The 114905-nt window shown below is 48.2% G+C and overlaps 4 protein-coding genes and 1 long non-coding RNA gene across 11 annotated transcripts; 1 reads left to right on the top strand and 4 right to left on the bottom strand.

Moving 5' to 3' along the window:
* Window positions 1-23978: 23978 nt before the first annotated feature.
* Window positions 23979-37926, top strand: DRC2 (dynein regulatory complex subunit 2). The gene is made up of 10 exons (XM_081844755.1): window positions 23979-24078; window positions 26314-26438; window positions 27169-27308; window positions 29015-29182; window positions 29651-29820; window positions 29936-30074; window positions 31903-32100; window positions 33350-33568; window positions 36703-36855; window positions 37499-37926. The coding sequence occupies exons 3-10, from the start codon at window positions 27177-27179 to the stop codon at window positions 37790-37792; spliced, it is 1473 nt and encodes a 490-aa protein (XP_081700881.1). The 5' UTR covers window positions 23979-24078; window positions 26314-26438; window positions 27169-27176; the 3' UTR covers window positions 37793-37926.
* Window positions 37927-38793: 867 nt separating this feature from the next.
* Window positions 38794-51055, bottom strand: FKBP11 (FKBP prolyl isomerase 11). Of its 2 annotated transcripts, none has more exons than XM_081845422.1 (6): window positions 50927-51055; window positions 44951-45016; window positions 43289-43376; window positions 42739-42772; window positions 40854-40924; window positions 38794-39033 (listed from the first exon to the last, which is right to left on the bottom strand). In XM_081845422.1, exons 1-6 carry the CDS (start codon window positions 50942-50944, stop codon window positions 38816-38818), a joined length of 495 nt encoding a protein of 164 aa, XP_081701548.1. In that variant the 5' UTR covers window positions 50945-51055; the 3' UTR covers window positions 38794-38815. The 2 variants fall into 2 exon arrangements, with proteins under 2 accessions (XP_081701548.1, XP_081701547.1); XM_081845421.1 differs by lacking the exon at window positions 50927-51055 and adding an exon at window positions 45366-45653.
* Window positions 51056-51717: 662 nt separating this feature from the next.
* Window positions 51718-59152, bottom strand: LOC309332452. The gene is made up of 3 exons (XR_014152082.1): window positions 58921-59152; window positions 54047-54144; window positions 51718-51774 (listed from the first exon to the last, which is right to left on the bottom strand). It is a non-coding gene; the product is annotated as an uncharacterized lncRNA (long non-coding RNA).
* A 6930-nt stretch (window positions 59153-66082) lies between these two features.
* Window positions 66083-78474, bottom strand: ARF3 (ARF GTPase 3). Its single transcript, XM_081849384.1, has 5 exons — window positions 78356-78474; window positions 74125-74335; window positions 71952-72062; window positions 70244-70368; window positions 66083-68017 (listed from the first exon to the last, which is right to left on the bottom strand). Exons 2-5 carry the CDS (start codon window positions 74270-74272, stop codon window positions 67856-67858), a joined length of 546 nt encoding a protein of 181 aa, XP_081705510.1. The 5' UTR covers window positions 74273-74335; window positions 78356-78474; the 3' UTR covers window positions 66083-67855.
* Window positions 78475-88985: 10511 nt separating this feature from the next.
* On the bottom strand, window positions 88986-107595 carry WNT10B (Wnt family member 10B). Of its 6 annotated transcripts, none has more exons than XM_081844876.1 (5): window positions 107392-107595; window positions 104974-105127; window positions 99551-99813; window positions 92980-93314; window positions 88986-90886 (listed from the first exon to the last, which is right to left on the bottom strand). In XM_081844876.1, exons 2-5 carry the CDS (start codon window positions 105036-105038, stop codon window positions 90428-90430), a joined length of 1122 nt encoding a protein of 373 aa, XP_081701002.1. In that variant the 5' UTR covers window positions 105039-105127; window positions 107392-107595; the 3' UTR covers window positions 88986-90427. The 6 variants fall into 6 exon arrangements, with proteins under 6 accessions (XP_081701002.1, XP_081701000.1, XP_081700999.1 ...); XM_081844874.1 differs by lacking the exon at window positions 107392-107595 and adding an exon at window positions 106562-106831; XM_081844873.1 differs by lacking the exon at window positions 107392-107595 and adding an exon at window positions 106001-106223.
* Window positions 107596-114905: the final 7310 nt, after the last annotated feature.

Here is a 114905-nt window from a genome sequence, read left to right as displayed (position 1 = left end):
TGATTAGGTGGGATGAGAAGGGAAGGAAAAGGAAGGTGATGGGGAAGCAATGGATATCTTAATGCCAGGTGTTTCCCCACAATATTGTAACCTGCTCCGTCAAGAATGCTTTGATGATCTGCCTTGCTTTGTACAACAACAAATCACACTTTTGTCAATGTACATCTTTTCCTGGGAGGTATTGCCTTGAGTACTCTTTTGTATGTTTTGTTTCTTTTTCTTCTTTCAAAACCACCCCTAAATCTAGAAATCTCAACATCTGCATTTGTATTTTCATTTTTGATGTAAGCCTCAAGTACAGTCTTTGAGATATGTGCTTTGAGATACTTGGTGAGTCTGCATGTGTGAGTCTGTGTGATCTCACCTTAATGATAGAATTATACAGGGCAATAATATCCAGTGCTGGCTATAAGCAGAGCAGTGGGCTTAAGTCCATTCACCAGTGGGTGTACTCTGAATATGACCTAGTTGAATATCACCCACAGTTCAATGAAAAACAATTTTTTAAAGTCATGGTTGGTCCCTTTGCTCCAGATGTTCCCAGATAATAATCTGTCAATATCTGAGTCTGTATTTCAGACGAGAAAGAATATTTTGATAATATTTGTAGGTTCAATAAAATAAGTTTGAGAAAGACATTCAGTTTTCTCTATTGTTTCTCTAAATGTTGAGAAATTTATACAAAATTTCATTTTAGCTCTAAGAAAAAAAAGAAAAGAAACACCTCCCCCTGTAGGAAACACATAGAAACAGCAGAGTGACACAAAGCGAAACTGATACTGTACGTGATCTAAATTAGATCAAGTCCTGACTTGTCCTGCTGCTGCTCTGGTTAATGCATACCAGTTTCTGTGGCAAGCTAACCTACTTGTTACATTATTCTTTACTTTTCTTTTACCAGTCTTGTTCCTGTCATAGAGGGTGGGGCCCAATCTGATGCTGACCTCCTGATCCAAATTGGTCCCAGCACCACTTTCCCACCAAAAATTGCTCTTCCTGGTGGTGATTGGTTGCTGAATGTGCTGTTTGCAGTATATAGCAAAGGCACTCATCCAGATCAGGAGTGTGGTCTCACATGCCTGCTTTTGGTTAAAAATAAAGGTATAGTGTGAGTGATATGCCTCATCCCACATTCAACCAATTTTTAGGTTCCATACACTCCAACATTTCTCCAATGAAGATAGGGATGTCCCATTCCATAATGAAAAATTCACCATTTATACCCCACACATTTTATTTGGTTGCCCTAGCACTCTGGGAAGCTTGCAACGTATATAAAAACACCATAAAACATTCAACATTAAAAAAAACAACAAGATTGTTCCAAGATCAAATCAGAAACCGGGACGGCTTCTCTAAATCAGGGATGTCCCTTGAAAATAGGGCCACTTGGAGGGTCTGAGGTTCCCAAGTGCGTATATACCATGAGAAACTCTATGTTGAGTCAGACTCCTGGTCACTGGTGAATGATGGTCAGATTGTGGCTAGGAATGGCGAATCAGATCAGTATTTTAAAATAACTAAGTGTCCCAACCTTTTTTGTTTTGGGGACCAGTATGTGAAGCAGTTGAAACACCTTTACTGGACCTTGGGTCAGTGACTGAGAAAACACAGACTAACATTCTAACCCTCTTCACTGTCAAGGAAATTCTGGAGGACCTGGTGGTTAAGGGCCAAGCTGCACCATTATATTATGGCCATGTGTGTAATGTTAGCCATCTCTGTTGTCACACCAACAATTGTCAGGCAACCCCCCAAAACAAACCCTGATTCTTTGCCCCTCCAAACAATCCGTCCCGTGGCAAATTCCACTCCTGCATCCCGCAAAGTCACCTCTGTCTCAGACATGGAAGCGGGTTGCTCTAATAACAGGAGAAGCAAACAGACTTTACTGGGAACTCATGTAGGGCTTGGATGGTAGACAGGACATGAGCCCAGCAGCAGCAGCAGTCCTGAGGACCATACACATAATTAAGTGTAATATGACAACATGGCAGATGATGGCACATTGCTTTGAACACATTTGCCTAAGGGGGGGGGGGGGAGACGTGTAGTTTTCAAGCTTGCAACTTCTAAGGACCAAGTTGGCTCAGCAAAACATACTGTTTTAGATGTGTTTGTGTCTTAAATGGCTCCAGGGTAAATATGATGATGTAACTGCCCAGGAATGGGCAGGGATAAACAATAAGACCAAGACCCGGAATGGGATCCTGCCTCTAATCTAGGGGGATCACACTCATCCTATTCCCAGCAGTGATCTAAGAATGTTGCCTTCTTACACTTGTCCACAAACTGTGACTGAACCAAGCTGAGTTTTGAAGGCTATAACGGGCATTTGGTTGCCACTTTTTAGTCAATGGTCCCAACGCCACTGATGTTTGGAACTGGCTGAAGTGAACTTCTCACCTTGCTTAATGCTTGTGAACTGACCAAGGGTCTTTCTGGTGAGAGGGAGGTAATCTTTGTTGCATTTCTAATAGATAGTTTTTACATTCCCATGTTCCAGCAGAGAGGAATCCAAATTTGTGTCATGTTTGCTGGACTCATGTTTGCTTAAGTGGCTCACTGTCTGAGCTGTGGAGACTCACTAACTAAACTGAGTAATTTGACAATAATGTCACCCAATTTAAAGAGCTGTCTTGGTGTATGCCTAGGATCTCAATAATTTACCTAGGCTTTAAAATGCAGCTAGATTCTTTCAACTAGAGATTCTCCTACAAAGTTCCCTTATATATGACAGAGGGAGAAATCATCTGGCCCCATCCACCGTCCTGAGAAGGAGAAGCTATACAGAGTTTGCTTTCAACATCCCTGTCAAAAAGAACACATAAGTACCAACACACAGTTGCCCTGGGCCTGTACAGTGGTACCTCAGGTTACATACGCTTCAGGTTACATACGCTTCAGGTTACACACTCCGCTAACCCAGAAATAGTGCTTCAGGTTAAGAACTTTGCTTCAGGATGAGAACAGAAATCGTGCTACGGTGGTGTGGCGGCAGCAGGAGGACCCATTAGCTAAAGTGGTGCTTCAGCTTAAGAACAGCTTCAGGTTAAGAACAGACCTCCGGAACAATTAAGTACTTAACCCGAGGTACCACTGTACATACAACAGGAGACTGGTCAGCTTCCCAGTCTCACAAAATGTTATTCAGTTATTATGAGTTATTGAAGAACAACAATTGTTGGCATCCAACATTCTTGAAAGACAATGAAATGCATCTCCAGGAGTGAAGTCAAACTATTGGAGAATCACAGTGCCTTCTGTAACTGCTGCCTCCCTAGTGGTTTTTGCTGTTAGTAAAGAAGACTCCCTGGAAAAGATGTTGGGAAATATGGAGGGCCCAAGGAGACGGGGACGACAGAGGATGAGATGAAACAAAACAAATTCCTTCCAGTAGCACCTTAAAGACCAACTAAGTCAGTTCTTGGTATGAGCTTTCGTGTGCATGCACACTTCTTCAGATACACTGAAACAGAAGTTTCCAGACCCTTCTATATAGTGAGAAGGTGGGGAGGGGTATTACTCAGAAGGGTGGTGGGAATGGGTGATTGGCAGATAGCTGTGATGAGCCTGTTGACGACTCTTAACGACTGCAATAGGTCTTACAGGAAAAAGCAAGGGGTGAAAAGGTGAAAAATGGCTTTGTCATGTATAATGAGATAAGAATCCAAGGTCTTTGTTCAGACCAGGTTTCTCCATTGTTTTGAGTTTGGTGATAAGTTGTAATTCAGCAGCTTCTCTTTCCAGTCTATTTCTGAAATTCCTTTGTAGTAAAACAGCTACTTTGAGATCTTGTATAGAATGTCCTGGGAGATTGAAATGTTCTCCTACTGGTTTCTCTGTCTTGTGATTCCTGATGTCCGATTTATGTCCGTTTATTCTAAAATAGAACTAAAATACCCAACAGATGAAGTTAGACAACAGATCAACAGAGCCAGACTGATACCCAGAGAGAACTTGCTGCAAGACAGACCCAAAAAAGAAAATAACAGAACACCTCTAGTCATCACATACAGCTCCCAAGTTAAAACAGTACAACGCATCATCAGAGATCTACAACCTCTCCTGGACAATGACAGTTCTCTTTCTCAAGCTCATACCAAGAACTGACTTAGTTGGTCTTTAAGGTGCTACTGGAAGGAATTTGTTTTGTTTTGACTATGGCAGACCAACACGGCTACCTATCTGTAAGAGGATGAGATGGTTGGATAGTGTTCTCGAAGCTCCCAGCATGAGTTTGACCAAACTGCGGGAGGCAGTGGAAGACAGGAGTGCCTGGCGTGCTCTGGTCCAGGGGGTCATGAAGAGGCGGACACGACTAAATGACTAAACAACAAGCACCAAAGTGACCTCTCTGGGGCGCAAGCCTAGGCTGTGCATATGGAGGTCCAAGGCTGCCCAGACAACAAGACCCCCATCTAGCAATCGCATGCTAAGGAAAGCTGGAGCTGTTGAGTGTGTGCTGGGCATCAAGCTGCCAAAGATCCTAAGAACAGAAAGAGAGTCCTTCTGGGTTTATTTGTTTGTTCAATGTACTGAATTACATGTCTACCCTGCCTTTCCTCCCAAAGGTGCCCAGGGATGGGGTCAGCAAACTTTTTCAACAGGGGGCCGGTCCACTGTCCCTCAGACCTTGTGGGGGGGTGTCAGACTGTATTTTGAGGAAAAAAATGAACGAATTGCTATGCCCCACAAATAACCCAGAGATGCATTTTAAATAAAAGGGCACATTCTACTCATGTAAAAACATGCTGATTCCCAGGCTGGATTTAGAAGGCGATTGGGCTGGATCTGGCCCCTGGGCCTTAGTTTGACTACCCATAGATTAGACTAATGGCACATCTAGTCTGGCCAACCAGTTGCCTCTGGGAAGCCCAAAGACAGGACATGAACCCAACTGTACTCTCCTATTCTTGTTTTTCGCAACCACTGAAATTCAGAGGCAGCCTCAGATACTGAAAGCCCCAGGGACCAGTAGCTTCTTATTAATAATGTCACATATCACTGCTGCTCACTGATGGCACCCAAGGGCGGGGCTGGTGGCTAAGTGAATTGCACAGTAGCGCACAATAGCCAGCTGCAGAGCCTTGATTTGGGTTATTTCCCCCTTAAGTCCTTAGCCTTAGGTCTCTCACGTACGTTGCAAGAGGCAACTCCCTCCAGTTTGTTTTGTGTCCCTGTCCTTGAGGCAGGGAGGCAGCAGCTCTGCCCATTGCCCTGTGCAGTGACATTTATTATTTAGGAATGAAGGGCCCTTCTATGGGGAGGAAGGAACAAAGGAGAGAATAAGTACAGACCCTCGAAGTGTCCCTTTTTTCCGGGGACAGTCCCAAATTTAAAGAAGCCATTCCAATTTCTGATTTGATCCCAGAATGTCCCACTTTTTCTTCTTCTTTTTTATTAGTTTTTATACATATTTTACAGCATAACATCTTTTAGACATCATTTCAAATTAGTTGGCTATCACAGCCTGAGACTTCCTTCAACCTCAATTGATGGTTTTCTAAAGTCTTTCTAATTATGCATTTTGTTACTATAGTAACAAATTCTCTTAATTCTCTTCACAATAATTTATAAATTACTCCTTACAAATCTTCTTTTAACCCTACAAGTGGTATCAATTGATTACAATTGCTTTCCAGATATGTCAAAAAACTTCTTCCATTCCTTTAGGAAAGTCTGGTCCTGCTGGTTCTGAATTTTCCCAGTTACTCTCGCCATCTTGGCATAGTTCATCAATTTCTCTTGCCACTCTTCTTTAGTTGGTATTTCTTCTTGTTTCCATCTTTGGGCTAACAGTGTCCTTGCTGCAGTTATTGCATATAAAAACAGTTTTTTATCATTATTATGAATTTCTGTACCCACAATACCCAATAGAAGGGCTTCTGGTTTTTTAACAAATGTATATTTCAACTTTTTTTTCATCTCATTATAAATCAATTCCCAGATGTCCTTCACCAGAATGTCCCACTTTTCCTTAGGATGTCCCTATTTTTATCAGAGAAATGTTGGCGTGTATGGAGTTATGTGACCTCCCCCCCCCAAGCCAAGGAGATATAACTATACAGCCTTTAGAAGACTGCCCCAAAGCCTAGACTTGTTTTCTTAAAATTCAAATAGACCTGGCCTAGTGGATTTCTTTTGGGAGGGAACCAATGTTGCTGCAGAGAGCAAAGGGGGGGGGTTGGTTCTGGCCAGCCAATATGCCCTGGAAATTCCCAGTGGCTCTTCCCATTAACTGAGCAAGAAGCAGAATTCCAAAATAGCTTATCATGGATAGTCACTTGAAACAGATTTGGCCTCATGTGTCAAAGAGGTGTGACATCTTCCACTTTCTGTTCCTGGTGTTGATTCACGGTCTAGTTCCTGTCATTAGCAACATCAGATAATTCACATCACTTTTGCAGCTGGGCTGCAAATCTGTCTGAGCATTTGGGGACGGGATGAAAAGAGCTTGCTCTCTGCTGTTCAGACTGTTGAGCTTATGAATCGCCTTTCATAGAACAGATAGGGAAACTGAGGCACAGAGCTATAAAAGTGATTTCTCTACAACCCACAGGCAATAATTTGAGATCAATTATACAGACACCTGTTTCCTATATCTTTAGCCCTTGGACCCATTTCAAAGATGGGCAAGGAGAGAAACAACCCTGCCGGCTCTCAGTCTCCTTTGTGTGGTCAACAGTGGCCTTTGACCAAATGGCACACTGTACAGAAATCATTTCGTGTCCCGTCCCTATTGATTCAACTTTTGGATACCTTGTGTTGTATATGCAGCCCACTTAATGATTTTAATGTAGTTTAAATACAAGCTGATCACATTTGCATACATTGATCTGATCACAATTGCTTGTGTGTGCACCCAGTTCTCAAACAGGCATTGATTATGTAAATAAAATAAAATAAACGAACAACAGTGGAATGCTGGCCACACTGGCTAGTGCCACCAGCTTTACAAGGGAAAATTAACGATTTGGACTACAAGTGGGACCTGCCACAAAATGTGTGGAATGCTCCTGTTCAGTATCCCAGACACACAACCTTCTTCCAGGATACTTCATTCCTTCTCTCTCCCAATCTCTGGGGTTTTCCTCCCCCTACCCCCCAACATTCACTCAACATGTTGTGTCCACTGAGCATGCTCAATGCTGATTGGTTGGTTCTGCAGCAATCCCTCCCCTTACTTTTTCTTCTCCTTACCAGGGCCATCTTAAGCATATCTGGCGCCGTAATGCAAAGATGCCTCCGGCGCCCCCCCCCCCCGTTTCCCAGAGTTGTCAACCTTTTCCCTAGCCCGCGGAGGCTTGGGAGGCAAGCTGCACGTCCGCCAGCCATATAGTTGGCGGGGCGCAGCTGGTGGGCATGCAGGGAAAGGGGAGGCCGCCCCGGCAGCTCCACCACTCGCTGGAGCACCCCTGAGAGTCCAGTGCCCTGGCGCAACGCGCCAGTAAGCCCAATAGGAAAGATGGCTCTGCTTCTTGCCTACAGTGCTTTTTGTACCCCTGCAAAACCTGGGGTTCCACTGCGCCCACTGATACCTCCCTCTTGTGTGTTTTTGGCTGCATAAGGATGTACACTCCTACCCTGAACTTAGGAAATTGTCATTCTCCAGAAGGTGCCCTCAGAGACTTGGGTCCTAGCTTCAGGAGGTATAAGCCTCCAGGGCCGGATTTAGGTTTGATGAGGCCCATAGCTACTGAAGGTAATGGGGCCCTTTATATGTCCAGCTGTCCTTTGTCAACAACAAAGTGTCGCTGTTTTTTGTGTTGAATATATGCTATATGGAAATGAGCAAACCGGTGATATTTTAGGGAGCAGGCTAGCAGGTGGGCCCATTACTTACATCATAGGAGCCTACACAACACAAAATACTGTTGTGGTATGTAAGTTTTATTTTATTTGTTTTTCATCTTATATTTTGGAAATGTGCATGCAGTTCTTTTTTTCCTTTAATTTTTTGGGGGACCCCTAAGAGAGTGGGGCCCTAAGCTATAGCTTGTTTAGCTTATATGTAAATCCGGCACTGTAAGCCTCTCACCTAAGCACACACTGAATCAGGAAGTGCAGTACAGTCTAAATCAAATAAAGGTCAAATGCAGGGAACCAGTGTAGGTCCAAACATGATTCGGAAGCAAGCTCAGGAACCAGTCCAATATCAATATCCCAGAGAGTTCAGTAAGGCAGGGAAACTAGACCAACAACTTGAAGGCTCCAGAGGGAGGAGGTGCAAAAAAAAAAAAAAAAAAAAAAAAAAAGAGAAACGGATCTCACAGATGCCAGAAAAGGGATGGGTTCTTCAGGTGTTTCAGCCAAAAATGCCTTTGCCAAGTTTTGGCTTATTCCTTTGTTTCTTACCAGACCAATCTCAAAACTGTCCGTTAAGAAAGAAACAGAAAAGGTAACCTCCAAGAGAGAGGACGCCTTATGTACTCTGGCCTCCTGACCTCAGGTGCTGGTCAAGGAGTTTCAGGGATGGCTTTGGTCTGTAGAGGCCTACAGCCTCATTGCTCTTCAGCCTGAACCCAAACCTTTTGGCGCCAGCATCCTTGAGAACCAGTGGGGTGGTTCCATTTCCTCCTCCACAGCCCCAGGGATTCTCCAGCAGGTCCAACCAGCCCCTGGGATGCCACAACCATGATTTACAATGGAGCGCGACAGGTGGAGGGGCGCCAGAATTTGGCGCTGCACAGGGCGCTGCAGAAATTTAAGACCCCAAGACCTGCCACTGCCTCAACACTGCCTCGTCCACAAGGTTCTTGACCTGTGGGGTGTTGGGTTTGTCTTCAGAGGTTTCCATGCCTGGTAGCAGGTCGGAACAGGGCAGAAATAGAGGAAATGCTTTGTTCCAGGTCTTCATAGCTGAGTAGAGAGCCCATGAAAACTATCTGCTGAGCTGGCTCCCCCAGCAGTCAGCTGGGCAGCTTGTCACTAAATTTGGCTCTGGACATTGTTCCCGAGTAGTTCCGCATACATCTCCCAAGGCAGAACAAGCACTCAGAAGTCTTGGTTCCCTGCTACCAAAGGTGATCCGATGGTAAGGCTGGTTATTGGTTCCCTGCAAACTGCATTTCAAACTTTTGTGAAAATAAAGAAATAGGAACTAGTAATAACCAACTACATAACATCAAAATTCCGCCTTCTCAACCCTTCCTTTTTATCTTAATGGTTCAAATTCATTTTCTCCCCAAATTTAGTAGCCTTCACTTCCAGCAACATTGTCGCCAAAATACACCTTATATTTCTCATACTATAAAGAAGAAACCCAAATCGTGCTTAAGCTGGCCACTTTGATTTTGAATTAAAAAAATAACAGCTGGGGGTCCCAATCCAGAATGGGCTCTCAATCCAGATTGGGGCCTTGCACCAGTTTCCTTGTGAAAAACACTGACAGCCTGGATAGCTCAGTTGGTTAGAGCTTGGTGCTGATAACACCAAAGTCGCAGGTTCGATCCCCATTTGTGACAGCTGAATATTCCTGCATTGCAGGGGGTTGGACTAGATGATCCTGAGGGTCCCTTCCAACTCTACAATTCTAGGAATCTATGATTCCCTCCTTCTGTTTGCCCCCCCCCCCGCAAAGGTAAACAGGAAATAGCATCATTAGGGGCAAAATAAAAAAGGGGGGATTTTCAGCAGAAAACTCACTGTGTTCAGCTCATCTTGAGTTAGGGGTAGGATTTTCAAGCTGATGTAACTTCCAGGCAGACTTAAATCCTGCTTTGTTTCAGTTCAGCACCTAAGCCTTGCTTGGTTTATTCAGAATTTCATGTATGTTGCAATGTCGTCGTTGAACATTAACCAGAGTAGGAACTCCCCACAGAGAGAAAATCCCCTAGCTGTACAAACTTTTCCTTCCTACATTCCAAGATGGTTCTTAAAATGTCAGTGGTGTGGGAGAGAAATATGGTTAGATTAATAATAGTCGGCCTGGAGAAAATGGGGGAGGGGAGGAAAGTAACTGAGTTTAAGCACCACAGTAATCTCATTTGCTTCTGTCCCGTAGAAGTGAAAGGGAGCTAGGAGAGCCTTATGATATTTTGGTTGTGCTAATAAAGGTTTTAGTTACCCTGATATAGATTTAGGGATTTTTCTTAGGGTCAGCACAGCTATCATTCATTATTTTAAATTTTCAAATATATGATGAAAAGAAACAGAATAAAATCCACAATCCAACCGAAACCAGCCCTTCCTCTAACAAAGGATGTCAGAGATCAAGGTCAAGACATATATTGCCAGTAAATCACATTTCAACCTCTAGCATGCAGGAAGAATTTAATGAGAAAAAGATACATAATGAGTTCCATACCAATAAAGATGCAGAAGATGGCTGCTCACAACATATAAACTCACAACATATTGCTTAGAATTTATCTATCTTTGCTGATCCATTAATAACTCTGATATTCCAAGTATTTTTTTTCCTATTATCGCAATATTCCAGGTACAGTGGTACCTCAGGTTAAGAACTTAATTTGTTCTGGAGGTCTTTTCTTAACCTGAAACTATTCTTAACCTGAAGCTCCATTTTAATTAATGGGGCCTCCTGCTGCCGCTGCTGCACAATTTCTGTTCTCATCCTGAAGCAAAGTTCTTAATCCGAGGTAATAATTCTGGGTTAGCGGAGTCTGTAACCTGAAGCGTATGTAACCTGAAGCGTATGTAACTCGAGGTACCACTGTATTAGTCAGCTATCTTTACTTTTTATGTTACATTTGTGTAGCAGAATATCCCTGTTGCAACCACAGCATCACACTGCCCCCCCTTGCCTCCCTCCCCACCTCCCTGCCTTCCAGCCAGAGTCATCAAAGGATTGTGAGCTCAGTTTCTGAGAAAACAAAAGCCCACTGTCTTGAGCACAAACAAATCCAAGGCGAGGTTGATGACTTGGGATAACAATTTCAACGCAAACTGTTTAGCAATCGCCCCTCTCTTTTCTCTTACTCCATCCCAGCAAGTAATGCAATGGAGCTTCAAATTTACAAGCAGGGATGTCAAATACTCTTCTCTAAGGCTGGGTACACAGTACTGTTTATTCTGGCTCCAGTGCACTCCTATCGTTGGTATTGAAAACCAAGTTTGAATCCTCTGGTTTCTTGAGAAATGCAGCTGATTGGTGTACTGTCCCTGAACCCAGCTTCCATTCAGTTCGAAAATGTAAGGTGTGTACATACATCTGAGACATCCATCACATATGCTCAGATGATAGCTCACGGGGGTTAAAGGTAAAGGTAAAGGGTGACATCCAGTGATTCAGCTCAGTTCAGAGGGTGGCCGCATCTGTCTGTGCTCTGATGTCCATCGATCCCACCTTCGTCGCCAGTGTTAAGTTGTGGGTGAACATATCAGAGGACACAGCGATTCTTCCAAAGCAGCTCTTTATTTGTAAGCTGAAACAGAACTGAACTGAAGGGCTCAGTCAGCCTGCTATATATAGAGCTCCAGTACCTCGTTACTGTAACAACTTTCTAAAACTATCCAATCACTGAACGTCACTTTTGATCCTTCATTTGCATACAAACTATCCAATCACTGAACGTCACTTTCGTTCCTTCATTTGCATAACTATCTACAGTATCCCCCTGCTGGCCCAGGGTGAGAACTTCAGTACATAACAATGACCTTGATGCATTTTCTGCCACTCATGTGCACATGCCTAAGTGTGTCTGCACCAAGGGGCAAGCCCATCTGGGCACATGGCAGGGGATCTGTTGTGTCCCCATCTTCATATTCCCCAATTGCCCCTGTTTATGAAGCACAATCCCTGTTTCCCTTGTAAAAACACTGTCCTGGTTTTACCTTTTCTTGGGGGAACGATGTGTCTTTAGAAGTCAAATCTCTCAGAGCAGGGAGCAGATGTATCTTGATTCAAGTTAATACACATGTAAACATGTGGATGGGGAAATGCCACTGCTGCACTGCTTTCCTTCCTGGCCATTTCCCTTAACAGCCTAATTGACAGTGGAATGGAAAATAGCACAAGGGATAGTCAACAAAACAAAGAGAAGACAAATTCTTTGCTTTATTTCTGAAGATGCTGGAGAAGACAAATTATGTGCCTTATTTTCTGGCAATGCTTTCCTGACTTTGGGACCACACATGGGAATTCTGATGTTGTTATGTGCTGAGCGAGATGTCTTCCATATAAATATGCAATACAGTGGTACCTCGGGTTACAAACACCTTGGGTTACAAACACTTTGGGTTACAGACTCCACTAACCCAGAAGCAGTACCTTGGGTTAAGAACTTTGCCCCAGGATGAGAACAGAAATCATGTGCAGGTGGTGCAGGGGCAGCGGGAGGCCCCATTAGCTAAAGTGGTACCTCAGGTGAAGAACAGTTTCAGGTTAAGAACAGACCTCCAGAGCGAATTAAGTTCTTAACCGGAGGTAACACTGTAGCAAACAAAAAACAAAAAACACAACACCTTCCTTGTCTGGCAGTGGAGGAAAGGAATGCATGGATCAGAGCCAGCCTAATGAGAAAGTGGGAAAGTCCAGGCTGAGGGTTTTTTCTTCTCTTATATATCATTTACTTAGAAAGTCATGTTCTGAGCAAGTTTAGCAGCTGACAGATGGAACTTGCTCATCAGAAAGGCCCTGGTTAAAATCTCACCTCAGCCAGGAATTCACTAGGCAAGCAAATCTCTCAGCCGCATTTGAAAGTTGGGGATAATAATACTGACCTGCTTTAAAAGGTCATTGTAATATTTTTTAAAAAGAAGTATTTATACCAGGGCAGGGGACCTTTTCAGACCAAGGGCCACATTCATGGGTTTAGCTGGGGGGTGGGGGCAGCTGACCCCCATCAAGTAAAACAATAGAAATGCTTAACTAACTGACCATAGAATCATAGAATCATAGAGTTGGAAGAGACCACAAGGGCCATCGAGTCCAACCCCCTGCCAAGCAGGAAACACCATCAGAGCACTTCTGACATATGGTTGTCAAGCCTCTGCTTAAAGACCACCAAAGAAGGAGACTCCACCACACTCCTTGGCAGCAAATTCCACTGTCGAACAGCTCTTACTGCCAGGAAGTTCTTCCTAATGTTTAGGTGGAATCTTCTTTCTTGTAGTTTGGATCCATTGCTCCGTGTCCCGTTGCTTCTCCTCCACGCACAAAAGTCCTGCCCCCCGCAACAAAAATCCTGGCTATGCCTAAGGCCACATTTCCTTTGGGGGAAAATTCCAGGGGTCACATATCAGTGGCGGGGGGCGGGGGGGGAGAGGCAAAAGTGAGCAGAGCACCAGTTAAGCTGGCAAAGATATATAAATTGAAATCCAACCTTTGTTGGAGATGTGGTAAAGAAATAGGAACAACAATACATATGTCGTGGAGGTGTGAGGAAATTAAGAAATTTTGAACAGTAATACATGAAGAATTAAAGATGTTGAAAATATCAAATAAAAAAAACAAACCCAGAGATATATCTCCGGGGGGGGGGGGATCTTCTTATATTCAAGTACAGCAGCTAGAGTAGTGATTGATGCTAAGTGAAAGTCACAAACTCTACCCTTAAGGGAGGAATGGATTTGAAAACTAAATGAATACTTAACTCTGGCAAAACTAACAGCTATTATAAGAAACCAATTGAATCAAAAAATAAAAAAGGAGTGGGAATGTTTTGATGAATATATGGTAAAATACTGCTCAAAAAAGATGTGCTAATATGCCTAATATAAAATGTAAAGTATCTGAGGGAAGGTAAATTAGTAAGGAAAGATATAAGAATATATAGAAGATTTGGAGAAGATTGTAAAATGCAAAGATAAATGTAATCTCAGAATGTAGAGGAAATCAAGTTGGGGCGGAGGGAAGTGGGGGGAGGGACAAGGGAATATTAGGTTTGATTGATGGATATGTGGGGGGATGGGGAGGGTGTGGTGATGGCTTTGGTGTATTTATATTGTGATGTAATATGGAAAAAACCCCAATAAAATATTGTATGGGGGGGGAGTGAGCAAAGCAATTTTGCCTTGGAACAGGACGCTACTTTCTTCACAGTCACACATCCCTCTTTACCCTCCAAGCAAGAAGCACCCTCAGAGTTCAAGGACACACCCTAGGCGAGTGTTTCTCAAACTTGGGTCCCCTTTTGTTGTTGGACTACAACTCCCATCATCCCTGAACACTGGTCCTGCTAGCTAGGGATGATGGCAGCTATAGTCCAACAACAGCTGGTGGCCCAAGTATGAGAAGCACTGCCTTAGACAGACAAAAACACTGAAGGAGGGTGTGGCGTTTGCACGTTCTTTTGAAAATGTCTGTACAGGGGGAGAGAAAGCGTTAATAGGTAGACCAATGGAAAAGCCAGAGGCGGAGCCTACCTGTTTATAAAAGGGCTTAGCCCTGAGGGTTAGTTAGAGTTGGTTGGTTGGTTGGTTGGTTGGTTGGTTGGTTGGGAAAAGGCAGTTGGGAAAGCAGTTGTCAGACAGATGGAAATACCTGTAGAGAGACAGTTAGTGCAGTTGGTTCTTGTGTGAGGGGAGGTAAAAGAGTTAGAGGCAGAATAAAACAGAGCCTAGGACTTGCCGATCAGAAGGTCGGCAGGTCGAATCCCTGCAATGGGGTGAGCTCCCGTTGCTCGGTCCCTGCTCCTGCCAACCTAGCAGTTCAAAAGCACGTCAAAGTGCAAGTAGATAAATAGGTACCGCTCCGGTGGGAAGGTAAAAAGTGTTTCCATGCGCTGCTCTGGTTCGCCAGAAGCGGTTTAGTCATGCTGGCCACATGACCTGGAAGCTGTATGCCGGCTCCCTCAGCCAATAAAGCGAGATGAGCGCCACAACCCCAGAGTCGGCCACGACTGGACCTAATGGTCAGGGGTCCCTTTACCTAAAATAAGACTAAGAGGGTAAAGGGCGTTTCAAATGCATTTAAAGTTTATTTGTGTTTGCAATAAACTACAATCTTCATTGTTAAGAACCCGACTGAGACTAAGTGATTTACCAGGGAGGACCTGGTTGGTGGCAGCAGATTAGTGGTGCACGGGTAAATACTCCCTGAGACGACGGGGGCTCCGTACGAATGCCACAGAGGGTGCAAAGGAAAGGAAGATTGGTGGTGAGTCGTGTAAGGTAAAGGTAAAGGGACCCCTGACCATTAGATCCAGTCGTGGCTGACTCTGGGGTTGTGGCGCTCATCTCGCTTTCCTGGCCGAGGGAGTCTGCGTACAGCTTCTGGGTCATGTGGCCAGCATGACTAAGCCTTCTTCTGGCAAACCAGAGCAGCGCACGAAAACGCCATTTACCTTCCCACTGGAGCAGTACCTATTTATCTACTTGCACTTTGACGTGCTTTCGAACTGCTAGGTTGGCAGGAGCAGGGACCGAGTAACGGGAGCTCACCCCGTTGTGGGGATTCAAACCGCCGACCTTCTGATCTACAAGTCCTAGGCTCTGTGGTTTAACCCACAGTGCCACCCGCGTCCCATGAGTGGGCTTGAGGGAAATAGTGAGAGTCAGATAGAAAGACCTGCTGGGTCACATTGCCCTATAAAAGTTCAGGGCAATTCACCAGAAACCTCAAGAACAGCATAACTGTATCTGAACCACTTTGGACATTCAACTGTGCTGCATGTTAAGAAAGATGATGCTCTGGGCAGGAGGCCCCCCTGTGTCACTTTTCCCCCTGTGAGTGTGCGACAGAGGTAGAGAAGGATGGGGAATGGTGACATTTGTGAAACACCAACCTGTTCAGGCAGCTGCAGAGGAAAGAGGACAAAGGGAAGAATTGAACTGCAAACTGCAATCCATGAGAGATGCAGAGATGGCTGAAGAGATGATGTTCAAGAGGCAGCTGAAACGGACGATGAAGCAGAGCTCTTGATAAGGGGTTGAGAGGGGAATGAGAGGACTGATTTTTTCAAAAGAAGAATTACGCTGCTGGGTGAGGACAGAGATAGGTGGCTGCATCCAATCAAATCCCCACCTGTTGCCATGGCAAACTGCACTGCAAAGCAGCCCTCTTCAAAGATGGGAACAAAAGTAAAAATATGCTCTAATGTGCCACCTCTCAATGATGTCAGTTCTTGAGTGGTGTACTGGCATTGTGGAGAAGCCGCCTAGTAGGCAGTACTGTGTCTGCATGATCAGTGGCTGACAAGTTCTGACTGAAGTGATTCTGGACTGTATCTAGAATGATGCATGTTCAACAAGCGTTCTAAGAAAAATATGAAGGTTCTTGAGTTTATTTTGCAAAATATATAACATAATAATAAACAAAACAATAAACCCCCAGTTATTTCATACCTCTTTCCCAGACCTGAGATCACTGCCAAAGTCTCCCCTCCCCTTATCCTGTCTACATTGGAAGAACATAAGGGTGAGACCAACTTGGCTCCCACCCACAGGCCAGGGAAGGAGAAGCTGCTCCAATGTTTGCTTTCCTCCTCATTTTTTTCCCTTTTGTGTGGTGTATATTAGATTGCGAGCTTGCAGACCAGGAACTGTCCCATGCAGTGCTTAGAAGATTTTAGGCGATTTTTAAGTGAGTCACGTGACAGAGAGAGTTGTCATGAAAGAACTTTGATGGTTACTAGCCAGGATGGCTCTGCTCTGCCTCTAAGTTGAAGGCTCCAACGCTTCTGAATACCAGTTGCTAGAAACCGCAGGCGGGGAGAGGGCGCTTGTGCTTGAATCCTGCTTGCTGGTTTCCCACACAGGCAACTGTTCAGCCACTCTGAGAACAGGATGCTGGACTTGATAGGGCATTGGCCTGATCCAGCAGGCTCTGCTTATGTTCTTATGAACTTACACATAATGACTGAAAACTTAAACAGTAAACAGACAGTAACCAGTAACCCCTAAGCCAACTTGTATCAATACCATGTATTAACCTCGGTCCTGTATACCTGAAGGAGCGTCTCCACCCCCATCGTTCAGCCCGGACACTGAGATCCAGCGCCGAGGGCCTTCTGGCGGTTCCCTCATTGCGAGAAGTGAGGTTACAGGGAACCAGACAGAGGGCCTTCTCGGTAGTGGCGCCCGCCCTGTGGAACGCCCTCCCATCAGATGTCAAAGAGATAAAGAATTACCTGACGTTCAGAAGACATCTTAAGGCAGCCCTGTTCAGGGATGTTTTTAATATGTAATGCTGTATTGTTTTTAATACTGATTGGGAGCCGCCCAGAGTGGCTGGGGAAACTCAGCCAGATGGGCGGGGTATAAATAATAAATTATTATTATTATTATTATTATTATTAACCAACCATCTCAACAATCCATGTCAGTAATTGTTGTTGTTTAGTCGTTTAGTCATGTCCGACTCTTCATGACCCCATGGACCAGAGCACACCAGGCACTCCTGTCCTCCACTGCCTCCCGCAGTTTGGTCAGACTCATGCTGGTAGCTTCGACAACACTGTCCCACCATCTTGCCCTCTGTTGTCCCCTTTCCTTGTGCCCTCCATCTTTCCCAACATCAGGGTCTTTTCCAGGGAGTCTTCTCTTCTCCTGAGGTGGCCAAAGTATTGGAGCCTCAGCTTCAGGATCTGTCCTTCCAGTGAGCACTCAGGAAGGATTTCCTTCAGAATGGATAGGTTTGATCTTCTTGCAGTCCATGGCACCCTCAAGAGTCTCCTCCAGCACCATAATTCAAAAGCATCAGTTCTTCGGCGATCAGCCTTCTTTATGGTCCAGCTTTCACTTCCATACATCACTACTGGGAAAACCATAGCTTTTACTATACAGAGGCTATAAATCCTGAGGCTATAAACAACTAAAAAGTATTTAAATTCTCCTGCCATCTCTTGCCCTACATTGACAGGAATCTCTCTTCCCAAACTGGCTGTAGCTGCCTTTGAATGCCCATCATCATTCTTCCTCATCCGTGTTCTAAAAAGGCCAGGGCATTAGTTACATGTAAGTAAAGCAATGATAGCAACAGCCCTTTGAAATGTATTTAATGAAGTAATCAATCTGATTAAACTTATACGGAATAGCTGTAACATAAACACATCCAGAATCTCACACTCCAGGAAGAGCCAACATTGTGCTTTCCAGATGCTGTGGAGTACAACTCTCATCATCACTGACCATGGACCACGCTGGCTGGGGCTTTCAGAAGTTGTAGTCCAAAACATCTGGAAGGCACCACATTGGCTTTACTCAGTTCTTCTTGTTGTTGTTTAGTCGTTTAGTCGTGTACGACTCTTCGTGACCCCATGGACCAGAGCATGCCAGGCATTTCTGTCTTCCGCTGCCTCCTGCAGTTTGGTCAAACTCATGCTGGTAGCTTCGAGAACACTGTCCAACCGTCTCGTCCTCTGTCGTCCCCTTCTCCTTGTGCTTTCCATCTTTCCCAACATCAGGGTCTTTTCCAGGGAGTCTTCTCTTCTCATGAGGTGGCCAAAGTATTGGAACCTCAGCTTCAGGATCTGTCCTTCCAGTGAGCACTCAGGGCTGATTTCCTTCAGAATGGATACATTTGATCTTCTTGCAGTCCATGGGACTCTCAAGAGTTTCCTCCAGCACCAGAATTCAAAAGCATCCATTCTTCGGCGATGGGCCTTCTTTATGGTCCAGCTCTCACTTCCATACATCACTACTGGGAAAACCATAGCTTTAACTATATGGGCCTTTGTTGGCAAGGTGATGTCTCTGCTTTTGAAGATGCTGTCTAGGTTTCTCATTGCTTTTCTCCCAAGAAGCAAGCATCTTTTAATTTCATGACTGCTGTCACCATCTGCAGTGATCATGGAGCCCAAGAAAGAAAAATCTCTCACTGCCCCCATTTCTTCCCCTTCTGTTTGCCAGGAGGTGATGGGACCAGTGGCCATAATCTTCGTTTTTTTTATGTTGAGCTTCAAACCATATTTTGCGCTCTCCTCTTTCACCCTCATTAAAAGGTTCTTTAATTCCTCTTCACTTTCTGCCATCAGTGTTGTGTCATCTGCATATCTGAAGTTGTTGATATTTCTTCCGGCAATCTTAATTCCGGCTAGGGATTCATCCAGCCCAGCCTTTCGCATGAATGAATTCTGCATATAAGTTAAATAACCAGGGAGACAATATACAGCCTTGCCGTACTCCTTTCCCAATTTTGAACCAATCAGTTATTCCATATCCAGTTCTAACTGTAGCTTCTTATCCCACATAGAGATTTCTCAGGAGACAGATGAGGTGATCAGGCACCCCCATTTACACACTTACCTGGGAGCAAGTTCCATGTAACTGCTTAAGCTTTCTCCTGCACTTCACCATGCTGGGGAAGCAGCATCTATTGAATTTCTACCTGCATTCACATGTTAAAGATACACAAGTTTGCCAGAAAATAAAAACGATGGCCTGGAAAAGAAGGAAAACAGCCTGGTAACTCTTAGGAAGTGCTGCCACCTTGTGGGATCAGTTTGTTTTGGCATTTCCTGACACTGGAGAAGTGTGCATGCACACGAAAGCTTATACCCAGAACAAACTTAGTTGGTCTCTAAGGTGCTACGGGACAATTTTTTAATTTATTTCAAGTGCGTCAGACCAACACGGCTACCTTCTTGAATCTGGAAAAGTCCTATTAGGGCTCAACACCTGCACAAAGGTTTCAAATATTGTGAACAGTGATCTCTTATCCTTCTGAGCACTTGGGTTACAGGCACTGAGATAAGGGGTGGACTAACTGAATCTTTCAGAAAGCCGAGCCTTCATTCCACCCCCTCCAACATTTCTCCAATGGAAACAGGGGCGTCCGATTCTCACCACAGGGCAGTATAAGGAAATGCTTCTAGCTGGAGTGCGGGACACATGTGGGCTTCATGTTTAGATTTATAGGGTTGCTCAGCACTGGCACAAAGTTCCATGGCAGAAAAAAGCTTCAGACATTCAACATTTCTTCAGGTTGGGCTGTTTCTTGGAGCTGGGGTTATTTACCAGTCAGTATTTGCTGGCCCCAAACTATGTTCTGCCAGGGGCACTCCTCACTCACCCTGGTGCTATTTATCCTAGAGCTGGCCCCGAATTATGTGTCATAAAAGTGTGTGCCAGCGATACATGTTTTTGGGAGGTCAATAACAAAATTAAATGATCTAACAGAAGTGTAATAGTCATTTTCCTTTCAATTTGTATACTAACAAACTGTTTTTCAGTCATCACCTGGCATTGTATATTATTATTTTAGCAGTAGTAATGATTCCTGTTGTCATTATTTCATTGCCCATGAACATGACAGGTCCCTGCCCCAAGTAGCTTCCAGTTAGAAACAGATACAAGGGAGACAACGGGGGGAAAGAAAGAAATGGAGGCAGGAGTAAACTGGTGGTGCAAGTGTAATCATTGCAGTTCATATATTTAGTGTTATATATTTACAGCAGGGTATGGAGATTGGAGTTGGTTTTTTAGTGATTATAAAAAGAAGAAAAGGTACTTTGCCACACCACACTATAGAACATTAGCCAGGATGTTGTGTCTGCCCAGGGCCAGATTTAGGTTTGATGAGGCCCTAAGCTACTGAAGGTAATGGGGCCTCTTATATGTCCAGCTGTCCTTTGTCAACAACAAATTGTCACTGTTTTTTGTGTTGAATATATGCTATATGGTAATTTATGGACTTGCCCATACACAACACCGGGGGACGCGGGTGGCGCTGTGGGTAAAACCTCAGCGCCTAGGGCTTGCCGATCGCATGGTCGGTGGTTCAAATCCCCGCGGCGGGGTGAGCTCCCGTCTTTCGGTCCCAGCTCCTGCCCACCTAGCAGTTCGAAAGCACCCTTAAGTGCAAGTAGATAACTAGGTACCGCTTTATAGCGGGAAGGTAAACAGCGTTTCCGTGTGCTGCGCTGGTGCCGGCTCGCCAGAGCAGCTTCGTCACGCTGGCCATGTGACCCGGAAGTGTCTCCGGACAGCGCTGGCCCCCGGCCTCTTAAGTGAGATGGGCGCACAACCCTAGAGTCGGACACGACTGGCCCGTATGGGCAGGGGTACCTTTACCTTTACCTTTTACCATACACAACACAAAACACTGTTTCTGTATGTAGGTTTTATTTTATTTGTTTTTTATCTTATATTTTGGAAATGTACATCCTGTTTTGTTTTTCTTTAATCTTTTGGGGGGGCCCAAAAGAGTGGGGCCCTAAGCTATAGCTTGTTTAGCTTATACGTAAATCTGGCCCTGTGTCTGCCCATTGTAACAACTTCACAGGGGATAAGCTCCCACTCCCTGCTTTAACCTACTGTGTTCATCATCCAAGTTCCTACATTCTGTTGAAATTGAACAGAGCTTGTGAAGGATGGTCTGACAGTGAAAGGAGGATCCCAGGTTATTTTTAGACGGCCGTTACCTCAAATGGGCCAGGCTGTGTCTGGATATCTAATGTTGGGTACCACAGGCAGGTTCTGTTGTCATGACAACTGCAGTCTTTCATCTCCAAAGAGGCTCCAAAGCAGGACATTGCTCTTAGGCTCTGAAGAGAGTCTAGGGATGCCTTAGGTAAGTGGGTTGGATGGATTAGCAGGTGTGGGGATGCTTCAGGGCAGGGATGGGGAATTTGAGTCTCGCCAGGTGTTGCTGGATTCCCAGCTCCCATCTGCCCCAGCCAGCATGACTAATGGCCAGGAATGAGTTTTAGTCCAATAACATATGGAATGCCACGGGTATAACGTAACAGCCTTAGGCATTTGGACTGCAGAGCACCTTGGCTAATAACAAAGGGGCAAAGACCTGGTTGAAAACTGAATCCTGCTACCAACCAGCAGCTTTTCAACCAGGTCTTTGCCCCTTTGTGGACTGCAGCACTCATTGTTTTGGTTTCTTGAAAATATTTCAATCCCACATTTTTTAAAGCTCAGAGCAGTTCACAATCGAGTATTAAAATTGCAGCAAAATAAGCCCCTCTTTAAAACTAGCAGACCAATTTCATTGGGATCCTCATACCCTTTATTTATTTATTTATTTATTTATTTATTTATTTATTTATTTATTATGTTTCTACCCCAGCTTTCCTCTAGGGAGCTCAAGGCGGCAAGCATAGTCCTCCTCCCCTCGCATTTTTATCCTCACAACAACCCTGTGAGGTAGGTTAGAACAGACAGCAGCTGCAAGAGAGAGAAAAGAGGGCTTTCCCCAGCCTCCGTTGTGAGGCTGCTATACTGGCTTCTCCAAAACACTATCCCCCCCAAACCCAGTGATATGGGACCCCCCCTTTTCTCCCCCCTTTAAAAACATCTCAGCTAGCTGGCTAAACCAGATGAGAGTAGCCAGTGGGTCTCAAAGCCTCTGTGAGTTAGGGACTTGCCCTGCATCTGAAGACAGGCACTTTCTGCATGTGATGTAGAGGGAAGTGAGGGATGGATGGGGCTCACTGGGAAGGTAGCCTATCTCAGAGAAGGAAAACTCTGATCCTAAACCTCCTCTGCCTTGAGGGATATCTTTGGGAGAAGAAAAGCTATGAAATAAACCCTGCACAAAACTGGAGTGGAGTCCCTTAGACAGTTGGATGGCAACTCCTGCAGCCAGGCTGGTGCCAAACATCTTGCTCTGCTTTCCTTTGGACCACATCAGTGAGGCCAAGAGGGGGGTCTTGTTGTCTGGGCAGTGCAGGACCTTCATACACACTGCCCAGGCTTGTGCCCCAGAGAGGTCACTTTGGTGCTACGAACACAGTGGTTTGACTTCACCCCCAGAGGCGCACTCCATTGTCTCTCGAGCAGGGCCAGATTTAGGTTTGATGAGGCCTTAAGCTACTGAAGGTAATGGGGTCCTTTATATGTCCAGCTGTCCTTTGTCAACAACAAATTGTCGCTGTTTTTTGTGTTGAATATATGCTATATGGTAATTTATGGACCTAATAGGTATCTATTATGCTAACAAAAGTCTGTATAGTTAAAGCTATGGTTTTCCCAGTAGTGATGTATGGAAATGAGAGCTGGACCATAAAGAAGGCTGATCACCAAAGAATTGATGCTTTTGAAATCTGGTGCTGGAGGAGACTTGTGAGAGTCCCATGGACCGCAAGAAGATCAAAGCTATCCATTCTTAAGGAAATCAGCCCTGAGAGCTCACTGGAAGGACAGATCCTGAAGCTGAGGCTGCAGGACTTTGGCCACCTCATGAGAAGACTCCCTGGAAAAGACCCTGATGTTGGGAAAGATGGAGGGCACAAGGAGAAGGGGACAGCAGAGGACCGAGATGGTTGGACAGTGTTCTCGAAGCTACCAGCATGAGTTTGACCAAACTGCGGGAGGCAGTGGAAGACAGGAGTGCCTGGCATGCTCTGGTCCATGGGGTCACAAGGAGTCGGACACGACTAAACGACTAAACGACTAAACGACTAAACAACAGCAACAATAGGTATCTCAAGCCATTTGCACATAACAAAATATTTTGTTATTTTATCAAAAGTAACTGTTGAACTGAAATACAACTAAGAAGAAGTATATTAGAAGTATATTAATAGGTAAGATAAAACTTTATTCGCATTAGCCAATGGCCATAGCAACAGTAAAACATTACAGAACTGTATATGCAGAAAAGGAAATTTGATATAAGAGCACAATTTAAAGTCCTGAATCAGCCATCAGTTAGTGGCCCTTATTCTGATTGCCCCTGCTATGAACCTAGCAACCTTTGCTGCTATCTGCTTTTTAAAAATCAGATAGAAGAAAGGACATTCTGGCAGTATTAATACAGTATTAATAGTGAAAAACAATTAAGAAGAAGTATATTTTTTGGGGCCCCCCAAGAGAGTGCTATAGCTTGTTTAGCTTATCCGTAAATCCGGCGCTGCTCTCGAGACAGACGGATGCCAGCAGCAGCAGCAGCAGCAGCAGGTGCAGCAATAAAACTGCCCGCACCTTTGCAGTGCAAAGCAGGGTCCGGCATGGTTTCAGAGTGGACTGGGGATCCTGCGTCGAGATCCCTGCGCGGCACGGGGTTGGACGAGACGGCCCGCCCCTCGGGGCCCCTTGAAAAGTCTCCGGACGCTGCTGGCCGCCTCGGAAGGATCGTCGGAGGCCGCTTCGCCCAGCGGGCCGCCCGGAGGGCGCTCCGGCTCCGCCCTCCCCGGCTGCGCCGCCCTCGCTCTGGCTGGGGAGGCTGTTGCTAGGAGACCGGAGGGACTCGGCCTGCAGCAACGCGGGGGAAACAGAGAGGTAGGCGCGGCGGCGGGGTAGCGAAGCCGGAGGGGGGGGATGCGCGGGAGGGGGGGCAGGTTTAACCACGACAGGAGACTGGCTGCGAAGATGTTTTGCGCCGCATCCAAGATCCGAAGTGCCTGCCTGCCTGCCTGCCTTCCAGGGGGTGGTGCCACATCACCGTATCAAAATTAGGACTGCGCAAGGGGGAGACAAACCTAGACAGCATCTTCAAAAGCAGAGACATCACCTTGCCAACAAAGGTCCGTATAGTTAAAGCTATGGTTTTCCCAGTAGTGATGTATGGAAGTGAGAGCTGGACCGTAAAGAAGGCCCATCGCGGAAGAATGGATGCTTTTGAATTCTGGTGCTGAAGGAGACTCTTGAGAGTCCCATGGACTGCAAGAAGATCAAACCTATCCAGGAGGGCCTGGCATGCTTTGGTCCAGGGGGTCACGAAGAGCCGGACACGACTAAATGACTAAACAACAACTAAGGGGGAGCATCCAACATGAAGCATTTCTGTTGGATCCATGTGACAGGCTTTTTAAAAATAAATTAAAAAATAAAATCATGCATCGTCATCCGTATACCCAAAAAGCCTTTTCCTCCACCCCATTTATGTAAGAGTGAGAATTACCCAGGCTCAGGGGAGCTGTGTGTTTTTGCCTCAGCTTCAGGTGCCTGGAAGCAGGTGATCCCAGAGGAGCGACTCATGCAGAGATGCAGCCCTCCTTCCTTCTCCCCTGAGGCTGGGTAATTGGGCCTAAGGCCGGGATGGGTGGTCCAAAGGCATCTGATGGAGAGATACCACAGACCAGAGCAGTGAATCATGCAGAGGGTACAGTGAGCAATCTTTGCTTGGTGCTTTGGGCTCACAGGAGCCCTTGATTATGCCATTTTATTTCTTGTGGCCATTGGCAGTTATGTCAGGCCACACCATTTGGGAATTAGTGCTCTAAGAGCTTCTGAAAACAGGTCTCTTGTATGCTGTCAGGGCTGCCTCTAGGTCCCAGCTCACAGAGGACCAACGCCAGGCTGATATTATGTACAAAAGTCTTTATTGAAGTATAGTTTCCATTTTAAAGCCAGAGCGTGCAACCCTACGTCTAGACTCTAGATCGGCGAAGTCCTATCTGAATCACTTCCCCTTCCGCACCAGTTTAAGATCCTAGCCCTGCTCCACCTTCTGCGCTGCTCTCTCCTCCTCTGGGTCCTCCTGCCCTCTGGGGCATTGCCCTTCCTGGACTCTTCCGACGCTGAGTCGCTTAGCTCCTCCCCCTGCCTCTGGCGTGCTTTAGGACCCGGTTCCCAATCCTCACTCTCTGCTGTCCCGCGCTCCTGTACATTTGAACTTGCTTCTCGCGCCAACCCAGTGACCTTTCTCCTAACCGTTACACTGCTTCTATCACTGCTTTTCTCTTCCGTGACACTGGCCGGATCTGACCTCCCCTCCGTTGTCCGACTCTCCGAGGAAGGCGTGGTCAGCTCTGCCTCGTCTTCTCTCCCTGGTGGGGGAAGTACTGGTCCCGATGCCTGGGACCCTTCCCCCCCACTCTGCTCTGGTGGGGAAGCTGGTCCTGATCTCCAACTACTACTCTGGGAGTCCCTGCTCCCCCCTTGCTCCTGGGGCGTTCCCCTTGGGACCCCCCTACCCCTGGCCACTGGCGCTCCCTTCTGTGAATCTTCCGATTCGCTGGAGAGGCTTATGGAATCCCTCGGACCACTGTCTCCTCCTACACTGCCCTCTGATTCCTCGCCCTCGCTCTCCATTTCCCATCTTCCCTGTGCCTCTGCTCCTGAGCCCCTGACATATGCTTTGTTGATAGGAGAAACCAGAAGGTAGTCTCGTGAGCATGGGTTAGATGGCAAAACTGATCCCAGGAGGGAGGGATACTTTACAGGCAGGATAACACATCTAACAAGAAAGAAAAAGGGATTATCTCCAACTTATTTGCCACTTCTTTAAGGACAGAGGCTCTGCTCCTTGAACAGATGCATGGCAGGTAATCATTTAAAATGGGAGCATTACCTGGCATGAAAAAGCAGTGACAGCAGGAGACATGACTTGTTGATTTCTGACCTCTACACACTGCTTTAAAGAAAGCACAGAGCATCTGTCCGTAAACAACGTGGCAACGCTAATTTTTAGGAAGTGGGGCCTCCCCATAGGGCAACCAAGTCAGGCCACAATGATGTTTGGTTATTTGCCATTTCTAGGCTCATATATGCTTGCTTTCTCTCCTCTAATAGGCATTCCTGGCAGTTCTGGTCTCATCAGACGTGTCCCTCACAAACCTTTGATAGTGTTGGTGGAAAAGCCTTCATAGCTAGCCTGTGAGGCAGTGGATTGACCCAGATTTGAAGCTTCAGGCAAGGTGAGTTCTAAGAATTGCAATAAAAATAATGGTGAGGGAAGGGAAGGAAATAAAAGGCAAGAAAGAGAGAGCTAGTGGACTTAATCTGAGGAGAGCCAGGTTCAAATAGGACTTAGCCATCAAGCTCCCTGTTTGGCTTTGGGCCTGCCATGAGGATTTCTCAACCTAATCAATGTCACAGGATTATATGTGGATGAAAGGGGGAGGGGCCATGCAAACTATGCATGGGGGATCTGTGGCCCTCCAGATGAGGTTGGACTACAACTCCCATCATTCCTGGCCGTTGATCATGGTGGGGGCTGGTGGGAGTTGGAGTCAACATCTGTAGGGCTACAGGTTTCCCATCTCTGATGTTCATAATCCTGAGATCCTTAAAGCAAGGCCAGGATAATAAAGAAGGAATGGGTATGGACAACAAGTTAAAGGAGGCTACAGTAGAGCCATATTGGTGTGTCTATACCAGTGATGGCCAAACTTGGCCCTCCAGCTGTTTTGGGTCTGCAGCTCCCATCATCCCTAGCTAACAGGATCAGTGGTCAGGGATGGTGGGAATTGTAGTCCTAAAACAGCTGGAGGGCCAAGTTTGGCCATCACTGGTCTATACTGACAAAAGAGGTATAGGTGCAGAAGTGGTCTGACCATTAGAGCTGCCCCCCTTTAGCATAGACCAAAGGGGTAGGAGGAGGCTTGGGTTCCCCCTCTTTGTACTTTGTACTTTCCTCCATTATAGGTGCAATCATGCCGAAGAAGAGAGGGCGCAAGCGGGCGGCCCTGACTGATGAAGAACGGCTGATTATGATGCAACAGAAGCGGCTGGCTGAGGAAGAAATGATGAAGAAGAAGGAGGACATGCTGGCCCAGTTCCTAAAGGTACCATTTGTTTGCCTGGACATAAAGGGGTTTGTGCTACAAGGAAGCATGAAGATATATGGCGTGTTGCGGGGAGAGGAGTGTCAGCAGATTCAATTCAAAACTCACAATTCAAAACAGTGCTCCAGGGGTCTTGTTTCCAAATGTGAGAGAACAGGGTGAATCACATAATCTTAGGGTGTTCTCAGCAGTGAGGCTAAGAACATCTTTTAGTCTGTAACGTGCCACTTGTAAGATAATGCAGGATGGAAAACAGAAAGAGTCATTTTAAAATCGTATTCTCTGACCGCAGCATTTTATGCAGTCAGGAGGTGAAAGAGCTTGAAACTAGCATGGTAGATTGTAGTGAGAGTTTATATGTAATCTCTGGAAGGTAAAAGGTCAAAAGTAGGTTAGTGGTTTGGAGGCAGATGGGCAAGGCCGGACACAAACTTAATTGGGAAATCCTAGAATCTCAACACATTTTGAGCTCAGTGCTTTTCCCCAGAGGAGTATTATTTGAGAGCAAAATAGATGTTTAATTAAATGACTGCCTGTATTGTTGGAGTTTATTTTAAAACTACTTTGAGGAAATCTTTCAAGCTCAACACCTTTGGGATTTTCCTGTAATTACTGTTCTGTACCATTTTGGGGGTCTTTGCTTCTGTTCTGCTGTAAGAGGCAAGACATAGAAGGCAAGCAGATGGGTAAATAGATAGATGTAGGCAGGCAACAAGTCACTCAGATGGAAGAATAGTGAAAGGCCTTGGAGCCTATATTGGAGAAAGTGAGCTGTGGCTGATTCTCATGGTCACCTGACTCCTTAACTCATGAAGATTCAGACCAGGGAGCAAAGTTGCAGTGCAGCCCTTACTGACGCTTTTGATATTAAATTGAACTGATTGCTGCTACAACAATAGCCGATGCCAGGCATATACGACTTCCGCCACAGAAATCCAGTGAGAGAGCATTGGCCCTATGTGTGCCATAGAGGGCCATGGCAACGGGTGAATTTAAATTTAGTACCAGAAGCTTAGATTGTGTGTCACTCTAGTTCTTATCATATCTCTTTTGTTCTGACCAAAGGTTTCTGCCAATTAGCCCAAAATGCTTTCAGTTCCTTTTCTTACCAGTTGACTTGGTGGCATATTGAGTATGAAACTGGAATTGGGTGATGTAATGAATAGTTTCAGGTAAACATGGCACTAGAGTTGGAAGACCCCAGTGATACAAATCTCTAAATTTAAATTGGTCGTACACTGTCTTCATGAACACCTCCGAAGATGTTTCACAAGTCCCCCAGTCTGTCTGTCATATTGACATGGCCTAAGGGGCTTTACATTTGGGAGGTATTTCCTGATGATCATTTGAAGGCAGTCCCACATCACTCTAAAAGGATCAGTGCTATTTCAATGCAGTTTATCAGCACAGAACATGCTCAGGGTGTTCAGTTGACACTGGGGCTAATATGTGACCAGTGTAAGTGGTGTCTGACCTGTGGAGAAGGTTGCCATCCTAAGAACATAAGAAAATTCCTTTTGATCAGACCAAAGGCTCATGTAGTCCAGCATCTTGTGTTTATTGATCAGCCACTAGTTTTGCGATCACAATGGCTTTAGGAAATAAATTTTACTGCCTACTACCTTTTATTCTTTGTCTGGTTCCTTAGCTTGCAATGTCTGGGCTGTGTTGGGCTTGCCTGGGTAAAGTTGTGGCTCTTAATGCAGGAAAAACTGGCCAAAGAGGAGCGCAACAGTGAACTAAACCTGCACAAGATCACCCTACAGTGGCGCACGGTGCTCCGTGAGGTCAAGGCCAGGGAGCTGCGTAAGGACATTGAGATTCTTAGCCAGACCTTTGAACGTGTGGTGGACTGCAAAGACAATGTCATTAAGGTGAGCCCTGGCCGGGAAAAGCCCTTGGAAGGAGACTGTGAAACTGTTAATGGCTCTCTTAGAGATTGGAGAGTGAAGTCACGCAGCTTCTGAGACTCACTGCAGCTCTGTGACACTTGCCAATAAGGAGCAAAGGGGAATAACAAAGGGCACATCTGTATTGTAGGAAAAAGTGGTTTGCACTTTGAACAATTCTGCAATGACCTCTTAACAGTTCTTTATTATTGCTATCAGTGGGTCCCAGTGGTATAAGAACTGAATGCAGTGTGGAATGCCAGGGCCAATCCACAGCAGATTCAGTTCAGAAGCTTTATGTGTGTTTACCAGCTTAATATAAGTTATTTCAGATACCACAATTTATTATTTTAGGTCTTAGCATTCTCAGTATTCTTAGTGTGGAATTCTTTAGTTTTTAAAAACAGATTGGTCTCCTGCTGTGGTTGTCTAATGCATCTCTGTCCCCTCCAGTCCCTCGCTAAGGACCTCACGGAGGCAGAAGCTCAATATGCGCATGCTTTGCGCAGCCACTTGCACAACATAGACCAGCTGTTGGAACTCCAGCGCTGCCGCATTGGCTACTTAGAGGAGGATTACCAAACGGAGCTGCAAGCTCTGCAGAAGGAGTTTGACACAGAGAGGTAGAAGGGAAGAAGGGAGGGAGGTGGGGCTGGGAAAGATGGTGGCTCAGCAACTGTGGAAAACTGTGTTTCGTTGGACTCTTAGAACTCACGTGGCTTTTCATATTTTCCCCAGGAAGATAATTATAGGTCACCATAATCTAGAGAGCCGGTACCTGCAGGATGTGCTGCTGGCTATGGAGCAAAACTTTACTGACAGTGAATATGAGGCCAGGCTCGACTTCCAGAGTACGAGAGATGACGTCAAGAACAAGGTCTGGGTTAAAACTCAGGGAGGAAACTTTATGGCAATTTCTAAGTTTGCAAACGAATGGGAGGATTTATCATATTTTGAAACGGACAATATCCTCAGGAAAAAATATATGCACATTTTAGCAATGGCATATCCCTGAAATCTGCCTTTCATAAGTCTTTTAAAAGTTATTTAATATGCAAGTTGGGGCCTCATCCAGCAGGCTCCTTCAGTGTTCTTATGCGTCTGCTTTGTGCCAATATGTTTATATATTGATTAATTTAAAAAAACAAAGGAAGAATGTGGGACGGGTAGAAGCTACATGGAGATGTTCAATGGAGGTTTAGTCATGCCAGGACTTCCTTGAAATTACAGTGGTGCCCCGCAAGACGAATGCCTCGCAAGACGAAAAACCCGCTAGACGAAAGGGTTTTCCGTTTTTCGAGGCGCTTCGCAAGACGAATTTCCCTATGGGCTTGCTTCGCAAGACGAAAACGTCTTGCGAGTCTTGCGAGTTTTTTCCGTCCCCCCCCTTTTTCTAAGCCGCTAAGCCGCTAATAGCTGCTTAGCCGCTAAGCCGCTAATAGCTGCTAAGCCGCTAAGCTGCTAATAGGGGTGCTTCGCAAGACGAAAAAACCGCAAGACGAAGAGACTCGCGGAACGAATTATTTTCGTCTTGCGAGGCACCACTGTATAAAGGTTCTAAATATATCCTGCACCCAATATCAGGCATTGGCACCTCATTTGACTGGAAGCCTATGTGTATTCCTTCAACTCTTTGTCTGTTAACACTCATCATCATATACTTCGTTTGGGTTTATTTCCCCTCCATTAATTTGTAGCTGCCTCTGTGATGAAGGGCCCCAACTCAAACACATTTTATGTAATCAAAATACACCCATTACCATCCCTGTGTTTTCTTGCATATATAGCTGTAGTCAGTGGCTGAACTGGTCTAGACACTGAAAGAAACATGGAACCACCTCTGCTGTATATTTCTTTCTCTCTTCTTCCCAGTAATGTGTAGCGAATCAACTCATGACCTGATTTTGTAGCCCCTTCACCCCCACATAATTGGCTTGCAGGCTGGGGGAATACACAGGCGGATGGTGTCATTTTCATGCTTTGTGTTATGCCACACATTACTGGGCGGGGAGGAAGAAAGAACCCACAGAGCTGATGCTGTAAAATCCAGTTCCATGTAAGATCCCAGGAAGAGCCATATGAGAGATTCTCGTGATTGGGGAAACAAGACCGTAGCTGAAACTATGTGCAGGTCCTCCTTATTTTCATTGTTTCTGCAGGTACAAGGTTTCTTGTTGCTGGAGCCCATACTCTTGATTTTAAAACCCCCAAAGAAAACCAGTTGGGCATACTAAGGCTTTTTATTTATTTATATTAAATTTCTGTACTGCCCTTCATCCAAATATGACAGGGCAATTTATAATCTAAAATTACACAAATACATAGCATAATAACAAACAATAACAATTTTTTAAAGGGCAGATCCTCCACACCATACATTTAGAGCACATCCAATGCACATTTAAAGCTCATGACTTCCTCCAAAGAATCTTCCAAAGTGTAGTTTCCTCCCGTAGAGCTACATTTCCCAGCATCCTTAACAAACTACAGTTCCCAGGATTCTTTGGGGGAAGTCATGAGCTTTCAGTGTGCATCAGATGTGCTCTAAATGTATGGTGTTCTTTTGCTTGGGAAAGGAGTTCCTGGGCAGGCTGATCTAGGGTTAGTCCAAAATGAGTCAGTTGACTGAAAAACTCCAGAGCAGACCAGAATAGGACCGGCTGTTCTGCTAGCAGAATACTAATCTGTGTTCCTTTCCGCCCCAGAACTTGGAGGAGAAGCATTACCTGCGCATGCAGTTGGAGGGTAAAGTGGAGGAGCTGTGGAAACGCTTCCAGCAGGCCTTGCGTACTTACACAGAGGCAACGGAAGACCGTAAGTTTGCCTTTGAAGGCCTCAAACGCAGAGATGAGAAGAGCACCAAGGAGATTGAGATGCAGATGAGGAAACTGCAGAAGATGCAAGTGAGTGGCCCTGCTTGGGCTGGTCGGACCAGGGAAACATTTGGGCTTTATTCAGGCATTGCTTTCTCCTGCAGCTGAGATATTGCTGTGCTGTCCCTTCTACGCAGCGGTGTTCTTTCAAAATGGTAGCATTAACAGCCTCCCCAAGTTACCTTCGTTGACCTATATCCCCCCACCCCTTGCAATTCACCATCAAGAGAGATACCTACGGTAACCGGTGGCCCAGTTTCTACAATTGGCTCACAGCTTAGTTGGGTTCCCATGGCGGAGACACTCTTTGCAGGGCCTTTACCTGCATTGGTGATTATCATGGCCTTGTCTTGAAGTGTTGCTGTTGACTGCAGGAAACAGGGGGTCTGTATGAACTATTAATTTATATGAACTATCCCCTCTATGTAAGGGACGCGGGTGGCAGGTGGCCACTGAGCCTCTTGGGCTTGCCGATCAGAAGGTCGGCTGTTTGAATCCCCACGACGGGGTGAGCTCCCGTTGCTCGGTCCCTGCTCCTGCCAACCTAGCAGTTCGAAAGCACGTCAAAGTGCAAGTAGATAAATAGGTACCGCTCCAGCGGGAAGGTAAACGGCGTTTCCTTGCGCTGCTCTGGTTTCGGTGTTCCGTTGCACCAGAAGTGGCTTAGTCATGCTGGCCACATGACCCGGGGGGGGGGACCTCTCTGCGGACAAACACCAGCTCCCTCAGCCTGTAAAGTGAGATGAGTGCTGCAACCCCAGAGTCGTCTGGGACCTTTACCTTTGTATCCCCTCTATGTGGGTAGATCCTGAACTGGCTGCCATTCCAGTGGTAGCTTTGGAGGTCATGCCGGATGGAGGGAGCATTGAACATTTGATTTGGGCCTGCAAAGTTCAGTGGACAGAATTGGAAGGCTAGAAAAGATAAAAAATTCATCAGCCTCCAGCACTCTTCTCCATAAATCTGCCTTCTCCCCCTCATCCCACCAACAGAAGAACCTGGGGGAAAATAGATTCTGTCTGGTGATGCATATCAGTGGTGGGCGGAGCAACAGATCCTCATGAAACCCCGTCCCCATCTCCCATGCCTTATAAATATCTGCAGTTGTTCCTCATCCCATCATTACTTTGAACCCCCTACAACAGTAAAATCTCACACCACCAAAGCTGTAAACCAAAATGGCCATCTAATTGCACCTCTTCCTGCAGCCATGAGTTTCAGTTTATAGTTGCTACAGAAGACCTCCTGTCGGCTGACTAGATCCCTCTCTTGTCACCAGGACCTCATTGGCATCCTGAAGAACAAGATTGCTCTTCATGCACGGGAGAGCGAGGAGCAGAACCGGCGAGTCCGCGATGAGAAGGAGGTGGTGCTGAAGCAGCTGCAGAAGCTCAAGAGCGAGATGAACCGGGCCAGAGCCAAGGCCCGTAGCAACCTGGCTAAGCTGTCCAGGGAGAGCAGCGGCGCTCTCAAAGTGTTGGAACGTGTTATGCAGAAGGTAAAACTGTAGGCACTTCTGGGTAGTCCTGGTCTCAGGCTCCTTCCTCCCAGAAACTGAGAAAGTACATAGGATGGGGAGAACGGAGGTAGCTGAAGACAGTGGCGTCGCAACGGGGGGGGGGGGGGCGGTGCCCCGGGTGCCATGTCTGGGGGGGTGACAAGAAGGCACCCTGCGGGCCTCACAAAGGGGCGAACAGCCATCATGCCGCCGCAGCCGCATGTGGAGGACCCTCCATTCAGGGCTGCAGCTGCGAGCAGAGGCTTCTGGTGCCAGCAGCAACCCGCTATGTACAGCACATGTGCGGTGTCGCATGCATGCGCTGTACATAATGCCGCCGCACATGTGCTGTACATAGTGGTTTGCCTCTGGCGCCTCTTCAGTGCTGTACGGATGACAATGGGATCCCTCCGTCACCACTACAGCCGCAAACGGAGAATCCTGCAGCCGCAAGCAGAGGATCTCGGCACCATCCGTACAGCACTGGAGCGGTGACAGCAGCAAACCACTATGTACAGCATATGTGCAGCGTTGTTACGTACAGCGCATGCATGCACCGCTGCACACGTGCTGCACATAGCGGTTTGCCGCCCCGGGTGTCACGACACCTTCGTTTGCCCCTGACTGAAGAGAACATGCATAAATCAAACTTTTGGTGATCTCTGGTAGCCCTTGGGATTCCCAAAATGGAGTTCAGATCCAGGAGAGTTCTTGCAGATTATGTGCAAGCACAGCTTGGGCCTATAAAAATAGCACCTGGTTGGCTCCAAATGAAGCTGTTTTAGTGGAGACTAGCATTTTTTTTGGGGGGGGGGTCTACCGCCTCCTGAATGGACACAGATGCCTATACTGCTGACATTTCCAAGGCAGGGAGGAATCAGGCAGGTTTTACCTCCCTTGCTGAGAAGCTCCCTTGCTTAGAGGAATTGCCCTTTGTTTCCCATCTTGCATATGAGATATATTACACTCGTGAGCAGTTGAGATCTGGTAATGTGGAAAATAATAGGCTTAAAAAAACCCCACCTATCCCCCCCCCCACTTTCTTTAAACTACAGTGGTACCTCGGGTTACATACGCTTCAGGTTACAGACGCTTCAGGTTACAGACTCCGCTAGTGCTTCAGGTTAAGAACTTTGCTTCAGGATAAGAGCAGAAATCATGCTCTGGTGGCACAGCGGCAGCAGGAGGCCCCATTAGCTAAAGTGGTCTTCAGGTTAAGAACAGTTTCAGGTTAAGAATGGACCTCCGGAACGAATTAAGTACTTAACCTGAGGTACCACTGTATTTTAAGAAGCAATGGCTACTCTGTGTGCATGTGCTCCCAACATGACCTTGGAGAGCAGCGGAGGAGCTTGCCTCTTGCCTCTCTTAGTCCTGGCCAGGCTGGAACAGAAAGCCCTTCCAGAGGAGGAGGAGAGGGAGGGAGCTGCACAGTCTATTGGGGGCAAAGATAAGGTGTTCTTGACTGGGGAAAGGAACAAACAGTGGCTGGGATTGTTCAAACAGAAGAGATGGCTGGGAATTCCTGCCAGAATAAGAAATGGTGAGAGTGAGAGAGAAGCAGCAGTAGTGAAGGCTACACCTTATGCTTCTAGGCTATCTGGCGGTTTTTAGCATGTGGTTCCTTTGAGCCACTACCCCTGATGAATGCATAGCTTTCTTGTGCAAGTTTGCCCTGATTATTAAAGCTGGACCCTTTAATTTTCTATCCTATGATGCTCTGTTTTATTTTTTGAATTTCAGATCCTGGTTTGTTTTTAGTGGTTTTAAATCAATGGGGGTTTTTTGCACTTGAGTTTTTGTACACTTGAGATCATCTATCTATTTATCTATCGGTTTAGAAAGGTTCTTAAAAAAAATTAATGCTGGTCCTCCCAGCCTCAGATGGCAGGAAAGGATGCAAGCCTTCCCAAGACTCCTTGTCTCCTCTGCCTTGAAAGGATGATGGTCTTTCCAGACACTTTGGGCAGCATTGAAAGCACTCATTTGATCAGCACAAGCTTTGGCTGTGCAACAGAACATCCCCTCCCTCTCCTCTCCCTGTGCATCCCTTAAATCTGTTCTGGGATTTCCCGCAACCTTCTGGAGCAGATTTGGGGAGGTTGCAGGGCATGCATGCAGAGGGTGGGGTGGGGATTCCATTGTGCAAACCTAATTCCTTGCACTATAACAGAACAAGTGCTTTGCATACTATACTGTGTTCCTGTAACTCTTCCCTTGCCAAGGAGCTGCCCGCAATTCTGGCTCTCTTTTGAGTGTCCCTGTGTGACAGGCATGTTGCCACAGATGTGTTCGTCCCAGTCACATGATATTTTAGTGTACATTTAAATAACTCCAAATCTTAAATCTCTTCATGGTGCGGGGAACACTTGTGTGAAAATTGTACTCGTGTGAAAATTGTGCAGGCTCTCATTTTGTCACAATAATCCGCTTAGAAGCCAGGGTGCTGAGCAGCTTTCAGAGGACAGTTGTGTGTGCAGTTTTCTCACAAAGTGATGTACATGTCCCTTCTTACACAGATTACTTCAGCATGGGCGGGGGGGGGGGACATCATGTGTGGTGACTCTCAAAGATACAGGAGCCCAGGGATGATTGTAATGTGGCAACGAGATACAGGCTGTGTTCACGCTGCACCCAATGCGCTCCCACCACTGGTTAGAGAAGTAATGTGCACATGGCATTATCCACAATTGATATCTATGTGGTTGTTTCTTACGAAATACTGTGTTTTGATGTGCTTCCCCTCAAAACAGCTTCAATCTGGATTGAGAGAAAAAAACAATTTAGCTGCATTTCGAGCCATTAATGTGTACACAGCCGTATAGCCTCTTCTTCCCAAAGGAGACATCCTCCTGTTGTCAGAACCACCAGTTTCACCACTCCTGACCTGGGTGCTAGAATCCAGCAACAAACATCAGGAGGAGCACAAGCTCCTCACCCTGATCTAAAAAATCCCGGGAATTGTAGTTTGGTAAAAGTGCTGAAAATCCTGTGAAGGCATTCCTAGCCCTCCAGAGAGCTAAAACTCCCACTTTAGAACTATACAGAGACACTCCAGTGCCAGACCCTGGGAAGTGTATCCTGTGGCAGATAGAGGAAAACCGAGTCTGATTATTGTTCCCCGTCCCCCATAGGCAGAGCTGATCCTGCGCCTGGCTGAGATGTGCCGCAGGCTAGAGTCGGAGGAGGAGAAAGTGCTGCCATTTTATGCCAGTTCCCTGACCTGGGAAGAACAGAAGACTGTGGATAAGGTGGTCCTGGAGAAACCGGAAGAGCCACTAGCCCAGGTGAATTGTCTGTGTGTGGAAAGGGGAGGAAGGCATGCGTGCCTGCTTCACCAGCAGAGGAGGAAACAGTTCTTTTGCTTTATTGTCAGGATTATTCTGTGTCTCCATTCAGGGCTGTTCTTTCCCAGAAGGAATGGTCAGATTGAGGCAATACAGCCCTGGCACCAATGGGAGCCCCCACCCCAAGGCTAGCAGCAGCAGCTGGGGTGGAAGGGTTTCCATTCAGACCATGGCGGGGCAGTTAACCCCCATGTCACAGCCCCAATCCTGATCAGGCTCCCTATGTCTGCTCTTCACAGCAGGGGAACCATCATACAACTTCAAGTGATGCACTTAGCATCATGCAGTTTTCCCCATGACACTTGCTCAACCTTTGCCTCTGGTACTTTCCCAGAATGCATTATGCCTGCCTCTCTATCCAGGCCCACATGACTTTGTGGCGTTCACTTGCCACACAGCTATAGGAAATAATCTTTGCTACAAGACCTTTGGCTGCTACATTCACAAGCAGTATTTCCCAATTTAGCAGCTGCTCAAGAGCAGTTTGTTTCTCCCAATGCAGCCACTGACTCAAAGCAGGGAATCTTGTCCAAAGACAGCAATGCAGCTCCTTAGAACCAACCCAGAAGCCTCTCTTTTCCAGATGATGCAGGATTACGTGGGGCTGGAGCGCTTCTGGCAAAGATACAACAAGGTGAGGCTGGAGCAGCTTTCGCTGGAGCGGACCAAGCAAGCGCTGCTCCAAGACAACCTCAGGCTGAGGCAGCTGCTCAAGCAGTACCTGGATGGCATCTCGGTGAACGACGAGGTTCTGAGCCAGATCAATCCACTGATGATTGTCAACCAGCAAAACATTGCCTCACCTTCGGCCCAGCCTGCCAAGCAGCCGATCTATAACGTGGTCGAGGCAGCACTCGAGGTCAAGCGGATCCTCTAAGCCAGCGGCGTGTGGTTTCAAACTATCCTCCTCTGTCATGTTAACCGACCACTGGGCATAAAGAAGAGTGAGGCCTGTTGGGGGGCCTTTGGGGAAGGGCCAATACCTGCCATTAAACAGCTGAACAGAGCTGAGCTGATGCGTACTAGAGCCTTTTCTTCCCTCTGCAAGCAAAGCCCCCAAGGCTGGTATATTGGGAACTCAGATTTATGGTGTGTCTACTGCCAGTGGTTCCTTTTATAGGCTTGTGCACAGGCCTAAGAGCTGTTTGCAAAGGAGGCGGCTAAGCACTTGCGCAGGTGCCAACTTTTGTGTGTGATTCCTTTCCAGAGTGCTAGCTTTTTATTTAATTCTCCATCCTAAAGTTCAGAGGTAGGGTTTAGCTGACTTAATACCCCTGCCAAATGCTGGGAGATCAGATCTATCATGTGTGCTGCAAAAAGTCCTTCACTTTGCAGGACTACAATTCCCAGGGCCTCCAAGGAAGATGTAATTAGTTAAAGCTCATTGTGCAAATCAAGGATGCCCTTCAGACGCTGCTGGGCTTCTGCTCCTGGGGTACCTGGCCTTTGTCCATGCTGGCTGGGACTGGCGAGAGCTGGAGGCCACCGACGTCTAGAGAACATATGGCAAATATACCTGAAGGATTGCAAATGCATCACTCTGCCCCCTGTTGCAGCACAGTCTAGGCCATGGGAATTTTAAACTTGGTAAAACAATACATGAGTACTGCTCAATGTATATTCTGAATGGGCTGCCAGTGCTTTGCTAGACGTGACTCTCAGAAATAGGCAATCTTCGATTGACCAGCTAGACTGAGCTGCTTATATATTGCAATAATACCCCCTAGAAACCCTTCCCTGGTTAAAGACTGTTCAAACTACTACATCCTAGTAGGTGAGACCAGCCCTTCATCCAACCTAGCCCTTCCCTCCGCTTTTTTGTGAAAGTGCGAGCACAACAGAGCAGAACCCCACAACAGAAGCAACCGCAAAGCCATGTCCAAAAAGGTGAGGGGGCACTTTATTTCTTCTTAGCCTTGTTTCTCTTCTCCTCCTTGAGTTTCTTCTTGGAGACACGGGGTGCCCGGGCTTTCTGGTACAGGTGGTAGCCAATGAGCCCCAAGAGCGCAGGGACAAGCCCGATGCAGAGCAGGGGCAGCACGTCATTCAGCATCTTCTGCCAGTAGGTGGCTCTGGACAGCCCCACCAGCTCCACCTCAAACTGCAGGACTGCATCAGCTGGAGAGAGAGGAGGGAGTTGGGTGAACCAGCGCTGGGGGACAATTCAGGCAAGGCAGGTCCCTAGGAAATCTGTCCTGACAGTGTTAAGCATCTGTGGCAGCTAGAGAAGCACAAACAAGGCTCTGAGCTGCTCAGTGGTGCTGTCAGGACTTTGGGAGCTCACTCAAAAAAATTAGCAAGAGGCCCTCCTCAATATCATAGTGCAAACTGCACCACTAGTGCTGCTGCACTAAATGTCATTTCTAGCATAGGAGAAAAGAGAAACTTAGTTCTGCTTCCCTGTGCTAGGCAATCGGTCCCTCCAGCCCCATATCCTTTATTGGCAAAAGGTAACTTTTGCAGAAGGACTGTGGCTCAGTGGTAGAGCACCTCTTTTGCATGCAGAAAGATGCACACCCAGTCCCCGGCTACACAGGTAAGGCTGGAAGAGAATACAGCCTGAAATCTTGCGACAGTCACAGCCAGTCAACATAGACCACACTGCGCTTCCTAGGTTTCTCTGAAGGTCTGTATTGTCCATAGGATGCTCCACATGAGAGACCCAAAGGGTTGCCTTCATCCTCTTTATGCCGGAATCCCTGCACTGGTGCAATTGGCCAGGGCACAAAAGCCAGCAGAGCACCTGCATTTGCATGGAGGCTCAAAATGCATGGCTCTGCAGGCTACATGAACTGCCAGGCCAAGGGCAGAACGTAAGCAGGGCCACGGCTGCTTGTCTAACTGCAAACTATATGCAAACTAATTCCTAGGGGAGCATATACTTCGCCCAAGCTGATACCTGGATTGCAACCACATATGCCAGCCACACTTTGGGGGCAGCCACAGATCCTTAAAGCAATGGGGTTCATGTGGGGTGATGAGCACAGGGCAGCTTCAGCTGATGCCATCCCTTTCAGCCCCAATGCCAGCAGCTTGTAAGTCAAACATCCTAATTCTTTACTGAACTGGCCAGATGCTCCATTGTGAGCTACACAGGTTGGCCACCATGTTTTCTCCAGAAGTTGTGTGCAACACCTGTGGATGCAACTTTATCTCACACGTTCAAATGCAACTCTGGACTTTCCACACGTTTGTGTGAATTTTGTCCCATTCAGTCAACATGCCTGAATTCACCTTATGTTAGGGTGCATTTTCACTAGAAATGTGAAACCACTCTTCAGCCCAGAAAACCTTTTTAAATGCCTTGTTTCGGCCCAGGAAATTATGAATAATAAAGGAAAGAGTGCTTCTGAGTGTGTGCAGAGTACATTTCACCATTGCTTAACTACAGCAATTCTTTGCAGATCTGGGTGTAGGAACATAGCCAGGAATTTGCTGCAGCAAAACTAAAAGCCCTAACAGGGGCTATTGGGCTCTGCTTCAGGCAGGAAAATCTTGACCCAACACTGCTTCTGTGCAGGATTCAGGCTCAGCTCAGCCCTTTGTAGAAGTTAAACCCACTGCTTGCTACTGCTGCTTTGTGATAAGCAGGAGATGAGAAGGGAATGGAAGGAACTAAATATCTTGCATTTTAAAAGACGACCGATGGAGAAATGCTGTCTGCCAATACTGTACCAAGCACCCCACATCGCCACTTTCTCATGCAGTCACCAAGTTGTAGTTCACATCTAGCTATCCCACAGCATCAAAATGCTGCAAGCAACCACCCCGCTACAGTCAGTTGCTTTCCAAGCTCCCCTTTTCAGTTTCTCAACCCCAAATCAGAGCCCATGTGTGTCCAAAGGCAACGGAAGCAGATAGACCAGCCTAGAAAAACACAGCCTGCCAAGATGTCCTGCCAAATGGCCATCAGGTAGGTGCTAGTCGCTGGATTGTACCTGGGACAGCTGGTGGGGAACCTCGTTTGCCGTATGCCAGGTGAGGGGGGATGACGACTCTGCGTTTTTCCCTGCCAGGAAGAAGGAATGCCATGTCAGCATTTGAGGACAGGACACGGGTGTACAAAGCTGTTGACTTCAGTGGGGATTCATTGGGCATTTAAAAAACAAACAAACCCCTGGGCAGAAAATTGCAGTCATCAGTGAAACAATCTAGAAATTCCTTGGCTGGAGGGAGCAGGATTCAAATAAATGCTCTACGGATGCTTCACATCAATTTTTTAAAAGTTGGATTTCCTTTTCACATTTATACATAAAAATATTTGTTTGCTGCTTATTGATATATAGAAATAAATCATAATGGTTTACAACTCTATAAAATCATAAAGGTAAAGGGACAGAGACCCGTAACAGTTAAGTCGAGTTACAAACAACTCTGGGGTTGCGGTGCTCATCTTGCTTTGCAGGCCGAGGGAGCCGGCATTTGTCCGCTCCGCGGACAGTTTTTCCAGGTCATGTGGCCAGCATGACTAAGCCACAATGGAACACCGACACCAAAGCAGCGCACGGAAACGCCGTTTACCTTCCCGCTGGAGCGGTACCTATTTATCTACTTGCACTTTTTGGGGTGCTTTCGAACTGCTAGGTTGGCAGGAGCTGGGACCGAGCAACAGGAGCTCACCCTGTTACAGGGATTCGAACTGCCGACCTTCTGATCAGCAAGCCCTAGGCTCAGTGGTTTAGACCACAGTGCCACCCACGTCCCTATCATAAAACCATACAGTAAAATAATAAAAAATCAAAACCATCCTAAAGTCAAAACAATTTAAAACAAACATCTTAAAACCATTACAGGATATCGGCCAATCAATCATTTTATTTGCATGCTGCCTTTCCAAAGTTAAAGCTCAAGGCGGCTTACAACATATAAAAAAATTACACAACTACAAAAATGACAAAAGTAGTCATAAACAATAAACAAATGAACAACTTCCACATAAACCAGAAGATCCAAAATAAAGATCAAAAAAATTAACAGCAGCAACCCTCTAAACAATACCCCAGGCCAAGATAATCTTAATCACCTGCATAGGTCTGGCAGAATAGAGAAGTTTTCAGCAGGCACATTTATGGGACGAGACCAAGAGTTCTTACACTGCCTCAAAGGGAACCTTCCCTCAAAGTTAAGAAAGGGGTACAGTGGTACCCCGCAAGACGAACGCCTCGGAAGACGAAAAACTCGCTAGACGAAGGACTTTTTCGTTTTCTTAGCCGCTTCGCAAGACGCATTTCCCTATGGGCTTGCTTCGCAAAACGAAGCTTGCCCCGCAAGCTCCGGGGACAGCGGGGAAGCGCAGTGCGTCTTCCCTGCTGTCCCCGGACCTCTTTTGAAGCAAGGGGCGGCGGGGAGAAGATCGCTTCTCCCCGTTGCCAGCCCCACAATCTCCGGGGACAGAGGGGAAAGCGCACGCGCCTTCCCCTCTGTCCCCGGACCCCTTTTGAACCAAGGGGCAGCAACGGGGAGAAGCGATTCTCCCTGCTGCCCCTTCCCTTGCTTTAAAACAGGTCCGGGGACAGAGGGGAAGGCGCGCGACGCTTCTCCTCTGTCCCTGGACGGTCTCCATAGGAAGGCATTGATTGATTTTCAATGCATTCCTATGGGAAACCATGCTTCGCAAGACGAAAAACTCGCAAGAAGAAAAAACTTGCGGAACGAATTAATTTCGTCTTGCGAGGCACCACTGTATCTTGAGTGTAGCATAGGATGAGATGCATCAGAAGGTGAGAAATTGTGGCTTGCATTAAGCTTGTGAAAGGTCCATTTTAGGGAAGGGGTTCAGAGATGTACACAGACTACAAGGCAAGCACACTGAAAGTTACTTACCCAACACACATATCCAGCAGACCCTGTTCTAAACCTGAGCAAAAGAATAAACACAGGTAAGAGTTAAGTATGGCTTACATTCAGCACTGTTTATACTTGACAGAGAATGCAAGCCGCACGGCTTTCAGCCAGGGTCAGAGTCACTTGTGAGCTGCTGAGTGCATCAGTAGAGTAGCAAGCACTCAGTGCAGAACTTAAATGATGCCACATGCAAGCAAAGTAAAGGAGCAACAGGAAACACAGGCTTCCAGTTTAACTTTTTAAGTTTTTACCTGGCACTAAAGATATATAATGAAGGGGAAGAGTGTGTCCCTTTTTTTGGATTACAACCCATTTTTTTGGGAGGCCCCATTTGCGAAAGCGCGCCTTGGGTTACAACCTGTTTTGGTTTACAACAGGACCTCCAGAACGGATTATGGTTGTAAACCAAGGTATCACTGTATTGGAAAAGGTCCAATAGTGGATAACATTCCTGCTCCAGTTCTTGTCTAAATTGCGTGGGACGTTCGTTAGCCAAATTGGCCTCAGAGCGTGAGTTCCAAAGATGTACCTGGGATGACTTGTCTTTTTCCCAGCTCCACTTGCAGTGGGTCACGGGACAGAGAGCTGTCAATGACGCGGCCATCTTCAAGGGTACCCTGCAAAGAAAGAATGCTATGATCCAGCAATTCAGCTGCTGCCATCAGTGCTGCTAGATCCCACCAAAGCCCCAGCCAGTCCAGCAGCTAGTCTAGTCTCATGGCAGCTAAGCAATTTCCTAAGGGAAGCCCACAAGCAATTGCTAAACTGCACGGAAAAACAAAATTTGCAAGAAGTGTGGAAACTTGTGGTTCTGAGACAAATGGAGCAACATAGTGTCAGGAAAAAGGCTGGTGGCGATTTCTACCATGACGTCATTTTCCATTATTATTTTTAAAAAGCCAGATTTTTAAAAAGGAGACACATTCGCTTTTCTCACACTGACAGGAACACCTCTTCTACGGTGTTGTGGTGTGTGCATCATCTATCCCAGTAACTAAGAAAATATGCTTCCCTCCCTTCAGAATACCTGTTCGACTTTCAAGGGACACTTTCTACACCAGGGGCAGCCAATAGGTCAGGGGCAGACTTTGGTAATACAGCACCATGAATGAGGACAAAATTTGGCACCTGTTCTTATTTTCACAATAATTCCTTTTGGTGCAGTTGCTTTTTAATGGATTTTCTGAGTAGGCTGTTGGCATCTGTCTATCTTGAGAGACAATGGAGTGCACCTCCAGGGGTGAAGTCAAACAGCTGCAATAGCAGCACAAAGGTGAGGCCCCTGGGGCACAAGCCTGGGCGGTGTGTATGGAGGTCCTCAGCTGCCCAGATCACAAGACAGGCCTTGCTGATGTGGTCCAAAGGAAAGTAGAACAACACATTTGGAACCAGCTTGGCTGCAGGAGTTGCCAAAAGGAGGCAACTATCTTAGGGACTCCACTCTGGATTTGTGTAGGGTTGTCTCCTCAGGCTTTTCTTCTCCAGAAGATGTCCTGCATGGCAGCCGAGGTTGAGGATCAGTGTCCTTCTCCGAGATGGGCAACCTTCCCAGGCGGATGAGCCCCATCTGCTCCTTAAGTACCTGTATAAATCTGGGTTTTGTTGTTGTTAATATTATCATTATTATTTTGTGTCCCCTGAACTGGGTGCCTTGTGCGGGGTAACTGCCTGCACTGCCCTAAATCCCCTCCATATGTTGGGACTCCCAGCTCCGCCAGCCGCTCGCTTGCAGGACCAGCGGTCGAGACTGACGGGAGCCAGAATCCACCGACATTTGGAGGGCACCCGGCTGCCCCACGCCGGGTCTGCACCAGCCTGCCTGCAACTGAAGCCTTCCTCCTCTGCCCTTTTGCTGGGAGCCCTGGGCGCCCCGCAGAAGCCTCAGCCCGGGCTTGTCCCGGTGGTGTCCATGTGGCAGCCGAGCAAAAGCCGATTGGGCCTCGTGACGCGGAAGGCTGCTCCGAAAACACGCGCAGCCTCTTCCACGGCGGCAAAGGGAGGACTGGCACCGGGGCGCACAGCTCGGCTTTCCAAAAGCAAACGCACCAAGGCGCCCCCCGCTCCCGATCTTTCCTGCCCAGCACCGGGAGGGCGGAGCCGCGGGAAGCCCCTCCCCAGGCGGCCGGGAAGCGCCGGTGCTGACGTGTTGGTGCGCGGCTTTCCCCGCGCCCTCCGCCCGGCCCCGGCTTACCGTGTAGTGGATGTGGAGAGTGTCTCCCAGCGCCGAGCGCTCCGCGCAGTCATCGGGGGGCTCCACCTGCGGAGAGCCGAGAGAGAGGGGGGAGGGCGTCAGCGGGGGGCCCGGATCCGAGCCGCACGTGGCTCTCCATCCGTCCAGCAGCGCGCAAACGGGGGGCGGCGGCGGCGGAGGGGCCTCTCCAAAGACTCCGCTGCGCCCCAAGAGTCAGCGGCCCCGGCGCTGCTGCTGCTGCTGCTGCGCTCCTCCCACCCCAGCCGCCGCGCAAGAGGCCCGGGCGAGGACCAGGCGCGCTCCCGGGCTGCCGCGGGGCTGCGTCTCCCCCTCCTAGCTCCGCCGGCGGCACCTCGGGCGGCAGCGCCCTCGGAGGCGTGCCGGGCAGGACCCAGCTGCGCCCGCGCGCCCTCACCAGGGTTTCCAGCTGCAGCTCCCGGGGCGCACTTTCGCTCGGGCTCTCGGGCTCGTCCTCCGCCCGCTGCGCGCGGCTGCCGGCTGCGCCCAGGAGGACGAGGACGAGGGCGAGGCCGAAGCGGAGAGGTAGCAGCATGGCGAGAGAGAGGTGGCCCACGGAGTCGGAGCAGCGGCGGCCGGGCTTGCACCGCAGGGCAGGGCAGGGTGCCTCCTTCTGGCGCCGCCCCTGCTGCCCGCTTCCCCGCCCCGGAGGAAGGAAGGAAGGAGGGACGGAGCGAGCGAGCGAGCGAGCGAGCGAGCAAGGGGCTCTCCTGGCACCGGGAGCGCAGCTGAGGGGCTGCTCTCAGGTCTTCGAGAGACATGTGCGCAGCAACACCGAACGGGGTGCAAGTAATGTAGGGATGCTTCTGGAGAAGAATCGTGGAGTTGCAAGGGGTCCCGAGGATCATCTAGTCCACCCCTTTGCCATGCAGGACCCCCCCATCCAATTTGAGACCATACATGACCCTGCTTAACTTTGCAAACGTGCTAGCAGTTTTATTGCTGGAGAACAGGTGCCTCCTTGTTTGTGCCCTTCTGTTCACAGGATTCCCACTGGCATCCGGCTGTTGTGGGAAGGGGAAGAGGGGCTAAGCAGGCCTCTTCTCCCCATCCAGGGCTCTGGGGAAATCCTGCAGCAGGGAGTTCCGCAGGTCAGCACACTGTTCCCCACAGCACCCACACAATGGCGCCCAGGAAGGTGCCCACCCTCTCTGAAAATAGAATAATAATAATTTATTTATACCCCACCCATCTGGCTCTGGATAGCCCTGGGAGGAGGAGCACACTCTGCACATGCTCACAGGGCACTTCTTCACAAACTGGAAGACTCGGCTTTGGTGTGGGAGATTAGCAGCCAAAAGCTAATAAAGGTATATTCTTGTCAGCATGAGAAAGTGCTAACACCACAGAGCTGTATTACTGGTAGGCAGATGCTCAGACCATAGAAACACAAATGCTAGAAAGAACGCTGTGTGATGTCATTTCCCCTCCTTTCCTGGAGAGGAAGGAGCTTATAGTCCCTGTTCCCCTCTCTCTTCAACCAACCAGGAGGGCAGAGCTATGCTGTGCTTGCTCCAGTTCAGGCAGATGCCTCAAGTGGGTTACACTTTAAATATAAGTATTTTGCCTGCATGGCTTTAACTGCTGCCATTGCTGTGAACCAGTAAATAAATTAGGTAAAGGGACCCCGACCATTAGGCCCAGTAGCGGACGATTCTGCGGTTGCGGCGCTCATCTCGCTTTATTGGCCAAGGGAGCCGGTGTACAGCTTCTGGGTCATGTGGCCAGCATGACTAAGCTGCTTCTGGTGAACCAGAGCAGCGCATGGAGACGCCGTTTACCTTCCCGCTGGAGCGGTACCTATTTATCTACTTGCACTTTGACGTGCTTTCGAACTGCTAGGGTGGCAGGAGCAGGGACCGAGCAATGGGACCTCACCCCGTCGTGGGGATTCGAACCGCCGACCTTCTGATCAGCAAGTCCTAGGCTCTGTGGTTTAACCCACAGTACCACTCACGTCCCCACAGCGCCACCCGTGTCCCAAATTACCGTATTTTTTGCTCTATAAGACTCACTTTTCCCCTCCTAAAAAGTAAGGGGAAATGTGTGTGTGTCTTATGGAGCGAAGGCAGGCTGCGCAGCTATCCCAGGAGCCAGAACAGCAAGAGGGATTGCTGCTTTCACTGCGCAGCTATCCCTCTTGCTGTTCTGACTTCTGAGATTCAGAATATTTTTTTTTCTTGTTTTTCTCCTCCAAAAACTAGGTGCGTCTTGTGGTCTGGTGCATCTTATAGAGCGAAAAATACGGTATATAAATTATATTTTCCAATTTACTTCCCAATTTGTTGCCTGATTGATTGTTAAGCTGGTAAGAATAGGAGAGCCAGCTTACTTCAAAGCTGGACTTGCTCAAATCAAGGTTTTACAGCCTAGGACATGGGTGGGCAAACTGGGTCTTGGGGGCTGGATCCGGCCCAATCGCCTTCTCAATGCGGCCCACGGACGGTCCGGGAATCAGTGTGTTTTTACATGAGTAGAATGTGTCCTTTTATTTAAAATGCACCTCTGGGTTATTTGTGGGGCGTAGGAATTCACCCCCCCCCCAAAAAAAAATATAGTCTGGCCCCCCACAAGTTCTGAGGGACGGTAGACCAGCCCCCTGCTGAAAAAGTTTGCTGACCCCTGGCCTAGTCCCTATGCATTTTAATTTTTCTGCCAAGGATGGTATTTTAAAACACTGTTCAAACCACACACTTGGGCACCTGAAAGGATTAATTGCAATTAATATATCCTCTCTTACCTATAAAAACCCATCCCACATTTGGGAATGAGAGCTAGGGCCTGGTCACACGGACTGCATGACCATGTGGAAGTTCTGTCCGCATGCACTATCATCCCTGCCTCACACTATTGGACTAGGCCAAGGGTCAGCAAACTTTTTCAGTAGGGGGCCGGTCTACTGTCCCTCAGACCTTGTGGGGGGCCGGACTATATTTTGAAAAAATAATAATGAATAAATTCCTAAGTCCCACAAATAACCTAGAGATGCATTTTAAATAAAAGGACACATTCTACTCATGTAAAAACACGCTGGTTCCCCAACTGTCCGCAAGCCGGATTTAGAAGGCGATTGGGCCGGATCTGGCCCCCAGGCCTTAGTTTGCCTACCCATGAACTATAGCCTACTGAAGGTCTCCTACTCTCTTAAATTATCTCTCCCTGTTCTTCCAGGGCTGCTGACCCTTGCATGTACTGTTGCATTCACCAGACACAAACATGATCCCTGCTCTCTCCCTTTCTTCAAAACCCACCTTTTCCACATTTCGTCTGGCTTTTCCTCTTAATCCCCATTCATTCCTAATTACCAGCATACTTTAAGAAAGGTGACAGCATCTGCCTACATTTCCTCTGCCTTTCCTCCCTTTGCCCTATTGTTTCTTCACTATTTTAAACTGTAAGCTCTGTGGGTGCAGAGACCTGTCTATGTTGCTTGTCTAGCTCTATGGTGCTTTGCACACTGGCAGTGAATAATTGTAATGAATAATTATAATGGTTGTGAATATGCACAGATGTGCACTGGAGTGGCCAGGTGAAAAGGAGAACATGGGACTTCTGAACTTTTACTAATTGTTTCCAAAAAGAAATGTGTACACCTGCAGCTTTGCATATCCTGCGGAACAAGCTCTGCCTGCCCAAAGGCTGTTTGTGCACCGTAATGAAAAGCGCAGAAGCCTGTCCGTTGCACCTAATGATTCAACCTCTAGCCCAGATATGGAGAAGCCTACCAAAATGGATATGATGTTTATTTGCACACTTGCAAATGCATGTGCAGATGTGTACACAAACTGATGGTGGTACAAGCAATGTGGGCACTAGCACACAACTTGGAATACACAGAGACACCTCAACTTGCAGTTAAGATGTGTCTGACTACAGAAAATCTTTTTTTTTAAAAAAAAATATATTTATTAAAGTTTTGAAAGTTACAGAAAGGAAAAAAAAAGAATTAAACATAACAAAACCATACAATACAATAAAAAAACAAAAATATTACATATACATAACAAAAATAAAAGAAAAGCAATTAAAAAAAGAAAAAAGAAACACAACCTATACTTTCAATGTTATTAAATTTCTTTTACTTGTTTCAGCGACCTCCTCACACCTCCCTTTTTTTGTATTCCACTTCGATTAATTGTTTCAGCAAATCCTTTCCATCTTCCTCAAACCTCTGTCCTATCATTTAACTTAACAAATTCTAACATTATTTTTTCCTTTAATCCAATTACAATCTATTATACTTAATTCTTCTGACTACAGAAAATCTTTAGACCATTACACACATTCAGCTACAGGGTTCTTTGACCATATGGAATGGAAAGGACTGGACAATTCACAGGCATTTGCTTTCACAGGTAGCTTTGCCTATTATTAAAGCTGACGTGGAAAGCAAACATGCCTGCCATTTCCTATCAGCAGGGACTGTCACCTTGAGTGTGCTGCAAGAGCAGTTGCCAAAAAAGATAAGGGGACTTCTCGAAGATGAGGAAAGATCTAGTATTGGTGGTGTTTGGTCTAAACAAGACAGATGTAATCCAGCAATGTGTGTAATTTCACATTTCTAGAAGAAGGCAAAGACAAGTCTGGATTTCAAAGTGAACCCAAACAGTAGAGGAACAGCTGTTGTAACAAACTGTTAATGACTAGGGGGAAAAGACGTTGCATTCTTCAGCAGCAGCCCTGTATGTTTTCATAATTTCTAGGGGCCAGCACCAAAGTCTGAAAACTCTTGAGTCACCAGCAGCGGTGTAGCGTGGGTTGTCAGCACCCGGGGCAAGGCAAGTAATTTGCGCCCCCTAACCCGGGGCAAGGCAAGTAATTTGCGCCCCCTAACCCAGGGCAAGGCAAGTAATTTGCGCCCCTAACCCCTAACCTGCCGCCACTGCCAGCTTCTTCTTGCTGCTGCCTGGGCTGGGGTATTTACGGTAAGGTAGCCACGGCGGCGGCGGCGGGTCCATGTCAGGTGATCTGAGGCGAATTGCCGCTGGCGCTGGCGCCCAAACGATGCCGCTTGCCCAGAGGAGGAGGAGGGCAGAGAGGCGAGGAAAATGCAACATGGCCCAGCAGCTGCAGCAGCAGCGGCGGGACTGTGAGGAGGGGCTGCCTGGCGCGCCCTCCGCGGCCCTGGCGCGTGGGGACCGCTGAGAGCCGCTGCCTGCCGGACGCCTTTGGCCCGGATGCATGCACAGCTCGTCGGTTCCGTGAGACATGGGGCTTTGCTGCAGCCTGCGCCCGAGGCTCTTTGCCGACTCTGGAGGCGGCGAGCGCCCCCCCCCAGATGTTGCGCCCGGTGCGGCCGGCCCCCCCTGCACCCCCCACGCTACGCCACTGGTCACCAGCATCCCAGGATTCATCTTAACATGAACATGGTCACTGCCCCCAATCACAGAACAAAGTACAGTGGTACCTCTGGTTACAAATTTAATTTGTTCCGGAGGTCCGTTCTTAACCTGAGGTAACACTTTAGCTAATGGGATCTTCCGCTGCCGCCGCACGGCCACTGCGCAATTTCTGTTCTCATCCTGAGGTAAAGTTCTTAACCCAAGGTACTACTTCCGGGTTAGCAGAGTCTGTAACCTGAAGTGTTTGTAACCCGAGGTACCACTGTACAATTTTGTGGAAGAGAAAGCTAAACAGCACAAGGCACTCTTATAAGCCATTGACATGTAGCTAACGAGAGAGCTTTCATTTTAAAGGGTGCATTTGCAACTAACTTGCTAGCTATAAATTGCCATCAGCTTATGTATTGTATTAACTTGTCCAAAACTGATCCTAGTGACTCTTGTTTGCACAAGCTTGCTCAGAACTATATTGATTCAACTGGAGGGACGTCCCATGATTTTGAATCTATTTGGGCGGCTTAAAATGTTTAAGTGTACATTTGAAAATGTACAGAGAGGAGCATGGGAGGAGGACAATAAATCTGTGTTTGCAAGCACATGTGACCTAGGCACATACCTCAGTGGTAGAGTACATTTTGCATTCAGAAGATCCCAAGTTCAGTCCTTGACATCTCGAGGTAGGAATGGAAGAGATCCTGTCCGAAATCCTGGACTGCTGCTGTCACTCAGTATTAGCAGTATGGAGCTAGATGAAATAGCTGTCTGTCCATTCATGATAATAATATTATGATGGTTATACAGTGGTGCCTCGCAAGAGGAAATTAATTCGTTCTGCGAGTTGCTTCGTCTTGCGATTTTTTCGTCTTGCGGAGCGCGGATTCCCCGGGTATTAATGGCTTTAAGAAAAAGGAAGCAAACTCGCAAGACGTTTTCGTCTTGCAAAGCAAGCCCATAGGGAAATTCGTCTTGCAAAGCAACTCAAGAAACGAAAAACCCTTTCGTCTAGCGAGTTTTTCGTCTTGCGAGGCATTCGTCTTGCGGGGCACCACTGTACATGATCCCACTTTCAATCCAGTCTGTGCCTGGGGAAGTTTTGGGGCAGACATACTCCTTTGCCTCTCATTGGTGCACATCCTGTAGCTTCCTGCTGAAATCATGTAACCTTTTTTATAGCACAAATGTCCAGAGATCATTTTTATTTTTTGGGACCTGCTTTTGTTGTGCAAGAGCGCCCCTCTGTATCACGTTAAGGCAGTGGCATTGGGGAAGCTTTGCAGAGCAACTAAGAACACAGAACAATGTGTGGACATTCTAGTATATATCCACCATTAATGCATTATTATTGTGTCAATGACATGTTGCAGGAAAACACGCACACACCCCACACCAGTTTGGATGTGCCTTTAAAGTTGAAGGGGTGCCTGGCGTGCTCTGGTCCATGGGGTCACGAAGAGTTGGACATGACTAAGCAACAATGCAAAATAGTGGCAGTTCAGAGGCCTTCTTATAAATTACAAAATTCTTATAAATTACAAAATGCAGATTTTGCAAAGGTGCAGTACATTGCTGTCACCACTGTGTGGCAGCAAAACATCACAAATCCTCTTTCCACCACCCCACCCCCCGGAAAATAAGCACCCCGAGGTTATTCAATCTAAAGGCCTAAGTGATGTCCCTTCCCTCTAGCCATCACGGTCCCTGTCAAGATAGGTCTGTCTTCCCACTGGAATGCATCCAGCCTGAATCACAAGGAACTAGCTCACTGTGCTTTATTGACTTCATCTGGCTGCATTTGAAGGGCACTCTGCAGCCCTAGAGCATTTTTGCCCCCTTGGGAAAAACTCCTTATGTACTATCAAAGGTAGCAGTCTACCAGGTGTGCAATGCACACACGCCCAAATTCAAGTAGTGGTCAGGTGGACTTACCTGTGTTGTAACCCATCCTTTTACAAAACACCCAAGCCTGTTGGCTTCCCGGCATTGTCAAAGCCATACTCCCCATGCCAGATGGGTGAGGATACCTGGCGTTCAGGCATTCCCACAAATCCACTCCTCCCCCACCAGGGATCCCAGGATCCTTACTTAAAACCTACTGCTCTTCCAGTCATGCCTGGGGATGGAAGGGAGGGAGGGAGGGAGGAAGAAAGACTAAAGAGAGAACAGCTCAACCTACTCTTGGACTCTCAACTTGATAAGCAGAAGCCCAGCAAGGAAGCTTCCCAGAGCATGTGGAGACAGTGATCTGTGCATATCAAGCTGCTCTGAGCAGCACAGCTTCGGTGGCCAGCTAAAAAGTTGGCAGCCTGCGTCATCTGAATACTGTAGCCCCACACCCCTGCCAGCTAACTTGCCCCGCCCTCAGAGACCACGGCTTTGCGGCATCTGGATGGCGCTGTAGACCACTTGGCTAAGCAGGCCCAGACTGGGAATGGGGCTTAAGAGCGCTCTGGAACGGTGCCTCCGGAAGGCAGGCTGGGTGCCCCCGGTGACGGGATAGGCATGCCAGCTATTTCCCCTGCTGTGTTGCTGCCCCCATTGTCATTCCAGGGCTCTGGCTGCCCCCCTCCATATTGACATACCAGCCCTGGTTGCTGTGATGAGCCGAAGACGGGCTGGCGGCATTTAATGGGATTATGGGCGCTTCCCCCTCCTCTGCCCAGAGACAATGCAAGATGGATGAGCCCAGAACTGGTGAGAAACCAGAGGCAGGCTCCAGCTCAGGCTGGTGGGGGGGGGGGGAGGAAAGGCACTCTGTCTCCCCCCGTCAATGTTGTCAGCTTGCTCCCCTTCTCCTCCATGATGCCAAAGAGCAATGGCTTCTCCACCGGTGCAGCAGGATTGGGTGCTGAGACTGGCAAGCTCTGTGGCCACAGGGACAGGCAGCCCCAAGTGCACCACGGGCTCCTCTGCTCTCGTCCATTATCACCATTCAGTCCTACTCCTGAGACTTCAGCACAGCGCCAGCCTGTTCGGAGCTGTACACAGAATGGGAATGACCAAGGCTGTGCCAGTGTTGTCTCCAGGTATTGGATGGCGCTTGTGCAAGATGAGCCCTCCATCCATCCATCCGTTTCCCTTCTTCCTCCAAGCCCACTTTGCACCTCCACCCAGAGGGGGAGCGCAGGGCAAATGGAGAAGGATGCTGCTGTTCTTGTTGCTCCTTCTCGCTTGTCATCGCTCCCGTGTTCAGAGGGGGCAGGTGATAGCAAGGCGAAGGGCTTGGAGGTTCCAGGGGTTGGCAGCAGGCCCACTGGGTGGGGTGTGGGCCTCATGCCAGTGCCCAGTAATCCAGGCCAGTCCAATACATTTTGCCGCCCGAGACAAAGCAGGGCACGACACCCTGTCATTCCTTGCCCAGAAGCTGTCAAGACTGGCAGCTGAATCTCACTTCAGCACTGGCTGCCACCACTGCAGGACTAGGTGAGGGGGCACAGGGCAGGCCACATGGCACACATAACTCTGCCCTCCCACACCAAACTACCACTACCTACTGCCCAGCACTTGTTGCCTGAGGTTGCTTTGCTCTGCCCTAACAGTAGGGCTGGTCCTGCCAGTGATGCTAAGCTCCGATTCCAACCCTGGATTGTTTTCTTCTTCTGCAGCAGTTAGACTATAATAAAATACCAAGTAGCAACCAGCAGGGAGCATGACGTAAGAGAACCCAAAAAGAGAAGCATGATTTAAATGTCAGCTTTTGGTGGCAGTTTTCTTTCACATGAAAAATGGAAGCAATTACCTTTTCGTGACTGGATTAAAAGGGGGTAGTAGAGTTACAACAGATCAGGTGAAATTGTTTCCTTAGCAAATCTGGCTCACGGCCTGTCAGATAGCGAACTGTGGAACATAAAGAAAGAACACGGCTTTCCCAGGATTCACACTCCACGTGATACGCCGGAGAGAGAAGCCTCTCTTCAGATGTGCTGAATGGGCAATGAGGCTACACCCCGCCATGTCTCCTGGTTCTGCCCTCTGACATTCACAGCTGGAGGGGAGCATCTGGGAACAGGGCGCCTATGCATGTAGCCGGTGCTCTGCAGGTATAGGCAGCCAGTGGCATGTGTAGATTCTCTGGCTCTGGGTGCCCATGCTCCATGTAGGGGAAGGCAGGGCAGCAGTGTGGCTTCGGGGGGGGGGACAACATACTAATTACATGAAGCCACTTCATGCCAACATGGCAGCGTGGAGCCTGGAGGTGCCAGTGTGCCTGCCAGTACCTCATGCAGAACAGTATACCCCCTCAAAAATCCACTACACACAAGAGGCCACTTGTTCTTCCTGCTCAGTAGTACCTCTTTTGCTGGCTCGGCCTCTCCTACATCGAACTACAGACCCTTAAGCATTCTTACATTACACTGGAGGCCAGAATTGGACACCCCCCCCCTTTGAATGGAGAAGAGCAAAGGGCTTCTCTATGGGAGGGGGGCATGGCAGTGTCTGATGCAGGTGCTTTCTCTCCATTGATGGGGCAGTCGCACAATGCCGGCCCGTCTCTTTTTCTGCTCTTTTAGGTGTGGCAGACATTTTGTGTTATGCCCGGCCAGCCAACCTAATGGCAGCCATTTTGTGGCTTGCGCCCAGAGCACTCAAGATTCTTGATGTGAGTGGCCCCTCACCCAAGGGCTGCAGATCCTACATAATGGCTATCAGAGGCTCTCCAAGGTTTCAGCCCCACCTAGAGATGCCAGAGGCTGAGGTATTCTGCATGAAAAATAAGTGTTCGGCCAGCGAGTTGTGCAGCCCGTCTCAAATGCACAACTTTGTACTCTTATCTGGGGGGGGGGGGGAATGCACGTTCTTATTTCATTTGCTTAGACTTTCAAAACCACCCAGGGACTGATCCCTAAACTTTCCCAGCAGGAGGCAGCACACATAGAAATATTTTATCACTGGCTGGGGACACACAATCTAAATAGCGGGACTCCATTTAGATGCCAAGCAAGTGTGACTCTATTCCCACTTCTCTTTGTAACATATGTGTTGGCTGTGTTCAGTCTCCCTACCCCACCACACAGCGCATATGTGTGCTGGTGCAACTGTAGGCTTGATTCTACATGACAGAAAAGTTTACACCTGGCTCTGGGTTGTGGCCATCACACTTCCTTCATGGTTTCTCCTCATCCAAGTTGCTTCTCCCCTGGGCAAACTGGAGCACCACCCAAGTAACAGACGTGATGCAGGAGAAAATGTTGGCATAAGGATCCACAAAAGGGGGCATGCATATTTGTGGTATGACAAGGTCAAAGCACATAAAGAGTTTAAAAACCATATTGTCAGGAAAGCACTGTTTAATGTCTGGATAAGATATAAGGACTTGTTTGAAAATAAAACCCCAAGGTGGTTGTCACCAATGGAAGCTAAGGCTCTGAAAAAACTCAATATGGAGGCAAATTGGCCGAAATATTGGGAAATTTTGGAACAAGAAGGAGACAGATTAAAACTGCAGAGTTTTGACAAATTAAAAAACAAAGTACGAGACTGGCTTCATTATTATCAAATAAGGGAGACTTATAATTTGGATAAGAAAATTGGTTTTCAGGTGGAAAAATCAAAATTGGAAACAGAATTGTTAGATCCTAAAACTAAGAATTTGTCAAGAATGTATAACTTGCTGTTGAAATGGAATACACAGGATGAAACGGTTAAATCTGTTATGATTAAATGGGCACAAGATGTTGGACATAGTATTATGATGGCTGACTGGGAACAGTTATGGACCACAGGTATGAAGTTTACGGCATGTAATGCCTTAAGAGAGAATATAATGAAAATGATTTACAGGTGGTACATGACACCAGTCAAGCTTGCAAAAATTTATCACTTGCCCGATAATAAATGTTGGAAATGTAAAGAGATTGAAGGTACATTCTTTCACCTTTGGTGGACATGCCCAAAGATTAAGACCTTTTGGGAGATGATCTATAATGAAATGAAAAAGGTATTTAAATATACCTTCCAGAAGAAACCAGAGGCCTTTCTCTTGGGCATGGTCAGCCAATTGGTGCTAAAGGAGGATAGAACTTTCTTTATGTACGCCACAACAGCAGCAAGAATTCTTATCGCGAAGTATTGGAAAACACAAGATCTACCCACCCGGGAAGAATGGCAGACGAAGGTGATGGACTACATGGAACTGGCTGAGATGACTGGCAGAATCCGAGACCAAGGAGAAGAGTCGGTGGAAGAAGATTGGAAAAAAATTAAAGTTTATCTTCAGAAATACTGTAAAATTAAGGAATGTTAGAAAGATGTTGGAATAAAATTATGTGGTTTTAGCAGAAAAGATATAAAGGATTAAGCAAAAATGAATTGGTGAAAGAAGAGAATGTAAAATCACAGTATTTAAGATAAATTATTAAGATAAAAACAAAGCTGGAAAGGATTTGCTGAAATATCTAATTGAACTAGAATACAAAAATGGGAGGTGCGAGGAGGTCAAGGAAGTAAGCGAATGAAAGCAAGTGATGTAAAGGCTTGACTTGTTTTTGTCCCCTCTGTTGTTTTTGTTTTTGGATGATGTTTGTTTTTTATGTATTGTTCTTTTTTTCTTTTTTGATTGTTCTGTTTTGATTTATATTTTCTTTTTTTTCTGTAACCTTTTAAAAAAAATCCTAATAAAAATTTATTCAAAAAATAAAATAAGGATCCACAAAAGGGGAGGAGGGAAGTCAAAGGGGATTCATTGATTATACAGTGGTACCTCAGGTTACATATGCTTCAGGTTACAGACTCTGCTAACCCAGAAATAGTGCTTCAGGTTAAGAACTTTGCTTCAGGATGAGAACAGAAATTGTGCTCTGGCGGCGCAGCGGCAGCAGGAGGCCCCATTAGCTAAAGTGGTGCTTCAGGTTAAGAACAGTTTCAGGTTAAGTACGGACCTCTGGAACAAATTAAGTACTTAACCCGAGGTACCACTGTACAGTATCTTAATTGTTCTCTTTGTTGTTGTTTGTAAACCCGAAAATCCAAAAATAAACTAATATAATTTTGGGGGATATTGGAGTTTCAAGGGAAAGAGTGTGACTAGCTGGCAGGCAACCTCAACTCCACACTGCAATTTTCCCCCAGGTCCCAGTTACTATATCCTCCTCTTTTCTGTGGAACTCAAAATGGCATTCACACAGGATTCCCAGTTAAGTCTGCCATCCAGGCACTGACTAGACTCAGAACAACTTAACCTCAGCAGTTTGCTGCGTGCACCATATGCCTTCAGCCTATGCCCAGTTGATTGAAAAACACCCATGTGGCATATATAACCCTCCTGCTTTGTATGCATTTTCACACATTTGAACTTAAAGATTCTTCAGTCACACAATATATTGCCAACATTGGGCATCATACTCACTTGTGTTTTGCAAATGCCTCTTCGCTGACCAAGTGACAGGCTTGAGGGAAAGGCAGATAGATGACTTCAGATCACACTGCTAAATGCCATGCAATTGCTTCCAGAGCTATACCCAACCTAGTCCTCAGAAACCTAGCCTTTGTGCACAAGGGCAAAAGTTCAAGGCCCTGAGGGTTACTGAAACTTAATACGATGACTGTTCTGTGTGCTAAAGGATGAGAGACAAAGGTTTGGGAGGAATTGACTGGCCAGCATGAGAGACTTCTTGGTTCCTTAGTGTTGCCCCTGCTCCCTCCTCTGTGGGCTTCATTCCATATATACTGCTCACAAGCGAGGCTGTCTCTCAGCCATAGTTCCCTACCTGGTCTCCCTCAGTGAGAAGATGGAAGTAACAGAAAACATTTCCCCTGAAATAAGTTTGCCGCACTACAGAGCTTCCACTATAAAGGAAAATAACAGAGATATACGGTATGTCACTTCTGGTCTCATTCACACCTGGCTGGGATGGCACATGACCAGAGAGCGCAGTCTTATCCACAGTGAGCACAGTGGTAGAGCACATGCTTGCAACGTTCAGAAGACCACAGGTCCCTGGGATCTCAATTTAAGAGGATCTTTGTGGGGGGAGCAGGCAATGTGAGGAGACCTCTCTGGGCCCGAGACCCTGAAAAGCCACTGCCACTCGGAATAAACCAGGGATGAGGAACCTGTGGCTCTCCGGAATTTGCTGAACCACAACTCTCTTCATCTCTGCAGTTAACTATGCTGGGTGGGACTGATGGGAGTTTGAAGCCAACATATTCGGGAGGGTTTCAGGTTAGGCACCCTTGGAATAGACACTAATGGGATAGATGGCAAGAGAGCTGCCATTGCCATATACCAGGCCAGGCTTTCACGAAAGTGCTAGAGATAAAAAGCACTGGAACTCGTGGACATCTAATGCAACTGAACGTTGAAGGTTCAGGACAGATAAAAAGAAGGAAGGCGCTTCTTCAAGCAGTACTCAGTTCAGCTATGGTACTTGGTCCCCCAGGAGGCAGTGATGGCCAACAAACTAGATGGCTTTAAGAGAGAGCGAGACAAATTCATGGAGGAGAGGGCTATTGAGGGCTACTAGTCACGACAACTGTGCTCAGAGTCCACACTTAGAGGCAGATGTTTCTGAAGGTCAGCTACCGGAGAGGCTCTTGAGATCGGATTTGCAGGTTTTCCACAGGCATCTGTTGGACTAGATGGGCCACTGGCCTGATCCAGCAGGCTCTTCTTACCTTCTTATGGAACTCAAGAGATTTTGCATTGTTTCCTTTGCTTTCAGTGTGTTATGTATTGGGTTTAACACATTTTATGTTACCAGCCGCGTTCTAACCAATCGTATAAGCGTTGGTAGACGAACGTTCTAATGGCAAGTAAGCGCATGCTCTTTCAACTGCCAACTGGCGATGAGGATGGGATGTTGATGACTTCCCGCCGGCTGCCAGAGGCCTAAGACCACACCGCAGCACCGTCATCTGCCTCCTCGCAGTAAGCGCGACCTCACTGTCGCACTGGACTCAGCAAATAGTCCTGGAAACGAGACCCCGCACATGCTGCGTCTTCAAAACCACCCACAATTGCACAAGCGACTGCTCTAGATCCGAGGATGGCTACCAGGCATAGTCGGCCGCCACTAGACTTCAATATGAGCCATCCTGCGGAATGGCCGCAGTGGCTCTGCCGAATAAGGAGCTATGTCCGACTACAAGGCTTCACTAGGGAGGCAGACAAGGTGGATGTGCTACTGACAGTGCTGGGAAGTTCCGCCATCACTCTATTGGAAGATCTGATGACACTCAGGGACATAGAGGCATGCACTTTCGATGAGCTGACACAGGCTATGACAAGACACCTTGCGCCTCAGTCAACTATGAACCACCGCTGCTACGACTTTGCGCACAGAGAGCAACAAATGCAAGAGTCAGCGAGTGAATACATCGCAGCGCTCCGGGGATTGTGATGTATTGTCATTTCGCTGACATCAAGGAACGACTTCTCGAAAGGTTCACCGGCGCACGCGAGACAGCCGTCTCCGCCGTAAGCTGCTGGCAATCACGATGATGGAAGCAATGAATATGACCACGGCCTTTCAGAAGGATAATGTCCATGAGGCGGCCCACAGCCCACGTACCGAAAGGAGAACTCACTGCATCCAGCGAGACCGGTTGTCTGCCATAGATTCCCACAGTGAGGATGTCCACCAAGCTTCGGACCAATCCAACTGACACCACCGTTCCCAAGCTAAGAGCGCATCATTGAACCAGCGGTCATCTGACGCACCTCGTTGGACATGCAGGTTTCGTGACGCCACATGTTGCTGCTGTGGGAAAACTGGGCACATTGGTTGAGTCTGCCGCTCCAAGACCTCTGGAGCACGACCCAAGCAACGTGTCCACAAGGCCTACATAGAGGAGGAGTTACAGTCCACCTCTCCAGCCAGGGTACTTCAACTTCTGTCCCCAGGGTCCAATAAACTTAGGGTACAACTCAAGATAGAGGGAACCCCGTGCACTATGGAGTTGGAGCTCATCCTACTCCATAATATCTGCTAAGACTCTGAAAGAGCTTTGCCCTAACGGCGGTCCTCCCCTCCGCCCAGCCCCCATAGTACTGTGGGACTTCCAGAGAAAAAGAATCTAGCTGAAGGGGATGGGCACCTTCAAGGAATATTTTAAGAAATACACAAAGAATTTGAACCTCGTCATAACTGAAGGCCCATTCACTAGCCTTCTAGGCCCAGCATGGTTTGGGCCGTTAGGCTTAGGTATTTCAGGGCTTAATCAGATTTCCCCAGGGGCAGATTTCAAATCGATCTACCAGGAGCTTCCATCAGTCTTCGATGGAACCCTGGGCCTGTACAACAGACCCCCGATTTCCCTACGGCTCAACCCCATGGTACAACCCATTCGGGTCAAGGGCCGTAGAGTCCCATTTGCTCTTAAACCCAAGATCGATGAGGAGCTTGATTGCTTAGTCGCTCAAGAGGTCCTAGAGCTTCGGGAACCTGGGAAACCCCAATCGTCACACCGGTTAAGCTGGACAGCTCAGACCGTATCTGTGGCAATTACAAATGCACTCTGAACCGGGCCTTACAGGACCATGCGTAGCCGGTTCCGGTGGTGAGCCACGTGTTAGGCAACCCTGGCTGGAGCCAAGATCTTCGGGAAGCTGGATTTAATGCAAGCTTATCAACAGCTAACCGTTGACAAGGCCACTGCATTCACCCAGACAATCGTGGCTCATAGGGGTGCTTTCATGGTCAAACGCCGACAGTTTGGAGTCAGCGTGGCCACAACCCCAGAGTCGGTCACACTGGACCTAATGGTCAGGGGTCCCTTTACCTTTACTTTACCAGGGTTATTTCAGAGCCTAATGGACCGCCTCCTTAAAGGCATCCCTGGAGTCACACCATTTTTCAACGATGTGCTGATCGCTGCATCATTGAGAGAGGACTTTGCCGCCAGATTACGGATAGTGCTCCAATGCTTCCAGGTGGCAGGACTTAAGGTAAAACAGAAAAAGTGCCTGTTGGGAGTGAGCAGTGTGGATTTCTTGGGGTTCCAGGTTGACACGGACGGCCTCCATCCAGCAGAGGACAAAGTGTGCGCCATTTGCAACGCCCCAGACCAAAAGAGCAAGGCAGAGTTACAAGCCTTCTTGGGACTTCTTAATTTTTACCACGTGTTCCTGCCACACAAGGCAGCCGTAGCTGAGCCTTTGCACAGGCTCTTGGACAAAAAAGTGCCGTGGGTCTGGGGCCCTCAACAGGCCAAGGCCTTCCGAGGGGTCAAAGACTTGCTTGTGTCCAACTCAGTGTTGGCACACTTCGATGAAAAGCTTCCGGTGGTGCTGGTTTGTGACGCTTCCTCTTATGGAGTGGGCGCAGTACTGCGCCACCAGCTTCCGGACAGGAGGGGAGTCCCAGTGGCTTACTTCTCCCAAACTCTCACGTCGGTGGAGCACAACTACTCCCAGATCAACAAGGAGGGTCTGGCAATAGTTAAGAGAGTCAAAAAGTTTCATGACTTTCTTTATGGTCGGCCTTTCACCATTGTCACCGACCACAAGCCACTCCTGGGACTATTTGCGCCCGACCGCAAGACACCCCAGATGCTTTCACCACAAGTATTGCGCTGGTCCATTTTCCTGGCCGGTTACCAATACTCGCTACAGCACCAACCCGGGAAAGCCATGGGTCACACAGATGCACTCAGCCGCTTGCTGTTGTTGGAGAGCGGCCCTGACCTTGCTCCTGTTCACCAGATCCTGTGGCCGGACCAGCCCTTGCATCTGAAGGACATTGCCGCCGCAACCACGAAGGATAGGCTGTTGTCCCACGTCTTGGACTGGATGGGGAGGGGGTGGCCCGGGAAGCCGGGTCCAGAATTTTCATGCTACACAGCCCGCAAAGACGAGCTGTCTACTCACCGAGGATGCGTGTTATGGGGTAGCCGTGTCATAGTCCACGCCCCCCCCATAAAGGAAAAGTTTTAGAAGGGCTGCACATGTCTCACCCGAGGGCATAGATGCAGAGATAGAGGGCTGGGTGAAACATTGCGAGCCCTGCCAGGTCTCCCGGCCGGATTCACCCAAAGCACCAGTACAGTCCTGGAAGTCCACACAGTCCCTATGGTCTTGGGTGCACGTGGATTTCACGGGGCCTTTTTAGGGCCAACACTTCCTAATAGTGGTCGATTCTCAGTCCAAGTGGCTCGAGGTGGTGCCGACCTCAACCGTGTCCACTACTATAAACACGCTCAGGAAGCTATTTGCGATACACGGCTTGCCAGACACACTGGTGAGTGATAATGGGACTGCTTTTACATTGGCGGAATTCAAAGAATTTGTAACAAAGAATGGAATCCGCCACATTCGTTCCACTCTTTTTCACCCAGCCACTAACGGCCAAGCTGAATGCATGGTCCATACTACCAAAGATGTGCTTAGGCGCATAGTGCATGGAGACTGGACTCTCCGTTAGCGGAGTTCTTATTGGCCCAACACATTACGCCAAGTGCAGTGACTGGCGGAGTTGCTCATGGGGAGGAGGCTCATTACCCTCCTTGATCATAAGGACCCTGACTGGGCTCTTGATCAACTGCCATCCATTGTGGTGCAGGGGGCTCCAAGAGGGTTCTCTCCCGGGGACACTGTGTACGTCCAAAACTATGGGCCTGGACAGGGTTGGCCCACTGTACAAGTCTGGTTTCCTATGAGGTAGGGTTGGAGGGGGGATTGGTTTGGAAGAGACACCTCGACCAGATCAGAGCCAGGGCACGTCCAAACATGCAATTTCAAGCGGAACCAGAGGACAGAGAAATGGGTACTTCAGAGATTCTGTGCTCAGGCTAGGGTGGAACCAGATGGGTTGCCGGTGACTGAGTTACCCCAGCAGGGTGACCTCAGGCCAGAATCCTCAGTGGCTCCATCGGCAGTGACCCCTTCGGAGCTGGCCTCGCTGACTGCTCCACTCACGACAGTGGGTACCAAAGGAACCTCCTGGGTCACCCACTTGGGCACAGGAACTGAGATGATCCCAGCTTGATGATTATGTTTGTTCCTTTTGTTAGGAAGTTGGGGGAAGGAGTGTTATGTATTGGGTTTAACACATTTTATGTTACAAGGCGTGTTCTAACCAATCGCAGAAGCGTTGGTAGACGAACGTTCTAATGGCAAGTAAGCGCATGCTCTGTCAACTGCCAACTGCCAACGGTCAGTTCATGCTTGGCATTATTATCGTGTTGTCCAGTCAGTTTGGTTCTTGTGTTCCTATGAGAGCTGTTGTCACTGACAATTGTGGAATGAACTTAGTTGAGGAACTTATACTGCCTTGGGCTTTTGACTTTTTCCGAACATTTAACACAGTGCAATTTCTGTTGGAAAGTTCGGCCTAGAGACTCAGGGGTCTACAGACTGCTTTTTTTTTTTAACTCATCACGGCCATCTCTCTTTACAGCCACTCTGTATTATTCTCATCACATCTATTAAAGATTTGAGGTAAGGCACTTATGTAGAACAAGAGGGTCTGGGTAGGATTTTTAGACCCTGCTATGCGCTTTATCCCTTTCAGAGGAGGAAGCGGAACGGAGCCCAATCTGATGTCGTCAGGGTGGGCAATCTTCCCCCACCTTTTCTTGGATTAGCAACTAATGGGATTTAGCTGCTCATCCAATATCTCCCTTCAATACAGGAGCGGAGGGGGCTAAATGCCACTCCGGATTAAAAAATACACCCCTTCCTCCATAGAAAAGTGCAGCTCAGTTAAGCTGTTTCTAATTAAAGCCAGCCCCTACATGTCCATCACCCCTCCCTGAGCAAGCCACGGCGACTACAGCCAAAAAGGAGGAGCTTGTAAATTTCATACGTTTCATCAGCCAGCGTGGAGAGACTGTTCAGGGGGTCAGAGATGGAAGACACACTTCTTTTTCAGGCAACAGGTAGAAACACCACCCCTCTCCTGCTCTATGCTCACAGGCAGTTAAAAATGAACTAACCACCATTTGCAAAACGAAGAAGACAATTTAGACCAAGTTGGAGCCTTGGGTCCATCTAACCAGTTTTGTCTACAATGACTAGCAGGGCATCTCCAGGTCTTCAGAGATGTCTCCCAACCCAACTGGAGACGAGGGGGATGGAATCCGGGACTTTGCATGCAAACCAGATGCTCAAATCATTGAGCCAAGGCTGTTCCTCACACCATCAACCCCCCGATCTCTCCTGAGAAGAGGGAGCAGGTGTATAGATGCCATTCCAAAGGGCAAACACCTTTTACTTATGCGCTTTCCGCTTCTCCTTAATTAAATAAAATTTTATTTTTTTTAGCATTCTTCAATCACAGAAAAAGATGTCCACTGTATCTCCTACATGATAGAATCATAAAACCATCCAACCCCCTACAACTAGGTCATACAGGACAGGTGGCTGTCCAACTTCTGCTGAAAAACCTCTGATGGAGTTTGTCACCTCTGGTGGGAGTCTGCTGCCCTGTAAAACAGCTCTTTCTAAAAGAAAGTTCTACCTGGTGTTTAGTCAGGATCTCCTTTCTTGTAACTTGAAGCCTTTGTTTGTTTCCTATCTTCCAGAGCAGGAGAAAACAAGCTTGCTCCATCCACCACGTTAACAGCCCTTAAGGTACTTGAAGATGGCTATATATCTCCTCTCAGTTCCCTCTTTACCAGGCTAAACATACCCAGCTCTCTCCACTGTTCCGCACAAGGCTTGATTTCCAGACCCTTGATCATCTTGGTTGCCCTCCTCTGCACACCTTCCAGCTTGTCAATATCCTTCTTAAATTGTGGTGCCCAGAACTCGACAGTGTGGTGGTGTCTGACCAAGGCAAAATACAGCAGGACAGGAATCACTGTTCTGGCATGCCTCTGAGAGGAGCTATAGCTCAGTGGCAGAGGATGTATTTCTGGTTCAATCCCACCTAGCATCTCTGGGTAGGGATGGGAAAGAACCCTCCCTGCCTGAAACCCATTGCAAAGTAGGTGCAGCAATGGAAGAGGCAGCTTCCTCTTCCTAGAATATCTAGGGGTGGGGTGGGGAGATGAGCAGCAGAGGTTATGACATCCACAATAAACCGTCCTTATACCTTTGTGTTATTGACAGGCAGAGTACAAATGTATTAAATAGCTAGTTGTTGGCATCCGTCTGCTTCAAGAAACAATTGACTGCGTCTCTGGGAGTGAAGCCAAACCGCTGAATTAGCAGCACCATAGTGACCTCTCTGGGGAGCAAATCCGGCCAGTGTGTATGGAGGTCCTGGGCTGCCCAGATGACAAGACCCCTCTCTCGGACTCACTGATGTGGTCCAAAAGAAAGCAGAGCAAGATGTTTGGCACCAGCCTGGCTGCAGGAGCTGCTGGAAGGAGGCATACAAGGAACCATCCCACTGTTTTAGGGACTCCACTCTGGATTTGTGTAGGGTTTACTCTTTTGTCTTTTCTTCACCTGAAAATATCACACAAGGCAGAGGAGGTTTAGGATAAGAGTTTTCCTTCTCCTAGATGGGTTATCTTTCCAGGCTGATGAGCCCCATCTGCCCCTAGCTTCCCTTTACAGCACGTGCAGAAACTGCCTTCTTGACCACTGGACCCACTGTTGGTCTCATCTGCTCCATCCACTGCAGCCTGTCTTCACGCGCAGGGTATGTTCCTAAATCACAGAGGGTTTGAGACCCAACAGCTACCTCTCACCTGGTTTAGCTGGACAGTCAAAGTCATTCCCAGGGATAGGCCACTGTTGCACGCCAAAAGCTTCTAAATGTACCTAATCCTCTTTGCACTTTGCTCGTGTGAAAACAGTCATCAAGAAAGGCAAGCTCATATTGAGAAAGCTGCAGAATATATAAATCACTTGCCCCAAACCCACAAACACCAGACTAGAGCCAGCCGCTACATAAAACAAGTTTAATATCCAATGGGAGTGCACAGAGGTCGTGGTGCATCCAACTGTTCAGAGAGGGGGGCGAGAAAATCACATATAGGGAGCCATGGCCCAGAGAATGAACGAATCAGAAGGGGGTGGGGAGAGGAGGAAACCACTTTACACCAAGCAAAGGGGGCTGAAGCTAGGTAGGGAGAAGAGAAAAAGAGGAATAAATACATATTTGCCAGGATGGGGGAAGGGAACACACAGTACCAACACTGTCCAGAGGAAGGGAGTGACCAGAAAGTTGCATGCAGTGACCTGGGTTTAACCCTAATACAATCATTATCCCCTAAAATTAAAAAGGGGGAAAAATACAACTCTTCCAACTTCCCTCATCATGGAAAAGGAATCTTGCAACAGAAGGAGTGTTTCGGAGGAAGGATGGAATGTTCTGTCCAACTGAGAGATATCCATGGAGTAAGCAGCAACATTACTAAAGAGCCAACCTTTTGAAGCTGCCAAGGGCCGGGGCAGGGGGCACCCTTGCACATGCGCATGCTCCCTTTGGCTGGAAAGAGCAGGCCAAACCAGGAAAAAATGTGCAGTTAGCATCTGCATGGGCAGCTTTACAATAGCATTGGTCCCAAATTTACTGCGGCAGCCTGCACCAATCACCACCAAGCCCTGGTCTGTTTTCTGGGAAGGGAGCAAAACAGTAAGGAATTGATGGGGCTCAGGAGAGGTGCATTATCAAGGGCTCCAGTGCCATTTGGTCTAAGAAGTTGGAGTGCAAATGTTTCAAGTCCATCAGCAGCATTAAAAAAAACAACTAACCGTCCTGGGCCACTCATGAGGATGCTGTTAACAGGGCGACGGATTCGGGGAAGGAAGAGCAAGGAGGGCGTTCAGTATTGCTGCAATCTCAATTGTTGCCAGCAGGGGTCACTGCCCAACAAAATATATATATATATACAGGGACAGAAAGAATACAATTGGGGGGTGGGGGACAGAATGAAGTAGTAGCACTGCTCTCCCTCCAGAACATTGCCCCAATCTGGGAAGAGGAGGAGAAAGGAGAAAGAGGCCTTTGATCACCTGCAGACCCATTTCCTAGGATGCCCCCTCCTTGCACTAATCGGTCTCTGTTCCCTCTCCCCCCCCCTGCACATATTGCAGATACACACACACACACACACACACACACACACACACACATCTTTTTTAAGTCCCCGGCTTCACCACCTAGGTCCCTTCGCTGCAACCCAAAGCGCAGCACACAAAAGCAAGAAAGCAGCAGCTGCCACTGAGTATTGGTCACCTCCGGTCAAAAAAAGAGAGAGAGAGAGAGAGAGAGAGAGAGAGAACCAAGCTTCACAGACCACCAAGAAAATACAAAACTGACCAACAAAATAGAAAGGGAAACAAAAGAGAGAGAAAAAGAAAGGCCACAGAATCGGCACCCAAACCCCCCACTTGCCCCAACCCTCCCACCACACCCATATATTTTATTATCTCTATATATATATTTATCACACACACACGCGCACACACAGAGACCGTGCAAAAAATCCTGGCAGAGCCAGAATATGAGAAAAAGAGAGAGAGAGAGAAACCAAAAGTTAACCCCAACCCCTCCTACCCACCCCAACCCCCACAGCAACCGGTGCCGGCAAGGAAAAGCAAACCCAATAGGGAAAAGGAAGTTGGGGAAGGGGAGAGGAGGGTTGGGGAAGGGGGGAATCAACCCATAATGGAACCAACAAGTGAGGGGGCTTAGCCCCACCACCACCCCTGCACTCATTTCTTGTTCTTCAGCTGGTTGGCCAGCCAATCCAAGCCCTCGTAGAGACCGTCTCCGCTGGTGGCACAAGTGGCCTGGATGTACCAGTTGCGATGGCGCAGCGAATGCAGGCCCAGCTTGTCTGTGATTTCTGCCGCGTTCATGGCGTTGGGGAGGTCCTGGGTGGAGAAGAGGAGGCAGAAAAAGACCAGCGAGTTCAACTACACAAGAAGAAAGGCAGGGAGAGGAGAAAGAGGAAGCCAGCCTCAAAGAGGCGCCCTCAAAAATCAATTTAGGACCCAATGTGTGTTTGAGTCAGTGGCCACTGACCAGTGGTGTTGAGGTGGCGGGAGCATTTCCAGATATTACAACCTTGGTAAGAAGTGGCCATTTTTGCTAGAGGCACCATCTAGCTGCCCCTTCCTTCCTTCTTCAAGCCTCCTAAGATTCGCTGCTAGCTCTTCCCACAGTAGCCAGACTCCATACAGGAAGAGCTTAAAATGCCTGCCTGGCGATGAAGCCCTCCCCACCCACCCACTTTTCAGATTTCACCAAGTGTTGCCCATGGGTTCTGCCTGCTCTGCACTAACAAGTATGTATGTAAGTTAGTAAACTGGCTACCAAGGTAGTCAAAATTGAAACAGATTCCACCCCTGCCTGCTCCTGTAAAAAACCTCTGCTGCCATCTGCCAATGGCCTCCTCCACATGAGGCAGGTTAGTGACCAGAGGGAATATCTTATTATTATCCCCACCTCTGGAACTCTTACCCCACAGAGGCTTGCCTAGTTATCTTTTACATCCCATTTTACTCTCCCAGACTTCTGAAAAGTGTTATAAGGACATTTACAAGCATGTTTGATGTTTTTTAATGTTGCTTTAAATCATACCAATATTATTCTCTTGTTTACTTGGAAAACCCACCTGAAAACTAAGATTGAAGGGTGGCATATAATTGCTTTTAAGTACTATTTTGCACAGTTCATTCTGCTATTCATAGGGAGGAACAAGTGGAGTTGCTTCACAGAGGAACTGATGCATCCGTCAAAAGGAACTCTTACTGAACAACTCCTTTGGACTCTTTGATGTAACCAGGCCAGGCCCAAACACTTCCAAGTCCATTATTGCAATCCAGAGGGCTAGAAATTTGCTTTGGGCACACAAAAATCCAGGAGCTGAGGTTCTTAGGAAACAGAATTCAAAACCCATACCACTATCTTACGTCCACTCCCACAGAATCACAGTGCACACGCAGACTTGAATTATCCATGCACTTATTTTTGCAGCTACAAAAGCACATGATTTGTTTTATTCAGTCCTGCACCCAACAATATCCCCTCATCTGCACAGAATGCACATGGGCAAAAGCAGCAATTGCGCTTTCCTTCTGAACAGCTATTGTGAGGTGCTGCATGGAATCCTACAACCAAAGTTTCTTACTATGGAAGAGGCTCAACAGCATGGCAGTATACACCTTTCCACAGCCCATAGTTTGTAGGTTTCAGTGCTGCTCCACACCATGTATGATGCAGGTGTCTGTTTGTCCCAATGGCCCACAGGAAAATCTTAGCCACCTAAAGAGAAGCCAGCATGTTCCACAGTGTCCTTCTTGAGATTATACTGGTTCATGGCTGGGTTTTCAGCCAAAGGCTCCAAATTTCACTAGAGAAGGGATGGGGAACCAGTGTCCCTCCAACTGTTTTTGAGACTCTGAACTCCCATTAGTTCCAGCCAGCCTGAGAGAATAACAGCCAGGAATAATAGGAGTTAGTAGTCCAACAAACATCTGCAGTCACCGGTTTTGCACCTCTGTCCCAGAGGTGGAGTGGGCAGACTTCAGGCATGTCAAATCTCCTTCATTTTTTAAACTAGAAGATCTACTACCATGAGTCAGGTACAAGAGACACACAGTTATAATTAAAGAACAGAGTGCCTCTGAGCACATTCTGAGCCCAGGAATTTGCTTTCAACGCAAGATATGAAACGAGTCCACAGTTCTTTCATACAAACGCCTGGATAGTTTCATTTCAGCAGCGAGGCGGGGGGCAGGGGACAACTGGATGGACAATTTTGTTAGTGACATTGTTAAAAACACAGAGAGTCAGAAACTCTTGCCAATCTCATGCAAATATATTTACCAGTAAATCTTGCTTCTGCCTGCCTCTGCCCTACAGCATGGGTCAGTAGCACTTTGTTACTGCAATCCCAAGACAGTCAAACGGGGTCTGCCAGCAGGCCAATATGTTCCCGTGCATTCCTCGTCAAATCGCAGTGTCAAAGGCATGTCTGCTTACCAGAGGCAGGCAGGCAGAGAGACCTAGATCAGATCAGCCCATCAAAGAGGCTCAACTGACTCCCCACCAATCTCCGGTGTTCTGAAGCACCCCACCTCTCACTCTGGACCAACCTGTTTGTTAGCAAAGACAAGGAGAACAGCATCTCGCAGTTCATCCTCTGCCAGCATCCGCATCAGCTCCTCACGTGCCTCGTTCACCCGCTCCCGGTCATTGCTGTCCACCACAAAGATCAGACCTGAAAGCAAGAAAGGCTGAGGATGAAGGGACACAAGGTATATGAGAGAGAGAGAGACAGACATCTTGCAGGCCAAGTATGAGGATGTGTGTGGAGTGGAAATGGGATTAAAGAACGTGAGACCAGCGGGTATAGGGAGGTATACAAATTTAATAAGTAATAATAATAAAGAATTAACATGCGAGGAACTCTGGAGACTGCAAAGGGCAGGCCAGCTGCTCAAAAGATCTAGCCATCTGGAAAGGCAGAAGTAAGGATGCAAGCCAGTCCTCAACCCCATTTTTTTCAAGAGAAGATGGGAGAAAAAGGTTCCCCAATGGAAACTCACAGCCCTTCCTCTCAAGGAGAAGTGAAGTCTCTTAGAAAAATCTCAGGCTTTGAGTGGCCTTCACAACCACACAGCCTTATCAGCAACTCTGCGAGGCCTTTTCTCTATGTTTTTTACTCCCTGCCCTGCCCTGCCCTGCCCTACCAACACATACACACAAAGAAATGGAGGGATGGGCTTGTTTTCAAACTTGAAAGATAGAATTCGTGTCCTGAATGAGCACTCCAAGTTTTAAACAGATCTCTCAATTGTCCAGGGGCATTGTCTGACTAAAAACAAGAAGCACACGTTAAACCAAGGCCAATTAACCCCACCACCCCTTCAGGAAGGCCTCCCATGCAAGATGCTGAAGCTCAGGGAAACAGAGGCTGCCTGATAGCTACAGAATCTTGATTGTATGGTCCCAGAGTCATCCTACAATGTCAGCACCACAGGGCTGAAATTCAACCGAAGTGTCATGCTGTCCAGCTCCACTTGCATCCTACCCCAGGCCACATTCACACTGTACATTCAAAGCACTATGTTAGCACTTTGAAAAGCCATGACATCCCCCAAGGAATTCTGGGAGCTGCAATTTGTTAAGGATGCTGAGAGGTCTTAGGAGACCCTAAAAAGTACAATTCCTAGAGTCCCATGTGAATTGTGTCTAGCTGTTAACCAGAATGTTGGTGGCTTGGGTCCACTCAGAGACTGCTTGGGGCAGGGGGTTGAACTAGATGACCCTCGGGGTCCCTTCCAAGTCTACAATTCTATGATCTCTGGAAACTGTAGCTTTAGGACGGGAATAGGGATCTCCTAACAACTCTCAGGCACCCTCAACAAACGACAGCTCCCAGAATTCAATAGAGCTCAAAATAAACAATTGCAAGTGGCAAGGGACCCCAATCTCTATTAAAGCATGCAGGACAGATGGCCATCCAACCTCTGCTGAAAAACCTCCAAGGAAGGACATACCACTCCCTTGCAAGGGAAGTTTTCAGCCACGCAGTCCTGATGACCCTTTGCTTGCAAGTCACTTTGTTTTTCTTTGGAATTGTGAGATCCACACCTCAGTGAGAGAGGCACCTGCTCCTGTTTAAACATCCTGGGATAGGAGCAACAAAGCACTCTGGCCAAGTTACCTCAAGTCAACAAATCAGGGGTTTAACTGAGTCCGGGGGTTGCTGTGCCCAAGACATCCCAAGGGTGAAAACAAGCCCAGAGCCATGCCAACCTGGAAGGTGATGGGGAGAGAGGAGCTTGGTAAATCCCATACCTTGGGTGTTTTGGAAGTAGTGCCGCCACAAGGGCCGTATCTTGTCCTGGCCACCAACATCCCACACGGTGAAGCTGATGTTCTTGTACTCCACCGTCTCCACGTTGAACCCTGAAGAAGAGCAGCAGGTTAAGAACTAAGTTTAGCACGACAGGGGACTCAGCCCTCCCCCTGAGCTAGAGACAACCAAGCGTTCCACATTTAAAGACAACACACCAAGTATTAGCATGATTTTGCATAGGCCCCAGAATTAGCAGGCAAGTCTGTCTTGCTTCCAGTTCTAGTTCAGACTTCAGATGGCAGGTTCTTTGGTTGACAACAGAAAGGCAACAAGTGTGGCCATTAGAGGTTGCCATAAACTGAGGCTGCATGGTTCAACTATTTTTTGGTTCTCATTTTATGCATTGGCAATGCCAGAGAGGGATATTCTAAATGTTTTAAATTGTACTTTGGGAACTGCCCTGAGATCTACGGATGGAGGGCGGTATACGAATTTAGTAATAATAAAACCTCTTTATGGGGCAAGATTTGTTCTCAACAAATAATTTGGCAAAATTAAATCAGAAAGGGATTGTTTGCTCTTCAAGCTTCACCAGTAAGATGTGTTCACCAGTGCGCATGTTACCATGAAGAAGATTAAGCACTTGTTGACCAAACTGACTTGTTTCCATGTAGAACCTTAGCTACAGTCCAACAGTGGGTTCAAGAAACCACAGGGTTGTATCCAGTGAAGTCACTGCACACACAGAACTTCTGCTTGTGCCACGGAACATGTCCTCCCACTCCTCTCTCTGTGTGCCCCCCACATAATCCCAAAATCTGTCCTGGGGTCCGTATGTCCTTCCAAAAAGCTCCTCTGGAGCAGAGTGGGGGCAGGTATCTGTGTGTGTGTGTGGGGGGGTCCGCACACAGGGGACAAGAGGAAGGGGAAGTTCTTTAGTGCAAACAAGAGCCATTCTGCTCATGTAATTACCTTGTTGAATTTAACCCATGGGCTCCAATGTGACTAACTCTTTAAAATATTCTGAATAATGAGTCACCCTTTCCAACATAGCTGGATAAAAATCAGATGGTGCAATCCAGGGAGCGCTAGTGCTCCACAATCTGTTTCCTTCCACAGCACAGGCACCGCTGATGAATGGAGGTTGCGCAGCAACAGCGCATAACCAATTGCACTCGTAATGGCCTTACAGAGGGGCCCCCACCCCAATTTTCCTGGTTTCTGAGCCATTAACAACAATGCTATAAATGTTTCCAAACTTCCCTTTCAAATCCATAAAACCAGCCATGGTTTTTTGTTTCAGTTAAAAGGTTGAGGAAAGACCAAACCAGCCAGTCCTGTTGTGATCCCGAGATTACAGTAACATATCAGAGGCATAATTCATAGCTGAAATGGAATTTCTACATTTGAGGAGGAAGGTACCTCTGGAAACCAGCTGCTGAGGGAAGGTTGTTCTCCTCCTCATGCCCTGACCAGACATTACGCTGGCCAGCCACTGGTGGGCCAGAGAGACCCTTGGTCTATCTGGGCTCTTCTTAAGTTCCCGCGGCTCCAATGGACTTTGAGATAAATGTGCTTTTGAGAAGTGCAGAGGCAACAACCATCTCTGCTTAAAGCCTGCCAGCCCACTCAATACCACCCCAGGAATTGAGTGAGCTGGCAAGATTATTGTTCCTGACCAGGAACAAGACCCTCAACTGCTAGGGAGACCCTGACCCAGTAAGGTGCCTTTCCAAAGCTGGAGATGGAAGCTTGGAATGGCAATAATCAATCAAATTTGGGCAAATCGCTGGCATGGCAGGCAGGGTTCTGTGTGCCATGTGCATGTTTACAAGTTCTCCTCTGGATCTAGCGGCTCCTAGTTCTGTGAGTCACCCTAATTAAGCCTGCTGTGCACTCCGTCAGGGAGGGAACGGACTAGTACAAATGACAGAGAAATTGCTTTAACTTAGCAGACACCCCTCAGCACACCGCTTTCATAGGACTGGGACTCAATCCCAGGGGCAGTAGGGAAGACGGGATGCAAAGGGTTCTCATGGGGGAGTAAGGTGCTTGCTGATACTGCTGTCCTGAAGTTACATCCTATGGCCTGGCTTCAATTCAACCCTTGGAAAAGGAAGGGGGCGGGAAGCAGTTCCCCATACTGTACTAGTAGTAGGCAAGAGACTGTACCGATAGTAGGGATGGTGGTGACGATCTCTCCCAGCTTGAGCTTGTAGAGGATGGTGGTCTTCCCAGCAGCATCCAGACCCACCATGAGGATGCGCATTTCCTTCTTGCCAATCAGGCTCTTGAGCAGGTTTCCAAATATGTTCCCCATGGCGGCAGGTTCAACAGTGCAGGACTTGGCTTCTTCTGTCCAGTCGGTGTCAAAGGACAAGTCCTGTGACAATGGAGAGAGGCTATTAGTTGGAGGAATGGCAGCTCCCAGTAACAACAACCAGAACAATGCTCTTGAGACTTGCCCATCATGGATTTCCAGCCTCCCCAAAACTGGAGCCTGTCAGATGTTGTTAGACTCCCAACTCATCATTGCTAGCCAGCATGGCCAATGGTCAGGGTTGATGGGAGCTGGAGGGCACCAAGCTGGAGAAGACTGGACTAGCAGGTCCTACAAGAAGAGATAAGCCTGAAGCAATATGATGAGTTTTGCACCTTCCTTTAAGGCTGGGCTCACACACGCAAGCATAGAACACCTGGCCACACATTCAGCAGCCAACTGTTATTGTGGCTCTCCAGATGCTGTTGGACTCCAACTCCCATCAGCCCCAGCAGACATGGCCAATAGCCAGGGATTACGGGAGTTGTAGTCCAGCAACATTTGGAGAGCTACAATTTCCTTACCCCCTGCAAGAAACACAGACTCCACAGGAAGTATGGAGAAGATAGTGAAGTTCTTCCTGTGGTATTGAATCTGCCTGTAGGTTATTCACAAACACAGGGTAATTTGATGCGTGGATCTAAGACTCCATTGGAAACCTCTTTCGAATGGAATCTTCTTTCAAGCAGGAGGAAGGCTTTGCTGAACTGAAAGCCACACCTTCTGCAATTTAAGCCAGCCCTACAAGTGAATATCACAAAAGTTAATAACTGACTACAACATTTTCACACAGCCCACCCACAAAATTTTGTTTTTCATTTGTGATACTGCAACCGCCTGAAAGGATATTATGCCAATTCTTTTTCTCTTCATCAAGACCCAGCTGGTCTTCTGGAGGCAATGCTTGCTTACCAGGAGGCAAATGGCTCTTCAAAAGCCCTCCCTTCGAAGGTAATGCAAAATTATTCCCGCCTGAAGATCCTTCATGCAGGCTAAACAAAGACCCACTCTGGTCACAACCAGACCATACATTCAAAGCACACAGCTTCCCAAAAAGAATCCTGGGAACCAAAGCCCCTCACAAAGCTACAATTCCCAGCACCCTTAACAAATAACAGTTCCCAGGATTCTTTTTTGCGGGGGGGGGGGGGGAGGGAGTCATGTACCGTATTTTTTGCTCTATAAGACTCACTTTTTCCCTCCTAAAAAGTAAGGGGAAATGTGTGCGCGTCTTATGGAGCGAATGCAGGCTGCGCAGCTATCCCAGAAGCCAGAACAGCAAGAGGGATTGCTGCTTTCACTGCGCAGCGATCCCTCTTGCTGTTCTGGCTTCTGAGATTCAGAATATTTTTTTTCTTGTTTTCCTCCTTCAAAAACTATGTGCGTCTTGTGGTCTGGTGCGTCTTATAGAGTGAAAAATACGGTACTTTAAATGTGCATTGAGTGTGCTTTAAATGTATAGTGTGGATGTGAACATAACTTACCTTTTCAATGAGCACCATCCATTTCTACCCCCAAAGAAGCTCACAACTTATAACCAACTTGACGAATCCCACAAACATACAAACAGCAATGTATGATGGGGTTCCCCCATGTCTTAAAGAAAAGTATCATTTCATAAAATTTGTCACACAATAAATGGATACTATAACAGGCTAACTGGGCAGTTTCGAAGTTGCCATTGTCATCCATCCCTAAGCAACCCCAACAAACCAAGGGCTCCATTTTATTTGTAAACAAGGGGTGGCGTTTAAACCAGAAGCTTAAACACAAGGCCATACAAAATTCAAACCCAATTAATTTTGAGCCTCGTGACGTTTTCCAGTTGAAAAACATCAAGAAAGCAGAAATGCTACACATCCTCAATATTGTTGAACAAGCATGTTATGAACAATGATTTCCTCTACGCAGAAGAATCACATTATTCGAACACCACCTGAACTTCTAGAAAATTCAGATAAGCATGAGCACCCCAAGATTCTGATCAGATTATTCCTGATCATATCTTGTACCCCTACAGTTGTGTTACTTTCCTCCAGAAATTTCTCAGTTTTCCCCCCAATGAAGTTCAGGCCCCTACAGTTTAGAAAGGAGACGGCTTGAGCAAGGTGACTCAATGCAACTGGTCCAGCCCCAGCCTCCAGTTGCCAAACTAGAAACTAAAGACAACTGTGGCCATAGGTAACAAGACAAATAAGGCTTTAAGGAATGCAGGCTACTTGAGACAACAGCATTTGAGTATGAAATTTGTTTCCCAAGCCCTACCATGATTCTTACAAGTTGTGGAAGAGGACAAAGTGTGGAAGTAAGGCAGGCTCTGTATCATCAACCAAAGGCTGAGGAGGGGAATAAAAACTATCAAGCCCCCCAAAATTTCTGAAGTTGAATAACATGGGATGGGATCAAGGCACTCACACCTCTTTTCTTCAAGTACATGAGGTTAAGTTGCTATCGTGTAACAAAACGGATGAGTAGAAGCAAGCATAGCTATGCTGCTAGTTTTAAGACTAGGGACTACAACTCCCAGCATGCCTTAGTAGGTGGAGGTATGCAGTTCAGCAAGATGGGAAGTGCTTCAACATCAGATGATGTGGCTATGTTTGGGGAACAGTGCAATGCCTTCTAACCTGGGTACAGTAAATGGCTTATTGCTGCTGCCGCTGCCCAGAAATCACCTAAATTCCAGTGTCCCTATAAGGAAAGCTACATTTGGTGAGTGGAGGATCCCAAGCAGGATGGGGAACAGTATCCTGATTGAGAGCTAGCGTTGGGGGCAGGGTGGGATCAGCATACCGGTGTCAGCGGAGACCTATAAGGGATCCTTTCTCCTGCGTCACAATAATGAAAGGCAAAACAGAGGGAGGGGGGAAAGAGAGCGCACGTGCCAGGCACTGCCCGTCACATAAAGCGAGCCACATATGGCAGCATTCATCATTGCCAGACAGCTCAGTCGGAAGCCACATCCACGAAGCCAACAAACTGACCCCCACAAAGTCTTCCTGCAATTTGCCTTGCCATTGCCCTTGCCATGAGACCTGGATGATCTGTTTCAGGCTTTGACCAAACACAGCCTTGGCCCAACCCACTGTCATCTGCTTCTTTTCCAAAATAAAAAAAAAAAACACCCAGGTGTCTTGTCCCTTGATTTAACCAGGAAGCTTTGTGCGTGGGAAGGCGCTGACACATCCCAGAATGCTGCTTCTGCCGGGTGCTACTGGCGCCCCCTTCAGCCGAGAAACAGTAACTGCATCTCCCACAGCAGCTTCTCAAGGCCCAGGTGGCCTCGCCGGCCCGACTAGCAGGATGCCCCAGGCCAGGTGTCACTTGGGGGGCGAGCCCACGAGAGCGCGCGGCCTCGCTCCGTGGCAAGCCCCCGTTCCCAAGCCTTCCTCTCCAGCGCTCAGGAGAGAAGGCACGACGCCTGTCCTCGCCGCCACCCACGCGAGTGCCAGCCACCCACCCACCCACGCGCGCGCGCGCGCCCGCTGCCTGGCAAGCGCCCGCACGCGGCCCGCGGCTCTCCCCGGCAACCCCGGCCCTGAGCTGCCACCCGGCCGGGCCAGCCGGGCGCCGCCTGCTGCCCCCACCCCCGCCCCCGCCCGCCCGCCCGCCCGCCCGCCGCAGCGCAAGGAGCCAGCCAGACCCCCCCCCCACATCACAACGCGCGCGCTCGCGCTCCCGCGGCTCCCCCCGGGCCGCGGGGCTGCAGGCTACCCGGCACTCCCCCCCCCTCAAACCCCCGCACCCCGTTTAAATATTGCAACACCCCCTCAGAAAAACCCCACCACCACCCGCGCCATCTAACTTTGCCGTCCCTGGCCTCCCCTCCAACCGGGCAAGGGCGGGGCAGGGGGGGGAGGGGGGGAGAAGCGTCTCCCGGAGACCCCCCCCCTTTCCTGGCCAACGCGCGCCCCCCCCCTGCCCGCAAGGGCCTCTTCCCGCTGCCGCAATGGCCCCTCGCGCCCCCGGCCGGCCTCCGCGGGAGCCCGGCCGGCCTGCTTCTGTCGCCGGCTTCCCGCCGGCCCTCGGCTCCCCTCCTCCCGGCCCGCCCGCCCGCCCGGCGAGCGGGGCCCGGGCGCCCACCTGCTCCTGCTCCTGCGCGCGCCTCCGCCTCCTGCTGCCCAGCTGACTCTGCACTCCCAGCCCCGCTTGCCAGCCGGAAGCAGCGAGCAGGCAGGCCCGCGGACACGACGCTCTCGCGAGAACGCGCGCTACACACACTCACACACAAACCTGGGGGCGGCGAGTCTCGCGAGATGCCCCGCGCCCCCGTCTCCATGGTAGCAGCTGCGGCGGTGCAGGTGGGCAGGGCGGGGGAAGCGGCTCCTGGGCTGCCTCGGGCGGCAGAGTTGGAGGGGACCCCCGAGGGTCATCTAGCCCAGCCCCCTGCAATGCAGGAATCTTTCGTCCAACGGGGGGCTCGAACCCACAACCCTGAGATTCAGAGTCTCGTGCTGTACTGACTGAGCTATCAGCACCCCCCCCTCCTTCCTGAGAGAGCCAGCACCTTTTGTAGGTGTCTCGTTCTTTTCAACTGGGCTGCAAGATGATTGATTTGCCGGAGGACCATGGCTGCATTTTGGGACGCACAGGTTTTCATGTTACGTCCCAGATTATGAAGCACAGTCAGGGCCAGCCTGCAGCAGGAAACGGGGTGAAGGAATGAGGCTTAGAGAAGCACAAAGACAGTCTATACAAGTGTGCAGGTACAATTTAAATATAAATACACATGATCCACAGTTTTTAGTGTATTGATCTGATATTATAACTTTTTAATACATTCGGTTTGGCAATGAAGGACCAACTCTGGTTTGAAATATACTGGGTTTAGCAGTCATTAAATAAGAGGAGAGAGAGGTTCCTTTTGTGGATCAGGAATTGGTTAAGTGGTGGGAAGCAGGGAGTAGGAAATAAATGGACAGTCTCCAAATGGGGAGCTGTAGAAAGCAGAGTCCCTCAAGGACTGATACTGGGACCTGTGCTTTTAACTTATTCATAAACGAGCTAGAATTGGGATGAACAGTGACATGGCCAGGTTTGCTGATATATTAAATTGTTCAGGGCCAAACAAAAAATGTGAAGAGTTCCAGAAGGACCTCTCCAAACTGAGTGGATGGGTGGCAAAATGGCAAATGTAATTCAATGTAAGCAAGTATAAAGTATTTTGGGGGCATGTTGGGGCAAAAAACCTTAATATGCTCATGGAGTTTGAACTGGCTGTGTCTGACTGGGAACACAACCTTTGAGTCAATGAAGATGTTGACCCAATGATTATACAAATCAATGGGGCAGCCACATTTGGAATATACAGTGGTACCTCTAGTTAGAAACTTAATTTGTTCCGGAGCTCTGCATTTTAACTCGAGGTACCACAGTAATGTACAGTTCTGGTTGCCTCACCTCAAGAAGGATATTGTAAGTTGGAAGAGATTCACCAAAGGGCAACCAAGATGATCAAGGGGATGGAAGAACCCTATGAGGAAAGGCTGGAGCATTTGGGACTTTTCTTTTTTAGAGAAAAGTTGAGAAAGAGGTAACATGGTAGAGGTTTATAAAATTACGTATGACATGAAGAAAACAGAGGAGAGTTGTTTTTTTCCACTCATAACTCTGGAACTCATGGGCATCCAACAAAGCTGAATGTTGCAAGATTCAAGACAGATAAAGGAAAGTACTTCTTAACAGCACATAGTTAACTCACTCCCATGGGAGGCAGTGATGACCACCAACGTGGATGCTTTTAAAAGAAGATTAGACAAATTCATGTAGGTGAGGGCTATCCATGGCTCCCAGGTACAATACCTATGTTCTACCTCCACTGTCAGAATACCAGGTTGCTGGGAACTGCAAGTGGGCAGTGGTCCTGTTTGCAGGTTTCCCTTTGCAGGTTGGCCACCTGCAACTAGGATGCTCAACTAGATGAGCCACTGGTCTATCCAGCAGGCTCTTCTTATGTGTATAAGCTTATATCAATATGATTATACGGACTCTCTTCTTACTGTATTCATCTGGGAATTTCCATCTTGCTGGACTCCCATCTTAGAGAAGGAGCAGAATGGCAAAGATGCCCCAGCTTTGCAGAGCCTGTGCAGAGACCAGCAGAATAATGATATCCAGCTCTTGTGGCACAGAGCTCACGAACCACTGAGTCATGGCACAGTGAGTGCCCCCAAACAAACTGAGCTCCAGCTTTTTGCCAGTGCAGTGGAAACCTTAAGGACAAACAAGGCTAGCAAATGGATTCAGTGGATCAAATCCAACAATTAGTTAATATATTTAATTATGGGCATTATGAATATGAAAGGTGAATTCAGTAGCAACTGAAAATACTAGTCCATCCCTATATACACTGTGCAGCAGGCAATTTTGGACATGCCTACCTACCCCATGCCTGTTGTTTTTGTCCATGGAGTTTTCCTGGCAGGGATACTGGAGTGGCTTGCCGATTCCTGCTCCAGGTGGATCATGTTTAATCAAAACTCTCCATTATGACCTGTCTGTCTTGGGTGGCTCTGCACAGCATAGTTCCTAGCTTCTCTGAGTTATTCAAGCCCCTTCACCATGACAAGGCAGTGATCCATGAAGGAGTAAGAAGGCTGATCACTGAAGAATTGATGCTTTCGAATTATTGTGCTGGAGGAGACTCTTGAGAGTCCCATGGACTGCAAGAAGATCAAACCTCTCAATTCTGAAGGAAATCAGCCCTGAGTGCTCACTGGAAGGACAGATCGTGAAGCTGAGGCTCCAATACTTTGGCCACCTCATGAGAAGAGAAGAATCCCTGGAAAAGACCCTGATGTTGGGAAAGATGGAGGGCACAAGGAGAAGGGGATGACAGAGGACGAGATGGTTGAACAGTGTTCTCGAAGCTACCAGCATGAATTTGACCAAACCGTGGGAGGCAGTGGAAGACAGGAGTGCCTGGCATGCTCTGGTCCAGGGGGTCACGAAGAGTTGGACACGACTAAACAACTAAACAACAACAACAACCTACCCCATACCTGGCTTTGCTGAAGGCAGGGGGTTGCTGTCACTGCTCATCAGCAAAGCCCTGTGCAAAGAGCTCTGAAAGAACCAAAAGTGAGGGTCCTTTGCTTTGCAAGGGCTCAGCAAGGCCTGACAATCTGCCAGCTCCCTTGCTAGATAGCACTATGCAGGGGGCATAGGAGCCAATTCCTAGGAGCCAAGGTTCCTTTGGCCCACCCAATAAAATATTTGAAGGGGCCAGCCCCCTCCCCCAAGTTAATGGGCATTACCATTTAAATGGTGTGTGTGCCCGGCGTCATGATTGATTATTAAGGGCTAGACTTACCTGGGTTCCCCAATATTTTTTTTCAAGTTGGCATCAAGGGGCTTTGAAGATGGTGCTGCTGAGACCCTTGGAAAGTGCCATCATGCAGAGTGCTTTGGAAGGAGCTTCACAAGACCCAGATAACTTTTGGGTCTTGTGAAGCCCTTTGCAAATCACTCCGCAATACCCTGTGGGCAAAAAAAGTGAAATAATGTCAGACTTGGCCTGGGAAGGATGGGAGAAAATGATGATGTGATTCACCAGCTAGATCCAGCTCCACACTTCCACATGAATGTACTGTGGTGTAAGCTTTCATAGGCTGCTGTTGGCTTTCTCCGTGCTGAGGCCTGGAAAGTTTGGTAGATAAAGTGGTGAGAGATTTAAATAAAGTTATGCTTCCATATTGGGGAGCTGTATATTTTCAGAGAACTAATGGCAGATTAAAAGAGGGATTGCTGTTCATGTTGTGTGTTATCCCGCTTTTACCTGTGGTAAAAACATATTGTTGAGACAATGCAGAAACCTGCAAAACATGTTTGACTAGAGATGTATGTTAGCTATGGGAAATGATGCCTCTGTCAAACCAACGTCGGCTCAGAAAAATCTGTCTCCTGCCTGAGCTGTCCTCTTTCCGAAGAAGCCTAACAGTGCAAGCCCAGTGGTATTATTTCATATTGGAAGAGTTTCTGAGGGTCATCTAGTCTATGGTTACCAGATTTTTTTTCAGTGAATCTGGGGACACTTTTTTTTTTTTTAAAGCCTAGTAGCAACAGGGAGTCAGTAGTGGGGACGGTGAGGCAAAAGACCCTGGGCCCAAGCACACATGCATATTGTATACAGGTGCAAAGCCCTTCTTTCACACCCTGTGAAACATAAATGCGCGGAGGTTTTTTAACTCCTGGGCAACGGCTGCCCATCCATGACTCCCGAAGCTCCCCAAATCTCCTGCCCACTTCCCCCTTTGTTTTGACAGATTGGGGGAGGCTCGGGAGTCACGAGAGGGCGGTCGTTGCCCAGGAGGGGCGCAAGGCACACAGTTTCTCTGCCAGGCAAGGTGCAAAGCCCTACTTTCGCACCCTGTGAAACATAAATGCGCAGAGTTTTTTAAAAATTGGGCAACGGCTGGCCGGCCGGCTTTGACTCCCAAGGCTCCCCCAATCAGCCAAAACAAAGGGGGAAGAGGGCAGGAGATTGGGGGAGGCTCAGGAGTCGCAGGCGGGTGGCTGTTGCCCAGGAGGGGCGCAAGGCGCGCAGTTTCTTTGCAAGGTGCAAAGCCCTTCTTGCGCACCCTGTGAAACATAAGTGCACAGGTTTTTTTTAAAAAACTGGGCAACGGCCAGCCGCCCGCAACTCCCGATCAGTCAAAACAAAGGGGGCAGGGGGGCAGGAGATCTGTACCACCGGATGTCCCTGGTTCCCCTTTGGCAGTGACGGCAGCAGCGGCAAGTCAGCAGGCCCGAGCCTACTTGGTAGCGCAGTTGGCTCTGGCTGGCTTCAGGAGCTGCTCGTTGCCGTGACGCCCGCCATTTTTCCTCACCGGAAATCCCCATATAATGTGTCTTGTGCGCAACAAATCATATGGGGACTTCCAGTGAGGGAAAATGGTGGGCGCCACGGCAACGAGCAGCTCATGAAACTAGCCAGAGCCAACTGCGCTACCAGGCTGGCTCAGGGCTGCTGAGGCTGCCACTGCCATATTTCCCGGGGACAGATTTGTAAATCTGGGGACTGTCTGGGGACAAATTTGCAAATCCAGGGACTGTCCCCGGGAACTGGAGACGTCTGGAAACCCCAATCTGGTCCAACCCCCTGCAATGGAGGAATCTCTTGCCCATAAGGCTCAAACCCATGATGCTGAGATTAAAAGTATCAAGCTCTACCGCCTGAGCTATCCCAGTCAGAAGTGCTGATAAGCATGCATGTCCCACTGAATGTAGTGTTTACTACTGAGTAAATGTGCACTGTAAATCTGTGAAGGCTACCTTTAACTTCCCATTACTTGTGTGGTGCAGAACTGCAACAAGCATGGCACATGCTAGTATTCGAAGCCAATTGTCATTGCTGTCAGTCTATGGAAAGTTCTCCTGTAGTGATGAAGATGAAGATGATGAAGATGATTTTAAAAGCCCTAATGAAAACAGACCAGCATTTTAGAATGAATTTCTCTTGGTATACCAAATGTTTGTAATTGTATACTCATTTTTGCAAAGCTTATTTTGCCTAATATTTATATTTCCATAAAATTCATGTTTTTATGTTTGCATTTCTATGCACACTTTATCCCAGTATAGGCATTTTTGTACACATTACTTGGCTGGAGAACTGCATTGCAGAATTTGGGAAAATGTGAATTTCAAAGGATGATTGTGCTTCAGTTTGTGGATTGTTTCAGAAAGTGTGAATTAAGAAGCATACAGTGGACGCTCGGGTTGCGAATGTGATCCGTGCGGGATGCACGTTCACAACCTGCAGCGTTCGCAACCCGCAGCGGCGTGTTCACAACCTGCAGCGGCGCGTCTGCAACCCGCAGCGGCGCGTCTGTGCACGTGCGGGGTGTGATTCAGTGCTCCTGCACATGCGCAAAGCGTGATTTAGCGCTTCTGTGCATGCGTGACCACCAAAACCCGGAAGTAATCCGTTCCGGTACTTTCGGGTTTCGGCATGTCTGTAACCTGAAGAAACGGAACCTGAAGCATCTGTAACCCGAGGTGTGACAGTATTTGCCTTTAAATGTGAACCGAAACACATTTAACTCTGGTGCCTACTGCTAACACACATTTCAAGCAGTTTGAGCTAACCTGCCAAATCCTACTTTTGCTGTGAACATACTGTGAGGTGACATGGACAGAAGTTGACCCTGTGCCCCCTCCCTGCCCAGTGGCCAAATGCTGAGCCACCCCTCAGTGACACCCACACTAACACACCTCTCTCCCCTACTGCTTCCCCGCTCCTTCCACCCACTGTCTCACACATGCAGTTGGCTGAGCTTTCCGTGTGTTCAGATGCAACCACTCCCTGCTGAAGTGCACAGAGAAACTCAGCACAAGTGAAGTCATGGCTGCGGGTGGAGACCAAGCTGAGTTCAGCAAGTAGACCTGGTCCAGCCTGACTCACAGCTTGTGGGTCCCTCTTGGGCTGGGACCAGGATGAGGACACTGGCAAATGGCTGGGGATCTCTGCCTTCAGATCACAAAAAGCTTAAACTCAGCCTCTGTGATCTTTCAGGTGCACTGGAGAAGACAATAAGTGGGGCAGGATATCCCATAATTGAAAGCACTAGTCAGCAACTAGATTTCCTGGTCTGCTACTATGAGAAGCAAATGGGGGAAAGTGGATAAGTGCTTCAATTCCCTCCCCATAATTCCCACCAAAATCTGTTGCCACTGACACCAGTTGTACCACTTTAAAAACAAAACAAAACAACACTTTCAGGATGGTGAGAAGGTGGCAAAAAGCACCTGCCTTACCCAGGCACATTTTCTGAACTCCCAATTGTGCACTATGATGCAGCTGAACTGGAGTGCAGGAAGGATGTGGCTGTGAAAATGTCCCAACTGGATCTGAAAGATGCGTTTGGACCAGTGTGTGTTGTGTTTGTGCCATTTGCTGTAGCAAATTGCAGAAGGTGGTCCACTCCATACCACAGTCCATGATCTGCCACTTTGCTTTCCCCTTCCTGGTCCGCCCCCCCCCCCCCCCCCCGCAAAAAGCATGAGGGAGGGGAAGAGACATGAGACCTGATTGGCTGGAAGAGAACCACACTGTTCCATTTCATAGACATTTCCCCACTTTTCCTTCCTCATTATCTAATTGTTTTAAAGAGTGATTTGCTCCACTGCAACCAATCATTCACTTACATATTTAAAAGCTGTGTTTCACAGTGGATCTTTTCTGGTAATCTAACGGTTGCATGCTTCTCTAAAGAGTGTCAGAACACGTCGAAGGAAAAATAGAGTAAAAAGGTTCTTATAACCCGAGTCACAGAACATTTACAGATGCTTTTAACCCTGACACATCAGTAAAAAACGAATCTTGAGTTCCTTTGAGCATGTGAAATGTGCCACAATCTCAGCAGTGACATACACGATGGCAAACAAGGGGCAAAGCTTCCAGAAAGGCCTTGAGGTCTGGAACCTCTCCTTAGTAATTAACCACTGGAAAGGAAACAAGAAGGAAAGCACTCTGAGCTCGGAGGCAGCTACAACTTTGTAGAAGCCCGCTGTATTAAGGAAACCCGACTTGGAAGGATCTGCTGGAAAATCTCTGTGGTGTCCGTATCATCAGGCAAGGCGAAAAAAGTGTCATAAAGGGTGGCGACGGGGAAAGGCAGAAAGTTCTTCTGACCCACAGGACACAAATCCCCATTAAATGAATGGAATGAATGGAACCTATCCCAAACCACACTTCATTTTCAGAGACTGCAGAGAAGCTCTCTTGCATTTGTCCCCAGAAGGTGAACCAGACACCAAGGATCTTTCCTTGCAAACTGTGTTGATTTCAATACACTTGAGTGGTATATAAACATTGCTATTTTGGGGGCAGGGAGTAAAATGCCATTTGGCTTTTCCACCTCAAAATGTCTTAGGCTGCATACACATCAAAAGTTTAAGGCACCCCCCCCACCCAAGAATCCTGGGAACTGTAGCTTGTTAGGGGTGCTGGGAATGGTGGTGTGAGGGGAACTACAGTTCCCAGAAAGCATTGTGCTTTAAATGTATGATGCGTACGAACACCCTTGTCCATCCTCTTCTTTCCCAGCCTCGCGCACGTAAAGGATACAAGGGAGGGTATCCATTGTTGCTGTTAACCCTTCCTCCCCCATTTGTAAGTAGCCTTTTCTTCCCTCGTTGCCTTAGTGGGTGACAGCTAAATGTAGTGAAGCCCCCACCCCATAATCTTCTAATTCCAAAAAAATCCTTGTGCAAGAAAGCAATGCTTTGTTTTAATTTCGGTTTATTGGAAGAATCTCTGAGCATCAGTTCCATCTGGAAAGAAGCATCATCCTGGGGCTGATGTGAGCTGCAAGCCTGCAGTGGCCGCGTAGTAAATCACCCCATGGAGCTGGCTGCAGCAAGCGCCTTTCCCCGAGACCAGAGCCAGGGCCTGACAGAAGTCGAGAGGAATTTTGAGAGGTTGTGGTTTGGGTTGGAAGGAGGAGATGTTCTGGCATTGAAACACTGACATACACACATCAAGCTAATTGCAAACACACACGCACACACACACTCCATGCTGATCACATACACTATTATCACATGCGCTTCCCACGCTTACTGGACACTCACTAGGATGTGCCAGTAATTCCTGAGGCTCCACATCTGGTTGCACTATTGAAATAATATATGGTCTGCTTATGACACACACTTGTGTTGACAGGCTTCCTATATGCACTGGGCTGGACATTTACATTTTGTGACATTTACCTGTAGTAGCAAGTTGCTATCTGTCTTCATGTTACACCAGGGACAGACTGCAGTCTCTGTCCCTGCCAGCACCCCATATTTTCTTGCTCCTTTTCAGGATTTAAGTCAGTCCTTTTTGCAAGCTCAAGGAACCACACTGAAGCAGTTGCTGAGGAACGCCTGTGTGTTGTGAGGTGCATCCCGCTTCAAGCCACAGGCCCGTTGGAACTCACACAAACTGGGAGCATGGCTAATCCTCTCCCAGGGCGGATTAGGCGCTGCAGGGAAAGACTGGTGATGGTGGGCAAGCTGTCTTTCAATGAAGCTTGCTGATCCCACCCAGGAACTTGTTGAGCTTCCAAGGTGTCCAGGAACAGTCTGAAAAGCAATGGTTTAAGTCATGGCTCCAGGGCCAGCCCTGACATTTAGGCACAGCAAGGCCACCATCGCAAACAGCTGATGCTGGGGGCAGCAACCCCCTAGTGGTTCCTTGCTGCCTTGGGTGCAATGGGGGACACAAGCCTGTTGTCTGCCAGTCCAGTTGGCCTCTGTACTTGGGATGGGGAGAGGCACCTTCACCTTCAAGACTAATGCTCAGAGCTCATTCATACTACAGTGGTGCCTCGCAAGACGAAAAGAATCCGTTCCGCGATTCTCTTCGTTTAGCGGTTTTTTTCGTCTTGCGAAGCAAGCCCATAGGAAATTCGTTTTGCGAAGCACCTCCAAAACGGAAAACCCTTTCGTCTAGCGGGTTTTTCGTCTTGCGAGGCATTCATCTTGCGGGGCACCACTGTATTGTTTAACCTGGATGGTAAGCTTCCTGTTCGTTCACTAATTCTCAGCTGTCCACACGACTTTCTCCTCCAGTCGGTGCCTTTCCACCCTTTCACCTCCCTTAATCTGCATTTTCTTATACCATCTCCTTTTCAGTGTATCCGTGGAGTAAGAAAATCCAGGGAGGAGAAAATGCGAGAAGGCAGTGATTCGGAGGAGAAGGTCATATGGACAATGAAGAATTATAATCCACATTAAGCAACTGTATGGTTGAGCCCTCAGTCAGAAGAAACAACAACAGGGAGGGAAGACTTTGAGCCTAAACAGAGTGTCTTTTCCCTTGCCACTGGGTGACTACATGTGGGATTAGGGAATGAGATCTGAGTTAGAGGAAGCAACTTGCATGGAAGTCTGGGTTTCAGCACCTTCCATTTTGCGAACTAACTTTAGTCCTGTGTATTGCTTATCTCCAGACACTTATTATGGATAGGATTTTAGGTATGGTATTTAGATTTTAAACATGGCAGAAATCCATTGTGTACATTAATCTACAAACATAGATTATGTGACATAGAATATTGTCTGGGGGTTGACAAACAAAACTGAGTCATGCCGCAGCCTAAGGTAACGCCAGCAGAAGAACCGCCATTTCGTAAAACATGTTTTTAAAGAACAAGACAAAGATTACTATATAATGGTCTCTCTTTTTTTGAAAAAGTGGGTCTCATGTTGCAGGATAGGATTAAAGCTGGCACCTCACCTTGTTTCTAACACAGACAGGTACATACTCTGCCACATTGCACATCACACCTATAGGATACACAGCAACAGGTGTTTATCTCGTTCAATACACAAAAGCTGCATAGCCAAGGTCACATACAAATGTGAACATCTTCCATGCCACACACACACACACACACACACACACACTCATGCATAAATGAATGTATACCATGGGGGTAACTACTATTCAAAATTCAGATCCAGTCTAAAATTCAGAGCTTTCTTTTTGGAGTCTGTCTGTTGCAATGGGCCGAATGTTCCTGCTTCCTTGTTCTTGGGAAAAGGTGTGTACTGGCCTCATGCAGGTTGCTCCCAGACTTCAGAGCCTGGCTTTGGAAAATGGACTTCTTGATTCCCTGTAGGGTAAGAATCTCTCATTAAAATAAATAAATAAATAAATAAAATACATATCTCTTCGGTTTTGAATGCCAATCGAACTGCTTTCGTAAAATTATTATTTGTGGTTTTTCAAAAATTGCATTAATGTGTCTGTGGATTTGAATTTCTGTGCCTACCTGTGTTCTTAAAGGCATTGGTGTGTTATGGGTAAACAGATGTTTAGGTTTTGTATACAGCCCCTACTGGCCCTCATTCTACCAGAGAACCAGCTGTGGGGACAAGGTTGGAAGGTGGTCAAAAGGTGTTGTTGTTTTACACTGAAGCCTCCCCTTCATACTACAAGAGGGGCAAGTGTGGAGGGGCAAACATAACTTTCACCCAGGGCAGCAAAATAGATTGAGCCAGCTACTGCTGACATGTACCACACACAAAAACCCACAGAGGTCTACAAAACAAACGGACGTTGGGCCAGTGGAAAGATGCAGCTCCCCAGGATAATGTTATACCTCAATTAGCCATATGAAATGGCTTCACAAACACACTTCAGTAACAAAGCAAAAGAATAAATTAACCCTGCAGTATGACACCCCACTGTCATTTTGCTCGTCTTGCTTTTGCTGGGTTGGTTGCCACTGCTATTCCAAACGACTGCAAGAGTTGCAAACCTGTCTGTACATTTTGCCTCCTAAAAGGACAGTCTGAGCTTCTTACACCTGCCACACGCATGCACATGCACACACCACCATAAACAAATGTTTAGGCTGTGCACACACTCCCATTTACTCTGCATCCAGTGCACTCCCATCTCTGGTTTGGGAAGCAGTGGACACAACACAACATGACCTACAATCCTATGTATCCCACTGTTTCTCATGGGATACTACTGTGTTTTGATGCATTCCCCCACAAACTATCTTCAATCCGAACTGAGAGACCTAGCTGTGTGTTAAGCTGGCAATGCACACACAGCCTTTCAGTGTCCCAGCTCCTTCCATTGGCTGCACTGGGGCTCTGAAACAACTAGCAGCCCAGCTGGGGTCCCACAACTCATCCTTTGCACTCGCCTGCATCAGCCCTGATGCAGGATTTATGCCAATAATGTCCCCCACAACAGGTATTTGAAGAGCAACACACTGGGACACAAAGCCTTCAACATGTCATGCCCGCTTCCTCGCCTGCTAATCCTTGGGTGGCAGTTCATCATAAAACAAGGCACTATGCACAGAGAGTCTGGCACCACCATGGGGAAACAGGCCGACGGAAGGCTACAGCTTCCATGCTGGGCTTAGAAATCCATCTGCGATCCATCCATTTGTATGTGTGTTTCCACGCTGCAGCAAATCCTTCCTGTCATGGTGTTAGGAGAGGCCCAAGCATGGCATGTGTCAGAAGAACCACAGTAAGCATGTTCCGCGGAAGGCCTAGTCTTGGGGGGTTCTGGGCCCCCTGAAACGCAGTGCCATTCAAAAGCAGCTCATTGGCACATGGCGCCAGGCCCGTGCCATGCAGCCATGCAGCGTTGCCCCATGTAGCAAGGTCTCTGGGGGGACAGGGCCTCGCTCCACGTCACTTGCAGACGTTCACCCACTCTGTTGCAGGGCACTCCTCGCACTCCACGTGGCAGCACCAGTGGAAGCGGCAGTGGCAACGCTGGGCATGCACCTCCTGCAGCACGTTGTGGCCCCGGCCGCAGCACAGGCTGCTGCAGCCGTCGGGCCGGGCGCTGCCCTTGGTGCAAGGGCGGCCATGGGTGCCCGGCGAGCCCAGGCTGGGGTCGGGCTCGCAAAAGTCAGGCGAGGGTTCGTAGAAGATGAGGTGCTTGGCCAGGCGCGAGCGCTGGAGGCGGGGCCGGAAGGCCCCCGAGTTGCTGTTGTGCGGCCGCAAGAGTATGGCGTGGTCCATTCGCTCCCTCAGGTGAGAGCCCACACGGCGGAAATCAGGTGCTGCCAACCAGCAGGTCCGGAACTGGCAGCTCCCTGAGGGGCCGTGGCATTTACATCTCCGCTGGCTCAGCTCTGACACAACCTGCCAAGGACATGGTGGGAAAGAGACAAGAAGGAAGCATTAGCTGCAGGAAAACGTGGGGTATTCAACTGCAGTCCCACCAACAATTCATGTTTTGCCAGACAGGTGCACCGAGGGGAGGGGCTGAGACTCACAGAGCTTTCCTGTAAATTTCCTAGAGAAAACTCTCTGAGATCATTTCCCTTGGGCCCTGACAGGAAGTGTGTGTAGTTATACAACCTCCTGCCCATCAACTTGGGGGGGGGGCAGCCCCCTCAAATATTTTATGGGGGGATGAAAAACCCTTGGCCCCTAGTAGTTGGCTCCTACGTCTGCTAAGCTCAGACTCCATTTTTAAGTGAGACTTAAATACAACTTACGAATTACCGTTTTAAGTTTACTTGAACAAAGTTGCTGTACTGTATCTGTTATTCTTCAAGAAGCATACTGAGAGAATAAATGTTATTTTTACATTTTACAAGGGTTTATGTGATTGTTAGAGGGGGGAAGGGGTCAATACCAGGAAAATACAGTCTGCCTTAAAAGCTTAAAGCTTCCCTTTAAGCTGCAAAGGGATAGCACTCTGCTGAACTCACAAACATAAGGTAGGAAGGTTAATATCTATTAAAAAATATTCTCCAGCATCTAATCACATCACAACAGAAAAATGGAGGAGCTTCCTGCTGCAGGGAAAGAGACGTTACCAGAGACACCAACCAACTCAAATCCAGTTTGATTTCCGATTAAATCTCTGAATCACCACAACACTCTAGAACTATTTCATCTAACTCATTTTTTCTTTGCTATTCTTTTTTTTTCTTTTTTTTGGCAGCCAGTGCATAGAGGGCTGCTCTGTGTGTGCAACTTGAATGGCTATAAAACAGGATTACACCAATTCATGGAGGAGAGGGTTATCAATGACTACAAGCCATGATCGCTATGCTTTACCTCCAGCAATGCTTCTGAATACCTAGCTCTCCCAGCTGCGTGGGGAGACGGAGGCAGTAGAACCAGTTGCTGGAAACAGCAAGAGGGGAGAGGGCTCGTGGGCTTGAATCCTGCTTGCTGGTTTCCTACAGGCAACTTGCTGGCTGAGCACAGTGAGAACAGAATGCTAGCCCAGATGGGCCACTGGCCTGATCCAGTAGGCTCTTCTCATGTTCTTATGCATTTGTTTCTCTCGTGAATCACACACTCACACAACACCCTTTCAGGATGTCCTTCTGTTGTGGGGTTATTGCATTTTTGGGGTACAGAAAGCTCACAATGTTTTCCATCTTGGAAAATGCATCTTTTCCTACGGGGAGGGAATCCCTACCTTCAGGATAGGGTAAACTTTATTCTGCTGGTTAGTCTTACCAATTTAGTTTTGTTAAAAATAAAACTATTCAGTCTTTATGTACAACCTCAGCGCTGAAACATTATGCAAAACATTATACAACTGTGTGTGTGTGTGTGTGACAGACTCTCTCGGGAGGTAGTGGACCAAGCATATGTTGTATTTGCCATAGCGACATAAGAATGCAGGAATGCCCCTCATCTGCATCCACAAGAAGTCTGGGTTCCAGTGGTGCCCTGCCTTTCAAGTTCTATATTGGAAGTTCATGCGGTGAGACTCACCGGGACCTTTACTTCATGCCTATGCCAGGATCCTGCACACTACAGCCCCCTAGTGCCCATAAAGAGTCTTCGAGAAGAGAACAGGAACAAATCTGGGAACAATACTGCACGCTAATCCTTCCAACTCAAATTTGGTTATTTAAATACAGGAAAACACACAGGAAAAGAGTGGGATTCCTAGGAGAGCCCACCTGCCAAATGCCAGACTTCACAATGACATTGGGTGACCCATTTTTGCCTGCACGGACCATCAGCTGATTGATCCATAATCCTAAGCGCTGCAGACTTGCAACATGAATCCTGAGGATGCCACATAGCGCACTGCATACCGGATTATGTACTTGCCTGTTTACTGCTGCCAACACAAACGTGTGCGTAGACCTTCAGGAATCCAGCCCCGTGGGGGACCCTTTCTCCCTGCTAACTCCAGCCCGGCCCTTTAGTTACACCAGATACTCTGGCTAGCAAAGCTCTGCCCCAGGGATGCCTCCTACCTTTCTGCCTACGCGATGACTGTGGAGCTGCATCCGTGCGTGAGCATCGCGCGGTTTCCCTCGAGGGTCCAAGAAATGCCGGGCAAATTTCTGGGCATAGTCAAAGTCTGCACTGCAGCCCCCCCACTCCCAGGTGTCCTGGGGACCAGGCTCCCCCCACAAGGAGGCCTTGCCGCGGCTCAGGGTCTGCAGCTGGCTGAGTTTCAGCTTCTGGTTCTCGGTGCCTTGCCCGGCACAACCACAGCTCTGCAGCTCCCCAAGGCTACAGGCTGTGGCTACTGCATGGGTCACCCCGGCTGCCAGCAGTGAGAAGGCAAAGGCACTTTCCCTGAAGCCTGTGGGGAGACAGAGGAAGGAAGAGGGTGAGTTGTAGATGCAGCTGGAGGACAGCTCAAATAACCAAGCGAGGAAGCATTTGCAAGAAGACAGGGAGAGAAAGGATGCCTGGCTATATATCTAGCCCTGCACATTTTGGGCATGTGTGTGTCCAACAGTCATGTTGATTGATTTGTTTTTGACATTTATATACCGCTGACCAACCATGTCCTCTGAGAGGTTCACAAATTTAAAACCAGTTACATGCAGATGGAAAACACAATTGATGCAAAAGCTGCACCCGGCACAAAATTAACGTAAAACCAGCATAAACCCACATGGAAGCATTTTTTTTTTTTAAAAAAAGCACTAAAACCCAACAAGGGGAAATCGTTTTTAAATACCTAGTGTTTGGTATAGGAGGCCTGGGAGAAAGAGAAGGTCTTTATCTGGCACCGAAAAAAAGATCCTGACATAGTTGTCAGGTGAGCCTCTTTGGAGAGAGCATTCCTCACCCCGGACTGCAGCACTGAAAGGCTTTTCCAGCAAAGGGACTGACTCATCTCTCGTCTCATTGTGTGACCTCTGAAATCAGGGCTGCCTGTGCTCTGTGCTACCACTACTGCCATCCCTGCCACACACAGAGATCCAGGACTAAGCTAATCCAGAACTTGGACCAGGATAGACTACAAATCTAGTCAAGCATTCTGCACATAATTGCTAATTTCTCATCATTTCTTTCCCTTATTCTATTCATGGGCAGGAAAATAACAGAAACAGCTATGCAGGACACTCCTTCTTTAGCCACTAGAATTCCTGCTCAATCCCTCAGTCTGGCTTCTGTGATTTCCTCAGGTATTAACCACCCAGTTTTAACTCTTTCAGAGTCCTGAGGGCTAGGAACTTTACTTTTTTTAAAAAAAGCAAAGGGTGCTTCTGGACTTGTCATTATTTTGGGGTGGGATTTAGTCACACCAGCAAATTCAAGTTGTGCAGTTATAGTTGATTGGGAGGTCTTGATCAGCACAACTTCTTCTCTAGAAGACTGGACTTTTTGGGACATGGAAAGTGATAGGGGGAAATCACCGGAAAATGTGGGATAATGGCTGCTTTGATGCAACATCATCTAACCTCCCCGCAAACAAATCAGAATAAATGCTCATTAAACAGCCATTGTTGTCTAATCTTGTCAGCAAACTAATTCTCAATAAACAGATCATCTGGAGGAGTCCAAAAACAGAAAGCAGAGCTTTTCAGGATTAAATTCTGTGCTTGTGCGGTGAGGTCACAGTGTATATAGAGCCATGCTTAGATCAGCTGAGAACATCATCTTAGTAATGCCATTCATATGCCAAGTTAGAATGTCAGCAGCTACACAGAACGAGAGAGTGCCCTTCCCCGGGCAGGATGCCAAAATCTTCCAGTATTTTCAGACCACCACAAAGGGTTTTTTGACGTGGGCTGGGCTGGGATTAAACTGGTTGGGGTTGTGTGTGACCGTGATTTTAGCAACTAACTACTGTGACCATTCACAATCTTTCAGGCTGGGCAGGCGCACCTTAAAATATCTAGTAATTTTAAATTAAATAGGGTTGTGCATGATCCTAGAAGTGGCATGTTTATGTCACTGTCAGGGCTTTCCCAAAGAACCCTGCAAGGACGGCAGTTTGTCCTGGAGTTGAAAGATGCCTAGCTGTCCCCTCACAGAACTACAAGTCCCAAGGTTCCCTGGGGTTATTATAAATAAGCCAATCCATAGTATAGGTTTGATCTTCTACAGTGCAATGCAGAAGCAAGCACGCAGAAGCAAGCACCAGTGGAGTTCAATGGTAAATGTGGGTTGCAGTCCTAGGGTGCTTATAGGCAGTCATGATTCTCAGGCTGGATTCAGTCATACCCCAGCAAACTAAGGCAGCACAATTAAAGCTGATTTGGTGCTTGTGTAAAACATATCCGCTTCCCCAAAATATCAGACTTTTTCCAACAAGAAAAATGACTGTGGGGGCAGAGAAAAGGGTGCAATGAACACTCATGTGACACAATCTCCCCACAAACAAATCAGGCTGAGGGCTCATTAAACTGGTTGTCTGGAAGCAATCTTAGATCCTGATCTGTTCAGGCTTAGCAATATTGGTATTTTCTTAAAATCAATGCAGGTTTCTTTTGTAGTGAAGATTAGCCCTCTTTCCTCAAGTAAATGAAGCCTCTTCCTCATCATCCCATCATCCAGCCCTTCGTCTCCACTAATCCTGATTTACCTTTCCGGTTTGTTTCTTGATCAGGCAAAGCCTTTCTGTTATTGATCCTCACTTTCCTACCGTCTTCCCATCTGATGCTGCCTGGGATCCTGATGAGCTGGCCAAACTCCCACCGCCACCTTCCATGACACATCAGGCAAAGGCTCAGAGCCCAGGTGCATGGGTTGCAGCTTGACGAAGCTCTTGCCTGCCCAGGGGCTGACTTTGATCTTGGATTTAAATTTGGAAAGGGCTCCTTCAAAGCTGAATTAATCAAAGAGATTCAGAGGACCAAAGTAAGGAGCTCCCGGCCAACTTGCCTCTAGGCTCAGGTGTTGGCCACTACATCTGCAACCAGGGAAAGGTGCACCCAAGAAAAGGTGCCTGCAGCAGGTTCAAGGGGAAAGAGCCAGGGCTGGTGTTCACCAAGACAGGCAGGCAGGGCAGAGCAGGCAGGCTCTAAGTGTATTGGGGTGTGTGTGTGTGTGTGTGCGCGCGCGCTTGGGAAGATGCACTCAGATGCTTCCTACCACCCTGCCCCGCGAACCAGGTCACTGCCTCCTCCTCCTCCGTATCAGCTGCACAGGCAGAGAGGGCAGGCATCAGTATCATCTGCTGTTTACTGTTAACAATTGTCTGCCCGCCCCAGTGGGCAAGTGGCAAGGGTGGCTAGGAGCATCAGTCAGAAAACCAGGAGGAGTTCCCTTTCCTTAGTTTTGGCTAAGCCATCTGCTACAAATTGCCCCTTCACTCAGGATTGGCACCCAGCTATTAAGTCGTAACAATAAATGTGCCTTAGAGTTAAAAGGCAGGAAGAAAAGTGAGCAGCCAGTGGCAGAAAGGAGCAGGAATGGGCACAGTGGCAGATGGGGAGGTGCAGGGCAGTGCTCAGGGGAATCGGCCGAGTGAAGCAGGCCCAACTCCCCAAGGGATGCCCAGTCCCCATCAAGATAAGAGAGCATGCAGGCGTTCATTTACAGTACTTGGAAAAATTATAAACCTCTTGTTCAGGAAAAGTTATTCGGTGATGATGCCACCCATCTGATGCCACTAACAACTTCTCTGAACATGCAAGTGGTGTACAAGCCCAATTCTATTTTTAAAACTTGACTAAAAAGATGGTTGCTCGTCCTTCTCCTCCTCCATAGTGGCAGCAGGCTTTAGGAGAAGCCATATTCAGGCTCTGAAGCCTTAGCAGCTGTCCAAAGATGCTAGCTCCTCACACCAGCCCGGAGGCAGACCCTGGGAAGTGGCTCATCTCAGGCGGCAGTTGTGGAGATGGACAGCAAGGTAAGGGAGGACAGAACTGCAATGGCAGCACAGCCTGTTGTGCTCCAGCCCCCTCCCCTTGAACCAGCCTATTGTCCTCAGGTGTGGGACGGGACACCATCCAGTCACTGTCGGGCTGGACTGAGGAGGAATGGTGGAGACTGCCCCCACCTTCCTGCACCTTCCCGAGGAGGACAGTATAGATTTACAGCAGCGGTTTGCAGAAGGTCATAGTTCAGAGGCTGCAGAGGGGAGAGGCTGGGAAATATTGGGAGAGCAGCAGCACCAGAGGAGAGACAGCTGACAGACTCAGTGTCTTTGGAAAGCATTCCTGACCCGCCTCTCCCAGGACCCAGTGTGCATTGAGAACAGAAAGCTCAGAGGCAGAAAGCACAGATCAGGCAATGCAGGGATGACGTATAATAGGAGAGACGGAGGGAGTGGGACTTTACTCAGAGCAACGTCATTATCTGAGATAGATGGCATTTCTATGTTCTCTGTGAATATTGAATAAAATACTTGGGAAGAATTGTTCTTGCTTATCAGCTTCTTGGCTGCCACCGTGGGAGGAATCAGATTCCCCAAAGCCTGACAGTCACTAGGGTTGAAGTAAGATTCAAATGCAAGCCCGGTCAGCTTCTCTGTGTGGACTGGAGGCAGGGGGTGACATTTTGTTCTTTGCCTCAGGCAGTAACATGTTTGGGGCCAGCCCTCTCACCACCACCCAGTCTGTTCTTATCCTTAAGGTAAAGGGTAAAGTGACCCCTGACCATTAGGTCCAATTGCGAACAACTCTGGGGTTGCGGTGCTCATCTTGCTTTATTGGCGGAGGGAGCCGGCGTACAGCTTCCGGGTCATGTGGCCAGCATGACTAAGCTGCTTCTGGCGAACCAGAGCAGCGCACAGAAATGCCTTTTACCTTCCTGCTGGAGTGGTACCTATTTATCTACTTGCACTTTGACGTGCTTTCGAACTACTAGGTTGGCAGGAGCAGGCATCGAACCGCCAACCTTCTGATCGGCAAGCCCTAGGCTCTGTGGTTTAACCCACAGCACCACCCGCGTCCCTTGTTCTTATCCTTAAGGTACATTTATTGTTACTCCTGGCCCAAGAATTCTCTTGAGGGAGAGAGACTTCAACCACAGACAGTTTAGGGAATGGGACCTCCCTCCACTATTGATTTGTTGTTGTTTAGTCATTTAGTCATGTCCGACTCTTCGTGACCCCTTTGGACCATAGCACGCCAGGCACTCCCTGCCTTAATTTGGTACAGTGGTACCTTGGTTTTCGAACATAATCTGTTCCAGAAGACTGTTTGACTTCAAAACGTTCAAAAACCAAAACTCAACAGCCGACAGCTAGGCTTCAGGGCCTTGCACTCAGTGGAAGTCGTGTTTCCTGTTTGACTTCCGAGGTGCATTCAGAAACCGAAGCAGTCACTTCCAGGTTTTTGGCGTTCGGAAACTGAAACGTTCGACTTCCAAGACGTTCGGAAACCGAAGTGCCACTGTACTAGGAATAACAATGTCAAGCAAATCAGGTCTAAGCACCAGGAATCCCTGACTACTGGTGAACAATGGATGATGATGATGATATCCTGTTCTCCTGACATGTTCCCCAAACTTGACACAGCTGGAGTACTCCCTTCACCCCACAAATTAAAACTGGAAGTACATGTCACTTTTATAGCCAGGGCGCACTTGCACACCAGGACAGAACTGCTGGTGCATCGCCAGAGGAGCTAGATGTAGTGCCTTTCATGTGTCAGTGATCTGGCGCAATGCCTCCCGATTTGAAGGAGGAAAGCCCAGAGGTGACATGCAGAGCTGCTGGGTGCAGCCTCCTTGATGAGCGATAAATTCTGCTGTGAATCCTGCATCGCGCGTAACTAAACGATTCAACTGCACTCAGTGCAGAGAAGTAGCAGGATCAGTGCTTTTATTCTAGAAAAAAATGGTGCTGGTATAATAATTTTCTTCATAATAATAATTTATTATTTATACCCCGCCCATCTGGCTGGATTTCCCCAGCCACTCTGGGCGGCTCCCAACAGAATTAAAAGCACAATAGAACATCAAACATTAAAACTTCCCTAAACAGGGCTGCCTTCAGATGTGTCCTAAAAGTCAGATGTGTCCTAAAAGTTGTTTCTTTCCTTGACATCTGATGGGAGGGCGTTCCACAGGGCGGGAGCCACTACTGAGAAGGCCACTCCCCATGAAGTTGTTACACTAAGTGCCACCCTTTCAGCCAGTGTTTCTCTTCTTAGAAAAAAAGGTGCTGGTACCGTGTACCCCTGAGTAACCCCGGAAAAAGAGCCCAGAGCAGAATCACCATTCACAGCAGAGGCTGGTTGATGAATCATACAGGGATGCAGCAGGCAGCCTCTTCTGTGACTGGGCTCTTCTGGCTCAACCAGCCTTTTGCATCCAGTTCATTTATTTCTTGTGGCATGCTAGCAAGGATTTCATGGCACGCTGTTTCGGAATTACCACTGTAACTCGCTGGGCCTTCTTTGGCTTTCCCTCCATTTGTAGTGACCCTGTTTGGCTCCATTTCTGTTGTCACAAGAGGGGAAAGGGGGCACTGAGTCAGCTCCTAGAGGGAGGGCCAGTGGGGAGGTGAAGAAGGGTGCAGCAGTGATAGCAAGGCATGAATCAAGTTCTGGTTTTATTGCTTACAGACTCCAATAGAAGAAGAGGAAAGTGTCAAATCACATCATACGGCAAATATCCTCTCAAGCTCCTCACCTCTCTTCAGAACAGCGCTGTTGAGAAGCATGGTGCCACTGCTGCTCAAGTCCGAGCAATCCCACCGCCTCTCTTGCAGCTGATGCCGGCATTCATGGATGGCGAGGTGGACGCCTTGCAGAGCTGAAGCCATGGCTTCTGGGCTGCGGGTGCAGAGCCCAAGTTGGCGCCGGCTCAGCCAAGGGAGGGTCATGCAGATGGTGTTGGGAGTAAGAACAGGTTCAGCCAGCACCCTTGGGCCTAGGAAGTCATGGCCCAGGATCCTATAGAAGAACAGAGAAATTAAGCAGGAACTTGGCTTTGGGAACATAAGAGGAGGAGGGAGAGAGAGCGAGAAAGGCAGAGGCTACTTACTGCCTCACCCACAAATCATAACAGACAGGAGCAAACACAGTGGGCAGAACAGAATGCTAAACGATGGAAGCTCCATAATGGAGATTGGGTGCCCCTTAGATAAAAGTACACCCATCCATCTGGGCATGGAGTAAGCTACACGAGTCCTTGGCTAGACAAAATCAGCCACAATGGCCTAAAAAAACTGGGCAATAGCACAAGGTATCTACAAATTCTCTGGGCCTGTGTCCATCACTAGCACCAGATATGGAAGCTGGAGGTGGAGTCAACAATGGAACTGGAGCAAAGAGACCGGAGCAATAAGGAGCTCTGAAGAGAGCTATGAACCCAGCAAAGTCCAGAGGAGACCGAAGGACTTATGTAGCCATTGTCTCTACCAGGTCCTCTGCAGTGTCATTCTCCCTCCTCCTGAGCAGATCCTTCCTTCTGAGTACAGTGTTACCTCTGGATGCGAACGGGATCCGTTCCGGAGCCCCGTTCGCATCCTGAGCAGAACGCAACCCGCGTCTGCACGTGACGTGATTCGCCATTTCTGCGCATGACGTCATTTTGAGCGTCTGCGCATGCGCGAGCGGCGAAACCCGGAAGTAATCCGTTCCGTTACTTCTGGGTCGCCGCAGAACGCAACCTGAAAACGCTCAACCTGAAGCGTCTTTAACCCAAGGTATGACTGTAGACCCTTTGGGTCAGAGTTGTCTGGAAGGCAAACAGGCTCCTGCGGGTTTGGCTTTCCCATCAGCTGCGCAGCCTCCCTTTGTACCCAAGGCTTAAAGGATGGGGTAGGAGGGAACTGCAGAGAAAGGCAGGGCTCAGGATGGGGTCATGGAGTGGGGATGTGGGGGAGCAGGATGTGTCCAGGTGAGGCATCTCAGAGATGGGGCTCTACAGGCTGTCTTTGGATTGGTTTCTCTGTGTCTTCAGTGGGAATGGGGTGCCGTGTGGGAGCCCCATCATGCCTCTTCCTCCAAGGAGGTCTCTCCAGGGTCTGGATCAGCCAGGATCTCAGTTCCATGCGTCTCTGCAGGAATGCAGGGTAGGGAGACCTCTGAAAGAGGAGGGGCTTCTGTGCAAAATTCTGTGGACACCACCAGAAATTTGGGGGTGCCACCATATCTGTATCTATCCCCTGAATCATACAGATCCATTCCCTTTCCACCACATTCAGATAGAGCTGGGAATGAAGTTAAATTGTTCTTTTCCCTCCTTCATTGAATTATGTATGCTATTCCCCCTCCCTGCCCGCTCTCTGACCCATTGATCTCAGCCAGATGCAGAAGAACCCACCTTAGCCCCTAGGACTTCAATCTTTGCGCTACAACCTCTCCATTTCATTCCATTCTCAGGTAAGGTGGGAGGGAGAGAGGGAATGACTAGGAAGCACAACTCCTACGTTTCTGCTAAACCTGACGGGTCCCACTCCTCAAGCAGAATCGGGGCCAATGCATTTCATCACACATGTGTGGAGGGTCGTGCAAAACCCTTGTGGCAGTCCAGCCCAACTCTATTGCCTGAGGGAGAGATCAGTGCACCTGGGTGGGCGAGTATCCAGGGGGAAATTCCCTGCCTGCCCCCCCACCCCCCTCACTGGCACCAGATGAAAGCCAGGTTGAAGATCAAAAGCATCACCCTGCGGCTCAGCACCCAAAGAGGGGGTGGGGGTGGAGGGGAGGGAGGGAGATGTTCCCCTGACAGAAGCAGAGGAGCCCCTCCCAGATCTAACACAGGGTGTCTCCGTGGCAACAGAAGGAGGAGCAGGAATAACCCCGGCAGTGGCAGACACAGACACAGACATGTCGATGTGGGAAAGGGAAATGGAGCCAAGTTTCCTGATCAGAAGGGGCCACCATAGCAACCACCCAGTGGAGAGGGACATCCTCAGGTCATTTTCACGTGCAGCTCCAGCTCCTGCTCCCAGCTGACACAGAGAGATCAGTGGCAGTCCCTCCTATCACACACCCTCTCCCGGAAAATTACCCCAGACAAACATCCAAGCATTTTTCACAACAAGCCCCATGAGTTTTCCATAAGTGGGGCACTTGTCTTAGGGCCTCTCATCACAAGAGGACCAAATCAGCCCCTAAGGGCACATGATAGATCTATCTAATCATGCTCTAAACAGAAATATGGGAGTCAAACATTATAGAACGTTCTCCCTATACAGAATTGGGGCCAACTGATTTCGTCATCCATGTGTGCAGGGTTGTTGCCACACTAAGCCCTTGTGGCTGTCACATGCATCCAGTTTATGATGCTCAGAGGGACGTTCTTTTGAACTTGTGAATCCTTCCTTCCTTCCTTCCTTTATACCAACAAGAACTACTACTGCAGCTTAGATACCAACTCGGCAATCCTGTGCATGTTTACTCAGAGGTAAGTCCCACTTGACAGTATCCTAAGCGAAGTGGGCAAGGGACTGCAACCTGAAGGAAAGGCCCATTAAAAAACAGCAGAATTTACTTAAGAGTAAATGTGCATAGGATTGTGCTGGGCTGCTGCAATAATGTGCATAGGTACTTGGGAATAAGCCTTGTTAAATTTGGTGGGATTTACATCAGAGTAAACATGCTTAGAATTGTACTGTGCCTGGCTGATTGTGGCCTGGGGCGATCTTCACTGATTCACAGATAAGAGCCTACATCTCCAAAACATCTCTCAGGGTCACTTTGCATCAGGAATGAGGAAGCTGTGGCCTTCCAGATGCTGGTGGACTCCAGCTCCCATCAGCCTCAGCCAGCATCGCCAATGGTTGGGGGTGATGGGAGCTGGAGTCCAGCAACACCTGAAAGGACCCCGCCCTGGTTTTACATATTGCCTGTAGTGGCATGGTAGCTGCCTCTGCTGTGGCTGTTCCCAAGCCACTCTGGGAATGCATAAAGCTTCCACCCATGTTACACAACATGCCAATGACACACCACCCAAAAAGGCAGGCGTTGCTGGCATGTTATGTCAACGTACACTTTATGTCTATATGCTGCTGTGTCAGTGCGAGCACAGCCCTCAGTCCGTATACACATCTGATAAAGCAAGGCTACAAAAATGCAAACCGCGATGAATCAGTTTCCAAAGGGCTGCGATACCATCTCCTTTTGTGAACGTGAAGCGTCCTCAAAGCATCTGAGCATAAGAACATAACAGCAGCCCCGCTGGATCCAGGCCAAAGGCCTCTCTAGTCCAGCACTCTGTTCCCACGCAGTTCAACCAGACACCTCTGGGAAAGCTACAAGCAGAACATGGCTGCAATGGTCCTCTCCTGCTTCGGTTCCCCAGCATGCCTCTGAGCCCAGAGGTAATAGAGCCATCAGGACTCAGAGGCATTAAGAGCCTTATCCTCCATGAATCTCTCTAATCCTCTTTCAAAGTTGCAAACCACTTTGAGATTCCCCCCATTAGCACTACCCTCACAGAGGAAGAAACTCTCATTCCACGCACAGGTGTCCACTCGTTCAGCTACTGTCCAGCTGAGACCCTCCAGCACATATTAGCATAAGCTTGTAGGTCATCTATAACGAGTAGAGAAATGCCTGCAGGTAATGACTCTCTCACACCCCACCTAGTCATAGCGACTCTTGGAGGTTTAGAAGAGACCCGTGCCACCTCTGATGCACAGGCCACACTGCCTAACACTCCTTGTCTCTCTTCTAGCTCCTGAGTTGTAAGCCCTCAATCTGCAAGAGAAAAAGAACCGAGCCTGCGCTTTGAACAGATGAAGCTGCCTCACATCCAACCATATCATTGGCCCACATAACCCAGTTCTGTTTACTCTGATGGGCAGCAGCTCTCTAGGGCAGGGATGAGGAAGAGGTGACCCTCCATATGCTATTGAATTACACCTCCCCTCATTCCCTGACCACCAGCTGTGCTGGCTGGAGCTGAGGTGAGTTGGCATCCAAAAACATCTGGAGATCCACAGTTCCCCCATCCCTGTCCAAAGGTTTCGTGAAAGGGGTCTTTGTGAATTCTGCTCTCTCAGACTCCTGGAGATGCTAGGGTCTGAGCCTGGGAGGGACCCCACGCATGCAATGTCATGTGTCTCATAACTGAAGTATGTCACCTCCCTTAGCTCAACCTCAGGGATGGGCAACGTGTGGCCCTCCCCATGTTGCTGGACTACAACTCCTATCATCCCTGATCAAAGGCCATGCTGGCTGGAGCTGGAAGTCCAAAAACATCAATGGTGCCACACATTCCTCACCTCTGGTCTAGCTTGGGCAATGCTGTTATGGCATCTATTTTAACCAACTTAATACCTAAGTTGGTCTTAAATCTAGTGAAAGCTAGCATTAACTTGCATATAAAAACACATGGCACACAATTCTTGCTGTGGATTAATCTGGAGTAACTACCACTCTTGGTCCCATACACAGAGCTAGTTTGCATGTAATACTGAGCCAAACTATGTCTTAGTGTGAATAGGCAGGCGTGCAAGCTCTGTTTGTAGTTTGGCTTAGCGTTATGTGCAGAACCAGCTCATAATCACAAACAATCCACGCAGACCATCATTAAGTCATCCTGAGCTACTGGTCTTCAGCTGGTGGGCTGTGCCATGATCCAAGCTGGGGCACAACAGGAGCACTATCCTCACACAAGTAGATGGCATATAAGAAATGGGTCCCCAAATGCATGTTTGGGTTAAAAGTCGGCCCTGGATCCAAAAAGAGTGAAGAGACATGTCCTCAGCGATCATCAGAAATGTGTTCCAGGAATTCCGCCTACATATTCCCTCAGCTTTAACCCTCTAAACTCACTGCTTTCGTGGAAAATCCAGGCACCACATTTTAAAAATCCAGTGGGAAAGCAGGGACAGAGGAAGCTGACTGGGGAGAGGCTACAGCTGTACAGTTTGTCCTTGGCATATTGCTTGCTGCGCACTTATGTAGTAAGGAAGAAGCAAGCACGATGCCAACTGGGCGGATAAATGCCCTTCCACACCAGGGACCCTCATTAGCCCCACATAATCACACCAGTGCCATTCTCCTGGCTGTTCAGTATCCCCAGCAGGACAGGGGCAGCAATTTCTGGGACAGCTCCATTCCCACCACCACAGCACCGCACCTCCGTGAATCACTTACCCTCTCCAAAGGCAGAGGCAGGCAGCAAAGAGACAAGTGGCCACACAGGGGTTTATTGGAGCCATGCCAAGCTCTGACCGGGCTGCTCTCTAGTTTGGCTGGAGGTCACCCTCTCCCTCATGGCCCTCCCAAGCGGGGCAGAAGGAGGAAGGTTCTGGAATAAGAGACAGTAAGTAAGTGGGGTGGGAAGTGGGAAGTGGGCAGGGGGGAAGCGAGCCGATAGCCCTTTCCCAACATCCTCCCGATTCCCTAGGAGGAATAAGGGTCATTTCCCCAGCCCCTGACTCCTTCGCCTACCCCCAAAAATGAGCTGAATCATGGCCTCCCCATAGTTTAAAGCATTTTTAAAATGGCAGCAGCTAAAGGGATCAATACAAAAAGTAAAGAGGTTGCCATGTGAGCACAGCTCCTGACAGCTCTCTCAATTCGTTCTACTCAAGCTCTGCCATCTCCATCCCACCTACTGCAATCAAGTTTCAAGGGCTACGCTGGGTATGAACTTGTGAGGAGGAAGAGCGACCTGCGGGTATAGGGTGGTCTATAAATTCAATTAGTAATAGTAATAATAATAATAATAATAGCAGCACAGGTCAGAAAGAAGCTCAAGCTTCAGTAATTATTTCCCTCCCACAAATTCCTTCCTGCAGCTGGAAAGGCAACCCAGTTCTCAACACACACACACATTTACAACGGGGCAGTGACCTAGGATTGCCAAAGGCCCCCTTGCCCCCTCCAGCGTGAAAGAGCGGCAGAAATCCAATACTCCATTATGGAGATAGCGCACCATCAGTTGAATTTCTGCCTGTCTGGCCGTAATTAAAGATACAGGTGAGGGCAAGGATGGTAAGGCTACGTTGAACCTAGCGGCATGGCTTCAAACACAGTGACCCCAGATCCCCAGCTTATGCGGGAACAGCTCACAGTCGTCCCCCCCCCCCCCAAGCAGACCTGCCTTCACGCCACCGAGGAGTCCGCGCTCCCAAGTGCAGAGGCTGGTTTTCTAGCGCAGCGCCTGCCCCAAGCTTACCGTGGCAGCCAGGAATCCCCTCCCCTCTCGCCCCTCTCCTCTCGCTCATCTACCTGCCCCTTCTCCCTCTCCCTCTCCCTCTCTCCGCGGCCGCTAGAGAGCCTCGCCTGGGCGAGGTTTTCCCCTCCCCATCCGGGGGCAGCTGGAGCCGGGAAGCAGCTGTTCAGTTCGGGTGCGGTTCCAGTGCCCACACCCACGGGCGTGAACGCCAGCCCGCCGTGGGTCCCACGGGCCGCGCGCGGCGCCTCTCTTCTCCCCAGGCGCAAAGCGCGGACCCCACCTTCTCCCGCGGCTCCTCGGCTGACCAGGAGGCGACCCGCCCGCCCGCCCGCCCGCCTTCCACCGGAGAGAACCCAGGCGTCCTGGAGCCCCAAACCCCGATCCCGTCTCCCCTGAGCGACTGGATCCCAACCACTGGATCCCAGCCTCTCCCTGCTTTCAAGCCTCTACAGGTTGCCTTCCCGCAGACTGATAGAGAGGATTAGAGCAGAGGAAAGTTTCTGTTCGGTTCTTTTGCTTCCCTCTCCTTCCTTCGCCCTTCGGTCGCGTTCCTCCTCTAACCTCGCTCGCTGGCCGTTTTTCTCCCTCCGTCCGGACGATCCGCTCGCGCGCTTCTGCAGCCGGCTGCCAGCTTTCATGGCTCCACTCCCCTTTTCCTAGCAGGCTCCGCTGCCGTCCCTCCTGCCTCGGGCGTCCCAGCCCCACACGCTCGCGCGGGTCGGCCTCGCTTCCTCCCCCCCCCTTTTCCTGGGGGCGGGTGGGAAATCGCGCGGGAGGAAAGAGAGACCCAAAGGCCATCTAGTCCAGCACGCACACACCGCACGCGGGGAGCGCGCACAGCCCCAAGGCAGAACGACGCACCCGCCCCTCCAAACTAGCCCCCGCGTGTTACGAAAAGGAGAGAGCAGGTGCACCTCCCCAAAAACAGGAGCCAGGCGCGCTCGGGACTCTTGCCAGTCTTCAAAGATAAGCCCCGGAAAGGTTGCAGCAATAAAACTGCTAGCCTCTATGCAAAGCTAAGCAGGATCCGGTATGGTTTCAAATTGGATGGGACACCGTGTGTTGAGATAGGTTTTTGGTTGGACTAGATGACCCTAAGGATCCCTTCCAACGCTACAATTCCGTAATTTTGTGGTTTAGGATTCTGCAATTCCCCTTTCCTAAACACAGGGAGGCCCTTCAGAAATTGCCGGACTGCAACTCCCACCATCCCTCACCATTGCCAATGCTGGCTGGGGCTGATGGGAATTGGAGTCCCAACGCTGTGAAGCGCGGGGGGGGGGCTCCGTCTCGAGAACCTAACGCCCCACAACTGAATGGGCATCCCTTTCATAAATGCTGCATGCACCACACTGAACTGCAACCCCGTTATATTCTTGGGAGAATGTTACCTATGGTTCCTCCCATTTAGCCCCATGGGAGGAGAGGCAGCATCGATTGGCCTGGAGAAATTTGATTGTTGGCCAAGCATTTAAACCTCTATCTTCGCTCCCCCAATACTGTACTGAGTTCCGGGTATAAAGTTGTTGCAAGGTCGTTCATCAACCCGGGAGCTCCTTCTCAGATTCAGTTGCATTGCTGCACGAAGAACTGAGACGTGTTCGGGGCGCGGGGGGGGGGGAGCCCCTCTTTAGCGCGTTGTGCCGGGTGGCGCGTGGACTCTGAGCAGACGGAAGCGCTGCTGAGCCAGTCGGTAGCGTAAGTTAGACGGTCCGCCACGCGGCGAGCGAGCGCCCCAAAGGCGGGTTGGTTCCGAGGCCACGTCGGATAATAGCAGCCCGATGAGATGCAGAAATTGCGAACCTAACTCTAAATATGATCGGGCTGCACGTCGGGTGCGCTGCCTTGCAGAGAGCAAGCATGCACGGCTTGCGCTTCAATTGCACGGCGCACTTGGACAGAATGCCTGTGTTCCACGACTTTCCTTGGCTCGCTTAGGCTCCCTTCCTTACCCTTCGAATTACTGCACGGGCAGGCCGCTCGCAAAGCTGGAAGGGGCGCAGGCAATCGCTAATGGGGAGGAAAAGGCGGCGATCTCCTCTCTCACCCTTCCCTCCAGGCATAAATCAGCCCTGCACAGACCAACTCCCACCTATAGGACTTTGCACACAATCCAGCCCCCGCGTTGCAGTGTTAGGTTCTGGGGCCTACAGAGCGAGCAAACCGGGCTGGCTGCGCAAGCCAGCAGGCGCCCTAAGTCAGAGGAGCATTTTGCACAGCGGGGTTTGGGGGGGGTGGCTACAGAGCCCCCCCCACCAGCTGGACTCCTGTTCTCCGAGCCCTGCAGCCTGGCGGGGTTGTTGCTTGCTTCCATCCATCACAGGACACTCCCAAGTTTCCAGTCCGCTGGGTGCCCGCCGCTTCCTTCCCGCCCTCGCGCGCGGCTCCGCGATACTGCCAGGGAAGCCGCCCCGCGAGCCCAACTCGCGTGCAAGAGAGGGACTTTCCAGGGTGGGGTCGCCTGATCCGCAGGCTCGGTGGGCTTTGCCTGTGCCCGTTCCCCGGCAGCCGGGACCTTCCCCGACTGCAGCAGGGGCGGCGCGCGAGGCGCTCGGGTGCAATTGCACAGCTCGCAGCGGTTCCCTCCTCGCGTCCGCCCTGCTTTCTCCCCGCCCGTTTATCTTGGCTGCAGGGGACGATTATGTATGAGTCAGTCGGAGGGGAAGGTGAGGCGCTGAGGGTGGGATTGAGCGGCGGGCGGACGGGCTATCCCTCTCCCCGGGGGTGGGTGACCACCAGGCTTGGGGCGCCAGGCCTAGTCTCGGCTTCTATTTCCGTCTCTGGGAGGAAGAGGACTGAGGTCTGGAGGGTTAGAAGTTGAACATGAGGCTGGGAACGAGCCAACACGTTCTCGGTCCTTGCCTTTGCTCTGGGGTTCAGAAAGGAAGGCTGGCTCTGAATCCTGGCCAGGACTCCCGAGAGAACCTGTTTTGGAAGCTGGGGGGGGGGGTGGAAGGACACGAGAAGGGCCTGGGACATGAGAAGAGTGCTGCTGAGAATGTGCAGAGTGCATTCTCTCACCACCAAGGATTTGCCACAACAAAAAGCCATTTGCAAGTCCACTGCCCCCACCCCCGAATTTGGCAGGTTGTCACACGATGTTGTAATGGTCATTTGATGGGTGGACATTGGAGCCAGATAGGTCTATCAGGGGCTCCCAATAATGACATTATATGGAGCATCCATGTTCAGAGGGAGTACACCACTGAATAACAGCCGCTACCTTGATGTGCTATCCGTGGGGCTTCTCAGAAACACCCAGCTGGCCATTGTGGGAAAGGATGCTGGACTAGGGCTTGTCCATATGACCTATTATTGAGCTTTCACCCTGAGTTGCTTGCACAATACTTATTGTGGAGGTTTGATTAGATCCTGTCTTTACTGAACGTTTGTTCTGGTTTGTTTGTGGGACGGTTATATGGCAAGGAGCATTTGTCCTGCTTTCATCCTGATTTCCATGTGCACTGTTTATATATCATTCATTCATTCCACATTATTCAGTGCATTTCCCATTCACTTTCCTAACCTCTCAAATGTTTTTATTTTTTATTTTAGAAAAACAAAAGGTGACAGAGCCTTTTAATATATTTTAACGGCACAAAGCTAACTTTCCCAGTAGGTCAGGGGTCAGCAAACTTTTTCAGCAGGGAGCCAGTCCACTGTCCCTCAGACCTTGTGGGAGGCCGGACTATATTTTGGAGGGGGGGGGGAAATGAACGAATTCCTATGCCCCACAAATAACCCAGAGATGCATTTTAAATAAAAGTACACATTCTACTCATGTAAAAACGCACGGATTCCCGGATCATCCGCGGGCCGGATTTAGAAGGCGATTGGGCCAGATCCGGCCCCCGGGCCTTAGTTTGCCTACCCATGCAGTAGGTCCTAGAATCCTTCCTGCAAAATACAGTGTGGAAGCGCCAGAGGTTGATCTGATCCCACAGTGTATGTATAACGTTTGATTATTTCTGTAGCACCATCAATACACATAACATTTAATGCAATGTACCCTCACAGATAAATTCATCCAAATTTCATTCAGTTTCTCCTGTTCTGGAAAAGTGTCTCCTTCTTCTGCCAGAAACAGGGCAAAAAACAAGTGTGGCAATCTTAACAGCCATCACTCATCTGATGTTTGGGATAAGGGTGTGTACTTTCCAGAGAAACTTAGCCTGGCCATCTCGTTTTTGCAGTTTAAAACACTGTTGAGGGTGCTGGAACATCAACTACCAACCTTGAGACAGATGTACTGGGTTCTGGAGAGAGAGAGAAAAGAAGATTTCTGCTTCATAGGCACATCTTGGTTGCATTCTGTGCCAATGAATCTGAAATGACTACCAGGCTGCAGCAAAAACAGCAAAAGTGTTTTGTTTTTTATTGGGTGCTTTCATGGGGCAGAGTCCACTTCGTCATGCAAGCTTAGGCTGAGAAACATTTGTTGCTCTTTAAGGCGCCATCCGACTCCTCTGCTGCTTCAGATTAACATGGTTACCCCTCTGGAATTTGTCCGCATGTTGCGGTTTGAATAGATCTGTACAGTGTTCAGCCTGCATTAGAGCTCTGTTGTTACTCTTGGTGGATAGATAAGGAGCTGCTCTCCCTTCCTCCCATTGGACAGACTTAGCAACCGGCCACAATGGTGGTGTTCCACCTCCACGGTTGGAAGGCGGCATGATGAGTGCCACTTGCAGGGAATCACAAGTGGGGAGTGTGGGGTGTGAGAAACAGAGCAGTCAAATACAACATTCCTACAGTGGACATGTTTAGACATGAAGAGGGATGTTTGTCCAGCCAGTAGATAAATTTCCTGTTTCCTCCTGTGCTGGGACAAACTTTCTCTACATGTGACCAGAGGTGGGCATGACCTCACCTGTGCAGGTAACAAAAGCACAGGACTGCCCACCACATCTCTCTCGTTTCCATTTTGCTTTTGTCGAGCCTGAGATGCTCTCTTGGAAAGGAACTATCTCCCTATGGGATAGAATCCAGGTGAACAGTATATATTCTGTAACTTAAGTCTGCCTTCTGGGATCCATCTGTGAACAGAATGAGTAAGTAAACTATTTTATACTTTTATACAAGACTGTCTATTTCTTTTTAGGAGGGAATAAAAAGGGAATTACCAGAAAGCTTATTTTAGAGGCTTAAAACAAGCCTGGCAAACCTATCCACTGTGTAAGTTTAAAAGGGGAATGTTACTCTGCTAAATTGTAGAACTTGTTAACACAAATTGGGAAGGATATAATTGAACAATATATCCTCTCCTGCCTCCCTGAACATTCCCACAGGGAGAGGGCAGTTGCGTTCACATCCTGCCTGCCTGCGTCTCATAAGTATCTGGTTGGCCACTGGACTAGATGAGACGTTGGCCTGATCCAGGAAGGCTCTTCTTAGGTTCTTAGAGAAAGGATGACTTGAGTTGACTTGCGGTTCCCAGAGCAAAGGATAGGTGGGGAGAAGTGCTGAGGAGAGAGGCTGGAGGGATGTTGTTGCCTGTGGCCCAGTGGCATCACTGCTACTGCTGTGGCTAAACATGCACTGGGAACCAAGCGCCATACCGCTGCGGGGGCAGGAATGAGGCTTAATGGCAAATAGGCTATGCAGGGACCCCCACCATGCTGGTCACCTGGAACCTGGGACGTTAATTGTTCTTCAGAAACGAATGTGCGTGTGCAGAGGCACACACAACAGATGCCTCGAAGGGCAAATGTTGTGCGCTTCTATGCCAAAAATAGAACTCTTCTGCTGAAATCCCTCCACCTACTTATTTGTTTGTTTGTTTGTTTGTTTGTTTATTGACTGCCTTTCATGCCAGCTCACAATAGATTAAAAAACTCAAAACACTACAAGCTGAAAATCATAATGTAAAACACAACACATCTAAAAATACAATAGCAGCAGCTATAAAAGTATAATAGCAGCTCGGCACAAGAGAATGCCACCTCAGCACAAACAAACTATTTTGGCTTTTCTCACAGGCTGCTCAGGATCTCTGTGGAGCTCTGGCGTTGCAGAAACCACTTTTCTTTGAAGCCTAACCCCTACACAGACATTGTAAAGAAGGGTTAGCCCAAGCGAAATGGACCATTAGCTGATGACAATTCCTGTTATAATGCAATGAAGCAAGTTTTAAGATGGGCTATACCTATTTATGACACCTGAGGCTCAATTGCAGAGGTATTTATGTTTGCTCTGAGCTGAGTACATTAGCTCTGGCTCTGTGCACACTCTGTGTTTGAAGCACATTTGAAAGCACATTTCCCCTCTCAAAGAATTCTGGGCACTGTAGTTTGTTAAGGGCTGCTGAGGACTGCAACTCAGAGAGGTAAACTGCTGTGCCCAGAATTCTTTGAGGCAATAGATGCTTCCAATGTACTTTAAAGTTATAGCTTGTGTGCAGTCTTTGTACGGATTCTAATTGCACAAGGGCAATTGCACAATGCATTTGAAACCTCCTGTGCAGGACCTGCATGATGCATTTTGCCCCATGGATCTGATCTGTCTGTCGCCCACTCTATTGCCCTAATCACATCCAAACCAAAATCTACCACTTGAGGCAGGCGCCTCTCCTTACGTCGTAATAGAGCTACTTCTGGAAAGGGCTGTTGCTACCGAGATGCCCTTAATAACACTTGTCCAACAACATGCTCCTTAAACACCCAGATGGCAGGTTGGATACATTCAGACACCCTCCCAGGTGATGGGTTGAGTAAGGCACCCTGCCCCCCTCTCCTAAATTCCATGTGGCTCCGCAGCTAGAACAGATGTGCCAAGACATGCTGCAAAGGTGCAGATCTCCCCTCGGGAGGAGTTAATATTTACTCACCTTGGAAGGAGGCAGCCTCTTCTGAGAGCAGCTGCTGGAGTTGGAGGGGGGCAGAGAGAAGATGGGGGATCTTCACGTTTCAGGAGGCAAAAGACAATTGCCTCTGGTACTGAATCAGAATATTTGCCACCCCAGGCTGTAGGAGGTGCTCTGCAACCTGAGAGGGCCTTAGGATTCCTGGATGTTTCATGCAAGCCTCTTGATATCATTAAAACCATTAGAGCCATGGAAGGCCTATGAGTCAAGCCGTGATCGCTTTGCCTTTGAAGGGAAAGTGGTGGTAATGACTGCCTAACCCCCCTGACTTCCCTCCCAGGGCATTGGCTAGAATCAAAACACACTTTTTGGCTCACTTTGCCCTTGTGCATCCCAAAATCAAAAGGCAGTTTTTACCCAGGCAAGTCTATCCTTGCTGTGCAATAATGATTCTATAAGGAGACATGCTACAGCCAGCTACAGTAATAATAATAATAATAATAATAATAATAATAATAATAATAATAATATAGTTTGTTTGTGCTGAGGTGGCATTCTCTTGTGCCAAGCTGCTATTACACTTTTATAGCTGCTGCTTTTGTATTTTTAAATGTGTTGCGTTTTACATACTTTTGCAGTATCTGAGGCAAGGAGGTTCAGGAAACTGAACTTTGGGACCCGCTAATCACTCATGGCAGAGGTTTTTGCTGTGAATACACCAGATGTTCTCTGGTGGTCCAGGGTTGTGGCCTGAAAGTATATGAGACCAGCACCTTTCAGGCCTGGGTCTGGTCAGTGGGTGGGTGGGAGACCTCTTGGAAACACATGTATGCCACATTGGATTCCAGGGTGGAAAAACAGTAGGATATACATGTAAGAAAATCAACCTGGACATGTTGCTCCAGGCAGGTGCGGTTTGCCTAAGCTACCTGTCGGTTGTCCTCCAGTGCACATTAACAGACACATTCTCCTCGTCACATTAAGTTATTCACGCAATAAAACATGTCGGGGGGGGGATAAAATACGGTTCACCCTGGGGCTTATTAGAATTCTGAAAAACCTTGTCCCCTCAAGTTTGCAAAGATATGTTTGAATAAATAAAGACTAAATGGGGGACAGCAGGGAAGCAGACAGTCAAAAGCCCACCTGCAGCGAGTATCTCAAGGTCACGGTGTCAAATATTCTCAAAGGTTCAGAATGGTGTTTTTTATGGGATATGCACTTTGCATGCAAGCAAGTTCCGCCCCCCACTGCATCCACATTATATTGTTGGTGTCAAAATGCCAGCCTGTATTCCCACTCCCATTTAATCCTGATTTATCCTTTCCAAGGGAAATCCAATAAATAAACCGGTTGCCAGTGCTTTGATTGCAAATTCTGCAATATCGGGAAGTGCTCACTGGCTTCATGCAAACCATACATTTCATGCACACACGCATAAGAGTCCTGGGAACTCTAGTTTGTTAAGGGTGCTGGGAATTGTAGCTCTCTGTGAGGTAAGCTATAAGTCCCAGGATTATTATTTGGGGGGGGGGATGTGTTCTTTAAATGCACATTGGATGCATGGTGTGTTCACAGCCACTACTTTGAAGTATCTGTGTGCACATTATAAAAAAGAAAATCCCACCAGAAGTTAGAAACATCTCACTTTTGCTGTTCTGAAAAGTGGAGCCGTGTGTTTTACTTCTCCTTCTTAGATTTATATATTATTTGTACTACCAGGCTGCCTTTCCCTTGATTATCCCACAGCAGGTTACAAAAGTATCACAAATAGAATAAGCATCAATTATACTTAAATCATAGAATAAAAGCACAAGACCAATGACAAAATTAATGGAACAGAAGAGTGATGCAGGAGGAGGGAAGGTATAAACAACTCATCCAAAGTTCAGGGCAAAAAGGTATGCCTTCTTGACCAACCGTCAAAAAATATACAATGCACCTTTCAACCTTTGGCTGAGCTGATGTCCTCGCTCTTCTGCCACTGCTGTTCCGTGCTCCTGTTTTACGTGGCTTCAGATTGCATACTGAGGTGGTGTTTGCTGATTTAGCATTATGGTCAGGCAAAGTAATCCCTTTTTTCTGAGCATAAGAAGGTGGCAT

This window comes from Podarcis erhardii, assembly GCF_964252035.2.
Source record: "Podarcis erhardii genome assembly, chromosome: 2".
In the NCBI taxonomy this organism is placed as follows: domain Eukaryota; kingdom Metazoa; phylum Chordata; class Lepidosauria; order Squamata; family Lacertidae; genus Podarcis; species Podarcis erhardii.
Note: the sequence above shows the minus strand (reverse complement) of the source record. Positions and strands in the feature narration are given on the sequence as shown.

What these genes read in the sequence shown, in the direction of transcription:
- DRC2 (XM_081844755.1), top strand. Translation starts at nt 27,177, where the DNA reads ATGCCGAAGAAGAGAGGGCGCAAGCGGGCGGCCCTGACTGATGAAGAA. An exon ending in TGCTGGCCCAGTTCCTAAAG is followed by an intron (nt 27,309 to 29,014) that starts GTACCATTTGTT and finishes CTCTTAATGCAG; the next exon opens with GAAAAACTGGCCAAAGAGGA. An exon ending in GAGATGACGTCAAGAACAAG is followed by an intron (nt 30,075 to 31,902) that starts GTCTGGGTTAAA and finishes TTTCCGCCCCAG; the next exon opens with AACTTGGAGGAGAAGCATTA.
- FKBP11 (XM_081845421.1), bottom strand. Translation starts at nt 45,503, where the DNA reads ATGCTGCTACCTCTCCGCTTCGGCCTCGCCCTCGTCCTCGTCCTCCTG. An exon ending in AGCTGCAGCTGGAAACCCTG is followed by an intron (nt 45,017 to 45,365) that starts GTGAGGGCGCGC and finishes GGCTCTCCGCAG; the next exon opens with GTGGAGCCCCCCGATGACTG. An exon ending in CTCTCCACATCCACTACACG is followed by an intron (nt 43,377 to 44,950) that starts GTAAGCCGGGGC and finishes CTTTCTTTGCAG; the next exon opens with GGTACCCTTGAAGATGGCCG.
- ARF3 (XM_081849384.1), bottom strand. Translation starts at nt 74,272, where the DNA reads ATGGGGAACATATTTGGAAACCTGCTCAAGAGCCTGATTGGCAAGAAG. An exon ending in CACCACCATCCCTACTATCG is followed by an intron (nt 72,063 to 74,124) that starts GTACAGTCTCTT and finishes GCTCTTCTTCAG; the next exon opens with GGTTCAACGTGGAGACGGTG. An exon ending in CTACTTCCAAAACACCCAAG is followed by an intron (nt 70,369 to 71,951) that starts GTATGGGATTTA and finishes TCTTGCTTTCAG; the next exon opens with GTCTGATCTTTGTGGTGGAC.
- WNT10B (XM_081844876.1), bottom strand. Translation starts at nt 105,038, where the DNA reads ATGGCTCCAATAAACCCCTGTGTGGCCACTTGTCTCTTTGCTGCCTGC. An exon ending in CAGCGCTGTTCTGAAGAGAG is followed by an intron (nt 93,315 to 99,550) that starts GTGAGGAGCTTG and finishes GTCTCCCCACAG; the next exon opens with GCTTCAGGGAAAGTGCCTTT. An exon ending in GTCATCGCGTAGGCAGAAAG is followed by an intron (nt 90,887 to 92,979) that starts GTAGGAGGCATC and finishes TGTCCTTGGCAG; the next exon opens with GTTGTGTCAGAGCTGAGCCA.